This window comes from Salmo salar, chromosome ssa28 (genome assembly GCF_905237065.1).
Source record: "Salmo salar chromosome ssa28, Ssal_v3.1, whole genome shotgun sequence".
In the NCBI taxonomy this organism is placed as follows: Eukaryota; Metazoa; Chordata; class Actinopteri; order Salmoniformes; family Salmonidae; genus Salmo; species Salmo salar.
In genome coordinates, this window is record NC_059469.1 from 20,686,676 (window position 1) to 20,830,854 (window position 144,179).

The 144,179-nt window shown below is 42.5% G+C and overlaps 6 protein-coding genes and 1 long non-coding RNA gene across 10 annotated transcripts in view; 2 read left to right on the top strand and 5 right to left on the bottom strand.

Moving 5' to 3' along the window:
* Positions 1 to 3,579: 3,579 nt before the first annotated feature.
* Positions 3,580 to 6,211, bottom strand: LOC106589672 (uncharacterized). Its single transcript, XR_001324873.2, has 2 exons — positions 6,140 to 6,211; positions 3,580 to 3,986 (listed from the first exon to the last, which is right to left on the bottom strand). It is a non-coding gene; the product is annotated as an uncharacterized lncRNA (long non-coding RNA).
* An 8,717-nt stretch (positions 6,212 to 14,928) lies between these two features.
* On the bottom strand, positions 14,929 to 18,552 carry LOC106589685 (cytochrome c oxidase assembly protein COX20, mitochondrial). The gene is made up of 4 exons (XM_014179946.2): positions 18,414 to 18,552; positions 17,942 to 18,056; positions 15,940 to 16,003; positions 14,929 to 15,335 (listed from the first exon to the last, which is right to left on the bottom strand). The coding sequence occupies exons 1-4, from the start codon at positions 18,444 to 18,446 to the stop codon at positions 15,188 to 15,190; spliced, it is 360 nt and encodes a 119-aa protein (XP_014035421.1). The 5' UTR covers positions 18,447 to 18,552; the 3' UTR covers positions 14,929 to 15,187.
* Positions 17,873 to 20,245, top strand: lhb (luteinizing hormone subunit beta). The gene is given in 3 exon segments (NM_001173671.1): positions 17,873 to 19,278; positions 19,406 to 19,601; positions 19,806 to 20,245. Coding segments are annotated over 2 exon segments (429 nt in total). The 5' UTR covers positions 17,873 to 19,278; positions 19,406 to 19,418; the 3' UTR covers positions 20,052 to 20,245.
* A 70-nt stretch (positions 20,246 to 20,315) lies between these two features.
* On the bottom strand, positions 20,316 to 23,105 carry LOC123731447 (G-protein coupled receptor 4). Of its 2 annotated transcripts, none has more exons than XM_045710232.1 (3): positions 22,672 to 23,105; positions 22,531 to 22,572; positions 20,316 to 22,065 (listed from the first exon to the last, which is right to left on the bottom strand). In XM_045710232.1, exon 3 carries the CDS (start codon positions 21,974 to 21,976, stop codon positions 21,113 to 21,115), a length of 864 nt encoding a protein of 287 aa, XP_045566188.1. In that variant the 5' UTR covers positions 21,977 to 22,065; positions 22,531 to 22,572; positions 22,672 to 23,105; the 3' UTR covers positions 20,316 to 21,112. The 2 variants fall into 2 exon arrangements, with proteins under 2 accessions (XP_045566188.1, XP_045566187.1); XM_045710231.1 differs by having other exon boundaries at positions 20,316 to 22,070; positions 22,672 to 23,095.
* Positions 23,106 to 29,012: 5,907 nt separating this feature from the next.
* Positions 29,013 to 78,762, bottom strand: desi2 (desumoylating isopeptidase 2). The gene is given in 7 exon segments (XM_014179947.2): positions 29,013 to 29,885; positions 29,887 to 30,027; positions 33,071 to 33,212; positions 50,121 to 50,214; positions 52,208 to 52,280; positions 52,679 to 52,830; positions 78,236 to 78,762. Coding segments are annotated over 6 exon segments (693 nt in total). The 5' UTR covers positions 52,793 to 52,830; positions 78,236 to 78,762; the 3' UTR covers positions 29,013 to 29,756.
* A 23,592-nt stretch (positions 78,763 to 102,354) lies between these two features.
* adss2 (adenylosuccinate synthase 2) lies at positions 102,355 to 130,054 on the top strand. Its single transcript, XM_014179953.2, has 13 exons — positions 102,355 to 102,631; positions 116,358 to 116,460; positions 117,298 to 117,366; positions 117,472 to 117,522; positions 121,577 to 121,643; positions 123,250 to 123,357; positions 123,467 to 123,548; positions 123,672 to 123,798; positions 124,458 to 124,612; positions 125,072 to 125,196; positions 126,177 to 126,274; positions 126,449 to 126,598; positions 126,750 to 130,054. The coding sequence occupies exons 1-13, from the start codon at positions 102,434 to 102,436 to the stop codon at positions 126,800 to 126,802; spliced, it is 1,386 nt and encodes a 461-aa protein (XP_014035428.1). The 5' UTR covers positions 102,355 to 102,433; the 3' UTR covers positions 126,803 to 130,054.
* Positions 130,055 to 140,328: 10,274 nt separating this feature from the next.
* Positions 140,329 to 144,179, bottom strand: part of zbtb18 (zinc finger and BTB domain containing 18) — a 9,116-nt gene continuing 5,265 nt past the window's right edge. For all 3 annotated transcript variants that reach the window (XM_014179950.2, XM_045710134.1, XM_014179949.2), the window contains exon 2: positions 140,329 to 144,179. This exon is cut by the window's right edge and continues 773 nt beyond it. In XM_014179950.2, the coding sequence (XP_014035425.1) occupies positions 143,292 to 144,179 (888 nt within the window). In that variant the 3' untranslated portion in view covers positions 140,329 to 143,291.

Below are 144,179 nucleotides of genomic sequence, written 5' to 3' on the forward strand. Positions count from 1 at the left end.
AACTCCTCTCTGTATTCCTTCATTGTCATACTAAACATGTATGGCATGACCGAAGAGTTGGCAACAGCACATACAGTACGAAACCAGGGTTTCTCCTAGGCTATGTGTCGTACAGCATATTGTGCAGTTTTTCATGATATAGTGTTAAGCAATGCATGGAGGTCACTGGTCAGAATTCGTCAGAATAAGCCGATCAAGATGGTACTGTTACTGAGCGTTTCATACTGTTTAACGCCTGTCTGAGGAGCTTTTGATAGTTGCACAACTGTCTATAAAGCTATTTCTTCTGTCATCTGGTCATGTTTTAAAAAGGAAAGAACATATCTTGTTATTCTTATTTATAGTTATATTATTCATATATCATTATTATAAAACTCTTATTTCTAATGTAATTACTCCCTTCCTGGACTGCACATAGTAAGCTGTATAGCTATAAAAAATATATATAATAATCATGATCAAGGAAAATGAAATACCAAATGTAAATATGAGTGGTCTATTGTAGATATTTCTTTAAATATTTTTCATTAACTGAAGAAGTGATATTTGATAGTCCAAATATGTATCATGTACAATTAATTGTAAACACATTAAAGTCTATTTTGACATCTAATATTGTTTTTGCGTCTTAATTTATTATTCCACAAATAAATACTTCTGTAAATGTCAAGTCCTGACCAGCAGAGGGAGTAATTGCTTTTGTTTAGCCTGCCACACTGTTCTTGTCGTGAGTATTGTTTATTGTTTTTTCCTGTGGATGCTTTGCTCATGTTTTATTAAAAAGATGAGTATCCACATTCCCGCTGCGTATTGGTCCTCCCTTCAACACAACGACATTATCTGTGACAGAACTACCCACCATACCAGGACCAAGCAGCGGAGGAATTCTGGCGAGGACTGGGGAACACGGCGGGTAAGGGAGCCCGAGAGGCAGCCCCAATAATTTTTTGGGGGGGGGCACAAGGGCTGTTTGGCGGGGCGAGGTTGGAGACCCAGGCCAGCTCCCCGTACCCTTTTTGGACAGAAACAGACTGGACAGGTCCCGTGCTTTGGGGTAGGTGCTGTGGTGAGGCCTGGTATTTTCAGGCCGGTATGCACAGTACCAGCGCCCCGCATGTGCCAGGGGAGAGTGGGCATCGAGCCTGAAGGAGTGATGCCAACCCTGTGCTCGAGACCGCCAGTGCGCCTCTACGGTCCAATGTTTCCCGCTACACGCACTAGCCTTGAGGTGCGTGTCTCCAGGCTGGCACGTCCTGTACCAGCCCCACGCATCAGGCATCTAGTGCGTCAGCCCAGCCTCGCCAGTCTGGGGCCGGCAGAGCTGCCTGCCAGTCAGGAGTCGCCAGAGCTGCCCGCCAGTCAAGAGTGGCCCATCTGCCCGGCCCAGCCAGAGCGGCCCGCCTGTCCTCCGGCCCAGCCCGGGCGGCCCGCCTGTCCTCCGGCCCAGCCCGGGCGGCCCGCCTGTCCTCCGGCCCAGCCCGGGCGGCCCGCCTGTCCTCCGGCCCAGCCCGGGCGGCCCGCCTGTCCTCCGGCCCAGCCCGAGTGGCCCGCTTGTCCTCCGGCCCAGCCCGAGTGGCCTGGCTGCCCGGCGCAGCCATCGGCGCCATCCCGCACCTGAGCCGCCTCCTATATAGGTGGGTTGGGGAGGGGGGGTGTAGCACAGTGCCGTCGTTGACGGCAGCCACCCTCCCTTCCCTCCCTTTAGTTTAGGGGGATATTTTTTGTTGTTTGGGGGTTTTTGTCTTTTCTTTTAGGTGCAGTCGGGGTCTGCACCTTTGGGGGGGGTGGGGGGGGTACTGTCACGTCCTGACCAGCAGAGGGAGTAATTGTATTAGTTTTGGTCAGGATGTGGCAGAGGGTTTGTGTTGTGTGTAGGTTCTAGGTAGGTTTTCTATATGTAGGTTGGGTGCTGGACTCTCAATTGGAGGCAGGTGTTTCTAGTTGCCTCTGATTGGGAGTCCTATAAACAGGTGTGTGTTTTTCTTTGTGGTTGTGGGTAGTTGTTTGTGAGCACTGCTTTTGTTTAGCCTGCCACACTGTTCTTGTCGTGAGTATTGTTTATTGTTTTTTCCTGTGGATGCTTTGCTCATGTTTTAATAAAAAGATGAGTATCCACATTCCCAATGCATATTGGTCCTCCCTTAAACACAACGACATTATCTGTGACAGTAAACAGTTCACTGGCTGGCTGCTGCAGACTGACATTTACCGACCGTTGGGACAAACTATCCACAAGTTGCTTAGTAAGCTGGATGTAATATTGGATGATGGCCCTCGACAATGCTGCACACTTTGAGAAGAACAAGGCCATCTGAGAGGCCCATTATGTGGCAGCACAGGGCCAATGCAGGGTAGAGGCAGATAATATGAACTTACATCGTTATACCTTTGCTATGAGTTGGACCCTAGATGGAGGGGCCAGTGAGCTATCGAGACACCCAGCTGAACCCTAGGATGGAGGGGCCAGTGAGCTATCGAGACACCCAGCTGAACCCTAGGATGGAGGGGCCAGTGAGCTATCGAGACACCCATACTGTCATCACTGATGCAGCACCTGTGTGTTGGGAGTTTGTGGAGAGGTCCGCTTCTCCACTGTGGCCTTTGTCACACCGAGACTAGGGGCTAAGACATGCACACATTCCTCTGACAGTTTGCAGTCAGAGGAAATGCATGCCTCTTAAGATGCAACAGGAGTGAAAGAGGGAGAAGGACAGGAGACAGAGAACTAGTTCTCCGCTGTGGCTTTGTGTCAGACCTAAAGACCCAGAACGCACACATACACATTTGTACTGGAGTGAATGAGAGAGAGGAAGGCTGGATGAGAGACAGTGAGGTGTGGAAGATTTACTACAGTGCCGTGGGACAATATGATGCAGATTGCCATCTAGTGGCCATCTGGTAATACGGTAGTAGACTATTGTAGTACTCATTATTTAGTCCACACATTGATTTTTATTTAACAAGGTAAGTGTTAAAAAAATTCCTGCTTGAGAGTAATGATTAAATAATTCTACCCTAACTTTAGGGATATGGTCTATATAGCCTATAGAATGAGTAACTAAAGGGTTAAGCATAAGTCTCATAAGATTGCCTAGGATAGGAGAGGAATGGGGGTCTGTGGGTTTAAGTAAACATCAATAACTGTTATACTGTGGTTGACCTGACCTAGCTACCACTCTGAGAGTTTATGATCTGAGAGGGAGTACCCCTCGAGGTTTCCCTGATCTCAGAGATATGAAACTGTCAGGTGGGTAAGAATTTACGGTTTTGAGAGTTCTGGGGTCGAACAATTAACTCTCCTTAGTGTAGTGTGTAATGTGTGTGCGTAAATAAGGAGCCTGGTATATAATGATGTCTCTGTACAATGAACTGGAGAGCGCTCTCCTGAATAAACAATTCCGATTCTTGTAAGCTGGGCCTCTGTCTGTGTTATTAAACCAGAATCTTACACATTCTGGATGGCAGACTGAGTATTTTAATTGAAGTTAACATTGAGAACATAATTCTCATAACAGTAAGTCAGTTAAGAAGACATTCTAATTTACAATGACGGCCTACCAAAAGGCATAACACTGTACAGAAAGTCAATCAATATTTATTCAGCGCACAACCAATCATCTCTTAAATAATTATGAATAGATCCACCATTGAGCACAAAAACAACACTTGTTACAGAATATTTTACATAAAAATAACATCTGTCAGACAAACCATGCCTGACAACATGATCCAATAAGACAGAAAAATAGAAGAACATTTAAAGGCTGTGGACATTGTGAACTGCAGTCAAGGGTGTGTGAAAGAATCAATGATTTGACGACAGGATCACGTAATCATTTCAAGGACATGAAGGGCAAGGCTCCTGCTCTTTTGGTTTACTGACGGTGTCCAAACTCGTGCCTTCATACATGACCTTGTTCTTGATGCCATCCTGGATCAACCTTTGCTGCATACGAAGCTGGGCATTGGTAATTCTACAGTAGATCCTGAGAGCGCCAGCAGAAATAGACCATCAGTTAATACACAGGGACCTGCATAGGGGTATAGGCAGGGGCGGAAATCCCGGGGGGGACGGGGGACACACGACCCCCCCATCCTGGGAAAAATATGATTTGTCCCCCCCAATATATCACTGAAACATAACTATGTAATTTAAATAATATTAATAATACGCAATGAAAGCAATTGTGCTGATTATAGACACTTAATAGCGCGTTTTTAAGTTTCAAAAGATTGCGACCCCCCCACCCTTTGCCTCACAATGGTTTGATCCACTGCCAGTTCCTTAGTTGGCAGGGTAACAGAGGGGTGGTATCCACTGTCTGAAAGGCACTCAATGAACGTAACTGACGTGAGGTTAATCCAGTCAATCGCGCACACACACTAGCTAAATATGCAGAGCTTGCGGGCAAATATTAACTATTAAGCTAGCTAGTACCTATTCCATTTATGTGGCCTCGTCAAAGATGGAATCTTTGCTATCGTGTATTTATTCCAAGATCAGCATGCAGATGATGTAAGTTAGTGCTTCAAAGTCCCTGTGATAAGGTTAGCGATAAACTGAAGTCCAAACTGAACAGAACTACACTCTCTTCTACCATTGTCTTAAATATATTTAATGGTCTCATTGCAAAAGCTAAATTGTCGCAAGGGAACTTTTATTTATTTATTTTATTTCTCCTTTATTTAACCCGGGTAGCAAAGATTATAGCAAACACCACTGAAACGGAATTGGTGCTCGCTAGCTTTGCAAATTCAGCTATTGTTGGAAGCCAGCCAATATGAAACAAACTATTAAAATTACAAAAGGTTGCAGCATATGTTGTGTAAATGGTGAACTCATACAGCTGTCAACTCTTGTCATTTTAATCCGTATCACATTTGCTAGCTACCTTTTAGATCGAAGCCCAAATAGAATGATAAAAGATAAGATGATAGAAGCCCATCTCCTACTGTAAATAACCTACACACTGTGTGTGTGTGTAGCCAGCCAGCCAGGTAGAAAAATGGCCGAAAATTAAAAGAACGACATCAGAGTATTTTTCAGTACACCAAAACGCAAAGTAAGAACCCTAGTAGCCTAATATCTCAAAGACTAGTTGATAAAATGTTCATAAGAAAGAAATGAAATTCTAATGGAAATGTTTCACAATGATGTCATTAGGCAGAGCAGGCAACAGATGGCACACAGACAGCAGAGTTGGGGACAGATATGCAGGGACAGACTGGCAGAGACAGGGAGTCTCGGGTAAGTTTGTTGAGTCTTTGTTTGGCAACATGAAAGGTTCTCAATTTTTTTGACTTGTAAAATAGGAACATCATTGGAAAATGCCATGGATACCCCCACTCTCAACTTAAACTGGTGACTGAACTAAGATTTGTTAAAGGCAATGGTATTGCTGTTGTGATTAGTTGTGTAGTTTTGGGTACCGGTAGTTAGGAGTACGGCAAACACCTTATTTCTTTGGTTCCTCAATATACATTTACCATATTACAATGTAGTCTATGTGTTACAGCACTACTTTTGGTGTCCCCCTCAGGAATTGCTCTTGAGAAAATTTCATGTAATTGTCCCCTCCAAAGTTGATATCAGATTTTCGCCCCTGGGTATAGGCTGTATAGGGGTATATGCTTCAAAGGGGTGTAGGCTGTATTGGCTGCATAGGGGTATAGCCGTATTGGCTGCATAGGGGTATAGGCTGCCATGGGGTATAGGCTGCCATGGGGTATAGGCTGCATAGGGGTTGTTGTACTACACAAATAGATGAGAACATCTCATGAATATGCTGAATAAATATTCTAACATGAGACAATAATAAAGTTGTCACCCCGCCTGTGTTTTGGTAAAAAGCAGAAGTATGGGCCTGGAGAAAAGTAATCACTCTCAAATTCACAGACAGAGCTATGGATGCAAGGACCGCAAAAGTATAGTTTTAACAATGTTTTGAGGCTATACAGTGTGTTTACACTGTTTTAGTCCAATGTTTGTAAACAATCTTATATTTCAAGAATCAGTGGGTCTATATCATTAATTTGTAAGAATGGAAAAAGCAAATAAGGATTCTCACTTTTAATGGACATCAACTAGCCAACAAGTAGGCTAAGCTTATAAATCATCAACACTGACTTCAAAACCTACCATGATCCCAGTGTGGTAAGCATGAGTCCTGCAAAACCTATGTCAAAGGACCGCTTCACTCGACCTGTGAATGACAAATTAAAGGCATGTGTAAGAAATGGAGAAATACTGTCAGAAGCCATAGAGGAAGAGATAAAGGAGAGGATTTACTCTGCCCAAAATCTGTGCTTGTGAGATAAGCCCTTTTTTGTTTGGAGGTCTATGAGAGAGTGTTTTATTACATGAGGCTTATTTGATTGAAAATAAGTTTCATAATACCAGTCAAAAGTTTGGACACACCTACTCATTCAAGGTTTTTTCTTTATTTTACTATTTTCTACATTGTAGAAAAATAGTGAAGACATCAAAACTATGAAAGAACACATATAGAATCACGTAGTAACCAAAAAAAGTGTTCAACAAATCAAAATATATTTTAGATTCTTCAAATAGCTTGATGACAGCTTAGCACACTCCTGGCATTTTATTCAACCGGCTTCACCTGGAATGCTTTTCCAACAGTCTTGAAGGAGTTCCCACATATGCTGAGCACTTGGTTGGCTGCTTTTCCTTCATCTGTGGTCCATCTTATCCCATCTCCATTAGGTTGAGGTCGGGTGATTGTGGAGGCCAGGTGATCTGATGCAGCACTCCATCACTCTCCTTCTTGGTCAAATAGCCCTTACACAGCCTGGAGGTGTGTTGGGTCATTGTCCTGTTGAAATACAAATGATAGTGGGACTAAGCACAAACCAGATGGAATGGCGTATCGCTGCAGAATGCTGTGGTAGCCATGCTGGTTAAGTGTGCCTTGAATTCTAAATACATTTCAGACACCGTCACCAGCAAAGCACCCGGATCCAAAAATCTGTCCCTGTCTTCCTAAGGTAACAAGCCAAAAACCGTGCACGGGCGGGTCATAGACTTGTTAATTAAAGACCTGTCCCCTGAAATTGGGGTTCCATAAGAGGCCGGTAAATATCTAAGGTCGACAGAGGCGGTGACGGAATCCAACCTACATTGCTTTTCCCAGCCTACAAAACGAAGGTCAGTAAATCTTTATTCACGGATTTGGGGAATTGATGTCTAGGCTACATTCAGATAAATATTTGAATGATTCTTGTGTGGTTTGGACATTGATCTCTAGATCTGATTGCGCATTCTAACCTGGTGACCTATCTTTAGAATGTTGTGTAGAGAACCCTGATATAGGTAGTCTTCTATGCAATTGGAAGATAGGAATCGGGCGTAGTAGGAGGAAGAGATACACACAGAGAGTAGTAGCAACACATAGACACATTGGGAAATTTCCACGGGGGTAAGAACATAATTACGTGTGAGATAGATATATGGATCAGTCAAAAGTCATAACAAACAACGGAAAAATGGGCTGTTAACCAGGGCCTTACAACCTCTGGGAAATAGCTTATTGTTGTATACATGTGAGACGAGACCTAATAATCTATCAAAAGGCATACAAATAATTATTCTAAGATCCTAGAGGAAATGAATCAGAGTTTTGAAAGCACACACATAGAATAAGATAATTATTTGCGTGTGAGATAGATATATTGATCAGTCGAAAGTCGCAAGAAACGACATAAAAAAGTATAACTTATAGTCGTATACGTGTGAGATTTAAATAATATATCAGGATTCATACAAATAATTATTCAAAAATTCTAGGAAAGATTAACAATATTTATTTATCAACATAGTTTAAAGGATAATAACGGTAGAAAGCACATACATAGAGGGTAATAGAATGCACACATAGATTGTGAGGAGAAGCATAATAAAAACAATAGTAATTGAACGAACATGAGTAGTAAATCCTCTCAGACGGAGAGGACTCCCAAGACCCCCACAGAGACACAGAAAGGAGAACAGGATTTAGCAAACTTATAGAGAAAGTGGATAGAGGTGGAGAAAGTCGAGAAAAGTGGATAGAGACAGTCAAAAGAAAGGGGGAGAAAGATGCTTTAACTATAACAAAACGGGTCATTTCGCTAGAGATTGTGAGGCACCGTGTAAACACTGCAATGAAGTAGGTCATAATCACCGAAACTGTAAAAAGAGTGAACCGGTTGAGGTAGAGCATCTAACAGTAACTGTCGGGGTAACAGTGTTCAAGAAAAAAAAAAAAAAATGGATAGGAATAAGGCAAGTACATGTTTCAACTGTCAGAATGGGCATTATGCAAGGAGTGTAAGGCTCCCTGTAAACATTGTGACCGAGTAGTACACAACCACCGAAATTGCGGCCCTAAGCAATAGCATTGGTGGTTCAGTGGTAGAATTCTCGCCTGCCATGTGGGAGGCCTGGGTTGGTATCCTAGCCCATGCACCAGGGGACTACATTTTAATTTAATTATTGTTATGTTTTGACTGGAACGATATGGTTGTTAGTGTTTGTTTAAGAAAGAAACCGAACATTTTGATAGCTTGTTTAGTTTAAATTGAAAGACTAATTCATTCAAAATAATAGCGAGGCGAATTCGACAAAGTACGTTGTTTGTGGTCTAAATGGCCTGCTGAAAGGATATATAGAGAATGGAAGTTGTATTTGAATGACGGAATCAAGGAAAAGGCAGTTACCTAAATCTAATGAATTATAAGGAGCGGATGGGTAATTGCGATAGAATTGTAACCACCGAAAGGTGTTTATTTTTATGCTAAAAGAGTTGAAAGAAGTATTTTATAGATATGGCGATTTACATGGTATTTTTTAAGTCTTGGACATTTCATAAGAGTGAAGCCGAAAGAGAGGATAAAGTTGTAACATTGGTTTTAATCTTACGATAGAGGTAAGGCAGAAAGTTGTTTGAAAAGAGGTCATATTTTCCCCTACGGGTTAAAAGAGGAGAGTTGGTTGTGAGCGCTGGACTATATGTGGCTGGAAGCGATTCTGGTGGGAATAATGGAATCGCAAAAGTTCGGTGATAAATTCTGGTTATTGATTCGTGGTTTGATTGTTTAGTAACACCAGTGAATTGAACAGGAAGTGAATGTAAGCTAACATTATAATCTGTTTCCATTGCATGGAAAAATGTCAAGCCAGTAAAGTGAATTGCAGGTTGAGTTAATTTTAATTTTACAGGGACGGTGCACATTAAACACAGTTGTGTGTATAATGGCAGGGTATTCCTAGCAAACAGAATGGGCCTGTTTGCAGACAAACTGAAGGGGTTTTAAGGTTTTAAGCAAGCTTGGGTCCAATTAATCAAATAGTACGTTAAATAGGGGAGTTTCATATAGTTGAAGTACAGGATTGTATCCAAGGGTAGTGTATGTTCAATTAAGTACACATAACCGTCGAGGAAGTTTAAAACGAATGATTAATGATTTGAGGATGAACAGTGGAGTTATTATTAGGTTTTGTTTGTAATCAACGTTTGGGTTTCTGAAGCGGTGTAGTATAAGGAATGATGACCAAATGTTCGTGGTTATTTTATGGAAAAAGGAGCGCTTAGTTGTCTCTCGTTGGAAAAATTCCTAGGGACAGGATATCTTAAATGACAATATAATATTTTACCAATGTTTTCTAATTTTAATTAGTGGTGCTGACTTGACTGCCGGTTATTGAAGGGAAACGATTTCATGAACATCAACGCCATAGTAAAACGCTGTTTTTGGATATAAATATGAACTTGATAGAACTAAAAATGCATGCATTGTCTAACATAATGTCCTAGGAGTGTCATCTGATGGAGATTGTCAAAGGTTAGTGCATCATTTTAGCTGGTTTTATGGTTTTGGTGACGCCTGTCTTTGAATTGACAAACATTACACACAGCTATTGTCAATGTACTCTCCTAACATAATCTAACTTTATGCTTTCGCCGTAAAACCTTTTTGAAATCGGACGACGTGGTTAGATTAAGGAGATGTTTATCTTTCAAAGGGTGTAAGATAGTTGTATGTTTGAAAAATTTGAATTTTGATATTATTTGGTTTCAAATTTGCCGCTCTTGAAATGCACCTGCTGTTGATAGGGTGCACCACGGGTGGCACGCTAGCGTCCCACATAGCCCCAAGAGGTTAAAGGGGTATACACACATGGTATTTTGGAAGTTTTATTTTCTGAGTTATAATTAAACACGTGAATTATTTTTATAAGGGAAGTTCCGGGAACCTGAGATACAATATGTAGATAAAGTTGGACGATTTTTCTTTAATTTGTCTAAATCTATGAAGAAACCCTTCTGTGAAGGAGTGGTATGACTTTTGATCTCTATTATGGCTCTCCTGTGGGGTCTGATCAGCCGCATAGGAGGGCCATTTGGATAAGGAAGAAAAAGGGTCACTTGTGATACTAACTTTAAGGAAATTTGTAGAACTGATCATTAGGATGGAGTTTAAAGTTCTTAGACATATCTGTAATTTAAGCACATGAGACGGCAGTGCAAGATATTGAAGACAACAAGGCTGTGAAATTGATATAATAAGAATTATATTTTGTTATTGAACTAGGTTATTATAAAATTAGCAATAATAAGTTTAAATAATGGTAGACTTATTTTAAGTATTTAGGATATAATTTAAGTCTGAAGGAGTAAGAACAAATGAGGAAAAGATTTTGATTGTTCAACTTCTGGACATCAGACAGTGGAAAGATTGTCTGCTCCATTGGTTATGAAACAGGGGATGTCAGTAGAGTAGGCATGCATTCCAATCCTGAACTCCAGGTTATGTATAGAATAACCTGTTGAATAATTTTGTTGAATGTGGTTGTCACCCCCACAGAAAGCCGAGGCCATAAAATAGATTACTCCCACCTTTGAAGACTTGGTGGAGGGGGGTGTAATTAGAGAAAGTGATGCATAGTGCAATTCTCCAAGGTTTTGGCCAAGAGAGCAGCCCCAGTTTGGAATTCTGCCATAAGAGGAATGGTAACCACTTCTGGTAAACCTATTACACATGCTCAGTTGATTTTGAACTTATTAGATGATGTACTTTTACCAGAGAAGTTAGCTATTTGTAAGTGTGAGGTTCCTATTAAAGAGAAGGATAAAATTAGCAATGGCAACAGAAAGGCAGATGAAGAAGAGAAAAAGCTAAGCTTTAAACCACAGACACCCTGTAACGTCCGTTGTTGGAATGAGACCAAGGCGCAGCGTGGGTTGGGTTCATCATACTTTAATATAAACGGTGAACCAGAAAAAACCAAAACAAGAAGCAACACAACGAACGAACAGTTTCGCACGCTACTCACAGCAATGCAAAAACAACTTTGTACAAAAGACAGGTGGAAAAAGGGCTACCTAAGTATGGCTCCCAATCAGAGACAACGATAGACAGCTGTCCCTGATTGAGAACCATACCAGGGCAAAAACCAAAGAAATACAAAATATAGATAGGGAACATAGAATGCCCACCACAACTCACGCCCTGACCAAACCAAAATAGAGACATAAAAAGGAACTCTAAGGTCAGGGCATGACACACCCACACAGCAATATTTGAAAGAGCAAGTGAACATAGACAAAACCCTACTAAAAGTTAGTCAGTCTAGAGCACCAGTTAAGGACATTTAAAAATTGCAAAAGTTAGGAGCGGTCTATTAACCTGTTTGGGCTAGGGGGCAGTATTGAGAATTTTGGAAAAAATATGTGCCCATTTTTAACTGCCTCCTACACCAACTCAGAAGCTAGAATATGCATATTATTGTTCAGGTTTGGATAGAAAACACTCTAAAGTTTCTAAAACTGTTTGAATGGTGTCTGTGAGTATAACAGAACTCCTATGGCAGGCAAAAACCTGACAAGGTTTCATGCAGGAAGTGGCCTGTTTGACAAGGAGTCGTGCGTCTTGCATCTGTTTATTGAAGAGTAAGGATCTTAGCTGTAACGTGACAATTCCCAGGGCTCCAATAGGCTCTCAGGACCCGGGAAAATCATGAAGGTTGACGAGGCAGCCTCAGGCTGAAACAGATTATCACCTTATCCAAGTGTCCCATTAGGTGACAATGGAATGAGGCGCGTCGCGATTAGCCCCCGTGGAGTATTTTAATTCGGCTGTTTAGTTTATTGCAGATTCCCGGTCGGAATATTATCGCTTTTCTACGAGATAAATGGCATAAAAATTGGTTTTAAACAGCGGTTGACATGCTTCGAAGTACGGTAATGGAATATTTAGACATTTTTTGTCACGCCATGCGCACGACCGTGGATTACCATTCGTATAGTGTCTAGAACGCACGAACAAAACGACGCTATTTGGATATAACTATGGATTATTTGGGACCAAACCTACATTTGTTATTGAAGTAGAAGTCCTGGGCGTGCATTCTGACGAAGAACAGGAAAGGTAAGAACATTTTTCTTATAGGAAATGTTATTATGGTGAAGGCTAATCTTGCCGGGTGTCTAAATAGCTAGCCGTGATGGCTGGGCTATGTACTTAGAATATTGCAAAATGTGCTTCATCCGAAAAGCTATTTTAAAATCGGACATATCGAGTGCATAGAGGAGTAATGTATCTATAATTCTTAAAATAATTGTTATGCTTTTTGTGAACGTTTATCGTGAGTAATTTAGCAAACTGTTAGTAAATTCCCGGAAGTTTGCGGGGGTATGCTTTTTCTGAACGTCACATGCTAATGTAAAAGCTGTTTTTTGATATAAATATGAACTTGATTGAACAGACATGCATGTATTGTATAACATAATGTCCTAGGTGTGTCATCTGATGAAGATCATAAAAGGTTAGTGCTGCATTTAGCTGTGGTTTGGGTTTTGGTGACATTATATGCTAGCTTGAAAAATGGGTGTCTGATTATTTCTGGCTGGGCACTCTCCTGACATCATCTAATGTTTTGCTTTCGTTGTAAAGCCTTTTTGAAATCGGACAGTGTGGTAAGATTAACGAGAGTCTTTAAAATGGTGTAAAATAGTCATATGTTTGAGAAATTTAAGTAATAGCATTTCTAAGGTATTTGAATATCGCGCCTCGGGATTCCGCTGGCTGTTGAGTAGGTGGGACGCAAGCGTCCCACCTAGCCCATAGAGGTTAAACACACATGGGGCAGGGAATATGAGACTAATATCTGGAAATGGAGTGCACGGTGGGGTGTTGAACGGAATAAGGATATTCCCTCATGTATGTTGGGGATAGTAGTAACTATACAAAATGTAACTAGTAATGACATGCAATTGAAGTATATGGCATGCGCTGATGAGTATGGCAAGGATACCTGCATATCATTTCAGTTGACAGACACTACAGTGAAATACCCCGTAGTAAATCCGTTAGTAGGAATTGATAATTCAGGTGGAAAAACATTTGGTTCCACTAGTCTACCTGATATGAAGGATTTCCTTCAAGAAAGGAACCAAGGGGAGATAGAAGGAATACCAGATGAAAATCTCTGGTTAAAACCTTTTAGGGACAGACGTTTCGCTAGCGGAACGCCTCACCAATATGGTAGAGCGTGGCGTGAAATACAAATACTTCAAAAATCCTATTACTTCAATTTCTCAAACATATGACTATTTTACACCATTTTAAAGACAAGACTCTCGTTAATCTAACCACATTGTCCGATTTCAAAAAGGCTTTACAGCGAAAGCAAAACATTAGATTGTCAGGAGAGCACCCTGCCAAAAAAAATAAAGAAAAAAAAAAATAACAGCCATTTTCAAAGCAAGCATATGTCACAAAAACCAAAGCCACATCTAAATGCAGCACTAACCTTTGATGACTTCATCAGATGACACTCCTAGGACATTATGTTATACAATACATGCATGTTTTGTTCAATCAAGTTCATATTTATAAATATATAGTAAACTTCCGGTGAATTTACTAAATTACTGATCATAAACGTTCACAAAAACCAAATTATTTTAAGAATTATAGATACAGAACTCCTTTATGCAATCGCGGTCAGATTTTAAAATAGCTTTTCGGCGAAAGCACATTTTGCAATATTCTGAGTAGATAGCTCGGCCATCACGGCTAGCTAATTTGACACCCACCAAGTTTGGTGCTCACTAAACTCAGAATTACTATAAGAAAAATTGGATTACCTTTGCTGTTCTTCGTCAGAATGCACTCCCAGTACTTCTACTTCAACAACAAATGTTGTTTTGGTTCCAAATAATCCATAGTTATATCCAAATACCGCCGTTTTGTTCGTGCGTTCAGGTCACTATCCGAAGGGTAACACGCGAGCGCATTTCGTGGCAAAAAAGGTCAAAATATTCCATTACCGTACTTCGAAGCATGTCAAACGCTGTTTAAAAACTTTTCTCGTAAAATAGCGATAATATTCCAAACGGGCAACGTTGTATTCATTCAGAGAGAGAAAGAAAAACATGGAGAAGTCTCGTGAACGCGCATCTCAGTCTCACTGTCCCCAGGCTGACCACTCACAAACTCTGCTCCTATACTTTGCCCAGAGACAGCAGACACCCCATTCCACTTTCTGGCGGCTTTGGAGAGCCAATGGAAGCCTTAGAAAATGTCACGTTACAGCACAGATGCTGTATTTTCGATAGAGATGCAACAGAAGGACAACAAATTGTCAGACAGGGCACTTCCTGTATGGAATCTTCTCAGGTTTTGCCCTGCCATATGAGTTCTGTTATACTCACAGACACCATTCAAACAGTTTTAGAAACTTTAGAGTGTTTTCTATCCAAATATACTAATTATATGCATATTCTAGTTTCTGGGCAGGAGTGGTAACCAGATTAAATCGGGTACGTTTTTTATCCGGCCGTGAAAATACTGCCCCCTATACCACAACAGGTTAAGAAGACATTCTAATTTACAATGACGGCCTACCAAAAGGCATAACACTGTACAGAAAGTCAATCAATATTTATTCAGCGCACAACCAATCATCTCTTAAATAATTATGAATAGATCCACCATTGAGCACAAAAACAACACTTGTTACAGAATATTTTACATAAAAATAACATCTGTCAGACAAACCATGCCTGACAACATGATCCAATAAGACAGAAAAATAGAAGAACATTTAAAGGCTGTGGACATTGTGAACTGCAGTCAAGGGTGTGTGAAAGAATCAATGATTTGACGACAGGATCACGTAATCATTTCAAGGACATGAAGGGCAAGGCTCCTGCTCTTTTGGTTTACTGACGGTGTCCAAACTCGTGCCTTCATACATGACCTTGTTCTTGATGCCATCCTGGATCAACCTTTGCTGCATACGGAGCTGGGCATTGGTAATTCTACAGTAGAACCTGAGAGCACCAGCAGAAATAGACCATCAGTTAATACATAGGGACCTGCATAGGGGTATAGGCTGTATAGGGGTATATGCTTCATAGGGGTGTAAGCTGTATTGGCTGCATAGGGGTATAGCCCGTATTGGCTGCATAGGGGTTTTGGCTGCATAGGGTATAGGCTGCCTTGGGGTATAGGCTGCCTTGGGGTATAGGCTGCATAGGGGTTGTTGTACTACAAAAATAGATGAGAACATCTCATGAATATGCTGAATAAATATTCTAACATGAGACAATAAGAAAGCCGTCACCCCGCCTGTGTTTTGGTAAAAAGCAGAAGTATGGGCCTGGAGAAAAGTAATCACTCTCAAATTCACAGACAGAGCTATGGATGCAAGGACCGCAAAAGTATAGTTTTAACCATGTTTTGAGGCTATACAGTGTGTTTACACTGTTTTAGTCCAATGTTTGTAAACAATCTTATATTTCAAGAATCAGTGGGTCTATATCATTAATTTGTAAGAATGGAAAAAGCAAATAAGTATTCTCACTTTTAATGGACATCAGCTAGCCAACAAGTAGGTTAAGCTTATAAATCATCAACACTGACTTCAAAACCTACCATGATCCCAGTGTGGTAAGCATGAATCCTGCAAAACCTATGTCAAAGGACCGCTTCACTCGACCTGTGAATGACAAATTAAAAGGCATGTGTAAGAAACTGAGAAATACTGTGAGAAGCCATAGAGGAAGAGGTGAAGGAGAGGATTTACTCTGCCCAAAACCTGTCCTTGTGAGATAATGAGAGAGTGTTGAATTGCATGAGGCTTATTTGATTGAAAATAAGTTTCATAATACCAGTCAAAAGTTTGGACACACCTACTCATTCAAGGTTTTTTCTTTATTTTTACTATTTTCTACATTGTAGAAAAATAGTGAAGACATCAAAACTATGAAAGAACATATAGAATCACGTAGTAACCAAAAAAAGTGTTCTACAAATCAAAATATATTTTAGATTCTTCAAATAGCTTGATGACAGCTTAGCACACTCCTGGCATTTTACTCAACTGGCTTCACCTGGAATGCTTTTCCAACAGTCTTGAAGGAGTTCCCACATATGCTGAGCACTTGGTTGGCTGCTTTTCCTTCATCTGCGGTCCAACTCATCCCATTTCAATTAGGTTGAGGTCGGGTGATTGTGGAGGCCAGGTCATCTGATGCAGCACTCCATCACTCTCCTTCTTGGTCAAATAGCCCTTACACAGCCTGGAGGTGTGTTGGGTCAATGTCCTGTTGAAATACAAATGATAGTGGGACTAAGCGCAAACCAGATAGTATGGCGTATCGCTGCAGAATGCTGTGGTAGCCATGCTGGTTAAGTGTGCCTTGAATTCCAAATACATTTCAGACACTGTCACCAGCAAAGCACCCCTACACCATCACACCTACATGCTTCATCGTGGGAACTACACATGCAGAGATCATCCGTTCACCTACTCTGCATCTCACAAAGACACGGGGGGTTGGAACCAAAAATCTCAAATTTGGACTCATCAGACCAAAGGACAGATTTCCACCGGTCTAATGTCCATTGCTCGTGTTTCTTTGGCGCAAGGAAGTCTTCTTCTTATTGGTGTCCTTTAGTAGTGGTTTCTTTGCAGCAATTTGACCATGAAGGCCTGAGTCACACAGTCTCCTCTGAACAGTTGATGTTGAGATCTGTCTGTTACTTGAACTCGAAAGCATTTATTTGGGCTGCAATCTGTGCAGTTAACTCTAATGAACTTATCCTCTGCAGCAGAAGTAACTCTGGGTCTTCCATTCCTGTGGCGGTCCTCATGGGAGCCAGTTTCATCATTGCGCTTGATGGTTTTTGACTGACGTTCATGTCTTAAAGTAATGATGGACTGTCGTTTCTCTTTGCTGATTTGAGTTGTTCTTTCCATAATATGGACTTGGTCTTTTACCAAATAGGGCTATCTTCTGTATACCAACCCTACTTTGTCACAACACAACTGATTGGCTCAAACACATTAAAAAGGAAAGAAATTCCACCAATTAACTTCGGACACAGCTGTTAATTGAAATGCATTCCAGGTGACTACCTCTTGAAGCTGGTTGATAGAATGCCAAGAGTGTGCAAAGCTGTCATCAAGGCAAAGGGTGGCTACTTTGAAGAAACGCAAACATAAAATCATTTTTTAACACTTTTTTGGTTACTACATGATTCCATATTTGTTCTTTCATAGTTGATGTCTTTACTATTATTCTAAAATGTAAAAAAAATATTTAAAAAATAACAAAAAATAGAATGAGTAGGTGTGTCCAAACTTTTGACTGGTACTGTATGTGGATGCACGAGGCAACTTCCATTGTTAGAGCAGTCACTCGGCTATCTTGTCAATACAATATATCATCTATGGAGAAACCTATGACAGAAGTAATATAATAGTCTTACTATGCTCATATTAATGGACAGTAGATTAGATTTCACCCAAACAAAACGCTCAAGACAGAGTTACATGTATCTGGCACGAGATTAGGTTATGGGTTCTGAGATTACACTCAAACAAACAAATCATTGATGTATGCCAGTGAATCTGCAGGAAAAACAAATTTACTTGTGGCCAAAAAGTGCAAAAGGCCAGCAGCCAGGGATCCCCCAGATCCATGTAGAAGAGCCTCTCTGGCACAAGGTGTGTTTTGAACGTCCAGAATACCCAGCACCTTGAAACCCTAAATGGCATACGGTATATGAAACACATTATGGGAGATGAAATTACACAGAGAATAAGCAGAGAATTATTGAGATACAAGATATAAATCGTGATTAATTGTATCAAGCATCACATGATATTACATTCATACTGTTAGCTAGAAGACACGAAAGAGGGGTAGCTAGCTAGTTTAAAATGTAATGAAGAAACTATAGCACACTACCGTTAGCTAGCTACCTACTTAAGCAAACTAGACATCTACTGTAGCGACATCACCACCAATAATATTCTTGACCTTCAACAACTGAGTTGCTGCTAGCTAACTTAGCATTATCACAGATAATGTTTTCTGAATGACATTGTCTAGGACACTTACCTTCTTTTTGTCACTCTCCTCTTCACCGTCCATTATGGCATTAGATTGACCCTGTTATGAGGAATTTACCTTCAGCATCGTCTCTATTTATTTTCGTAATCACACTGGACACTGAGCATGCGCACTAGTAGGTTCGTTAGAAATTAACCCACGAGTTCATAAAAGGAAACAGTGGTCAAAAGCTTTTTGAGTTCCGGGAAGATTTTCTCCAAGTATTGCTGACACAGAATTATTTATAGAAAAATAAGCTATGCTTTCAAAAATGTATTTGATATATTGACTGTTTTTTATATGTCATAATTCTTTCAAACGGATATAGCATGTTTTACCAAAACCTTGAGCAGTATCCAACAGTGGGCTATTCACAGAATATCTAAAATGGCTATCCCAGTTGTCCCAATGAACAAGTGTGTGATTAATAGGGTTAATCCTGTCAATGAAATTCTATCTCAACAAAATGTACTTGCTTGGACCTTGATAACATGTGCAGCATTAACGTCAAAACATGTCCTTCCTGTGTACAGCAGGGATCTAAATATATGACAATTATGTCAATCTGACCCTATAAAGCCATCAACTCTTGAGGGATTAGGGTGTCTAATGAATTAATATTTTGATGCAATGTCATCGTCCTCGTGCAGAAGTCTAAACTGTGCAAAGTAGAGGGCAGGAGGAAGTCATTGTGTCAAAGTAATCCATTCTGTTACCAACATGGGATTTTATTCAAGGTTGTTGTGAAGGGGGAGAAATCATGAGCTGAGCATCCAACCCTGGATACTAACCTCCTCCACTGTATAAATGCCCAAACACACTGCCCATCAGGACACAACTTTCTGCTGCCTGCTGAACCCTTTGAGTCCTTCAGGTAAACCTATATTGATCAGACTTCTCTTACTGTTATATATAGTTATTACAACAATTTGCGAATAATAAGCAATTTAAACTGCTTCTACCATTTCTAAATTCAGAGAAAATAATTTGTTTTCACTTAGGCTTTCTTTCAGGATGTTAGGTCTTCATGTAGGCACCTTGATCTCCCTGTTCCTGTGTATTCTCCTGGAACCCGTTGAGGGGTCTCTCATGCAGCCCTGTCAGCCCATCAACCAGACTGTGTCTCTGGAGAAGGAAGGCTGCCCAACGTGCTTAGTCATTCAAACCCCTATCTGCAGTGGCCACTGCGTCACCAAGGTACAATGTATATAGTGGTTTAGTATCATCTGAATGTACTATGATGTGGTTAGTATTATCTTATTTAGCTAGGCCATAACTTCCTTAAATTGTCACTGTGTTCTTCATAATTGCGTATCAAATACTAGAAACAACCCTAATGCGTAAAAAGAAAAGAAAACATTGACCTACATTTACCTTTCCTCCTGTGTATTTATTTACCAGGAGCCGGTTTTCAAGAGCCCATTTTCCACCGTGTACCAGCATGTGTGCACCTACCGGGACGTCCGCTATGAAACGATCCGCCTACCTGACTGTCCCCCTTGGGTGGACCCTCATGTCACCTACCCTGTGGCTCTGAGCTGTGACTGCAGCCTCTGTAACATGGACACTTCTGACTGTACCATCGAGAGCCTGCAGCCAGACTTCTGCATTACCCATAGAGCACTAATGGATGGTAACATGTGGTGACATGTCAGCCAACATGCCTGCCAATGTAATGACATGTTATATTACACCCGCCCATGTAATGACATGTAGGTCCAATGTATGGGGAGCTCAAACTGAACTCAAATTTCATAGGTACTACAGACATGGGCTTGTAGGTTGTATGTGAATGTACTTGTACTCATATTGGGATCTGAATAAACTGGCTCCAACTCTGACCACTTTCAGTGTCCTCTTTTTAGAGGGCCTCCGGGAGAGAATGGGAACAAAAGAGGAGAAAGAGCGATCTCAAATATCCACATTATCAATTTATTGAAGGAAAGAAGTCCATATTTTTCTAAAAAGCTGCAATACAAGCCCAACAAAGATAGTGCAATGCAGAATAGGGCTGTGTACAATACAGTATGTTATGCATTGTATATTAACAAGCAAGGCACGTACTCTTCACATTTTAACTACAACAATAAAAGTAAAGTAGGTTTATTTAAAAAAAATGGAACCCCCTTTTTCCTCCCCAATTTCGTGATATCCAATTGCGATCTTGTCTCATTGCTGCAACTCCCCAACGGGCTCGGGAGAGGCAAAGGTCGAGTCATGCATCCTCCGAAACATGACCGGCCAAACCGCACTCCTTAACACACCCGGAAGCCAGCTGCACCAATGTGTCGGAGGAAACACCATTCACTGGCGACCGAAGTCGGCGTGCACGTGCCCGGGCCACCACAAGGAGTCGCTAGAGCGTGATGAGCCAAGTAAATCCCCCTGGCCAAACCCTCCCTTAACCTGGACAATGCTGGGACAATTGTGTGCCGCCCCATGGGACTTCCAGTCACGGCCGGTTATGACACAGCCTGGAATCAAACCCGGGTCTGTAGTGACGCCTAAAGCAATGCGATGCAGTGCTGTAGACCACTGCGCCACTCGGGAGGCCGGTAAGGTATAATTTTAACAAAGAAAAGAACAAGGTTAAAGCTCCCAATTCACCGCTTTTTTGACAACGTTTCGATCTGATCATTTTAACAAGGAGTTTATAGGAGTTATACATAGTGAATCATACAGCTACAGTCCATTATCCTGGACCTGTCCTACCTGGAGCCTTCTACTCCACTATCAGTCATGGTCATAGTGTTTGTGACCTGACTCTGCTCCTCGTCACCCATGAGCTTGTCGAAGCAGGGGAAGGCCAGAGTGTCCTTAGCTCCCTTTCTCATGAACACATAGAGTAGAGGATCCACAAGGGGGCTGAAACTCTCAAAGATTGTCCCAATCATCACATCCTCTTGGCATGTTACCCCTGATATCACATATTGTATGATGAGGGGTAGGAACAGGACTGTGTAATTGCCCAGCACAAGGGCCAGGGTACCAATAATCCGTCTCTGTTCGACAGCTGGCACAGAGATGGAGACGGACAGAGCTTTCAACGTGCCCACAAGGAAGAATACAAGCAGTGGAAAGGGTATGAGGAGGCTAACTGCAAACAAAATAAGTGAAATCTCAAAAGTCGGTGTGAGGGAAAACATGGAGATTTGGATGAAAGGAACCACCCAGATAATGGAGGACACTATGAGCGAGAATTTGATGTTACGGCGAAAACGGTACCAGAGAGGAAATGCAATCACAAGATATCTCTCGAGAGCAACACATACCATGAAACCAATGCTTGCACTGATACCAAAGAATTCAATCATTTTTGCTATCAATTTCCAGGAACCAGACAGTATGATTGGCCTCATGCAAATCTGAATGAGATCTGCAATAAGAAGGTTGATAACATAGACTGGAGCGATGTGATCAGCTCTGATCAGGAAGTACATGGCATAAATGGACAGACAGATCAGAGGAAAACCAATGGAGAATGTTGTCCACTGTACAATGGTTTCAATGGTTTCAACGAGGCTGCTATTTGATGCGATGTCATCCGAATTATTGCAGAGGCTTGCGTCCATCCTTGATGGTGCTTGTTGTTGCAGGAACTAGGGAATGGCAGGGTTCTTCAGATTCCAAGTTCAAGGTCCTTAATATTTTCCTGCTGGGCCTACACTAAGAAAAAAAGTGAAATAGCTGGTGTTTTACTCTATAACATTAAGATCCCGGTCATGATTCTTTAAAATAGGTCTAGTTTTGAGCTGCAATAAGCATCTTTACTCAAAATCTAAAAGCAATTCCCTTCAAAATAAACAGGAAGTATGCTCAATATAGTTCTACGTTCTGCGTATTTTTTGTAAAACTGAACATGTAATACAAAATGACCTGTCAAAGTGCAATGTCTATAGACATTAACATTCTTACGATGTGTAAATGTTAGGATACCTTAAACGTCTCTTTTTATGCAATTAACTAATCAATTGAGCAATTATTACGTTTTTTATGAATATCATATAATAGAAAAAAATAAGAAAAACTAAGTTATCACTGCGCATTTCAGTGTTTAACATGTGTAGCACAAGCAAAATTCAAGTAGCCCTTTAGCAACCATGTGGAATCTACGGTATGGTCTTACCTGGAGGTTAATTTCGATTAATTGCCATTTGTCTTGTAGCTCCTATCAAATCAACAAATTATCAGGAAGTGTAAATGCAAGTTAGAAACATGCAAAAAAATAGTCCAGTAACTTTTTTTTTTTTACGACACAGATACTCACAGATTCTCACGGTGCACACCCAGTGACAATACAGCATGTACGTCTGAGCCTTATATACTGTGAGACAGGAAGTCCACCACTCCAGGATGTCAAATGTCATTGCACAATTTGTGTTACTACAGCATTTGTCAATCTTCGATAGCTGATTGCCCAGGGAGATCATATGACATTAATAACAGTGGTTAAAAGACCCCGAACCTAATCCATTCCACACTAAGTTGCTACTTCACTGTATTTCAGAATGACAACAGGAATATTACATCTGACGTATAACATAATACACTTCATGCACACATCTTATAATATGCATACACCATTTTGGGTGAAGAAGCTGTTAGTTTTATATTCACAGACTTGATGTGTTGTAGTACAGGCAGCTACTTGAGAATAAAACAAAAAAACTTACTAGTGATATTCCACCATACTTTTATAGGTCAGTCACAATGTCTAGGTCCATCAGACTTAAAACCAATATGTTGAGACAATGATGAAACGTGCAGTCCGCCGTCACACACAAATGCAACAAACTAAATATTGTGCAAATACTTCAGAAAAATGACTTCCTTGTCACTAATGTTGAAAATGTGGGCTCACATACAGTACCTGTAAAAAGTTTGGAGAAGGGTTTTTCTTCATTTTTACTATTTTCTACATTGTAGAATAATATGGATGACATCAAAACTATGAAAGAACACATATAGAATCATGTAGTAACCAAAAAAAAGTGTTAAATAAATATTTTATGAGATTCTTCAAAGTAGCCACCCTTTGCCTTGATGACAACTTTGCACACTCTTGGCATTCTCTCAACCAGCTTCATGAGGTAGTCACCTGGAATGCATTTCAATTGACAGGTGTGCCTTGTTAAAAGTTAATTTGTGGAATTTCTTTCCTTCTTAATGCGTTTGAACCAATCAGTTGTGTTGTGACAAGGTAGGGGTGGTATACAGAAGATAGTCCTATTTGGTTAAATACCAAGATGTCAAGAACAGCTCATATAAGCAAAGAGAAACGACAGTCACCATTACTTTAAGACGTGAAGGTCAGTCAATACGGAAAATGTCAAGAACTTTGAAAGTTTCTTCAAGTGCAGTCACAAAAATCATCAAAACTGGCTCTCATGAGGACCGCCACAGGAAAGGAAGACCCAGAGTTACCTGTGTTGCAGAGGATAAGTTCATTAGAGTTACCAGCCTCAGAAATTGCAGCCCAAATAAATGCTTCAGTGTCAGGCCTTCATGGTCGAATTTCTGCAAAGAAACCACCACTGAAGGACACCAATAATAAGAAGAGTCCTGCTTGGGCCAAGAAACACGACCAATGGACATTAGACCAGTGGAAATCCAAATTTGAGATTTTTGGATCTAAACGCTGTGTCTTTGTGAGATGCAGAGTAGGTGAACGGATGATCTCCGCATGTGTGGTTCCCACCGTGAAGCATGGAGGTGGTGTGATGGTGCTTTGCTAGTGACACTGATTTATTTGAAATTCATGGCCCTCTTAAATAGCATGGCTACCATAACCTTCTACAGCGATACGCCATCCCGTCTGGTTTGTGCTTAGTGGGACTATCATTTGTTTTTCAACAGGACAATGACCCAACACATCCCCAGGCTGTGTAAAGGCTATTTGACCAAAGAGAGTGATGGAGTGCTGCATCAGATGACCTGGCCTCCACAATCACCTGACCTCAACCCAATTTGGGATGAGTTGGACCGAAGAGTGAAGGAAAAACAGCCAACAAGTGCTCAACATATGTGGGAACTCCTTCAAGACTGTTGGAAAAGCATTCCAGGGGAAGCTGGTTGAGAGAATGCCAAGTGTGCAAAGCTGTCAAGGCAAAGGGTGGATTTTTTGAAGAATCTAAAATCTAAAATATATTTTGATGTTTAAATCTTTTCTGGTTACTACATGATTCCATGTGTGTTATTTCATAGTTTTGATGTCGGCACTATTACTCTCGATGTAGAACATTTAAAAAAATAAATAAAGAAAACCCCTTGAATGAGTAGGTTTGTCCAAACTTTTGATTGGTACTGTAGTTCTTTGACAGGGAAGTTCATGAGTTAAACCACTCTTGAGTGTTGTTGGTTAGGATGACTGAGCTTCTTTAAGATTAATTGATGTGTTCCAGGAATGTGTTTAAATGACATCAGTGTCTGTTAGGAGGAACTAGGCCCTGGCTTATAGACTGAGCAAAGTACAAAATGCAAATTGACTCTTTTCATTACCATCAGCATAGCTCAACTGGAACATAGGGAAATGTGAGTCTGTATTGCTTCTGTGAAACCGCTTATCTAGCAGTTCTAGGAAGATAAGTGACCATGCCATTCAGCACCAATAAAACATTTATATAAAAAAGCCAAAAGGAAATCAATCCAATCCATAGCACGGACCTGGTACCAGACGCATCGTCTACTGTGGGGGATCATCCAGGTACAGTAATTGACGTTCACCCATCAACAGCAAGGTAAAACACACTGAGGAGGAACTCACAACGCTCTTTCCATGCGGTTCTCTCCAAAGCTACTTCAGGTAAGGCCATAGATTATCTCTGTCTATTTTTGGCAGGGGGAGGCAATACCAAAGGATCTAAATGCTATGGGGGTGAATGGAATTCAGGAAACATTTTAAATCTAAAATATCCATGAACACGAGACGGAAATATGTGTGTAGCCTTTAAGCAACAGTTAGACCATGGTCTTAATAAAGACAAGTAGAGAGACATAGAAGTGTTATTGGGAGAATGCCTGTGCTGTTTGTAGCCTAGAATGTACTAAAGGCTGTCACTGACAGACTAAACAAATGTGATATTTAAAATGTTGTACGCATACTCCTTCTAAAGGTATTTAATACATTCTTCCTGTTGCTGTCATTCTAGTGTGTGAAAGATGAGGACACGGTCACAAAATGACTATACCGGTAAATGCAACTAAACACCACAAAAATATATCATAAACCACCTGAAATGACCAGAACCCCATGGATAAAGATATGAATATAGGGTCTGTTAACAACAACACAAACAACACTGACACTACTTTTGACCGTGTTGCTGAGGTCATTGGCTGGATAACCTTTGCCGTTGGGCTACCTGCCATTGGATTGGCCCTTTACACAATGAAGAACCTGGTCAAGGGTCCCAATCCTGTTCCTGTCCATGTCATCAGCCTTCTTGTTTCAGACATTTTCAGTTTCATTGGAAGACCACAGGCTGCCACTGGGAGTATCCTATCGGCTGACACTGCTACCCTGATCTTTTATTTTGGCATCATATCCAACATTACTTTTATGGTTTGCATTGCACAAGAGCGACACCTGCTGGTGGCATACCCCCAGTGCTACGGCTGCTGCAGCAAGCTTAAACAGTCCTCCAGCATCTCCCTGGCTATGTGGGGAGCGCCCTCCGCTGTTCTGGCCCTCGCAGTGTTTAAATACTTGTTCTGGTTTGCAGTGGCCCTTCTCACTCCCTTCCCTTTTCTGTTGTTTTTCTTCCTCGACTCGTGGAGAGCGTTGCTATGTTTCAGGTCAACTTCTACAGCGGAGAAAAAAAGGTCTGTGGGTATACAGGCTGCAATCCTGACCAATTATACCGTGCTGTTTCTTCCCTTCATTCTGAACATTCTGCTCGAGTCGTTGAAGGAGGAAGTACGCTACTTAGGGCTGATTGCCAATCTGTTGCTGTATCTGAGTCCTCTAGTGGACCCGTTCCTCTACATCTTCATGACTAAGGGCCCCAGAGAGGTAGTGGAGTCCTTACTTTGCTGTAAAAATAAGCTGACCAGGCAGCCAGAGATACAGACTGTGGTTACTCTGTCAGAGACGGTCACTGAGACCCGCCTTTGACTATAAATCAATTCAAATAATAATCGTCCTCTCCTGTTACAATGGTGCTTAGGAATAATTTTTAAATGGTTGTTTGACTTTGATAGATCAATTTCAATAGATTCATCCTCATCATTCAATAAAGGGATGCTACAGAGAGCACTGTTCATGGAGATATTTTTCATTTAAACTCCACAGAGCAATGTGTTCACTAGCCACTAGGGGTCATCACACCTCAGAGGTGTAACAGAAACAGGACTTCCAGGGGAAAGGCAGATGACAGATATATCTGCAGTCTGTCACTCATGTCACCACCACAGAGTAGATCTAGGGGACTTGGTCCTTTGGTGCCTTGGCTGGTGAAAACATGTCAACACAGAGATCTGAATGAGAACAGTTGACACTGCCAGCAACCGATCAAGGACCTGGTGGTCTGACAATCTAAGCTACCTCATTTCAAATGGAAAATTCTGGCAAACAGGATTGCACATCTAGTGTCAAAAAGGCACAGTGAGTAAATATTAAGGATTACATTTAGTAGTTAGCTCTAAAAGCCATAGGGCTTTTGAGTTATGAAGGACAGCTCACTTTTCCAGAACTTCTACATTTGACAAAGTTCCATGAAAATCCCCATTGTGGTAGCACACAGGGGCGGAAATCCCAGGGGGGACGGGGGGGACACGACCCCCCCATCCTGGGAAAATATGATTTGTTCCCCCCCCAATATATCACTGTAAACATAACTATCTAATTTAAATAATATTACTAATACGCAATGAAAGCAATTGTGCTGATTATAGACACTTAATAGCTCGTTTTTAAGTTTCAAAAGATTGCGCCCCCCCCACCCTTTGCCTCACAATGGTTTGATCCACTGCCAGTTCCTTAGTTGGCAAGGTAACAGAGGGTTCGTATCTACTGTAAATTAGTGCTTCAAAGTCCCTGTGATAAGGTTAGTGATAAACTGAAGTCCAAACTGAACAGAACTACACTCTGTTCTACGATTGTCTTAAATATATTTAATGGTCTCGTTCCAAAAGCTAAATTGTCGCAAGGGAACTTTTATTTATTTATTTTATTTCACCTTTATTTAACCCGGGTAGCAAAGATTATAGCAAACACCACTGAAACGGAATTGGTGCTCGCTAGCTTTGCAAATTCAGCTATTGTTGGAAGCTAGCCAATATGAAACAAACGATTAAAATGACAAAAGGTTGCAGCATATGTTGTGTAAATGGTGAACTCATACAGCTGTCAACTCTTGTCACTGCAATCCGTTTCACATTTGCTAGCTACCTTTTAGATCGAAGCCCATATAGAATGATAGAAGATAAGATGGTAGAAGCCCATCTCCTACTGTAAATAACCTGCACACTGTGTGTGGGTGTGTGTGTGTGTGTGTGTGTGTGTGTGTGTGTGTGTGTGGCCAGCCAGGTAGAAAAATGGCAGAAAAAAGACGGACATCAGAGTATTTTTCAGTATACCAAAACGCAAAGTAAGAACCCTAGTAGCCTAATATCTCAAAGACTAGTTGATAAAATGTTCATAAGAAAGAAGTGAAATACTAATGGAAATGTTTCACAATGATGTCATTAGGCAGAGCAGGCAACAGATGGCACACAGACAGCAGAGTTGGGGACAGATATGCAGGGACAGACTGGCAGAGACAGGGAGTCTCAGGTAAGTTTGTTGAGTCTTTGTTTGGCAACATTATGAAAGGTTCTCCATTTTTTTGACTAGTAAAATAGGAACATAATTGGAAAATGCCATGGATACCCCCACTCTCAACTTAAACTGGTGACTGAACTAAGATTTGTTAAAGGCAATGGTATTGCTGTTGTGATTAGTTGTGTAGTTTTGGGTACTGGTAGTTAGGAGTACGGCAAACACCTTATTTCTTTGGTTCCTCAATATACATTTACCATATTACAACGTAGGCTATGTGTTACAGCACTACTTTTGGTGTCCCCCTCAGGAATTGCTCTTGAGAAAATTTAATGTAATTGTCCCCTCCAAAGTTGATATCAGATTTTCGCCCCTGGTAGCACATCCTGAGCAGGTTGGTCAGTTTCACAGAACATTTATCATCTTGAGAGAAAATACAGTAAGCTTGAATCTAGTTTTTTTGGAGTCATGAATGGTGGGAAATCTACAGTGTCTCTTTGCTAACATTAAATCAGTCTGGAGCCTTCATATACTGTGGGAAAATATCCTGTTTGGGTAACAACTGCTACTTCAACAGGAAAACTCATGTTAATACAAGTTGAGTGTTGTTCAATAGCCATAGGTACGTGCCAAGTACAATCCCAAACAATGGAGGCCAATCAGATTTCCGTCACAGAGATGTTACTGCAGTCAAGTGCAACAGCAGCAGCCCAGATGGAGGAGGAGGGAGTCCACATACAAATAGGCTGACTCCCTCCTGGCCATTAGAAATGTAATTAAGCTATACTGACATCAGCACCATGCTCAGTAGGGAGAATACCTTTAGTTTATAACTCATTAAAACAACAATCTACGTCATATATTTTCTTTAATAACTTTAAAATGGGATACAAATCTTTTCAGTTACACAGAAGACTCTAAAAACAGTGGAAAACATCTAAAGTAAGTTAGTTATTGTAGGTTAAGAAGGAGTCCGCTGCTTCACAAAGAGAGAAACAGGTCAACTATAGAGAAACAGTGCAGAGCTCAACGAGCAGGTACAGTAAAAATCTTCAGGCACAGCTGCCACGGGGGTAGACATCAGCTGTGTGTGTTTTAAGAAAAGTGTGGAGGAGTTTGGCCCAGGTGGTAGCTTCTCGGTAATCGTAAAACACACACACAAACAGGTTGTAAACAAAAGAGGATTAAAAATGCTATATAGAGTGATCAGAAAAGTGTCAGAAAAGCAAAAGAAGCAAAACATATAAAATATTTTTTTTAGAGTCCTGAGTATATAAAATAAAGGCCAAGAAAATGAAGAAATGACACAAAACATGATCTGAATGTTGTTTTTCTATGTGTAAAACAACAGTACTCTGAGCCTGTAGCCATTACCTCAAGGCTGCCAGTCAAGTCAGTGTAGGCGGGACTTCAATGCAGCTGGTGGATGGCAAGTCTCATCAGGAGCGCAGTAGGCAGGGGCGGTGGGTAGGGGGTGGGTTGGGTTTGGGGTAGTGTCTATTGGCAGAGTGGTGTACAGTACAGTAAGCCTGTCCATGTGGGGGGGCCCTGCCGGAGCCTGTCACTGAAGGCGATGGTGAACCCTGAGACTAGTCCTATCGGCGTGGCTGATGTCGGGGAACTCTGGGCAGCCTGGAGGGAGAAGGAGAGGAGAGGGAGGGGGAAGGCATGGAGCTCATGGAGGCCAGAGAGGCGGAGGCGTCCTCTGCCTCCTCCAGCTCCCCCCTGGAGTTCCTGGCTGACACTGGACTGCAGGGCGGCCGGGGTCAGCCACTCCTTGGGAAGGCAGCTCTGCAGGAAGGGCACACAGGAGCTGAAGTAGGCCAGCCGGTTCACCCAGCGCGGGATCTCCCTGCCACACAGGATCTGATGGACAGACAGGAAGAGTGCAGAGTAGAACAGTGAGACATGCAGTACTGATACTAGAGTACTAGGCCTTACTGGAAATGGATCTGATGACACTGTAGCGGTAAGGCATTTGGCCCTGCTACGCAGGATAGAGCTAATGGTCCTTGAGGTATTAGAATGAACTGCACTAGTCTGTATTCAATTGGACCCTTATTCATCTGATGGACTGGGTGCTATTTCAATGTGAAAATAGTGTGTCTGTATCGTCTTGCTAAGTACGGACATCATTACAATGGAATGACTTCATTAATGGACACTAGCCAGGACCATTCATTTTATCACCCCAGTGAATGGACGAGTTTACTTCTGTTCGAGACTCTGACAAAGACATCTGTGTTGAATTGTTATCTGTCCCCTATCACTTCTCTAACACCTATGACATTCTTAGAATTTCTCACATCACAATAAAAATATATTTCCTGTGAAAATAGTGCAACCATAAAAACTATATCTTCAAACCTTGTGGTCCAAAGCGAACACCAAACAACTGACCCAGTAAATGCAGAGAAACACAAATTGCCCTTTCTTTCAAAGCGGTATTAGCTGTAGATGTTTATCTTTAGTCCTCCTGACATCAAATTGAATTATTCCATTTGGGAAAAACCCGGTCTTGGATGGGAAAAGCCTCTGGCTGTGAAAAACAAGCCAAGTGTGATAACACCAGCAGCACTGAGGCATAGAGGAGGAGAATCATTCTGGAGGCCCTGGCCTGGAGCTATAAAATAGCCTTAATGCCACAAACAAGCCTGCTATGATGGGCTTCAATTGTGCATGGGTTAACATCCTTGTGAGCAGTGACATTCATGTTCTCAACTGCACAATGTGATTGTGAGGTTGTTAGTCTTTGCCTACATTTCACATGAAAAGGCAAGACAATGCTCTTGAGGCTTGATGTAGGCTACCAATGACAGACATACATATGTCTATATAGGCTTCCCATGAGAACTAGGCCACCAATCAGTGGACTGATTCTCCACGGTTGAGTAATCCGTTTCAGTAGGAATGCTGTGTTCTCCCATACAGTATCTTAATTTTCACAAAATATCACCTAAAATAGACCACATAGAGAAAAAGACAATTACAGGCTACCGTTCTGGATGTAGGATTTCAGTACAGAAACCTTACAGGTCTGAAATAAATAACTGTCACACATAGAGATGGGGATCTGTGGTGGACTTTGCAGAGCTAATCCCATTCCAAGTTCTCTCTCACAGATTCCTTCACTGCGGAGCAAACGTGCATAATCCCAGGACCAAATCAGGCTGGCAGAAAATGAAACTGTCAAACAGATACTTCCCACACAACAAGGAAGGGAGAGAAGCGCTGTATGCCTGAGGCAGACCGGGGGAGGACATTCCCATTCTATTCCTGAACAATTATATCATCCAATAGGGAGAGGACTCTACAACAAGAGTACATATCTAGGCTATGCATAGATACATCTTCAATAATGATTTGCTTACATTAAACACAGATTTTTTGGGGGGGGGGATCGTAAATGACTAGAAACAACGCTCTGACTCAGTCTACACAATATAGCCATACATTGTCATACTAGACGTGTGTGGTTGTAGAAGTGTTAACAAGACAATGAGGTAACTGAGTGTTTCAACACTTCAGGAGGAGGAGGAGGAGCTGGTTTCACTGTAAATATGTTCTTATTCAGAGTGTCATCAGGCCCACTTCATTTGCCTTCCAAATGCAGAGACATTATCAGTGTCAGAGACATCAAAGACTATCTAGAGTATTAGTCACCTCCATCTTCGCCGTCCCCAGGAAACACACTCACACATACTTCACAGCTCAAGATGGCCCCTAACAGACAGGAACCACCACAGAAGTGAATATCCACTGCATTAGTGCAGTGTTTCATTATAAAGATGGGAATCAACAAGACCAAGGGGTGTAAATGATGGGAGAAGGCAGAATGCTTGGTAAGAATTGACAATTAGCCTAACTTCCTCTCTCAGAACAATTTGGGTTGATTACATTGGGTTCTCTGAGGAAATCATTTAATTTTATTTCACCTTTATTTAACCAGGTAGGCTAGTTGAGAACAAGTTCTCATTTGCAACTGCGACCTGGCCAAGATAAAGTATAGCAATTCGACACATACAACAGAGTTACACAATGGAATAAACAAACATACAGTCAATAATACAGTAGAAAAAAAATAAAACATTTAACTATGCAAGGAATTCTATTCACACAGTCACATTGTAAAATAGCACAGAGCAAATGTTATGGTAAGCTTCATTTCTCTTCCAAGGAGGATGTTTCTTTAGTAAGCATGAGACCAAAGCCCAGAGAAGGGAAGAGCCCCCGTCTCCAGGGGTAACCTGAACCTATGCATTGTGTGAGCATGCATGTGTGTGAGAATGAGTGTGTCTGTAGGTGTTTGCTAGTAGGCGTGTGTGTTGTATTTGCAAATGTAGGTGTATGAGTCAGGAGGAGTTTCTGTCAGTGGTGTATGACAGGCCTGGCAGCTGGGGCAGTGTGTCTGGGCTTGTAGCAGAGCTCTCTAATCCCTGTCTGCCACACAGATGCTGGGTGTAATCATACTCATTACTCACCCGCTCCACCAATCTGCTCTAACACTGTACTTATAAACTCATAATGCTTGGCTTCTACTCAATGCACTGAACAAACACAGGTTGAGATATTTGTCGTCTGTCCCGTGGGAGGTGGGGGATTCTCCTTCTCTGCTCTTTGTGAGACTGTTCTAGGCTGGACCAGGCACCTGGCAGGTTCAACGTCAGAGCAAAGTGGCACTACATCCAGGCACCCTGACCTAGAATGCTCTAGCACAGCCCTGGTGACAAGAGGAGTGCTGGGGGGGGGATGCTTGTCTTATGTGGACCACTGTGACGTACCCTGGACAACGCAGGGATATAGGCCTTTGTCTTTCCTTAAGGAGAGCTTGGGCATAAATAATATATGTACGTGAGTGGGTGAGAGAGAGGGAGCGAGAGAGAGAGGGTATGTTCAGAGCGTCCCTTACCTCCGACAGGGCTGAGGAGAAGTGGTTACAGTTCTTGTGCATGAGGTGGTAGGCGTTTCCCTTGTACTCTTTCCCCAGCTCCTCCATGATGCGCTCCACATCCTCCTCTGTGAAGTCTGTGCTGCCCAGAACAATGGCTTCTCTGATGCCAGGAACAGGATCAACACAGAGAGAGAAGGTCACTTCTAAGGACATTTTTTCATCATGCAAGAAAATGTTTTACATTTTACCACGCGAAATTATAATTGTGAGTATTCCAGATTTTTTGCCGAGCTCAAGGGCAGTTTTGCGGATGTAAAATGTTTCCTAAGACTTCATAATCTACCCTTTGTCATCTTTTAGATTAAAAATGCTACTGTATGCGTGGAATCTACACAACAGACCGGCCCATCTGCGCAATGACTACACAGGCAGAGTTCACTTCAATTATAGATGAAGCTCTTCATCTTCACAGAAGTGACTCAGCCTAACCAAAATGAGCCGTGGGGAAGAAGTGGACCACAGTGTTAGCCACTATAGTATCTTTGGAGCATTGCTGTACTAAGACAGGAGCAGCCTCATCACTCAACAACCACCATCATCATCTGAAGATCACAATCACCTTCATTCACCAAGGACATTTACACACTCTGAATTGTACTTGGTGATATAGTGCTGCTCGTGAAGGACAACAGAGTTTATTATATACAAATAAGTAGAGTGCATATAGAGCTATGTAGATAAAGGTATGTTAAGGAAAAGAGACCTGGAAATGCATGCTGGAGGCATTATGTGAGAGGGCATAACAATAGTAAGGCAACCCCTGGAAATTATTCTATAGTAGATACTGCAAGTTCTTTAAAAAGTAGAACGCCAAAACAATTGCGTCATCCAACCAACATTACTGTGGTGTTTATAGTCACTCCCAGTAGTATCCTCCTATAGCAGATACACAAACACGCAAAGTTTATTTAGAACATGTTCCACAGAGACACTCCAGTGCCATGGGGCTGCTTAACTGTCACATGTGCAACCAGAAAAAAAAAAATTCACTCTAGACCTTCACTCCACACACAGTGATGCATACAAAGCTCTCCCACCCTCCATTAGGAAAATCTGACCATAATTCTATCCTCCTGATTCCTGCGTACAAACAAAACCTAACGCAGGAAGTACCAGTAACACGCTCAATACGGAAGTGGTCAGATGACCTGGATGCTACACTACAGGACTGATTTGCTAGCACAGACTGGAATATGTTCCGGGATTCATCCAATGGCATTGAGGAGTATACCACCTCAGTCATTGGCTTTATCAATAAGTGCATCGACAACGTCGTCCTCACAGTGACCGTTCAGTGGTTACTCCTTTAAAAGTTGCGTCATACTGCGGCGCATTCTGTGGAACGTCATTTAATTGTTAGCCATTTTTTTCTGTTAATGCAAATTAGTGTTATTGGCATTACCAGAGACGGGGAGGGCACGCGGGAGACTGGGGTTCAATTCCCCGACGGAGAGGAAGGAGTAGGGTGTCCTTGCCAATAAGAATGTGTTCTTAACTGATTCCATATGTGTTATTTCATAGTTTTGATGTCTTTACTATTTTAGAATGTAGAAAATAGTAAAAATGAAGAAAAATCCTGGAATGAGTATGTGTCCAAATATGGCGCTGTACAACGTGACGGTCGGGAGTAGGCTGTAGCCTAAGTGATTGGAGGATTCTAAATGAATATCTAAGGAGCATAACATTTCCACACCCTAATTGTAGTGTAACCGAACTTTCAGTTGAGCGTACTAGCCCTTTGCCTGCTCTACCAGAAGTCAATGCTGTTGCTACTGTATGCAACTTCTTGCTAGCTAGTTAGCATAACAAATAACTAGAGAGACATTTTTCGACTTGGGTGTGTTCTTCAATTCAATCTGGAGTACCTGCGCTCATAAATTCAGAGCGTTGGCAAATTGTATGTTTGTAAATTCAGACCGTTTCGCTCTTGGAGAGCACACTAGATGTTCGGGCTGAGGAGTAGGGTTGATTTTAGCGTTCTGGCCTTACAACGGCAGTCAAGCACCCAAGCTAACGTTGGCTAGCTTGCTAGCTACTTCCAGACACAAATGAGACCACTCTGACCATTTTACTCGCCCTAGCAGAGCTGGTTAGGCAGTTTGTGTAAACCAGAGCGATGGTGACTAACTGTGCTGCTGGAAACAATTGAATTACTATTTTTTGCCGACGTTTACTGACACCGGCCATATTCAATGGGTGTTGAGCGCTTGTAAATGCATTATTCTGCGCTCTGGTAAACTCAGAGTGCTCTGACATGGGTGTAGATATCAGGATCGAATTTACGAAAGCACCCGAATGTCCATTGACAACGCACAACGACTATGTAATTTAACTAAGCTAAGAATGACTGGAATAATCAAGTCAATAAACATTGGGTAGTTAGCCTATAGTTAATATACTGGCAAGTTTGATGTATAACTACTAACGTTAGGTAGCTAGCTAACATGCAGGTACATACTGCTGTAATGATATGCTATGCTATGTGGTACGTAAGGACAGCGTAGATAACAAATTGTCAGCCAACATAATGTGTAAGGTAACTTATTTGAAAAGTCATGACTTTATTACATTGGGTAGCAAGCTATCCCTTGGTCATTAGGGCAAACCTGGTCTGTGATAGGTGGTGGGGTTCACACCTAGCTCGGCTATTAAACTATACTTTAGTAAAGGTTGAATAGTCCATTGTTCAGCTATTAGCCCCCCTCCCCAACTTGCAACAAATTGTGGTTACTCCCATCTTGTTCCTCGCATCATTCTGCGCCCGAGTGGCTCGCTTGTGGGCGTGCTGGCAAGGATATGGCAGCACCTTCGGTTGTGCGTCAAGAATTCTGCAGAGCAAGTTTGTATGGAGGTCTGGTTATTCACAGGCAAATTGTTATAGGCTATGGAAGTACATCTGTCTTTTGTCGAGAGCAAAACTTGTCAACTTTTCTGAAAGCAATTTTTACAGAAGGATGAAAGAACACAATATGTCTGTCAGGGAATGCTATTCTGATATGTCAGATGAAGAGTTAGACCAGAAAGTCAGCGCCATTAAGGCAAGGATGCCCCATGCAGGCTTTAGAATGGTCAAAGGAAGTCTCAGAGCAATGGGCCATCGTGTACAATGGCAAAGAGTTAGGGAGTCTTTGCAACGTGTAAACGGCCTAATACTCGGGCCCAGAGTCAAATATTTGCATATTATTGGTAGATTTGGATAGAAAACACTCTGAAGTTTCTAAAACTGTTTGAATGGTGTCTGTGAGTATAACAGAACTCATATGGCAGGCAAAAACCTGAGAAAAATACAGCCAGGAAATGAAAATCTGGTGCCTGTAGTTTTTTCAAGTCATTGCCAATCGAACACAGTGAGTTAGGGTTCATTTTGCACTTCCTAAGGCATCCACTAGATGTCAACAGTCTTTAGAAAGTTGTTTGAGGCGTCTATGATGAACAGAGACCGAACAAGAAGGCTGGGAAGTTGGTGACCAAGGGAAGGACATCAGTTCATTGGTGCGCAATCACGTGAGGAGGTAGCTCTGTTCCAAAACGTTTTTCAAGACAATGGAATCGTCCGGTTGGAATATTACTGAATTTTCATGTTCTAAAGGCCCTAAAGATTGATGCTTTACAACGTTTGACATGTTTGAACGAACGTAAACAGAACTTTTTTTTTTACTTTTCGTCGTGACATTTTCCTCGCGCGTCCTACATTTTGAGTAGCTTACTGAAGGCGCAAACAACATGGAGTTATTTGGACATAAATTAGGAACTTTATCGAACAAAGCAACATTTATTGTGGACTTGGGATTCCTGGAAGTGCCTTCTGATGAAGATTATTAAAGGTAAGTGAATATTTCTAATGCTATTTATGCATTTAGATGACTCCAAAATGGCGGGTATCTGTAATTGCATGATGTATTTTTCTGAGCGCAGTACTCAGATTATTGCAAAGTGTGCTTTCCCAGTAAAGTTATTTTGAAATCTGTCAATGCGGTTGCATTCAGGAGATGTTAATCTATAATTCTTTGAATAACAGTTTTTATTTTATCAACATTTATAATGAGTATTTTTGTAAATTGTTGTGCTGATTCACTGGCAGTTTTGGGGGAAATACATTTTCTGAACGTCATGCGCCAATGTAAAATGCTGTTTTTGGATATAAATATGAACTTGATAGAACAAAAAATGCATGTATTGTCTAACAATGTCCTAGGAGTGTCATCTGATGAAGATTGTCAAAGGTTAGTGCATAATTTTAGCTGGTTTTCTGCTTTTGGTGACGCTTGTCCTTGCATTGAAAATGGCTGTGTGTAATTTTTTGTCTATGTACCGTCCTAACATAATCTAACTTTATGCTTTCGCCGTAAAGCCTTTTTGAAATCGGACAACGTGGTTGGATTAAGGAGATGTTTATCTATAAAATGGTGTAAAATAGTTGTATGTTTGAGAAATTTGAATTATGAGATTTTGTTGTTTTCGAATTTGGCGCTCTGATTTTTCACTGGCTGCACGGTGGGTGGGACGCTAGTGTCCCACTAGCCTCAAAAAGTTAAGCTTTCTGTGCTGTATTGACATATTCTGAAAATGACATCTGCTGCTTTAGATTGAATGGTCATATCTCAGTTATTGTTTTCATATCTACAAAAAAATAAGCTATTTTCTTAACTTTCAGAGTGCGAGCTGATCAAGGGGTCGAAAATGTAGATAATGCCAGATGTTCACTGTCCGAGGAACAGGCCGTGGAAGCTTTATTGCTGCCAAAAGTGTCCGTAACCAGAGGTAATTAAACTGTTTTGTGTTCTTTCTCTCTTCCTGTCTTGTTGTACATGGAACCTGTCTCACATGCATTAATAACAAAACTTAAGATATCAGCTGCTAATTTACAGATTTACACCACATAAACACTAAGCCATTTTTCATTGGACTACCTGTTGCTGCCAAGTCATGATTTCTCTGGGGGTTAGCCTTGAAATAACCAAGTGGTGAGACACATAGCCCTCTATATTTAAATGTTTCAGGTTTACACCGATAGTGGTTATGGAATGCATGTGATGCAGACACCTCAGAGGCACACACAACTTGCATTTCTATAACCACGGACCCACCTCAGTGTTCACTATTCATGGAGGAAGACCACAGGGCCACAGAGATTAGGTTCCTCCCCCCACAAAACCCTCTCTCTCTGTAAGAGTGGAACACTAATGGAGAGATGTTTGGAGTGCTGTGACATGTCAGTACCACAACTTACTGCAGTTTGGAGGAAGGATACCTTGACCTGTCGAATTCTATCCACCTCTTCTGTGTGGGATATGTGTTCCTACCTTGTCTGCGGGCAGATCTGCAGCATTTTCAGAGAGTTGGAATAATCACCCTTTAAGGTGAACCTGACACCTCAACAGCTGTGGCATATCGGAATGCTCCAAACACCTGTGCACATTTGTTTTTGCCTTAGCACTACACAGCTGATTCAAATGATCAAGTCATCATCAAGCTTCAAGTGGTATTTATGTCTAATAATGACATCTATTGTTTGTCCTCATGTGTCTGTTTTTCAGCATAAAGTACTCTGTAACCACTTAGTGTGGACACCAGGTGAGACCACACACAATAACAGTCTCTCTCCTTCACTTCACCCCCTTCTCCCTAAATCCTTTAGGTTATATCAGCTGTGTTGGTAAACCCCTTCCGCATCTGAACTGGCTGACAGAGGGCACAGCATGATCATAGGTGGGAGGTCACTTGGTCAGGTCAACAGGAAATATTATTCAAGAGATGCTTTACATTGAAATACAGAGATGTAGTAGTCCCAGAGTTAATGATCCAAGGTCAGTTTTGCATTTCACCTCTTGATGATTATGATGACTGACCGTGTTAGAATAATAAAAAACACGGCTTAATCATGCTCTCTCTCTATCCATCTGTCTCTCGTCTGCAGGTATGTTTTGATATGAGAGAGGAAGCCAGTCCCGTCATCGCCACCTCACCCACACTTAAGAGAACCAGCCTTGGGCCCCCAGATGGCCCGAAGGTTAAGAGACACCGCTAGAGACACTAATCTGAAAACAAGGCTCCCTAAATTTTATCAGCACATCGAATGCGCGACCCGGGATGGGAAAATTCTGGATCATTGTTACTCTAACTTCTGCGACGCATACAAAGCCATCCTTTCAGCAAATCTGACCACGACTCCATTTTGTTGCTCCCAGCCTATAGACAGAAACTAAAACAGGAAACGCCCGTGCAGCATTCGCGTAAAACTGAAAGCGCGAACCACTGCTTTTAATCAGGGCAAGGCGACCGGAAACATGACCGAATACAAACAGTGTAGCTATTCCCTCTGCAGGGCAATCAAACAAGCTAAGCGTCAGTATAGACAAAGTATAGTCGCAATTCAACAGCTCAGACACAAGAGGAAGTGGCAGGGTCTACAGTCAATCATGGATTACAAAAAGAAAACCAGCCCCGTCGCGGACCCCGATGTCTTGCTCCCAGACAAACTAAACAACTTCTTTGCTCGCTTTGAAGACAATACAGTGCCACCGACACGGCCCGCTACCAAAACCTGCGGGCTCTCCTTCACCGCAGCCAATGTGAGTAAAATATTTAAACGTGTTAACCCTCGCAAGGCTGCCGGCCCAGACGGCATCCCTAGCCGCGTCCTCAGAGCATGCGCAGACCAGCTGGCAGGTGTGTTTATGGACATATTCAACTACAGCTCAGCATTTAACACTATAGCACCCTCCAAACTCGTCATTAACCTCTCTAGGCTAGGCGGGACGAATTCGTCCCACCTACGTAACAGCCACTGCCAGCCTGTGGCGCGATTTTCAAAACCTTAAAAATCCTATTACTTCAATTTCTCAAACATATGACTATTTTACAGCCATTTAAAGACAAGACTCTCGTTAATCTAACCACACTGTCCGATTTCAAAAAGGCTTTACAACGAAAGCAAAACATTAGATTATGTCAGCAGAGTACCAAGCCAGAAATAATCAGACACCCATTTTTCAAGCCAGCATATAATGGCACCAAAACCCAGAAGACAGCTAAATGCAGCACTCACCTTTGATGATCTTCATCAGATGACAACCCTAGGACATTATGTTATACAATACATGCATGTTTTGTTCAATCAAGTTCATATTTATATCAAAAACCAGCTTTTTACATTAGCATGTGACGTTCAGAACTAGCATACCCCCGCAAACTTCCGGGGAATTCGCTAACATTTTACTAAATTACTCACGATAAACGTTCACAAAAAGCATAACAATTATTTTAAGAATTATAGATACAGACCTCCTCTATGCACTCGATATGTCCGATTTTAAAATAGCTTTTGGTGAAAGCACATTTTGCAATATTCTAAGTACATAGCCCAGGCATCACGGGCTCGCTATTTAGACACCCGGCAAGTTTAGCACTCACCATAATCATATTTACTATTATAAAAGTTTGATTACCTTTTGTTGTCTTCGTCAGAATGCACACCCAGGACTGCTACTTCAATAACAAATGTTGGTTTGGTCCAAAATAATCCATCGTTATATCCGAATAGCGGCGTTTTGTTCGTATGCGTTCCAGACACTATCCGAAATAGTAAAGAAGTGTCGCGCGCATGGCGCAATTCGTGACAATAAAATTCTAAGTATTCCATTACCGTACTTGCAAGCATGTCAACCGCTGTTTAAAATCAATTTTTACGACATTTTTCTCGTAGAAAAGCGATAATATTCCGACAGGGAATCTCCTTTTCGGCAAACAGAGGAAAAAATCCCAAAGGCGGGGGCGGTCGGGGTCACGAGCATAAGCCCAGTGTCCCTTGATCGGCCACTTGAGAAAGGCGATAATGTGTTTCAGCCTGGGGCTGGAATGACGACATTCTGTTTTTTCCCGGGCTCTGAGCGCCTATGGACGACGTGGGAAGTGTCACGTTAGAGCAGAGATCCTTAGTAAATGATAGAGATGGAAAAGAAGTTCAAGAAATGGTCAGACAGGCCACTTCCTGTAAAGGAATCTCTCAGGTTTTGACCTGCCATTTGAGTTCTGTTATACTCACAGACACCATTCAAACAGTTTTAGAAAATGTAGGGTGTTTTCTATCCATATGTAATAAGTATATGCATATTCTAGTTACTGGGTAGGAGTGGTAACCAGATTAAATCGGGTATGTTTTTTATCCAGCCGTGTCAATACTGCCCCCTATCCTAAACAGGTTAAGCTCAAGACACTGGGTCTCGACCCCACCCTGTGCAACTGGGTCCTGTACTTAAATCATCAAGTTTGCAGACGACACTACAGTGGTAGGCTTGATTACCAACAACGACAAGACGACCTACAGGGAGGAGGTGAGGGCCCTCGGAGTGTGGTGTCAGGCAAACAACCTCACACTCAACGTCAACAAAACAAAGGAGATGATCGTGGACTTCAGGAAACAGCAGAGGGAGCACCCCTCTATCCACATCGACGGGACAGTAGTGGAGAAGGTGGAAAGTTTTAAGTTCCTCGGCGTACACATCACGGACAAACTGAAATGGTCCACCCACACAGACAGAGTGGTGAAGAAGGCGCAACAGCGCCTCTTCAACCTCAGGAGTAGAGGTCGACCAATTAAATCGGAATGGCCGATTAATTAGGGCCGATTTCAAGTTTTCATAACAAAATCGGTATTTTTGGCCACAGATTTGCCAATAAAAAAAAAGAAATGTACACCTTTATTTAACTAGGCAAGTCAGATTAAGAACACATTCTTATTTTCAATGACGGCCTAGGAACGGGGGGTTAACTGCCTTGTTCAGGGGGGATTCGGGGATTCGTTTTTGCAACCTTCCGGTTACTAGTCCAACGCTCCAACCACCTGCCTTACATTGCACTCCACGAAGAGCCTGCATGGCAGGCTGACTACCTGTTACGCGAGGGCAGCAAGAAGCCAAGGTAAGTTGCTAGCTAGCATTAAACTTATCTTATAAAAAAAACTATCAATCTTAACATGATCACTAGTTAACTACACATGGTTGATGATATTACTAGTTTATCTAACGTGTCCTGCGTTGCTTATAATCGATGCGGTGCCTGTTAATTTATCATTGCATCATAGCCTACTTCGCCAAACGGATGTTGATTTAACAAGCGCATTTGCGAAAAAAGCACTGTCGTTGCACCAATGTACCTAACCATAAACATCAATGCCTTTCTTTAAAATCAATAAACAAGTATATATATTTTTAAACCTGCATATTTAGTTAATATTGCCAGCTAACATGAAATTGTGTCACATCTCTAGCGTTCATTGCACGCAGAGTCAGGGTATATGTAACAGTTTGGGCCGCCTGGCTCGTTGCGAACTAATTTGCCAGAATTTTACGTAATTATTATGACATAACATTGAAGGTTGGGCAATGTAACAGGAATATTTAGACTTAGGGATGCCACCCGTTAGATAAAATACGGAACGGTTCTGTATTTCACTGACAGGAAAAACGTTTTGTTTTCGAGATAATAGTTTCCGGATTCGACCATATTAATGACCTAAGGCTCGTATTTCTGTGTGTTATTATGTTATAATTAAGTCTATGATTTGATAGAGCAGTCTGACTGAGCAGTGGTAGGCAGCAGCAGGCTCATAAGCATTCATTCAAAACAGCACTTTCGTGCGTTTTGCCAGCGGCCCTTTGCAATGCATTGCGCTGTTTATGACTTCAAGCCTATCAACTCCCAAGATGAGGCTGGTGTAACCGATGTGAAATAGCTAGCTAGTTAGCCGGGTGCGCGCTAATAGCGTTTCAAACGTCACTCGCTCTGAGACTTGGAGTGGTTGTTCCCCTTGCTCTGCATGGGTAACACTGCTTCGAGGGTGGCTGTTGTCGATGTGTTCCTGGTTCAAGCCCAGGTAGGAGCGAGGAGAGGGACGGAAGCGATACTGTTACACTGGCAATACTAAAGTGCCTATAAGAACATCCAATAGTCAAAGGTATATGAAATACAAATCGTATAGAGAGAAATAGTCCTATAATAACTACAATCTAAAACTTCTTACCTGGGAATATTGAAGACTCATGTTAAAAGGAACCACCAGCTTTCATATGTTCTCATGTTCTGAGCAAGGAACTTATACGTTAGCTTTCTTACATGGCACATATTGCACTTTTACTTTCTTCTCCAACACTTTGTTTTTGCATTATTTAAACCAAATTGAACATTTTCATTATTTAATTGAGGCTAAATTGATTTTGATGTATTATATTAAGTTAAAATAAAAGTTTTCATTCAGTATTGTTGTAATTGTCATTATTACAAATAAATAAATACAAAATAAATAAATAAATCGACCGATTAATCAATATAGGCTTTTTTTGGTCATCCAATAGTCGGTATTGAAAAATCATAAATCGGTCGACCTCTACTCAGGAGGCTGAAGAAATTTGGCACAATCAAGAGCATCTTGTCGGGCTGTATCACCGCCTGGTACGGCAACTGCTCTGCCCACAACCGCAAGGCTCTCCAGAGGGTAGTGAGGTCTGCACAACGCATCACCGGGGGCAAACTACCTGCCCTCCAAGACACCTAAACCACCCGATGTCACAGGAAGGCCAAAAAGATCAAGGACAACAACCACCCGAGCCACTGCCTGGTCACCCCGCAATCATCCAGAAGGCGAGGTCAGTACAGGTGCATCAAAGCTGGGACCGAGAGACTGAAAAACAGCTTCTATCTCAAGGCCATCAGACTATAAAACAGCCATCACTAACATTGAGTGGCTGCTGCCAACATACTGACTCAAATCTCTAGCCACTTTAATAATTAAAAATTGGATGTAATAAATATCACTAGTCACTTTAAACAATGCCACTTTATATAATGTTTACATAGCCTACATTACTCATCTCATATGTATATACTGTACTCTATACTGTATACCATCTACTGCATCTTGCCTACGCCGTTTGGCCATTGCTCATCCATATATTTATATGTACATATTCTTATTCATTCCTTTACACTTGTGTGTATCAGGTAGTTGGTGAGAAATTGTTAGATTACTTGTTAGATATTACTGCATGGTCGGAACTAGAATCACAAGCATTTCGCTACACTCGCATTAACATCTGCTAACCATGTGTATGTGACCAATAACATTTTATTTGATTAATTGTGATGAACTGAGAGAATTAGGGTAGCAATGTAATTAATTAATAATATGCTGTCTGCCTCTGTTCTTACCTCTTTCCCTTTCTGTCTTCTACACCTCTCTCCCCACCTTGTCTTTCTTCCTCATTTTATAATGCACACCATAAGTGCATTGAAGTACAGATTGAACTCGTATTTATAATATTACAATTATAATGCATGTTTTATGTATTTATAACACCTGGATAATGAACTTTCAAGAAAGCTTTTCACATTCTCCACTGGTTGAAATTAAGTATCTCATTGAAATACTATCCTGTGTCCCCAGATTAATGCAGATGAAGGGAATTTGATGCAGTCTTTTTTCGAATGTATATATGAATTACAAATCAGCCTTTACTTAAATCATGTTTCTAGTCTATTGCATAGTTACAATGTGTAATCATTGATGTCCCAGGAGCGGTAAACACTGTTGAAGTGTATAATTGTAATACACACATGCAGACACAGCATCATTCAAAGAATGGAGTTTGATACACCTGGTATTGGATATGACTGAAACAGAATGTCACAGAGATTCATACCTGAACCGCACCTTTATTTGCCAAGGAAAAGTACATGATCAGTGAATATATTCAATGTACAAGCTACAATGTGGGGGATCTCATGTGTGGTAATAACTACAGTACATGTATATAGGACTTGCATCCTTGGCACAATAGAGTTATTATATTCTACTCTATCCATAGGCTTCATTAATGCATTTCAGACTTGAAGTTGATATAACAACTATGATAGCTGAGGTTCATAGTTTCTGAACTAATATTCTTAATCTAATGTTTTAGGGCCCATACACAGATCGGCTACATACTGTAGCTAGCTACACATCCATAGGCATACAGTTATTTTTATCCTCCACTACACAATAAGCAAGTAAATAGCTAGCTAGCTATGTTACTTCAGCCAGATTGCACGGCAAGGCAAACTGACACAATTGTACATAAAATTTGCTGTAAATGATTTAGCTAGATCGATTTTTTACATCCACTGTTTCCCAAGACGACAGCCTGGTTTGCTAGTTCTCTCAGGAGTCCCTAAAACATTAACCTCTCTAGGGTAGGGGGCAGTATTTGCACGGCCGGATAAAAAACGTACCCGATGTAATCTGGTTATTACTACTGCCCAGAAACTAGAATATGCATATAATTGTTAGATTTGGATAGAAAACACCCTAAAGTTTCTAAAACTGTTTGAATGGTGTCTGTGAGTATAACAGAACTCATATGGCAGGCAAAAACGTGAGAAGATTCTGTACAGGAAGTGCCCTCTCTGACCATTTCTTGGCCTTCTACACTCTCTTTATTGAAAACTGAGGATCTCTGCTGTAACGTGACACTTCCTACGGCTCCCATAGGCTCTCAGAAGGCGGCAGAACGTTGAATGATGACTTTGCAGCCCATGGCTGAAAAACAGTAGCGCATTTGGTAAGTGGTCGATCTGAGAACAATGAGACGGGGGTGCGTGTGCACGTGAAGAGTCCATTTTAGATTTTTAGTCTTTGAACGAAAACAGGGTTTCCCGGTCGGAATATTATCGCTTTTTTACGAGAAAAATGGCATAAAAATTGATTTTAAACAGCGGTTGACATGCTTCGAAGTACGGTAATGGAATATTTAGATTTTTTTTGTCACGATATCCGCCGGGCGCGTCACCCTTCGGATAGTGTCTTGAACGCACGAACAAAACAGAGGATATTTGAACATAACTATGGATTATTTTGAACCAAACCAACATTTGTTATTGAAGTAGAAGTCCTGGGAGTGCATTCTGACGAAGAACAGCAAAGGTAATCCAATTTTTCTTATAGTACATCTGAGTTTGGTGAGTGCCAAACTTGGTGGGTGTCTAAATAGCTAGCCCGTGATGGCTGAGCTATCTACTCAGAATGTTGCAAAATGTGCTTTTGCCAAAAAGCTATTTTAAAATCGGACATAGCGATTGCATAAAGGAGTTCTGTATCTATAATTCTTAAAATAATTGTTATGTTTTTTGTGAACGTTTATCGTGAGTAATTTAGTAAATTCACCGGAAGTTTGCGGTGGGTATGCTAGTTCTGAACGTCACATGCTAATGTAAAAAGCTGGTTTTTGATATAAATTTAACTTGATTGAACAAAACATGCATGTATTGTATAACATAATGTCCTAGGAGTGTCATCTGATAAAGATCATCAAAGGTTAGTGCTGCATTTAGCTGTGGTTTGGGTTTATGTGACATTATATGCTAGCTTGAAAAATGGGTGTCTGATTATTTCTGGCTGGGTACTCTGCTGACATAATCTAATGTTTTGCTTTTGTTGTAAAGCCTTTTTGAAATCGGACAGTGTGGTTAGATTAACAAGAGTCTTGTCTTTAAAATGGTGTAAAATAGTCATATGTTTGAGAAATTGAAGTAATAGCATTTCTAAGGTATTTGAATATCGCGCCACGGGATTCCACTGGCTGTTGAGTATGTGGGACGATCTCGTCCCACATACCCTAGAGAGGTTAAACAACACGAATAACAATGTCATACTCACGTCATAACACCAGCTAGCTTGTTGGTTAATGTTACCTAGTCAGCTAACTTGCTAAATAGCAATTTTCGTAAATTAACTTCATGACAAAAGAAATATGCACAATCGTTTGTCTCTAGATTAACTAACATATTCCTCTCAATAGTAAATGTTTTGCTTGACTCGTTATGACGTTTTAATTACTTACATTTGCTTCCACCGTAATGTTTTGTCAGCCATCTTTGCTGAAGAAAGTCACCAGGGACGGGTGGCTCGTGTTAAATTCGTCATTGAAACCACTCAATATGATTGGTCATATAAAAACCTTGGGATGCAAGTGCATAATGAGTGCTCAAACTCCCCCTTGTGGTGGTCTGGAGCAATGAAGCCGTGTCACTGGGTACCTCTAAGTCCCGTGGTGTAAGCTCGCAATGTTTAAAGGAGGAACCACTGTACTTACATATCCCAACCAGAAGTCATGGATTACAGGCAACATCCGCATCGAGCTAAAGGCTAGAACTGCCGCTTTCAAGGAGTGGGACACTAATCCGGACGCTTATAAGAAATCCCGCTATGCCCTCAGACAAACCATCATAAAAGCAAAGTGTCAATACAGGATTAAGATTGAATCCTACTACACCGGCTCTGATGCTCGTCGGATGTGGCAGGGCTTGAAAACTATTACGGACTACAAAGGGAAACCCAGACGCGAGCTGCCCAGTGACGGGAGCCTACCAGATGAGCTAAACGCCTTTTATGCTCGCTTCGAGGCAAGCAACACTGAAGCATGCACGAGAGCACCAGTAGTTCTGGACGGCAGTCGATATGACCAAGACCTTTATACAGGTCAACATTCACAAAGTCACGGGGCCAGACGGATTACCATGACGTGAACTCATTAACAATATTCAACCTCTCCCTGACCGAGTCTGTAATACCTTCATTTTAAGCAGACCACCATTGTCCCTGTGCCCAAGGAAGCGAAGGTAACCTGCCTAAATGATTACTACCCCGTAGCACTCACGTCGGTCGCCATGAAGTGCTTTGAAAGGCTCGTCATGGCTCACATCAATAGCATCCTCCCGGATACCATAGACCCACTCCAATTCGCATACTGCCCCAACAGATCCAGATGACGCAATCTCAATCGCATTCCACACTGCCATTTCCCACCTGGACAAAGGGAACACCTATGTGAGAATGCTGTTCATTGACTACAGCTCAGCGTTCAACACCATAATGTCCACAAAGCTCATCACTAAGCTAAGGACCCAGGGACAAGACACCTCCCTCTGCAACTGGATCCTGGACTTCCTGATGGTCCGCCCCCCCAGGTGGTAAGGGTAGGCAACAAAACATCTGCCACGCTGATCCTCAACACGTTTCTGATTGGCATAACAATAAGGTAGGCTGATAGTCCCTGTGCCCAAGAACACCAAGGTAACCCGCCTAAATGACTACCGACCCGTAGCACTCACGTCTGTAGCCATGAAGTGCTTTGAAAAGCTGGTCATGGCACACATCAACACCATCATCCCAGAAACCCTAGACCCACTCCAATTTGCATACCACCCCAACAAATCTCTGTTGCACTCCAAACTTTCCTTTCCCACCTGGACAAAAGGAACACCTACGTGAGAAGGCTGTTCATTGACTACAGCTCAGCGTTCAACACCATAGTGTCCTCAAAGCTCATCACTAAGCTAAGGAACCTGGGACTAAACACCTCCTTCTGAAACTGGATCCTGGACTTCCTGACAGGCCTCCCCCAGGTGGTAAGGGTAGGCAACAACACGTCTGCCACACTGATCCTCAACACTGGGGCCCCTCAGGGGTGTGTACTTAGTCCCCTCCTGTACTCCTTGTTCACTCACGACTGCATGGCCAAACACAACTCCAACACCATCATTAAGTTTGCTGATGACACAGTGGTAGGCCTGATCTCCGACAACGATGACAAGGCCTATAGGGAGGTCAGAGACCTGGCAGTGTGGTGCCAGGACAACAACCTCTCCCTCAATGTGAGCAAGACAAAATTAGTTGATTGTTGACTACAGGAAAAGGCGGGCCGAACAGGCCCCCATTAATATCGACGGGCTGTAGTGGAGCGGGTCGAGAGTTAAGTTCCTTGGTGTCCACCAACGAACTATCATGGTCCAAACACACCAAGACAGTGGTGAAGCGGGCACGACAACACCTTTTCCCCCTCAGGAGACTGAAAAGATTTGGCATGGCTCCTCAGATCCTCAACAAGTTATACAGCTGCAACATCGAGAGCATCCTGACTGGTTGCATCACTGCCTGATATGGCAACTGCTTGGCATCTGACCGTAAGGCGCTACAGAGGGTAGTGCGTATGGCCCAGGACATCACTGGGACCAAGCTTGCTGCCATCCAGGACCAATATAACAGGCGGCGTCAGAGGAAAGCCCAAAAAATTGTCAGAGACTCCAGTCACCCAAGTCATAGACTGTTTTCTCTGCTACCGCATGGCAAGTGGTACCAGGGTGCCAAGTCTAGGACCAAAAGGCTCATTAACAGCTTCTACCCCCAAGCCATAAGACTGCTGAACAATTAATCAAATGGTCACCGGACTATTTACATTGATCCCCCCAATTGGTTTTGTACACTACTGCTACTCACTGTTTATTATCTATGCATAGTCACTTCACCCCTACCTACATGTACAAATTACCTCGACTAACCTGTACCCCCGCACATTGACTCAGTACCGGTGCCCCCTGTATATAGTCTGTGCTCTTATACAGGCAAGTGTATTCATAACATTCTATGTCAGTCCAACTGGGATTTTCCTCTTCTTCCTCCTCCAGCACTATCATTATAACAGTGTGCTTCATTGAACATAGCTGTAAAGGCTCGACACTTCAACACGGCATCGTGTCACAAGAAGGCAGTAAATAATGATGACTATTTTAGGGAGCATTGTCACAAAATGATTGCAAGATAAAGACAAGAAATTGTCTATGCAGGTTGTCTCTACAACAATTTTTTTTTTTTTAAGTGTCAGTACCCATTAGCTATTCATGTGATTCTCAGTGTCGCTTGAAGCAGAAATCCTATGCGACTTCACGGTATTCTCGTGATCCTATGTTCCGCTTTTAACAGAAAAAAATAAACTTTACCAATATGAATAGAAATGACCAGTTTTCAGAATCCATCACAAGCAGTGAAGAAAGAACACATACGTCAGCAACAGTACTGGTTCCACTTCAAACGGGTTTAAGGATGTTCTCATGTTTTAGCAACTAACTAACCATACCTTGTTTTTCGAAATACAGCGAGAAAACCCTAAGTGCCCTCGATTTAAGCCATGATACTCACTTGAATTTGAATGTCTCCCCGAGTTCTGTGGCATCCCCTGGCGTTATCTCGAATATCCCTGAAAATGGATATGGGTGTCCTCCATAGGCAAACTCTGAAAGGTCAGAGGTCAGGCCACTGATCAGATCACACAGAGGAAGTCAAACACACTATACAAAGATTCATAGCACATAACAGTAGTACTAGTAGAGGTTGGTGAGAAATTAGCAGGGCTGTGGGGTGGTGTTACTGTGTTGAGGTAAGTGTGGGGCTGTGTTGCTCTGTTTGAGATGAGTTGGAGCGGGTGGCGGTGGTGTTGCTGTGTTTGAGGTGAGTGTGGACCAGTGAGCAAATCAAATCTAACCATTGGTCGCATAAAAATATTTAGCAGATGTTATTGCGGTGTAGTGAAATGCTTGTGTTCCTAGCTCTAGCAGTGCAGTAATATCTAACAATTCACAACAACATACACAGATCTAAAAGTAAAAGAATTGCTGTGTTTGCTGTGAGTGTAGGGCAGGTGGGGTAGTATTGTAGTCTGTTGTGATGGGCTGAGGCAGTCTGAGGAAGCCAAGTCGCAGACGCGGTAGGTATTTATAGCTCTCATATCAGTCCGTGTCTAGCTCTATCAGTCCGTGTCTAGCTCTATCAGTCCGTGTCTAGCTCTATCAGTCTGTGTCTAGCTCTATCAGTCCGTGTCTAGCTCTATCAGTCCGTGTCTAGCTCTATCAGTCCGTGTCCAGCTCCCAGCTCCACGATGAATGCAGCGGATGCGGATCTCCAAAACCCTGTTCCCACCCCTCTGATGTACTCATCCAGCCTGCTACTAACTCCTGATCTGAACGCTTGTGCTGAATTACAATAACTCATGCACTTTCTCCATGAATGACAGATACACACAGCACATCCATTTAACAGAATGTATAAACGGTGTCAGTTTTGGCAAACTCACTCTCATAAAGAAAGACACACAGTAAATAATTGCCAGCTTGCGCTGCTCGTAATGTAAAAGGCAATAATTATGTGCCTAATCCACACCATCGGTTGCTGGGATTGTCAGTCTCCCTGAATCAGCTCAATTAAGGGTAAACAAGCCAGGCATTAGAAATACCCAGGTCCATCCTACCATGCAACTGAAGGGGCTGCCATGAGGATATATTTAAACTCAGAGCTGACTTTTAAAATGTGTAGATGAAAGCAGCTTTTAATAGGCTGAGCTGTGAGGTTGAAACCACAGGCAAGATGCTGATTTAACAGATTGAACCACCAGTGTTTTCAACTAAAATAACACTTCCCGTTCTCCTTCTTGATCAATAAAGCAGTGGCTGCTGAACACATCCTGGCTGAAGGCCAATCCTCCAAGACACACAGGATAGACAGAGCAACTGGGAGGCTGATTCTAGAATAAAGCGGTTTTAAAAAGATAGACTCAGACATGACAGACGCAGACAGTAAACCAGGTGGTCAAATTCCGCAAGTAGTAAGAGTGAAGCGTGAGGCTCAACTTCTCTGCGATTTTGGTGCCCTGGCTACCACGCTGTAACACAGTGAAACGAACGTGGGCAAATGCGCAGATTTTGTGTGTGACAGCAGTCTTGAATCTTGCTAATCTCAATATCTGCAGTGCAGCTCATAGCAATGTAATTTAGCTGGGTCTATTTTTTAAATTAGAGGAAGAACCCATCTGATCCTGAAAAACAAACAGCCAGAAACAATAAAATGGCAAGTGTGTGTCTGGTTTGTAGTGAAGATGGTAATTAGCTAACAAAGATTCCTCTGGTTGGGTTGATGTGGCTTGTATTTGGGGGGGATCTGAGACGTGTAGGCATTATGAGTAAAGACAAGTTAGCAGCTACAACAATTTGAAACTTTTCTTACAAGTTTATACTTCCATCGTTATTTTATTTCTACCACCATCTATTGCAGTCCTGATGTCGGGTACTAATAGTACCATAGTATCGGACTCACTGCCCTCTCTACTTGACGAGGAGTTCTACCCAGCAGCACCTGACAGCCCAGCAGTTCACTGGAGTGCCTGGTTGTGTGGTTGAGCTTTGGTCAGTCAGCCCCACCCAGGGCTGTTATCATAGCAGCGGAGGTTTCCTTACCTCTGCCGTAGATCTCGATCCCTGAGTGAAAGACGCCAATTCCCAGATTGGTGGTGAACTCGTTGATCCAGTACTGAAAGAAAACCGAAACACCTGTGATCATTACAACTGCCTCCAGACAAAAAGTACATCACAGACACAGGGGAAACAGAGAGGTCACGGCATGAAGGACGAGGGATCTATAAACATTTTTACAATAGCTTTGCAATGAGTAATATACAGATACACAAGGGACTCTTTCAAATGTTTCCTACAGGTTAACAGGTGGTGTGAATGAAACATGTAAAAGTAACTTTTCTATAAAAGGACAAAGTGTGGAAAACACAGCCTTGACAGTCTGAACAGTGAGCAAAAGACTAATCTGTTGCAAGATGATGTGCATTCTGGCTCTATTCAGTAATGATACATGTATGCATTTGATAATGATAGGTTGATAGACCCTGTATGATGTGGATGACATATTCATCATACCAATCTGAGATGCTGCGGCAGCTCCCCACCCACACAAGACAGTACCCAAGCTTCAGGGGACACCAGAAGACAGCGCAGGTTTGCCATGATGTTTGCCATCCTAAAACCGCTCATCCTGGCTGGAGCCAGCAGTGGTTATGTTGTGTGGTGAGCTTGACAGAGAAAAACACTTTTAAAGCCAAATCAGACAATGGGGTTGGTAATTATGTCTAGCCACGCTCATAAATTACAGCTATATTCAAATACTACTGTGCTTTATATACCGGTCTCTGACATTGCTTGTTCAGATAATCCATAAAAATAAGGAAATTGAGAAGTATGTGTGGCGTTTTTTTATTTTTATTGCTAGGTATTACTGCACAGTTGGAGCTAGAAACAAGCATTTCGCTGCACCTGCGATAACATCTGCAAATTGTGTACGTGACCAATAAACTGATTTTATTTTGATTTTTTAATTGGCATCTGGCGCCACCGTGTTCTCATCAGCCAGGTCCCCAGTGCTACTACTGCTCTGAGTTGATGGAGAGAGCCATCAGTAAGAGAGCTAGTGTCATTATCTAAGGAGGTTGAAGGCTCTGTTCTACTGAATGAAACACCACTTTATTAGGCCTCACGGGGCTCTGATGTGCCAGCAAACAGGGGAGTCTAAGATGGAGCATGTTAATGATTGTTAACTGTAACGGAGTTCCACGTGCCCTCAGTGTGCCGAGAGAGAGAACTGGAGGAGAAGCAGAAGATATGTTACCTCCCTCGTAATTTGTGTTGAATAGGACATTTCTGGGCTATTTTAGTGTAATGTAAGGTTATACAGTATGCGTTAGGCTATAGCCCTAACTTCATGTTCTCAATCCACTTATTCTAAATGAAAGACAACAATAAATTACTGCCCAACAGTATACAATCGGAGAGCATAGTTTTCTATGAACTAAAATCCTTCGCTGGTCGATGCCCCAGAGTCCCATGCAGTCAGTCTACATAGCTGACATTGTTCAGAGCTCAAACTGAGATGTGTTGGGGAAATGTCAAATATGAAAAGGTTACATCTGGACCATCAGTCCTTCCACTGCACAAAGCAGTCTCTCAGATCTGACATACAGACAGGAGCGCTTCATAGACGACTGACTCCGAGCCAAAATTGGAAAACCAAAGTGCCAGTGACCTAATAAAGCGTCTGCATACTAGGTTTGGTTTGCTCCTAGCAGACCTCTACTAGGCAAAGTGAACATCTGTGCCACGGATACTCCCTTAAAAAGACCTTCGCTAGAAAAACGAGAAAAAATGTGCAATAGTACCGTTTGTCCCTCTTGAGACGCTGTAACCAGTATGAAAATAGTCTGAATTAACCAAGATAAATTAATAAAAAAGTTTGAGTTATATGATTATGCCGAGGTCTTAGTCGCGCAATTTTACATCTAACTAAGATGTTTGGTGCAGTATTTCTTAAGTGAAAACATTTGTATGAAAACAGGTCTCTCATTGAAAGACAACAAACACTTCATTGAAGAATCCCTACTGTTGACCAATTACCGACGAAGGGGCGTAGACTTCGGCTACCGAACTTCAGCTTGCCTCAGGGAAAAATGTGTGCACGAACAGGCGAAAGAAAACCTTGCCGAAGACCAAAACGTCACTAAATGTTATCATAATATACAAGACATGAAGAACCTGCTCTTTCAATGACGGATTGACCAGATGAATCCAGGTGAAAGCTATAATCCCTTATTCTTGTTACATACACTTCAAATCAGTGAAGATGAAGGGGAGGATACAGGCTAAAGAAGGATTTTTAAGCCTTGAGACATGGATTGTGTGCCATAGGCAAGACAACATATTTAAGTGCCTTTGAACAGGGTATGGTAGTACGTGCCAGGTCAACAGTTTCCTGTGTGTTTCAAGAATGGTCCACCACCCAAAGGACATCCAGCCAACTTACACAACTGTGGGAAGCATTGGAGTCAACATGGGCCAGCATCCCTGTGGAACACTTGACACCTTGTAAAAGACATGTCCAGACGAATTGAGACTGTTCTGAGGGCAAAGGGGTGCAACTCAATATCAGGAAGGTGTTCCTAATGTTCTGTATACTCAGTGTATGCATGAACTGTTTCGGCTAGGAAGCACGCGGACGCCTTTATCCCCAAGTAACCATGGAAACCAATTGGACTCAAGCACAGACGTGCATAAATGCATAACACCACCTTCCCAGAAGTCCAAAAGCCTGCTCAGTGCTCATGTCTGCTAATGCGGAGGGACATAGATTAAGTGACAAAAGATCCCTGATTAAAACCTCCTGTGAGCGATGTGGACAGTAATTTGATCCATTGACTACTGTAATAAGCCTGTATTTTCCCCCATTCTTTCTCTTGCACACACCCCTGCTAACACACATTGTCATGTCCATAACTCCTCACACATGTATTTGTCCTTGAGAACTACTATTAGCGCTTGTTTATCTTCTGTTATGCATCTGCATACTGTGTCAAGTGTGGGTCTCTGCTGTGGTGTTTTGGGAATTAGCTAAACAGTTGCTAGGCAGACTTCTCCAGTGTGACAGCATGCATCACAACTCAAAGAGAAGAGAGAGCTTGACAGCTGCTAATTAAAATGGTGGCCTCCTGTCTCCCACTTTCACTGCAGTCTCCCAGAAAAAAATAGGAATACCGATAGGAAAACGTTTTTTGTAGCATAATCACACCTCAAAAGAATAACAGGAGCCTCTTTCCTAACAAAGAGGGTCTTCAGGCGACTCAGACTTTTCGCAAAAATACCCTCGGCTACATAAATTAATGCAAAGTAAACTTGCGAACTTGTTATGCTAGACCAAAACCTCCGAGGAAGCGCACGACACTCGCCCGACAGTTGCCAAACTAAGCAGGTCAGTGTAAACAAAATTGTCTCATTGAGCCAACACTTTTCTAGTATGTTTTTTTATTTTTATAGCAAGGCAATGTTTTTGAAACAGCTGAAATGTACAGACGTTTTCCTTTATTGAAATTGTAGTAACAGCCTTTACATTCTTAAAATAAAGGTTTACCACACAAATTAAAAAAATGATGGACACTGGATGAAGTCAGCCAAAATATTTTGTTTCATCTTGTTAAGACACCGCGGAACCGGAATTGTCCAGAGCAGATTATGGGTAAATGCTTTTTTCATCTTTCTATCTGTAAAACACTCAAGACGTGTATGTAAAATTATTTTTGCCGCATTTTTTCAAATAAAATGTTAACTAGAATTTTTTTAAATTCAACATATCAACAATTCCCTCTGGGCAAGTCTGGAAAATATATCTAATGATAACCACACAAAATTTGGTGAATGCAGATTATTCTGAAACGGATTTTTTTTTTTTTGGGAGAGTCTGACTTTCGGGAAATAGCAGTTAAAGACAAGTACACGAAATTAAGACTACCAAACGTCTATTTAGACCCAATGACCATCTCTTCAAACTAAGTTAAGTAGTCAAGTTTGTAACATTCTCTATGAAATGGGCTTTGAAATTATGTGCAATTCAATGTAGTGAGCTTTGAAATTATTTATGCATGTCCATTTTATAGTGGTTAAAATGCATACAAAATGTTGATAAAAGTAGTATGATAAACTAAAGAAAACATCCATTGACATCAAGTTTGACATGGTTTACTTATAAAAATACTCAATTTAAAAATGGACCAAAATACCAACAAATCTCAAAATGTACAGGTACAGTTGAAGTCGGAAGATTACATACACCTTAGCCAAATACATTTAAACTCCGTTTTTCACAATTCCTTACATTTAATCCAAGTAAAAATTCACAATTCCTGACATTTAATCCAAGTAAAAATTCTCTGTTTTAAGTCAGTTAGGATCAACACTTTATTTTAAGAATGTGAAATGTCAAAAAAATTGTAGAGAGAATGATTTATTTCAGCTTTTATTTCATTCATCAAATTCCCAGAGGGTCAGAAGTTTACATACACTCAATTGGTATTTGACAGCATTGCCTTTACATTGTTTAACTTGGGTCAAACGTTTTGGGTTCCCTTCCACAAGCTTCCCACAATAAGTTGGGTGAATTTTGGCCCATTCCTCCTGACAAAACTGGTGAAACTGAGTCAGGTTTGTAGGCCTCCTTGCTCGCAAACGCTTTTTCAGTTCTGCCCACAAATGTTCTATGGGATTGAGGTCAGGGCTTTGTGATGGCCACTCCAATACCTTGACTTTGTTGTCCTTAAGCCATTTTGACACAGCTTTGGAAGTATGCTTGGGGCCTTTGTCCATTTGGAAGACCCATTTGCGACCAAGCTCTAACTTCCTGACTGATGTCTTGAGATGTTGCCTCAATATATCCACATAATTTTCCATCCTCATGAAGCCATCTATTTTGTGAAGTGCACCAGTACCTCCTGCAGCAAAGCACCCCCACAACAACATGCTGCCACCCCTGTGCTTCACAGTTGGGATGGTCTTCTTCGGGTTGCAAGCCTCCCCCTTTTTCCTCCAAACATAACGATGGTCATTATGGCCAAACAGTTCTATTTTTGTTTCAACAGACCAGAGGACATTTCTCCAAAAAGTACAATCTTTGTCCCCATGCGCAGTTGCAAACCGTAGTCTGGCTTTTTTATGCCGGTTTTGGAGCAGTGGCTTCTTCCTTGCTGAGCGGCCTTTCAGGTTATGTCGATATAGGACAAGTTTTACTGTGGATGTAGATACTTTTGTACCTGTTTCCACCAGCATCTTCACAAGGTCCTTTGCTGTTGTTCTGGGATTGATTTGCACTTTTCGCACAAAAGTACGTTCATCTCGAGGAGACAGAACGCGTCTCCTTCCTGAGCGGTATGACGGCTGCGTGGTCCCATGGTGTTTATACTTGCGTACTATTGTTTGTACAGATGAACGTGGTACCTTCAGGCGTTTGGAAAATGCTCCCAAGTATGAACCAGACTTGTGGAGTTCTACAATTTTTTCTGAAGTCTTGGCTGATTTCTTTTGATTTTCCCATGATGTCAAGTAAAGAGGCACTGAGTCTGAAGGTAGGCCTTGAAATACATCCACAGGTACACCTCTAATTTACTCAAATGATGCCAATTTGCCTATCAGAAGATTCTAAACCCATGACATCATTTTCTGGAATTTTCCAAGCTGTTTAAAGGCACAGTCAACTTAGTGTATGTAAACTTCTGACCCACTGGAATGGTGATACAGTGAATTATATGCACACAGTAGATGTCCTAACCAACTTGCCAAAACTATAGTTTGTTAACATGAGATGTGTGGAGTGGTTGAAAAACTAGTTTTAATGACTCCAACCTAAGTGTATGTCAACTTTTGACTTCAACTGTAGATGCAAAACAATGTCAGCCTTAACCACTAAAAAACCTGCTCGACCAGGTCTGTCCAAAAGGCAGTGTTAAGCTAGGCTAGCCAGGCTATTAAAACGATCACCCATCAGCACCATTACAGCCTTGGCAGCAGCAAAGAGCCCGATTAACTCAGGGCGATCTCTTAAACACAGCTAGGCTGAGTGAGCTGATCCAGCACAGATCAGCGACACACAAGAGATTCCCTGCTACTGATAGGGAAGAGACAGCTCATACTGTAGCTCATCTGCTAGTGAAGCAAAAGAGAAAACGCATCACTATTTGATTGAAATAGCAAGGAACCAGCGATATAACAAATGGTTATAAATCGCCTAGCTAACAGACTGTAGTGGCAAGCCTATTTCTTTAGGACTGGACACATTGTAACATACATGTGCAAAGGGACAGTTAAAACATACTTAACTTGTTATGGATAGGGGGCAGTATTTTCATGGCCGGATAAAAAACGTACCCGATTTAATCTGGTTATTACTCCTGCCCAGAAACTAGAATATGCATATAATTAGTAGCTTTGGATAGAAAACACTGTCTAAAACTGTTTGAATGGTGTCTGTGAGTATAACAGAACTCAAATGGCAGGCCAAAACCTGAGAAGATTCTGTACAGGAAGTACCCTCTCTGACCATTTCTTGTGCTTCTATAGCCTCTTTATGGAAAATAGAGGATCTCTGCTGTAACGTGACACTTTCTAAGGCTCCCATAGGCTCTCAGAAGGCACCAGAACGTTGAATGATGACTCTGCAGTTACTGGCTGAAAAACAGTAGCGCATTTGGTAAGTGGTCGATCTGAAAACAATGAGACGGGTGTGGGCGTGCACGTGAAGAATCCATTTTACTTTTTCAGTCTTTGAACAAAAACAACGACTCCCGGTCGGAATATTATCACTATTTTACGAGAAAAAATGCATAAAAATTGATTTTAAACAGCGTTTGACATGCTTCGAAGTACGGTAATGGAATATTTAGAATTTTTTTGTCACGATACGCATCCGCGCGTCACCCTTCGGATAGTGTCTTGAACGCACGAACAAAACACCGCTATTTGGATATAACTATGGATTATTTGGAACCAAACCAACATTTGTTGTTGAAGTAGAAGTCCTGGGAGTGCATTCTGACGAAGAACAGCAAAGGTAATCCAATTTTTCTTATAGTAAATCTGAGTTTGGTGAGTACCAAACTTGGTGGGTGTCAAATTAGCTAGCCCATGATGGCGGGCTATCTACTCAGAATATTGCAAAATGTGCTTTCACCGAAAAGCTATTTTAAAAAAAAAATCGGACACCGCGATTGCATAAAGGAGTTCTGTATCTATAATTCTTAAAATAATTGTTATGTTTTTTGTGAATGTTTATCGTGAGTATTTAGTAAATTCACCGGAAGTGTTCGGTGGGAATGCTAGTTCTGAACGTCACATGCTAATGTAAAAAGCTGTTTTTTGATATAAATATGTACTTGATTGAACAAAACATGCATGTATTGTATAACATAATGTCCTAGGAGTGTCATCTGATGAAGATCATCAAAGGTTAGTGCTGCATTTAGCTGTGGTTTTGGTTTTTGTGACATTATATGCTAGCTTGAAAAATGGGTGTCTGATTATTTCTGGCTGGGTACTCTGCTGACATAATCTAATGTTTTGCTTTCGTTGTAAAACCTTTTTGAAATCGGACAGTGTGGTTAGATAAAGGAGAGTCTTGTCTTTAAAATGGTGTAAAATAGTCATATGTTTGAAAAATTGAAGTTTTCGGATTTTCGAGGAGTTTGTATTTCGCGCCACGCCCTATCATTGGATATTGGAGTGGTGTTCCGCTAGCGGAACGTCTAGATGTAAGAGGTTAACATCAAGTACTTAGGGACAATGCATGCAGAGGCTAGCAGTGAACAGTGGTCTATTAAAATGTTAGCTCTCTATATTGGCTGTGGCTGTCTGTGCTGTGTCTGTGCGGAGTGACTCAAGGCCTCTGACAGTCTACTCTGCTCCCACCACATCCAGTCACATGCTCTGCTGCTCGTGCAGCCCGCCAAAGGCCCCGGATCGGCTGGAGGCCTCCACAGACCTAATTTCCCTCTGTCTGCTATGAGCAGCAAGCACATGGTGTGTAGAAAGAGAGATCCCAGTAAATCTGAGATATTTCTGGAAAATTACATAATTGTTTTTCTGAAGCCAGCTCACTGTTAACTTATCAGGCCTAGCGAAGCTAAATAGTACCAAAAAAGACAATTTCCAAAAGCACCAGATTGGGCCAATGATTTATACACACACAAGATGACCGATAAGCGGTGCTGTGTTGAAGCCACCGTGCCTCCATTTTGGCACTCCCCACCAGTGTGAAAAAATATTTTTGAAGTTATAGAAATGCATTTAATTACACCTAAATTTAATTTTTGCCACATTTATTCTATAACAGAAACCTTAATGCATACTTCATATTATGGGAACCAAACAAAAATATATACAATACCGTTCAAAAGTTTGGGGTCACTTAGAAATGTCCTTGTTCTTGAAAGAAAAGCACATTTATTTGTCCATTAAAATAACATCCAATTGATCAGAAATACAGTGCATTTGTCCTCCTGCTCAGTTGTGCACCGGGGCCTCCCACTCCTCTTTCTATTCTGGTTTGAGCCAGGTTGCACTGTTCTGTGACGGGAGTAGTACACAGTGTTGTACGAGATCTTCAGTGTCTTGGCAATTTCTCGCATGGAATAGCCTTCATTTCTCAAAACAAGAATAGACTGACGAGTTTCAGAAGAAAGGTCTTTGTGTCTGGCCATTTTGAGCCTGTAATCGAACCCACAAATGTTGATGCTCCAGATATTCAACTAGTCTAAAGGAGGCCAGTTTTATTGCTGCTTTAATCAGAACAACAGTTTTCAGCTGTGCTAACATAATTGCAAAAGGGTTTTCTAATGATCAATTAGCCTTTTAAAATGATATACTTGGATTTGCTAACACAACGTGCCATTGGAACACAGGAGTGATGGTTGCTGATAATGGGCCTACGTAGATATTCCATAAAAAATCTGCCATTTCCAGCTACAATAGTAATTTACAAAATTAACAATGTCTATACTGTATTTCTGATTAATTTGATGTTATTTTAAAAATGGACAAAAAAAAGTGCTTTTCTTTCAAGGAAATTTCTAAGTGATCCCAAACTTTGAACGGTACTGTATAGTTAAAATATAAAATGCAACATGTGAAGTGTTGGTTGCAATTTTTATGAGCTGAAATAAAAGATCCCAGAAATGTGATATCCACAATAACCTTATTTCTCTAATTCTTTGCACAAATTTGTTCATCCATCCAGCAGACAGATGTGGCATATCAAGAAGCTGATCCTCAGTTTCATTAGCTGTCCAGGTAGCTGGTTTCAAACAATCCCGCAGGTGAAGAAGACAGATGTGGAGGTCCTGGGCTGGAGTGGTTACACATGGTTTGCGGTTGTAGGGCCAAACTGAATGTACTTCCAAATTCTCTAAAACAACGTTGGAGGCGGATTATGGTCGAGAAATGAACATTCAATTATCTGGCAACAGCTCTGGTGGACATACCTGCAGTCAATATGCCAAATGCACACTCCCTCAGAATTTGAGACATCCGTGGCATTGTGTTGAGTTACAAAACTGCACATTTTAGAGAGGCCTTTTGTCCCCAGCACAAGGTGCACCTGTTTAATGATCATGCTGGTTAATCAGCTTCTTGATATTCCACACCTGTCAGGTGGATGGATTATCTTGGCAAAGGAGAAATGCTCACTAACAGGGATGTAAACTCATTTGAGCACAATATTTTAGAGAAATAAGCTTTTTGTGCATATGGAACATTTCTGGGATCTTTAATTTCAGCTCATGAAAAATGCGACCAACACTTTCCATGTTGCGTTTATATTTCTGTTCAGTATAATTGCATTCTAAACTGAAGATCATGATTAGCTGATTTTTGGAGTCAGGTGTGTTAACTGGGGGCTAGGGAAAAAGTTTGACACCAATCAGGCTCCTTAGGACTAGAGAGTTGCCCATCTCTGAGATTGGACCAGTGTCTCTTCCAATTAGAGATGCAGCTGCCTGATCTATGTCAATGAAGATAGGGAATCCTCAATCTACATCCCCAATCCTCCAAAACATCTGTTTGGGAAAACAGGCCGACAATATCGTCACCAGGGCCCATACATTATGTTTCCCAATGACACATTCCTGTTTGTAGCACAGGATATTAAAATCTATTAGACTACCCACGGTCTCCTGTTGTTAATCTACCATGCTCACGGCAGTGACAGCTGCAGACTGATGCTTCTGCTCTGAAGAGGGGAAAGTAGGCTACTTGAAAGAAAAGCTACCATTTTAGAGGGTGTTCTTTCCTACTTACACATGTTTTCTCTCCACTCCCTCATAAGCACTTGAAAAGCAATGATGCATAAACAGAAGCACTCTTGAAACTAACTGGCAGAGCTGTTTTTCCATGCATAAGTGTGCATTTGCATTGCAAAACCAATCAAGATTTGTTTCAAATTGAGAACAGTTAGATAATCTTTTCCATCCCGCTTGACATCTTTAGTCATGCAAATTGAGTACAGGCTCATTTGGAGTGCTAGTATTATTGCAGAACTTCCATCTGCATTGAAAAATATCTGTATTTTCCCTGTCACATTAGCACTGAGGTTAACATACTATATCGCGTCTCCCAATTTCCACCGTTGCTAAAGTAGACAGACATGAGTAGTGATGCAGATGCAGGTTGACTCAGTCACTCATCTAATGTATGCTTGAAATGCTAGGGATAAGCTCTCTTTAGAATCAAAAGGAGAACTTGAATCTGCTCTTTCAGAAAATCTGCCACTAGGCATTTGGTTTGAATAAAGTGAATAACTACAGACATCTCACTGAGTCATACTAGAGCCCTGCACAGGCATGAACTTTAAGCCCAAGTCCTAACCATGACTGCGATGTTCAGGCCCCTACCCTAGTACCCAGGTCCGAATAAGACCGCAAAATTTAAGGTCTAGGCCTGTCCGAAATCATACATCATTTCCTCAGTAAATCCATTTGCTGCTCCTCTCTGTCACTCGCTCCATGTGCACCGCAGGCTTTGCATGCGCTCTGCTCATGGTGGCGCTGGGTCTGCGAGTATCCATAGCAACGGCTCAGCTTGGGCCGCTCTGCTCAATGAGGAGACTTGAGAGTGCAGTTAGAAGTTCAATTCTTTTCGTCAATGTAAACTCCTACAAAATTTAAGGATGATTATTTTTTTCTGTGAAATAATCTCTCGTTTTATATTTAACAAGATTAACGCACTTCTGACTCTTATGATCTTAGTCAGATATGACTGTACTACGTAGAGAACGCGCAAATTGCTCAGCTTTAAAATGTTAGTGATCAATTTAGAGTCGTTCCATGTCATTTCTGCAAGCCATGACACCCACCAGCTCAGATTGTTTAAGAACAATTTCTGTAGTTAGAAACAGATTAGATTAGCATTCCTGCATTATCTTGCTGAAATATAATTTGATCTGAGAAATTATGCTAATTGACTGCACCCAAACTGGCTATTTTTATTTATAGGATTCATATAATATCCAATAAATATTAGTACCCAACATCCAATTTGGACCAAACTTTTTTCTAACAATGAGTAAGGCATGATGAATACAAGTAGTATGGAGCATTGTTTCTTCATCCTATGTATGGAATGTATTCTCAGTTAATTGTGTCCCGCACCTACAGAAAAATGTGTCATTGATGTTCTATCCTATATCCTGATATTACCAGGTTCTGACCACTAGATGGTGCTGTTCCTGCTAGGTGATTTTTATTTTAAGAACTTGTGAATGATACCCAATGTAAGGCAAGAAACAATGGCTTGTTTATCAACAAAAAAAATGTATCATAGTCGCCTCAACATGTAGCCTAGCCCATATTTTGATAAGGTTTGTATCACAACTAAATTGGTCAAAAAACGTCTTAAAATTAAGCACATTATCCTGCTTTACAAGGGGTGTAGAGCCTAACTGGAATACATAAGCAGTGTGTGAGTTAAGTTTGGGAAAGAATTTACCATAAAAATGAACCATTATAATAAAAGCATTACATGCATAATCGCATTTGCGGTATCTTTTGATAAGTGTTTATCCGCTAATGGAAATTCACGCTTATAGCCTACTGCCGTGTGCGCATCGCTGGGTTTATAATGTTAAGAAATAGCCTAATAGTTTATCAGCATTTTAAGCTAAACGTTCTGATCTGTGGCATCAGCCTCATTTTTTGATGCTAGTGATTGTATTAATTTAGGATCTATCACATTCCACAACTGTCCCAGACTGGAATATTTATTTCTCGCACAGAATAGGTCAACTTTTATACTATGGGGATAGTAGATTGACATAGGCTAGTGCTTTTGCTGTTCGTTAGGCCTACTCATCTTGTTGGCTGACAAAGTAAATGTGGACAGTTCTTCCAATATCTTCAATATACACCGAGGAATTAGATAAGGGATGCGCGCAGTTGTGGAATAATTATGTTTTTTGTGAACGTTTATCGTGAGTAATTTAGTAAATTCACCGGAAGTATGCTAGTTATGAACGTCACATGCTAATGTAAAAAGCTGGTTTTTGATATAAATATGAACTTGATTGAACAAAACATGCATGTATTGTATAACATAATGTCCTAGGTGTGTCATCTGATGAAGATCATCAAAAGGTTAGTGCTGCATTTAGCTGTGGTTTTGTTTTTTGTGACATTGTATGCTAGCTTGAAAAATGGGTGTCTGATTATTTCTGGCTGGGTACTCTGCTGACATAATCTAATGTTTTGCTTTCGCTGTAAAGCCTTTTTGAAATCGGACAGTGTGGTTAGATAAAGGAGAGTCTGGTCTTTAAAATGCTGTGAAATAGTCATATGTTTGAAAAATGGAAGTTTTCGGATTTTAGAGGAGTTTGTATTTCGCCCCACGCCCATCATTGGATATTGGAGCAGGTGTTCCGCTAGCGGAACGTCTAGATGTAAGAGGTTAAGAACAAATTCTTAGTTACAATGAAGGTCTACCCCGGCCATACCTGGACGACGCTAGGCCAATTGTGCGCCGCCTATGGGACTCCCAATCACGGCCGAATGTGATGCAACCTGGACTCGAACAAGGTTCTGCAGTGACGCGTCTTGCACTGAGATCCAGGTGCCCCAGTGGTGTAAGGCACTGCGAGCCCTGTGTGTGTGTGTGTGTGTGTGTGTGTGTGTGTGTGTGTGTGTGTGTGTGTGTGTGTGTGTATATATATATATATATCTTGTTTTTATATATACTTTCATTTTAATTTGGGATCCTGCGGCTTTGTTTGGCTTAGTTGGTGTGAGCGCTGCCGTCTGCCCCGGGATCCTGACAGATTGCTCATATGGGGACAGACACAGAAGCCCAGCTAGCCTAGCTGGGGGTCGCTATATGAACATTTCCAGCGCTGCAGGAGCAGTGTTTACTTTGCTTTGTTCCGGGACAATGTGGACCGCGCTGACTTTCAATGTAGCAACTGCTTGCTTGTGGAGGACTAGAGGGGTGAAGTGGCTACTCTAGGCAAGCAGTTAGCAAACCTACACAAGCTACTGGGGAATCCATGACCCCCTACTTTTTATTTCACCCCAGTAGCCGGACGCCGCTCTTGTGGAAGTGACGCGGCCATGTCAGCTCTCCACAGCGAATTGGCCGGTGCTCAGCAGGGATCCATCCCGAAGGGTTCTCCCCCTTCCCTGGAGAACGGAGCTGTTCTCGACCCCAACCAACCAGCCATGGAGATACGTCACTCACCGTGGAAGTCGAAGAAAGCGTCCTCTGGCAACTGGGGTCGCCTTGGAGATGTTAAGCCCGGACCTGACACAGACCAGAAACGGGTTTGCCGCCCTGGATACAGAGGTTCCGGCGCCTTTGTTAGGTGCTTCCCATTCGAGATCAGATACGCGGGTACCTCCGGATTCGTCTTCAGTTCCGTCTCCCTCTCCGATGGCTTCTACCTCAGATTCAGATCCTCAGAGCTCCCACCCTCATCAGACCGTGAGGCTGCCTGAGAGACCGGCCCATTCAACATCACCAACTATCATTGTCGGCAGCTCTATGGTGAGGAGCATCTCGGTTCCCAATGCAAAAACCCCATGCTACCCAGGAGCACAGGACATCACAAGGCTGATTTTGACTGTTCTACGACAGCGTCCATATGGGGTCAAAGGACATCAGGAGGGCTAGCTCTAAACATCCAAAAACGGATTTTAAAGAACTGATTTTAGCATTAAAAGACTCCAAAAAACAGCCAATCATTTCAGGTCTAGTACCATCGTCGGGTATTAAAGATTCAACAGGCTACTGGGATTACACATCTGCCTAAAAGGTTACTGTAGCTCTGCTGGAATCACTTTTATAGCTAACTTTGACAACTTCTGAAAACAGAAAATACTCTACAGGAATGACGGAGTCCATCCAAATCGTCGAGGCTCCTGCACTCTGTGCACGCATTTCAAGGCTGCGTTGAAACAATGACTTATCAATGACCCAAGACCAGCTCAGTTAATCCCTACCATTGTGACAATGAGTCATCAAAATGCTGCATTAAATGTACATTATCATAAGGGCGTTGGCAGACCAGGTAAGGAACTTAATTTGTCCCTCGAACTGCCCTGAATACCTCTGTTGATCCTACAGCTATTGTATGCAGTAATCATGTGCCTATTAGTTATACTGTTAGCATTGAGGTGGTGTGCCCTAGTAGGAAGAGCACTGTGTGCAGCTCACCCTGCACTATCAGCTCCAATATAAATAACATGAGCAAGTCTACTTCTGATAAGCTTCCCAGTAAATTTTTAAAAACAATCAAGCAACCCAGAAGTGCTAAAAATAGCTGGTATTAACATATGCAGCCTGAGAAACAAGGTCCATGAAGTCAATAACTTGCTTGTAACAGATGACATTCATATTCTGACCATCTAAAACTCACTTAGATAATACCTTTGATGATACAGTGGTAGCAATACATGGTTATAACATCTACGGAAAAGAAAGAAATGCCAACGGGGGCAGTGTTGCCGTCTATATTCAGAACCACATTCCTGTAAAGCTTAGAGACGATCTCATGTTAAATACTGTTGACGTAATATGGCTACAGGTTCATCTGCCTCACCACCTTAAGCCCATTCTTGTGGGAAGCTGCTATGGACCAAGTGCTAACAGTCAGTTTCTGGATAATGCGTGTGAAATACTTGATAATGTATGTGATATCAACAGAGAAGTATATGCAGGATGTTTTTGTGCTGGTCAAGGGCAGTCAAGTCTGGAGTGAACCAAGGGCTATATCTGTTCTTAGTTAAAAAAAAAATATATAAAAAAAAAATGGGGCGTGCTTATTTAAGATGGTGAGAAAAGCCCTTTTAAAGCATAACCAGGCATCCTCTACTGACGGGATGAGGTCAATATCCTTCCAGGATACCCGGGCCAGGTTGATTAGAAAGGCCTGCTAGCAAAAGTGTTTTAGGGAGCATTTGACAGTGATGAGGGGTGGTCGCTTGACCACGGACCCATAACGGACCCAGGCAATGAGGCAGTGATCGCTGAGGTCCTGGTTGAAAACAGCAGAGGTATATTTAAAGGGCAAGTTGATCAGGATGATATCTATGAGGGTGCCCATGTTTACAGATTTGAGGTTGTACCTGGTAGGTTCTTTGATCATTTGTGTGAGATTGAGGGCATCTAGCTTAGATTGTAGGACGGCCAGGGTGTTAAGCATATCCCAATTTAGGTCACCTAGCAGTACGAACTCTGACGATAGATATGGGGGGGGGGCAATCAATTCACATACGGTGTCCAGGGCACAGCTGGGAGCTGAGGGGGGTCTATAACAAGCGGCAACAGGGAGGGACTTATTTCTGGAGAGATGGATCTTTAAAAGTAGAAGCTTGAACTGTTTGGGCATAGACCTGGATAGTAAGCCTGCAGAGTTCTGTCAATCTCTACAGTAGATTGCAATTCTGCCCACTTTAGCAGTTCTGTCTTGTAGTGTGGTCAGGTGCCACAGAGGGGCTAAGGAAAATTGCAATTGGCTCAGAACAGGGCAGCACATCTGGCCTTTAAAAGTACAGGGAGCGCTAACGACATGTATGACAATCTCTCTTGGCTCAAAGTGGAAGAGAGATTGACTGCATCACTACTTGTTTTTGTAAGAGATGTTAACAAGCTGAAAGTACCGAGCTGTCGGACACCCATGCATACCCGACAAGACATGCCACCAGAGGTCTCTTCACAGTCCCCAAGTCCAGAACAGACTATGAGAGGCGCACAGTACTACACAGAGCCATGACAACATGGAACTCTATTCCACATCAGGTAACTGATACAAGCAGTAGAATCAGATTATTTTTTAAACAGGTAAAAATACACCTTATGGAACAACAGGGACTGTGAAGAGACACACAAAGGTACAGACACATGCATACATTGTGATATTGTTGTATGGTGGTATTAAATATTTTTGTATTGTAGATATGTAGTGGTGTAATAACGTTATACTTTGTACCATTTTATCTTTTGTTTTATTTTATCTTTTATAAGTAATGTAAGTGCTTTAACATGAAGAGTAGCTGCTGCCTTGGCAGCTGATGGGGATATCAAATAAATACAAATAAAGCCATATCAGGACCTAATATAAAGACAACTCAGAATATCCTACTCTGTTCTTCTGAAATAGACTACATTTTCTTCATATCATGTTTCCTTAGATCTGTCTAAAATAAATAATGGATGTATTGTGAAGGTGTAGGCTATATTACATGGATTTAGACTTTTTCCAAAGGTCTTCATCAGTGGCTTGTAGGCTGTGTGCGGAAGCTAAGAGATGCTAAATGTGTTTGTTAATTAACGGTCAATTAAAACCGTCTGGCTTAATTTTGTGACCCACACAGCCCTACCTGTAGTAAATTCAATTGATTGGACATGATTTGGAAAGGCACACACACACACACACACACACACCTGTCTGCATAAGGTCCCACAGTTGACAGTGCATGTCAGAGCAAAAACCAAGCCATGAGGTTGAAGGAATTGTCCGTAGAGCTCCTAGACAGGATTGTGTCGAGGCACAGATCTAGGGAAGGGTACCAGAACATTTCTGTAGCATTGAAGGTCGACAAGAAAACAGTGGCCTCCATCAAAATTTCTTCCATTTAAGAATGAACCACCAAGAGTCCTACAGCTGGCCGCCCGGCCAAACTGAGCAATCTGGGGAGAAGGGAGGTGCCCAAGAACCCGATGGTCATTGACAGAGCTCCTCTGTGGAGATGGGAGAATCTTCCAGAAGGACAACCATGTCTGCAGCACTCCACGAACCAGGCCTTCATGGTAGAGGGGCCAGACGGAAAACACTCCTCAGTAAACTGCACATAACAGTCCGCTTGGCGTTTGCCAAAAGGCACCTAAGGGCCTCCCAGTCCATGAGAAACAAGCTTCTCTAGTCTAATGAAACCAAGATTGAATTATTTGGCCCGAATGCCAAGAGTCACGCCTGCAGGAAACCTGGCACCATCCCTATGGTGAAGCATGTTTGGCGGCAGCATCATGCCGTGGGGATATTTTTCAGCGGCAGGGACTGAGAGAGTAGTCAGGATTAAGGGAAAGATGAACAGAGCAAAGTACAGAGAGCTCCTTGATGAAAATCTGCTCCAATGCGCTCAGGAACTCATACTGGGGCAAAGGTTCACCTTCCAACAGGACAATGACCCTAAGTACACAGACAAGACAATGCAGGAGTGTCTTCGGGACAAGTCTCTGAATGTCCTTGAGTGGCCTAGCCAGTGCCCGGACTTGAACCCGATCGAACATCTCTGGAGAGACCTGAAAATACCTGTGCAGCGACGCTCCCCAGCCAACCTGACAGAGCTTGAGAGGATCTGCAGAGAAGAATGGGAGAAACTCCCCAAATACAGGTGTGCCAAGCTTGTAGCGCCATACCCAAGAAGAGATATCTAAGGCACGTTGCACGGGACTGGGGGCTCTACAGTGAAATAAAACAATAACTAACCAAAACAGCAGTAGACAAGGCATATTGACAGAGAGAGGCAAAAAGCAATCACAGGTATTGGTCGGGAGAGCTAAGACAACAACGGGTAAATGGCGATGAATGGGCAGAGGGGGTCAGTTAGGTACACACAGGGCCTGAGTTGGAGGCTGGGGCCGACAGAAACAAAAAGAGGTACAGTAAATCCGTAAACAAAAAGAGGTACAGTAACTCAATTGAGTCTGGGCAACCTGATTTTGACTCAATTTGTGTTCTTTCAGGGAAGGCCAATAGCTGTTAGAGTCCATTTGGGTTGTGGGTAGAGGTGGAGAACTAAATTGATCTTTCAGTCATCTCATTTCTGCTATGAGACTTCTGAGAAATGCAAAGGGCAATATTAGTCTCTCCTTCCCTGTAATTCAGTGGGAAAGGCTGATGACCACGGCAGCTTTCCAATCTTTAGGGATATCGGAAGATACGAAAGAGGTTGAACAGACTGGTAATAGGGGTTGCAACAATGACGGCGGGACGGCGGATAATTTTAGAAAGAGAGGGTCCAGGTTGTCTAGCCCAGCTGATTTGTATGGGTCCAGGTTTTGCAGCTTTTTCAGAACATCTGCTATCTGGATTTGGGTGAAGGAGAAGCTGGGCAGGCTTGGGCAAGTAGCTGCTGGGGGTGCGGAGCTGTTGGCCGGGGTAGCCGGGAGGAAAGCATGGCCAGCCGTAGAGAAATGCATCCCCTTTAGCAGTTCTATCTTGATGGAAAATGTTGTAGTTGGCGATGGAAATCTCTGAATTTTTGGTGGCCTTCCTAAGCCAGGATTCAGACACGGCAAGGACATCAGGGTTGGTGGAGTGTGTTAAAGCAGTGAGTAAAACAAACTTAGGGAGGAGGTTTCTGATGTTAACATGCATGAAACCAAGGCTTTTTAGGTTACAGAAGTCAACAAATGAGAGTGCCTGGGGACATGCAGGGCCATCACCAGAGGAACAGAGGAGGAGTAGGATGAGGGTACGGCTAAAGGCTATCAAAACTAGTCATCTAGTGCGTTGGGGACAGAGAATAAAAGGAGCAGATTTCTGGGCGTGGTAGAATAAATTCAGGGCATAATGTACAGACAGGGGTATGGTGGGGAGCGGGTACAGTGGAGGTAAACCCAGGCATTGAGTGATGATAAGAGAGGTTGCATCTCTGGACGCGCTAGTTATGCTGGGTGAGGTCATCGCATGTGTGGGAGGTGGGACAAAGGAGGTTTCTGAGGCATGTTGAGTGGGACTAGGGGCTCCGCAGTAAACTAAAACAATGATAACTATCCTAAAAAAAGTATACAAGGCATATTGACATTTGAGAGAGACAAAGCAATCACAGGTGATTGGAAGAGCTACCTAAGACAACAACGGGTAAGACAACAACAGCTAATGAGCTAAGACAACAACAGGTAAAATGGCAATGAATGGGCAGAGAGGGTCGGTTAACTACACACAGGGCCTGAGTTCGAGGCTGGGGCTGACAGAAACAAAAAAAATTAAGTAAATAAAACAAAATGGAGTAACGTGATTAATTAACAGTCCAACAGGCATCAGCTATGTAGCCAAGTGATCATAGGGTCCAGTGAACAGCAAAAGATCAAACAGGGAAGTCGGGGTAGTCGTTACTACGCTAGCATGCGGGAGACACGGCATTTAAAGTTAGCAGGCCGGGACTAGTAAAAGCGTCTGCTCCGACGTCCGGCAAAGGCCGGTTGAGGGCACAGCGGCTGGAGTTACGTCGGCAGACCAGTCGTGGTGGTACGGCGGGGCGCCACGTCGACAAAGAGTCCAGGCCGGTTGGCGAAAGAGGTATTGTAGTTGTAGTAATTTCGTTTGCTAGCCGGGAGATTCGCCTGGCTAACTGGTGCTAGCTTTGGGACAGGGGCGTTAGGTGCTATAGCCACTCGGTAGCAGCTAGCTAGCAGCGATGATTTGATGCAAAGGTACCTATTTCGCAACTAAACCTCCTTCAGTCACGCTGCCAAACATACCCTCGTAAAACTGACTATCCTACCGATCCTTGACTTCGGCGATGTCATTAATAAAATAGCCTCCAACACTCTACTCAGCAAATTGGATGTAGTCTATCACAGTGCCATCCGGTTTGTCACTAAAGCCCCATATACTACCCACCACTGCGACCTGTATGCTCACGTTGGCTGGCCCTCGCTACATATTCGTCGCCAAACCCACTGGCTAAAGGTTTCTGCTAGGTATAGGTATTGCAAGGTATATGCCTTATCTCAGCTCACTGGTCACCATAGCAACACCCACCTGTAGCTCACACTCCAGCAGGTATATTTCTCTGGTCATCCCCGAAGCCAACACCTCCTTTGGCCACCTTTCCTTCCAGTTCTCTGCTGCCAATGACTGGAACGAATTGCAAAAGTCACTGAAGCTGGAGACTATTATCTCCCTCACTAACTATAAGCATCAGATGTCAGAGCAGGTTACCGATCACTGCACTTGTACACAGCCCATCTGTAAATAGCCCCCCCAACTACCTCATCTCCATAGTTATTTTTTTGCTCTTTTGCACCCTAGTATCTCTACTTGCACATCATCATCTGCACATCTATCACCCCAGTGTTAATGCTAAATTGTAATTATTTCACCACTATGGCCTATTTATTGCCTTTCTACATTTGCACACACTGTATATAGATTTTTCTATTGTGTTATTGACTGTACGTTTGTTAATCCCATGTGTAACTCTGTTGTTGTTTTTGTCACACTGCTTTGATTTATCTTGGCAGTTGTAAATGAGAACTTGTTCTCAACTGGAATACATGGTTAAATAAAGGTTAAATATTTTATTTTTTACTTTCAAGCCCTTTACCAACAATGCAGTTAAGAGCAAAAAAATAAATCATAATAATTAAAGAGCAGCAATAAAATAACAGTAGCGAGGCTATATACAGGGGGTACCGGTATAGAGTCAATGTGCGGGGGCACAGTCACCTCTTTACAGGAATACTTTGGGGGGGGGGAACAGATGGCTATAATTGCATCACTCAGACTTCCAAGTTCAGACCATAGCATTGCAAATAGACTAAAATAGCACACACGCTTTCATATGCAGCAACACCTAGAAGGGAAAAACGCAGAACAGAAGCAGTTGCTACAGCTGTACACACTACACTAACACCTTCTCCTCCTCAGCTTTGAATCCCTCTGACCCCAATTACTTTAAAGCTTATTAAAGGCATCCTTCAAAGTGCAGAGAGAGCTGGGCCTCCCTGTGATTATGAGCAGGCCTGTCTGGCACTGTTCTAATGTGATTCTAAGTGGAGCTGGAGAGCTCTGTCTATCCAGGGGAAAGGTCCTCAGACTCCCAACGCTGAATAAACTAGTCTGGCAGAAGCCGCTATCATTAAGCAGGCAGGGAGATTTCCTAGCAAAAACAAATCGCAAGCCTATTTGACTTTTTGTATTCAATGCATCATGGCTGGCTAATGGGAAAAAAAATCCCAAGTCAACCCATAGGATAGTAGGATAGTAGCCAGACAACCTCTGTGAGTATCCGGCAGTACATGTGATTTGAACACGTTTCCAGAATTCTTTGAGGCACTGCAATGCAAAGAATGGGCAGTGTGAATGCTCTCTCCTCGGCTAGTCCTAATCCTAATACCAGCTCATCTTGACAAGGCAAATGGTATCACCACGAACAGGTGGTGCACAGTATAATTTCCTAATTAACCAAGGTTGCAAAAACACTCAGCTCTCCAAGGGAAATCCAGTTATGCAGGAGATATGATATGCACTGGAGTTTCATCACTCTTTATTTGATCAAACACTGTACACTAATTGGGAGAGTCAATGAATGAATCATCGAGCGAGCCTATCTTAAAAAAGCATCAGTGTCTTAACCATCAGTCTGAGTCACAAGAACCTCTCAGTATTGTGTTGTTCATGAAATGATCTGTGTGAAAACTGTAGGAGGGGAGGGAAGAAAAACACCAGACTAAAGCTGCGAGAGAGCTACTTAATGCTCAGTAGCAATGCAATTTCTCTTGATTATGAAAATGTGTCATCCATAGTCCATGGCTAATGTAAAGTACGCTTACAATGCATGCATGAATTAAAAAGCATGAATGAGACAAAGGAAAGACTGATTTCCCTCAATGAAGGCTCATTTCTGCAGCAGCCATTGAAGGAATAACAGTCTGATTCCATTAGGACTAGGATGTAGGAGCTCATCCCCCTCAGGACACATGAAAAGCCCTTTTTCCCCCTGTGCTGCTGCTTTCCTCCTGATGGGAGCCTGCAGGAGCAATGAGACTCCTGTCAGATAGATCTAAAGCAGAGAAAAGAGAGCGCAACAACCCCAATCTGCAAATAGCAACAGCTGACATGCTGCTCCTAGTCAAACCAGCCCTGGGCTTTCCCCAGATCTGATTGAGATATACCTCCCTGGCTTGGTTTCTCTGTGAAAGGGAAAGGCAATATGGATAGAGTGGGGTGAGATGAATCACAAGGGAGGAGAGGCATCAGGCATCCAGACACTGGCTTGATGTGAGAATGTATGTTGAGGTCTCTCCTGTTCATTTCCTAAATGTACATGTACCCCCATTGTTATTTGATTGAAGGACAGAGGGGTTTGTTGCTTTGAGAGTGCACTTATTTCCCATAGCATGTTGGGTTAAGGTGGCTATAAATCTCCCGTGGGCAGATTCTGCATGTAGAGCGAAGAATCTGCCGGAACTGAATGGGTCACTGTTTATATGGACGTATCAGTATTGGGCGAAGGCCGAGTTCCCTTTTGCGACGGTGGAGACTTCCCAAACGCCGGAACCTTCAATTTCTAACACGTATAGACCCAGAAGTAAATCATGCAGCTGAACAAATTAAGCAAGATTTTACTTCTGAGATTAGGGTGGCTATCATCTGCTGGAGGTGGCTTTATTACAGCCTACTTTAAGAGAACTCTTGGTTTCAACACTGAATCACGTCTCGGATTCTCCTGAACTTTATGTTGGCTCGTTAGCTTAAACATTTCTGTCACAACTCCTAAATAACATTGCCTTTTCTCTTCTCCTTCCAGATCACAAAATAAACCAACAGGCTATATAACCTATATAAACCTATATAAAATCAGGCCTAAATGAGCTCATGATAATCACAACCTACCTCACCTCCCCGACCCACAAAAAAAAAAAAATCCATCCAAATTACTTTGTGATTTTCTCAACTTACTCCTATTCTATTTCTGGCTCATAGTGAAAGGAGCCTCACGATGGTGGAACATTTTGAATCCGGTGAGTTCCAAGAATCTCATAATGAGGTAGGCTACTACTGAGTACTAACAAGGCTGGCTCAACTGGACACATGCTTTTACTGAGCAAGTGAAATCAATACCATTAGATGTCTGCAGGCTAGCTACCCCCACTAAGGTTACCACATTTACTGTGTCCAAGGTTCAGTCAGGCCAATGTCAATGAGCTAATAAAGGGTGTGGAATGTGGATACAGCAGAATGGGTATGCAAATAGTGAATGAAAAAGGAGGCCCAATAAACTGAAAACCAATCAGAAGTAAGGACAGTAGAATTGTGGTCCAACATAATGATCATCCCCTCAGCTGGATAGGCGACTCTGTGTGTGTGTGTGTGTGTGTGTGTGTGTGTGTGTGTGTCATACATGGCTGGACAGCAGGATACACACACACACACACACACACACACACACACACACACACACACACACCGAGGAGGAGGTATGACAATGTCCAGTCATGTGAAAGAAGAGATGCTGTCACTGTCCAGAGATGGCTAATGGCCAACCATGCGGGAGAGAGAAGACCTCTTACCATGCCTTCTGTGGCTAGCATGACAGATTTGTAGGCATCACCCCTGGCTGTGCTGACAATGTGCACTCACAAAGACAGGCATTCCATCAGCAGCCTCTATGAGCAAGATCCAATAAAATAGAGATAATAAAAACTTATGGAGCCTGTACCTTGTGGCAAACACAACCAAAGCCAAATATGAAAAGGCTCAGTCTTTTTTACATGTCCAATTTGAAGAGAAACTATTTGGGGTTCTAATCAATCCGTAACACAGAAATTCAGCTTTACAGCATGATTAAAATTTAGAGGCAAAGTTCCCATGTTAGGGGAGACTGTATTCACAGTAAATGCTGCAGATGTCAGCTAAATCGGAAATTACATTTAAATTCAGTGATAAAGATTGAATAGGGCCCTTTAGGCTATGTTTCAATGTGGTGAACCTAATCTTTAAACTATAGCCATAAAGCCAATAACTGTTAGTGCAAGTGAGTGATTAAGGCTATCATATAAAAGGGAATCAACACTAACAGATCCTCTAAATAGATCAGAGGACATTTAATGCAAATACTGAACAACTATAAAACTGTAGGATAAGCTGAACCAGCCTATGCATACAAGACTAACTTGGCCGCTTAGACAGTCCTGTACCAAACTCATTCAGTGTCAGTTTACATCTCATCACCAACAGGACAAGTGGTGTCAAGCAGCAGCCATCTAAAACACTGCAATCAGTCAGTCTATTTTAAAAGCATGGTAAATCCATTCACTCGAGTCAATGTGCAGACATCAAGACTGAGCGACAAGGTTAACAAGAAATGTCACACAGCAACATAATTCCACCATTGAAACAAGACAAAAACACCAGCAAACATAAATTATTAAAGTTCCAAAACACCCATTAATAGCCTACATTTTTTCCACTTGGTTGTCATCCACAGCTATGATACTCAAGCCAGAATGCAATTAACCAATCTAACAAGCACCATGCTTGGATAAGCTTGACAGGCAAACTGAGTGTCCAGTACTTTGGGTGAGCTGAAAGGTTAAACAGGACTGGAGAAGTCTGAAATACAACCTTTCCCACAAACCAAAGCTATGGAACCTAGAACACGGTGAGCTATTGAGTTAGAGTGGGAGGAAAGAGGAAGTGACACTCCAAAAGAATCGGTCATTGACCGATTGTGACAAGGAGCATTTTTTATTTATTCATTACTTTATTGATCTGAGGACCTTTGCACTCTTCCTTAAAACAGGAGACACTATCATAACCAAGTCCTGATTCAATTGCTTTAGGATGAACATTGTGAGGTGTAAAGATCATTCACATCAACCTTCTGAAAGACCGTTTAAGAGAATTACTGGGCAAATATTTTAATAATAATAATAATAATAATAATAATAATAATTTGGTATCCTTTAGACACAGTATTGAACTGTATTTACATATTCCTGTCATGAAATCAAACAGACAACTACAGCAATTAGAATGTTGTGGCTTAATACATTTAAACACCGGACCACATTGGGGTAGACCGAAAAGTCTAATACTTTTTTGTTGCTACACTGTGGGTAATGTTTTACCCATAGTCTGCTTAACAGGGCTCAGGCTAATCAGGGTCAGTCAGCAGTAGATTTGGAGAAAAACACTCATCTCACACAGCTCCTAATAAGGAAATTCAACTTAAATTGTTCATTCACAGGATAACAAGCCAACTTCATGATACATTATTCAATGTCTGTCATTTGTATACATGTGTTTTCAATCAGACAGGTAATTATTTATATAAAGTAGTGAAGTACACAAATATAATTTTTTTTTACATTTTGGTCACTCTTAGTAACGTTAGTAAACTAATTTGGAAGATGTGAGTCCAAAATCTGGTTTCCCACCGACGGGCAGATTTTGATTTAGACAAATTTACAAAACAGATGACCCGGGGACAAACATCCTGATCCTGGCTGGCTGCCTGCCTAACTAAACCGTTAGTTTGGGGGTTAACATTTCCTGATCCTGGCTGGCTGCCTAACTAAACCGTTAGTTTGGGGGTTAACATTTCCTGATCCTGGCTGGCTGCCTAACTAAACCGTTAGTTTGGGGGTTAACATTTCCATAGCCATACAGCAGCCATAGTTCGGGGATCTTCCAATGCTCCATACATCCTCAGTTTCAGACACGAATCTTGTTAGCTAGCTGGACACCTAGCTCGCTTTATAGCTAACTAACGCGTTAGCTCGCCAATTAAATAACGCTACCGAGTTAGTAATAGCTGCGAGTTAGTGTATTATGGTAAGTGTGTTCTTAAATGTACCGTATGCGATTAATGAAAATTATACATTTACCTACACACAACTTACCATATCATAGACGTTCAAAATTATCGGCTCGTTTGCCATCACTGGCATAGGGAATTTCTTCGGATCCTGGTGCACTTTCGCCAGTTTGCTTCGATCCACACACTCTCTTCTAGTTAACTAGTTATCTTTTTTTCTCTAGTTAGCTTGCTAACTACTTGACTTAATTAATCGTACTAACAGGCAAATTAAACATTCAGTTCACCAGAGTCCCGCATCCGAAAGCTTTGTCCAATTTTCTCCATAAGCAAACAGCTGTGCACGGCAGTCGGCTAGCTGGCAGGCTAGCTACTGGAGACAGTTCGCGATGAAAGGGAGTCGTTAGCGAAAGTGAATATTTTCTGCGTGAAATTGCCATTCAAACACCAAAATGACATTTCTTCCAATAAACCCAAATCATGTATACTACTTTCCAAGTATACTTTTTCCCCCAGAAAAAATATCGACTATATTCTCAGATAACGGGTGGCCACTGTTGTGCTGTTTCGAACGATACATCGACAGTCGTTTAGTCAACCTGGAAATCGCTGATGAGATTGACAGGATCGGCTATCCATTACTCAACCTAACATTTATAAATACAACATTTAATGAAGCCTCAGAGAAATTTAATCAAATAGCTATTGCTTTAAATGATCCAGCCAATCTAGCAAAATCGTCATGAAAATTGAAGGTTAGCCAAAACTACCCAGCCTTGGTTGATATTCTCCTTGGTTTATTATCAATTATTTTAGAGTACTCCTATACCAAGAAATAAAGATACAAAAGGTTCAACATTACTTCTAGGATTGGTTCTTAAACATCAGTCTTTAGGTGTCTTTTGGCAAACTCCAAGCAAGCTGTCATGTGCCTTTTACTGAGGAGTGGCTTCCTTCTGGCCACTCTACCATAAAGGCCTGATTGGTGGAGTGCTGCAGAGATGGTTATCCTTCTGGAAGGTTCTCCCATCTCTACAGAGGAACTCTAGAGCTCAGTCAGAGTAACCATCAGGTTCTTGGTCACCTCCCTGACCAAGGCCCTTCTCCCCCATTGCTCAATTTGGCCGGGCAGCCAACTCTAGGAAAAGTCTTGGTGTTTCCAAACTTCTTCCATTTAAGAATGATGGAGGCCACTGTGTTTGTTTATTTTTGTTTACCTTTATTTAACTTTGCAAGTCAGTTAAGAACAAATTCTTATTTACAATGATGGCCTACCAAAAGGCCTTCTTGGGGACCTTCAATGCTGCCAAAATGTTTTGGGACCCTTCCCCAGATCTGTGCCTCGACATAATCCTGTCTCTGAGCTCTACGGACAATTCCTTCAACCACATGGCTTGGTTTTTGCTCTGACATGCACTGTCAACTGTGGGACCTTGTATAGACAAGTGTGTGCCTTTCCAAATCATGTCCAATAAATGTACTTTACCACTACTGGACTCCAATCAAGTTGTAGAAACATCTCAGGATGATCAATGGAAACAGGATGGACCTGAGCTCAATTTCGAGTCTTTATAGCAAGGGGTCTGAATACTTATGTAAATAAGGTATTACTGTTTTTTTTTTTTTTATAAATGTGCAAAAATTTCTAAAACCCTGTTTTCTCTTGTTGTTATGGGGTAATGTGTAGATTTATGAGGATTTTTATTTATTTAATCCATTTTAGAAAAGGGCTGTAACGTAACAAAATATGGAAAAAGGTGTTTGAATACTTTCCAAAGGCACTGTATCATTAGAAACAGTAATGCCTTCTGGTTGCCAGCTGATTCCTGAAAATAGTCACATAGACAGTAACTATAGAATAGCATACAGAGTGAGAATAAGGTAAACGTCATACATGCATGTATATTGAACAAAAATATAAATGCAACATCCAACAATTAACGATTTTACTGAGTTACAGTTCATATAAGGAAATCAGTCCAATTAAATAAATTCATTAGGCCCTAATCTATGGATTTCACATGACTGGACAGGGGCGCTGCCATGGCCCACCCATTTGGGCGCCAGGCCCAGCCAATCAGAATGAGTTTTTCCCCACAAAAGGGCTTTATGACAGACAGAAATATTCCTGTTCCCTTTTTTAATTTTTTTTCCTCCCCAATTTTGATCTTGTCTCATCGCTGCAACTCCCCAACGGGGTCGGGAGGCGAAGGTCGATTCATGCGTCCTCCGAAACATGACCCACCAAACCTCACTTCTTAACACCCGCCCGCTTAACCAAGAAGCCAGCCACACCAATGTGTCGGAGGAAACACCGTTCAACTGACTACCGAGGTCAGCCTACAGGCGCCGGCCCGCCACAAGGAGTCGCAGAGCGCCATGAGCCAAGTAAAGCCCCCCCGGCCAAACCCTCCCCTAACCCAGACGAAGCTGGGCCAATTGTGTGCCACCCTATGGGACTCCCGACCACAGTCGGTTGTGATACAGCCTGGGATCGAACCCAGGTCTGCAGTGACACCTCTAGCACTGTGATGCAATGCCTTAGACCGCTTCGCCACTAGGGATGCCCAATATTCCTCAGTTTCATCAGCTGTCCGGGTGGCTGGTCTCAGACGATCCTGTAGGTGAAGAAGCCGGATGTGGAGGTCATGGGCTGGTGTGGTTACACATGGTCTGTGGTTGTGAAGCCGGTTGGAAGTACTGCCAAATTATCTAATACAACGTTGGAGGCGGCTTATGGTAGAGAAATGAACATTCAATTATCTGACAACAGTTCTGGTGGACATTCCTGCAGTCAGCATGGCAATTGCACGCTCCCTCAAAACTTGAGACATCTGTGGCATTGTGTTGTGTGACAATACTGCACATTTGAAGTGTATTTTTATTGTCCCCAGCACAAGGTGCTCCTGTGTAATGATCATGCTGTTTAATCAGCTTCTTGATATGCCACACCTGTCAGGTGGATGGATTATCTTGGCAAAGGAGAAATACTCAATAACAGGGAAGTAAACAAATTTGTGCACAAAATTTGATAGAAATAAGCTTTTATGCTCATGGAACATTTCTGGGATATTTTACTTCAGCTCATGAAACATGGGACCAACACTTTACATGTTGCGTTTATATTTTTGTCCATTATAGTTAGATGCTGATATTTCTAGAAATGAAAAAGGATGCAAAGATATGTTAAATATGCTTGAACCAGGTTTGACAAAAACATATAAAAGCAATTGACCTACAAAGTATAAACAATGCTGAAAAGCAATGTCAGGTTTTTATTTATCATAGTCATTTTCTCTGCCCCTTAAAACCTCTACGGGATCGGTGTCCGTATACCGGGACGGTTGAGCTAACATGCGCTAATGTGATTAGCATGACGTTGAAAGTAACAAGAACATTTCCCAGGACATAGACATGTCTTATATGGGCAGAAAGCTTAAATTCTTGTTAATCATACTGCACTGTCCAATTTACAGTAGCTATTACAATAAAAAAATACCATGTTATTATTGTTTGAAGAGAGTGCAAAACAATAAAAAACTTTTAACGCGGCAACTGGTTTGATACATTAACCTCTGAAGATAAATAATGTACTTACATGTAGTAATCTTGTTCTGCTTTGTCATCCTGAGGGTCCGAGAGATAGAAATGTAGCATAGCTTTGTTTGATAAAATCGGGAATTGGGTTCTACAGTTGGAATTGGGTTCTACAGTTTGAACCCCTGTTGTCTATGGCGCCACACCCACCCCGCCATCTAGATGTGTGAAAGTTAGTGTATAAGCTAGCGATCCATTGTGTGACATTCCTGGGAGTGTGTAAACTGTATGTTCTCTATAGCTATGTACTTGAAAATGTATCAATTGACCAATTCAGCACATTTGCAACGCTTCACTGGATCAATCTGAAGCTTTGCACAAACACTGCTGCCATCTAGTGGCCAGAATCTAAATTGCACCTAACCTGCAATATTATATTATAGCCTTTATCTTGCATTTCAAACATGATGGAACAACAACAAAAAATGTAAAAGCATGTTTTTTGTTTGTATTATGTTTTACCAGATCTAATGTGTTATATTCTCCTACATTAATTTCACACCCCTATTGATCACCCGGCTACTCATGCCTCTCCCTAATATCAATATGCCTTGTCCATTACTGTCCTGGTTAGTGATTTTTGTCTTATTTCACTGTGGAGCCTCTAGCCCTGCTCAATATGCCTTAACCTACCATTTAGTTCCACCTCCCACATAAGCAGTGACATCACCTGGTTTAAACGTCTCTAGAGACAATATCTCTCTCATTACTCAATGCCTAGGTTTACCTCCAATGTACTAACATCCTACCATACCTCTGTCTGTACATTATGCCTTGAATCTATTCTCTCACGCCCAGAAACCTGCTCCTTTTAATCTCTGCTCTGAATGCACTAAACGACCAGTTTTGCCTGATAGCCTTTAGCCATACCCTTATCCTACTCCTCCTCTGATCCTCTGGTGATGTAGAGGTTAATCCAGGCCCTGCAGTGCCTAGCTCCACTCCTACTCCCCAGGTGCTCTCATTTGTTGACTTCTGTAACCGTAAAAGCCTTGATTTCATGTATGTTAACATTAGAAGCCTCCTCCCTAAGTGTATTTTATTCACTGCTTTAGCACACTATGCCAACCCGGATGTCCTAGCCGTGTCTGAATCCTGGCTTAGGAAGTCCACCAAAAACCCTGAAATGTCCATCCCTAACTATAACATTTTCCGACAAGATAGAACTGCCAAAGGGGGCGGTGTTGCAATCTACTGCAGAGATAGCCTGCAGAGTTCTGTCTACTATCCAGGTCTGTACCCAAACATTTCAAATTTCTACTCTTAAAAATCCATCTTTCTAGAAACAAGTCTCTTACTGTTGCCGCTTGCTATAGACACCCTCTGCCCCCAGCTGTGCCCTGGACACCATATGTGAATTGAATGCCCCCCATCCATCTTCAGAGCTTGTGCTGCTAGGTGACCTAAACTGTGACATGCTTAACACCCCGGCCATCCTACAATCTAAGCTTGATGCCCTCAATCTCATACAAATGATGAATGAACCCTCCAGGTAAAACCCCAAATCCGTAAACACGGGCACGCTCATAGATATCATCCTAACCAACTTGCCCTCAAAATACACCTCTGCTGTTTTCAACTAAGATCTCAGCGATCACTGCCTCACGGCCTGCATCCGTAATGGGTCAGCGGTCAAACGACCACCCCTCATCGCTGTCAAACGCTCCCTAAAACACTTCAGCGAGCAGGCCTTTCTAATCGACCTGGCCCGGGTATCCTGGAAGGATGTTGACCTCAGAGCTGGAGAGGAGGCCTGGTTATTCTTTAAAAGTGCCATCCTCACCATCTTAAATAAGCATGCCCCATTCAATTGTTTTTTAACCAGGAACAGATATAGTCCTTGGTTCTCTCCAGACCTGACTGCCCTTGACCAGCACAAAAACATCCTGTGGCATTCTGCATTAGCATCGAACAGTCCCCGTGATATGCAACTTTTCAGGGAAGTTAGGAACCAATATACACAGGCAGTTAGGAAAGCTAAGGCTAGCATTTTCAAACAGAAATGTGCATCCTGTAGCACAAACTCAAAAAGGTTCTGGGACACTGTAAAGTCCATGGAGAATAAGAGCACCTCCTCCCAGCTGCCCACTGCACTAAGGCTAGGAAACACTGTCACTACCGATATATCCACTATAATTGAGAATTTCAATAAGCAATTTTCTACAGCTGGCCATGCTTTCCACCTGGCTACCCCTACCCCGGTCAACAGCCCTGTGCTCCCCACAGCAACTCGCCCAAACCTCCCTCCCTTCTCCTTCACCCAAATCCAGATAGCTGATGTTCTGAAAGAGCTGAAAAATCTGGACCCCTACAAATCAGCCGGGCTAGACAATCTGGACCCTCTCTTTCTAAAATTATCTGCCGAAATTGTTGCAACCCCTATTACTAGCCTGTTCAACCTCTCTTTCGTATCGTCTGAGATTCCCATAGATTGGAAAGCTGCCACGGTCATCCCCCTCTTCAAAGGGGGAGACAATCTAGACCCAAACTGCTACAGACCTATATCTATTCTACCCTACCTTTCTAAGGTCTTCGAAAGCCAAGTTAACAAACAGATTACCGACCATTTCGAATCTCACCGTACCTTCTCCGCTATGCAATCTGGTTTCAGAGCTGGTCATAGGTGCACCTCAGCCACGTTCAAGGTCCTAAACGATATCATAACCGCCATCGATAAGAGACGTTAATCATCGACCTGGCTAAGGCTTTCGACTCTGTCAATCAAACATTCTTATTGGCAGACTAGGTTTCTAAAATGACTCCTTCGCTTGGTTCACCAACTACTTCTCTGATAGAGTTCAGTGTGTCAAATCGGAGGGCCTGTGGTCCGGACCTCTGGCAGTCTCTATGGGGGTGCCACAGGGTTCAATTCTTGGGCCGACTCTCTTCTCTGTATACATCAATGATGTCGCTCTCGCTGCTGGTGATTCTTTGATCCACCTCTACGCAGACGACACCATTCCGTATACCTCTGGCCCTTCGTTGGACACTGTGTTAACTAACCTCCAGATGAGCTTCCATGCCATACAACTCTCCTTCCGTGGCCTCCAACTGCTCTTAAATGCACGTAAAACGAAATGCATGCTCTTAAACCGATCGCTGCCCGCACCTGCCCGCCCATCCAGCGGTTCTGACTTAAAGCCCCGCCTTATCTCAGCTCCCTGGTCACCATAGCAGCACCCACCCGTAGCACATGCTCCAGCAGGTATATCTCACTGGCCACCCCCAAAGCCAATTCTTCCTTTGGCCGCCTCTCCTTCCAGTTCTCTGCTGCCAATGACTGGAACGAACTGCAAAAATCTCTGAAGCTGGAGACTCTTACCTCCCTCGCTAGTTTTAAGCACCAGCTGTCAGAGCAGCTCACAGATCACTGCACCTGTACATAGCTCATCTGTAAATAGCCCATCCAATCTACCTCATCCCCATACTGTATTTATTTATTTATCTTGCTCCTTTGCACCCCAGTATCTCTACTTGCACATTCATCTTCTGCACATTCTACCATTCCAGTGTTTAATTGCGATATTGTAATTACTTCGCCTTACCCCTCTTATCCTACCTCATTTGCACATGCTGTATATAGATTTTTTTCTACTGTATTATTGACTGTGTGTTTGTTTATTCCATGTGTAACTCTGTGTTGATGTATGTGTCGAACTGCTTTGCTTTATCTTGGCCAGGTTGCAGTTGCAAATGAGAACTTGTTCTCAACTAGCCTACCTGGTTAAATAAAGGTGAAATAAAAAATAAAAAAACATTTCCACAAACTTCAAAGTGTTTCCTTTCAAATGGTATCAAGAATATGCATTTCCTTGCATCAGGTCCTGAGCTACAGGCAGTTAGATTTGGGTATGTCATTTTAGGCAAAATTTTCAAGAAAGGGTTAGATCCTTATTAACTTACCAAATTGTAATGACATACAGTTGAAGTTAGAAGTTTACATATATACTGCTCAAAAAAATAAAGGGAACACTTAAACAACACATCCTAGATCTGAATGAAAGAAATAATCTTATTAAATACTTTTTTCTTTACATAGTTGAATGTGCTGACAACAAAATCACACAAAAATAATCAAGGAAATCCAATCTATCAACCCATGGAGGTCTGGATTTGGAGTCACACTCAAAATTAAAGTGGAAAACCACATTACAGGCTGATCCAACTTTGATGTAATGTCCTTAAAACAAGTCAAAATGAGTCTCAGTAGTGTGTGTGGCCTCCACGTGCCTGTATGACCTCCCTACAACGCCTGGGCATGCTCCTGGACAGTCTGTGGTGCAACGTGGCGTTGGTGGATGGAGCGAGACATGATGTCCCAGATGTGCTCAATTGGATTCAGGTCTGGGGAACGGGCGGGCCAGTCCATAGCATCAATGCCTTCCTCTTGCAGGAACTGCTGACACACTCCAGCCACATGAGGTCTAGCATTGTCTTGCATTAGGAGGAACCCAGGGCCAACCGCACCAGCATATGGTCTCACAAGGGGTCTGAGGATCTCATCTCGGTACCTAACGGCAATCAGGCTACCTCTGGCGAGCACATGGAGGGCTGTGCGGCCCCCCAAAGAAATGCCACCCCACACCATGACTGACCCACCGCCAAACCGGTCATGCTGGAGGACGTTGCAGGCAGCAGAACGTTCTCCACGGCGTCTCCAGACTCTGTCACGTGCTCAGTGTGAACCTGCTTTCATCTGTGAAGAGCACAGGGCGCCAGTGGCGAATTTGCCAATCTTGGTGTTCTCTGGCAAATGCCAAACGTCCTGCACGGTGTTGGGCTGTAAGCACAACCCCCACCTGTGGACGTCGGGCCCTCATACCACCCTCATGGAGTCTGTTTCTGACAGTTTGAGCAGACACATGCACATTTGTGGCCTGCTGGAGGTCATTTTGCAGGGCTCTGGCAGTGCTTCTCCTGCTCCTCCTTGCACAAAGGCGGAGGTAGCGGTCCTGCTGCTGGGTTGTTGCCCTCCTCACGGCCTCCTCCACGTCTCCTGATGTACTGGCCTGTCTCCTGGTAGCGCCTCCATGCTCTGGACACTACGCTGACAGACACAGCAAACCTTCTTGCCACAGCTCGCATTGATGTGCCATCCTGGATGAGCTGCACTACCTGAGCCACTTGTGTGGGTTGTAGACTCCGTCTCATGCTACCACTAGAGTGAAAGCACCGCCAGCATTCAAAAGTGACCAAAACATCAGGCAGGAAGCATAGGAACTGAGAAGTGGTCTGTGGTCCCCACCTGCAGAACCACTCCTTTATTGGGGGTGTCTTGCTAATTGCCTATAATTTCCACCTGTTGTCTATTCCATTTGCACAACAGCATGTGCAATTTATTGTCAATCAGTGTTGCTTCCTAAGTGGACAGTTTGATTTCACAGAAGTGTGATTGACTTGGGAGTTACATTGTGTTGTTTAAGTGTTCCCTTTATTTTTTTGAGCAGTGTACTTAGGTTGGAGTCATTAAAACTCGTTTTCGACCACACCACAAATTTCTTGTTAACAAACTATAGGACATTTACTTTGTGCATGACACAATACATTTTTCAAACAAATGTTACAGACAGATTACTTCACTTATAATTCACTGTATGACAATTCCAGTGGGTCAGAAGTGTACATACACTAAGTTGACTATGCCTTTAAACAGCTTGGAAAATTACAGAAAATTATGTAATGGCTTTAGAAGCTTCTGATAGACTAATTGACATCATTTGAGTCAACTAGAGGTGTACTTGTGGATGTATTTTAAGGCCTACCTTCAAACTCAGTGCCTCTTAGCTTGACATCATGGGAAAATCAAAAGAAATCAGCCAAGACCTCAGAAAAACAATTGTAGAGCTCCACAAGTCTGGTTCATCCTTGGGAGCAATTTCCAAACGCCTGAAGGTACCACGTTCATCTGTACAAACAATAGTACGCAACTATAAACACCATGGGACCACGCAGCCTTCATACCGCTCAGGAAGGAGACGCGTTCTGTCTCCTAGAGCTGAATGTACTTTGATGCGAAAAGTGCAAATCAATCCCAGAACAACAGCAAAGGACCTTGTGAAGATGCTAGAGGAAACAGGTACAAAAGTATCTATATCCACAGTAAAACGAGTCGTATATCGACAACCTGAAAAGCCGCTCAGCAAGGAAGAAGCCATTTCTCCAAAACCGCCATAAAAAAGCCAGACTATGATTTGCAACTGCATATGGGGACAAAGATTGTACTTGTACTACAAAGATTGGAGAAATGTCCTCTGGTCTGATGAAACAAAAATAGAACTGTTTGGCCATAATGACCATCGTTATGTTTGGAGGAAAAAGGGGGAGGCTTGCAAGCCAAAGATCACCATCCCAAACGTGAAGCACGGGGGTGGCAGCATCATGTTGTGGGGGTGCTTTGCTGCAGGAGGGACTGGTGCATTTCACAAAGTAGATGGCATCATGAGGACGGAAAATGATGTGGATATATTGAAGCAACATCTCAAGACATCAGTCAGGAAGTTAGAGCTTGGATGGATCTTCCAAATGGACAATAACCACAAGCATACTTCCAAAGTTGTGGCAAAATGGCTTAAGGACAACAAAGTCAAGGTATTGGAGTGGCCATCACAAAGCCCTGACCTCAATCCCATAGAACATTTGTGGGCAGAACTGAAAAAGCGTGTGCGAGCAAGGAGGCCTAGAAACCTAACTCAGTTACACCAGCTCTGTCAGGAGGAATGGGCCAAAATTCACCCAACTTATTGTGGGTAGCTTTTGGAAGGCTACCCGGAACGTTTGACCCAAGTTAAACAATTTAAAGGCATTGCTACCAAATACTAATTTAGTGTATGTCAACTTCTGACCCACTGGGAAAGCAATGAAAGAAATAAAAGCTGAAATAAATCATTCTCTCTACAATTATTCTGACATTTCACATTCTTAAAATAAGTGGTGATCCTAACTGACCTAAGACAGGGAATTTTTTACTAGGATTAAATGTCAGGAATTGTGAAAAACTGAGTTTAAATGTATTTGGCTAAGGTGTATGATAACTTCTGACTTCAACTGTAGATCTGGACTGCACACACAACATGAAGGTCACAGAAGCGGAGAAGAGAAAAGAGATAAAGCTGGTTCAAGGCAGAATTCCATTTAATTTGAATCTTTGGTAGAGAGCAGGGGATCTTAAACGTTTTCACCTCGAGATCCAAAAGAGAAATGGTTTGTTCTCCCTGGACCCAAATCGTCCTCCAACGGCCAAATTAAGAAGAAATAATGTGATTATGGATGTATTCTCATTACTCGCGCCCAACCTCTCACAAGCCCAGGGCCCAGTTCAAGAAAGTCTGTTATAGAGAAATGTTTTTCCCAAGACCTGCTAAAAAGCAGTGACAGTCTATGGGCATGGCTGATGGACATGACTGATGAGTTCCAAATGTGGTTGACAGCTGCCGACTTGTGGCCTCCACCTGTTACTACAAGAAAGGATGAGCATGGACCAATGACTGTACTTTAGGCAGTTAGGCATGAACCTATGGAAGGCTCACAAACAAGTCTACTCAACGATGTCACCTAAATAACATTTCTGAGGTGTATACTGCAAAGCAGGTTCAATGACTTGTCAAAATATTCTGAAATAACATTGTATTAAAAAAAAAAAAATAAGCTTGATCTAATTGACTCAACAACCAAAAACACATATCTACGTTTAGCTTTCTGAATGAATCAGAAAATCAATAGTTAGTTCTGGCTGTTTATTAAAGTTAGCTAACTAACTCATTGCTTTTGCTTTGTAGTATACCGCTCTGGCAGTGGTGGAAAAAGTACCCAATTGTCATACTTGAGTAAAAGTAAAGATACCTTCATGGAAAGTTTATCAAGTAAAAGTAACCCAGTAAAATACTACTTGAGTAAAAGTCTAAAAGTATTTGGTTCTAAATTTACTTAAGTATCAAAATGAAAAGTAAAAGTATAAATAATTTCAAATTCCTTCTATTAAGCAAAGCAGGCGGCACCATTTTCTTGTTTTTAAAATGTATGGACAGCAAGGGGCACACTCCAACCCAGACATAACTTACAAAAGATGCATGTGTGTTTATTGAGTTCGCCAGATCAGAGGTAAAAGTGATGACCAGGGATGTTCTCTTGATAAGTGCGTGAATTGGACCTGCTAAGCATTCAAAATGTAACAAGTACTTTTGGGTGTCAGGTAAAATGTATGGAGTAAAAATTATTTTGGAATGTAGTGAAGTCAAAGTAGTCAAAAATATAAATAGTTAAGTACAGATACCCCAAAAACTACTTAAGTAGTACTTTAAAGTATTTTTACTTAAGTACTTTTCACCACTGCCCTCTGGTCAATAGTGTTTCAGGTTCAAATGTGATGGAGTAAGTTATTTGTTCTGCAACCACTGGGGGATCCAGAGAAAACCACAGGACAGTGGTAGGGTTGGGATTCATTCCACAAATTCAATTTTAAATAAATTCCTTGGCTCTGTAAATTCCATTTAATTCAATTCAAATTCCAGGTAAGTCTTTGAATTCAGAGGTAGTTAAATTCCTCTCAATTCCAATGTTAGGTAAATTCCAATAATTAAATTCCCAATTCAATGTTATCACCAACAATTCCACAAATTCCAAATAAATTCCCTCAGGCTTTCAGGCTAATCATGTCACTGTTCAGACGGCTTAGCTATACTGGAAAATACAAATAAAATACAAATGGGATAAGAATAATATAAATGTCTAGAACAATGACAGGATATATTTCTGGCAGTTAGAAATGTAAACAGATCAAGATAACTATATAAAGAGTAAAGTGGAGCTCTGTACCTCCGGACCCAAACTACCACAGACGATCCTGCAGGTGAAGAAGCCGGACGTGGAGGTCGTGGGCTGGTGTGGTTACACGTGGTCTGCAGTTGTGAGGCCAGTTGGACATACTGCCAAATTCTCTAAATCGACATTGGAGGCAGCTTATGGTAGAGAAATGAACATTAAATTATTTGGCAACAGCTCTGGTGGACATTCCTGCAGTCAGCATGACAATTGCACACTCCCTCAGAATGTGAGACACCGGTGGCATTGTGTTGTGTGACAAAACTGCACATTTTAGAGTGGCCTTTTATTGTCCCCAGCACAAGGTGCACCTGTGTGATGATCATGCTGTTCAATCAGCTTCTTGATATGCCACACCTATCAGGTGGATGGATTATCATGGCAAAGGAGAAATGCTCACTAACAGGGATGTAAACAAATTTGTTCCAACATTTGAGAGAAATAAGCTTTTTGTGCTTATGGAAAATTCCTGGGATCTTTTATTTCAGCTCATGACACATGGGGCCATCATTTTACATGTTGTGTTTTATTATCTTTGTTCAGTGTAGCATCTTTTTGGCTAATATAGCTCATGTTTGCTCACAGATAGGACAATGAGCCAGATATTTCCCTGGCTGTATAAGTGTGAAGCGTTCGGTTGGCGTTTCCAGTCACTACCAAATATGATGATGAGAAGAAGCCCAGTGGCCGGCAGTGGGAGAAGATGGAGCGAGATGGATTATGGCCAACATTATGCACATTTTTCTCAATAGTTTTCTGTTCCCAAAACTTGAATCTGTTTTGAACAGAGTGGACTAAGTTTTTTGTTTGATTTTACCCTTCGCCAAAGAAAAAAATCGCATTGTTTAGAAGTGCAAGGGTGGATTTAGCTATTGCACCTGCGCACCTCACAGAGTAGGCATTCCCCAACGGAAATATGCAAATACTGTACGTACTAGAACACGCCGAAAGGATCTCGCTAGCTAGTACCTGGCTCTGCCAACTCCTTGCATGTTCTGCCCACTATGACTAATTTGTTCCCATTGGAAACGACCGGCTGTCGTCTATCTTGGGTTAGTTATAAAGATATTTGGTTAGCTACCTGGCTAGGGTATTTGCTAATAGTTAGCTAGGGAGCTAGCTAAGTTAGCATACATACAACATTTTGTAGTGTAAATAAGTTTCATCCTCCAAAATATTATTGTATCTGTAAAATAAATTCAAAGATGATATTTAAAAAAAAGAAATATTTGCCTACTTACCTAAAAGCTTGCTCCTTTTTGTAAGCTTAGCTAGCTAACGTTAGCCTCTTCCGCTCTTAGCTACCTACTGTAGCTAAGTAAGCTTGCTAAGAATGTTAGCCCATGTTAGCTAACTAGATATCTAATTTATTTTGGGTGGAATGGGTAGCTAACTAGTTACATTTACATTTACATTTAAGTCATTTAGCAGACGCTCTTATCCAGAGCGACTTACAAATTGGTGCATTCACCTTATGATATCCAGTGGAACAACCACTTTACAATAGTGCATCTAAATCTTTTAAGGGGGGGGGGTTAGAAGGATTACTTTTTTTTTAACTTTTTTTTTAGAAGGATTCAGGAGGGAGGAGAAGGTAGCAAAGAGCTTCCTAGGGTTAGAGGCAGATGCTTGGAATTTAGAGTGGTAGAAAGTGGCTTTAGCAGCAGAGACAGAAGAGGAGAATGTAGAGAGGAGGGAGTGAAAGGATGCCAGGTCCGCAGGAGGCGAGTTTTCCTCAATTTCCGCTCGGCTGTCCGGAGCCCTGTTCTGTGAGCTCGTAGTGAGTCGTCGAGCCACGGAGCAGGAGGGGAGGACCGAGTCGGCCTGGAGGATAGGGGACAGAGAAAATCAAAGGATGCAGAAAGGGAGGAGAGGAGGGTTGAGGAGGCAGAATCAGGAGATAGGTTGGAGAAGGTTTGAGCAGAGGGAAGAGATGATAGGATGGAAGAGGAGAGAGTAGCGGGAGAGAGAGAGCGAAGGTTGGGACGGCGCAATACCATCCGAGTAGGGGCAGAGTGAGAAGTGTTGGATGAGAGCAAGAGGGAAAAGGATACAAGGTAGTGGTCGGAGATTTGGAGGGGAGTTGCAATGAGATTAGTGGAAGAACAGCATCTAGTAAAGATGAGGTCAAGCGTATTGCCTGCCTTGTGAGTAGGGGGGGAAGGTGAGAGGGTGAGGTCAAAAGAGGAGAGGAGTGGAAAGAAGGAGGCAGAGAGGAATGAGTCAAAGGTAGACGTGGGGAGGTTAAAGTCACCCAGAACTGTGAGAGTTAAAAAGAGAGTTAGTTAAATTACCTCCATACCCGGACAATTAATGAGGTTTTCAGAAGTACAAGAAGAGTCAGATTTTTTTTTTACCCCCCTAATCGTGTCTAGCTTGATATTTAGCCACTTGATAACTAGCTCTGCTGTGGCTCGCTCACAGAGACGGTAAAAATAATTTTGACACCCCACATACACTATATATTCAAAAGTATGCGGACACCCCTTCAAATTTGTGGATTTGGCTATTTCAGCCACACCAGTTCCTGACAGGTGTATAAAACCGAGCACACAGCCATGCAATCTCCATAGACAAATATTGACAGTAGAATGGCCTTACTGAAGAGCTCAGTGACTTACAATGTGGTACCTTCATAGGATGCCACCATTTCAACAAGACAGTTTATCAAATTTCTGCCCTGCTAGAGCTGTCTCGGTTAACTGTAAGTGCTGTTATTGTGAAGTGGAAATGTCTAGGAGCAACCATAGCTCAGCCGCAAAGTGGTAGGCCACACAAGCTCACAGAACTGGACTGCCGAGTGCTGAAGTTCCAAACTACCTCTGGAAGCAACGTCAGTACAATAACTGTTCGTTGGGAGATTCATGAAATGGGTTTCCATGGCTGAGCAACCGTACACAAGCCTAAACTCACCATATGCAATGCCACGCATTGGCTAGAGTGGTGTAAAGCCCCCGTGATATGCAACTTTTCAGGGAAGTTAGGAACCAATATACACAGGCAGTTAGGAAAGCTAAGGCTAGCTTTTCAAACAGAAATTTGCATCCTGTAGTACAAACTCAAAAAAGTTCTGGGACACTGTAAAGTCCATGTAGAATAAGAGCACCTACTCCCAGCTGCCCACTGCACTGAGGCTAGGAAACACTGTCACTACCGATATATCCACTATATTTGAGAATTTCAATAAGTATTTTTCTACAGCTGGCCATGCTTTCCACCTGGCTACCCCTACCCCGGTCAACAGCCCTGCGCTCCCCACAGCAACTCGCCCAAAACTCCCCCACTTCTCCTTCATCCAAATCCAGATAGCTGATGTTCTGAAAGAGCTGAAAAATCTGGACCCCTACAAATCAGCCGGGCTAGACAATCTGGACCCTCTCTTTCTAAAATGATGTGCCGAAATTGTTGCAACCCCTGTTACTAGCCTGTTCAACCTCTCTTTCGTATCGTCTGAGATTCCCATAGATTGGAAAGCTGCCGCGTCATCCCCCTCTTCAAAGGGGGAGACACAATAGACCCAACCTGCTACAGACCTATATCTATTCTACCCTGCCTTTCTAAGGTCTTTGAAAGCCAAGTTAACAAACAGATTACCGACCATTTCGAATCTCACCGTACCTTCTCCGCTATGCAATCTGGTTTCAGAGCTGGTCATGGGTACACCTCAGCCACACTCAAGGTCTTAAACAATATCATAACCGCCATCGATAAGAGACATTACTGTGCAGCCGTTACTTATCGACCTGGCTAAGGCTTTCGACTCTGTCAATCACAACATTCTTATTGGCAGACTCAACAGCCTTGGTTTCTGAAATGATTGCCTCGCTTGGTTCACCAACTACTTCTCCGATAGAGTTCAGTATGTCAAATCGGAGGGCCTGTGGTCCGGACCTCTGGCAGTCTCTATGGGGGTGCCACAGGGTTCAATTCTCGGGCCGACTCTCTTCTCTGTATACATCATTGATGTCGCTCTCACTGCTGGTGATTCTTTGATCCACCTCTACGCAGACGACACCATTCTGTATACCTCTGGCCCTTTGTTGGACACTGTGTTAACTAACCTCCAGATGAGCTTCAATGCCATACAACTCTCCTTCCGTGGCCTCCAACTGCTCTTAAATGCAAAACTAACTAAAACTAAATGCATGCTCTTCAACCGATCGCTGCCCGCACCTGCCCGCCCGTCCAGCATCACTACTCTGGACGGTTCTGACTTAGAATATGTGGACAACTACAAATACCTAGGTGTCTGGTTAGACCGTAAACTCTCCTTCCAGACTCACATTAAACATCTCCAATCCAAAAATAAATCTAGAATCGGCTTCCTATTTTGCAACAAAGCATCCTTCACTCATGCTGCCAAACATACCCTGGTAAAACTGACCATCCTACCGATCCTCGACTTCGGCGATGTCATTTACAAAATAGCCTCCAACACTCTACTCAACAAATTGGATGCAGTCTATCACAGTGCCATCCGTTTTGTCACCAAAGCCCCATATACTACCCACCACTGCGACCTGTATGAGCTCATTGGCTGGCCCTCACTTCATACTCGTCACCAAACCCACTGGCTCCAGGTCATCTACAAGTCTCTGCTAGGTAAAGCCCCACCTTATCTCAGCTCCCTGGTCACCATAGCAGCACCCACCCATAGCACGTGCTCCAGCAGGTATATCTCACTGGTCACCCCCAAAGCCAATTCTTCCTTTGGCCGCCTCTCCTTCCAGTTCTCTGCTGCCAATGACTGGAACGAACTGCAAAAATCTCTGAAGCTGGAGACTCTTACCTCCCTCGCTAGTTTTAAGCACCAGCTGTCAGAGCAGCTCACAGATCACTGCACCTGTACATAGCTCATCTGTAAATAGCCCATCCAATCTACCTCATCCCCATACTGTATTTATTTATCTTGCTCCTTTGCACCCCAGTATCTCTACTTGCACATTCATCTTCTGCACATCCTACCATTCCAGTGTTTAATTGCTATATTGTAATTACTTCGCCACCATGGCCTGCCTTACCTCTCTTATCCTACCTCATTTGCACATGCTGTATATAGATTTTTCTACTGTATTATTGATTGTATGTATTTTTAATCCATGTGTAACTCCGTGTTGTTGTATGTGTCGAACTGCTTTGCTTTATCTTGGCCAGGTTGCAGTTGCAAATGACAACTTGTTCTCAACTAGCCTACCTGGTTAAATAAAGGCGAAATAAAAATTAAAAATAAAATCTCACCGCAATTGGACTCTGTGGAGCAGTGGAAACACTCTCTCTGGAGTGAGGAATCAAGCTTCACCATCTGGCAGTCCGACGGACAAATCTGGGTTTGGCAGATGCCAGAAGAACGCTACATAGTGCCAACTGTAAAGTTTGGTGAAGGAGGAATAATGGTCTGGGGATGTTGTTCATGGTTTGGGCTAGGCCCCTTAGTTCCAGTGAAGGGAAATCTTAACACTACAGTATACAATGACATTCTAGATAATTATGTGATTCCAACTTTGTGGCAACAGTTTGGGGAAGGCCCTTTCCTGTTTCAGCATGACGATGCCCAGTGCACAAAGCGAGATCCATACAGAAATTGTTTGTCGAGATCGGTGTGGAAGAACTTTACTGGCCTGCACAGAGCCCTGACCTCAGCCCCATCAAACACTTTTGGGATGAGTTGGAACACCAACTGAGAGCCAGGCCTAATCGCCAAACATCAGTGCCTGACCTCACTAATGCTCTTGTGGAAGCAAGTCCCTGCAGCAATGTTCCAACATCTAGTGGAAAGCCTTCCCAGAAGAGTGAAGGCTGTTATTGCAGCAAAGGGGGGACCAACTCCATATCTTGGAATGAGCTGTTTTCAACGAGCAGGTGTCCACATACTTTTAGTCATGTAGTGTATCTCAATCTGTAGTACAGCACCCACACATCCCATACGACCAACCAAAACGTCAAGACTGTTGTCCTGTGTTATGATACTGATGATTTGTTGGGACTGATTGTTTGTACACCGAGGTAAAGACAGTTTCAGGTTGGATATTTGACAGATATTTGCGCTTTCAGACCTCAATAGCTTTCAAACCACTTGAGCCACAGACTCCAAATAAGTGTCATGATGTTGGAAAAATTGCGCACAACATTGCACAGGTCTTATTTTCACGATTTGGACGTTCATTCGCTTTGCAAAGCTAATAAACATGTGGAAATGTGAGCAGCATTTTGTATTCCTAGTTGAATTAGTTATGGAGCGTAAAAAAGAAAAAAAAAATGTACAATCGAATTTCAATAGCTCCTTGGTCATGTGACCTACTGACCTCAAACAAGGTTCAGAATGTACACTCAGTGGGCCTACACATTGCACACCCTTTAGTTTGTCCCTTTTCATCTCACACGATTTTACATTAATTTTTCAAACTTTCACATTTCAATAGCTCCTTCGTCATGTGACCTACTGGACTTAAACAAGGTTCAGAATGTCCAGTGACTACCCTTCTATAATGCACATCCTTTAGTTTGTCCCTTTTCATCTCAAACAATTTTACATGAATTTTCAATGTTTTCAATGTTTCTAATTTCAATTGCACCTTGGTCATGTGACCTACTGACCTCAAACAAGGTTCAGAATGCCAACTCCCCTTACGTACATTGTTATAACAAGGCTGTTCCCCTTTGAGACCTGATGCGTATATGGGTACGGCCCGGCATGAGATTTACACCCTCTCCCCCGGATTTTCAAGGGCCAGGGAGAGCTCACCGGACGCTGCCGAAACCGCAACACTTTCCAGGGCTTGGGCCCCTCTCTCGGGGCCAACTCGTTCCAGGGCACCCTTCCCTTCACAAGAAAAGAGAACTCTCCCCGGGGCTCCCGCCAGCTTCCCCCGGGATCTGTCGCGTTACCACACTGGATGCCTCGCGGCGACCGTCTCCGCCAGTCCATGGACATTCTGAAATTAGAAAGTTTGAAAAATTCATGTAAAAACATGTGAGATGAAAATGGACAAACTAAATGGTGTGCAATATAGAAGGGTAGTCAGTGGACATTCTGAACCTTGTTTGAGGTCAGTAGGTCACATGACCAAAGAGCCATTGAAATTAGAAATACTGAAAAACATAGAAAATTCATGTAAAATCGTGTGAGATGAAAATGGACAAACTAAAGGGTGTGCAATGTGTAGGCCCACTGAGTGTACATTCTGAACTTTGTTTGAAGTCAGTAGGTCACATGACCAAGGAGCTATTGAAATTCTAAAATGTAAATAAATAATTTAAAATAGTGCAAGATGTAAATCAACAAAAACAAAGTGTGTGCAATGTGTGTCTATGCCAACGGGTTAGCTAGAACCAATTTTGAAAGTTTAGGAGTAATGGTTAAAGAGATATTATAATTTGAAAATGTAGATTTGTCACTATGTTGACGGTCCCTAACTGCTGTTGGTGGGCATAAGGAAAACTTCAGGCGAATATCCAACCTGAATCTGTTTTACCTCGGTTGTTTGTACCTTGTAGAATAGATGGGAGCACAGTTCCATCTTGTTGTCGCGTCGGGACAACAGTTGCTAAATGTATCAGTTATCCTAATCGGTTTTACTTAAGTCTCATGACCTGCTATGTTAATTATTCTAACTTGCTACGTAAAGTCACTTCTGTCCGTAGCTGGGTTAGGCATGGTTAAAACGCTACAGTTGTCAACAAACCATCAGTTTCACCACACCCGTTCCAAAACGAATGCAACGCTAAACCGGTTCGCCCAGGCATTCATCGAATCCCCTCACTCTGACAGTTGTTGTGGCGCTAGTGGGCATGTATGTGTCATACACTGTCTTTCAGATTAGCGTCACGGCAGCAACACTAGACTCGTATAGCATAGTAGTTCTATCGTTTTCGGATTTTGCCTTCAAAATAAACATCCGCGGTAAAACGCTACTGTATATGTATAATAGGAAATCAACATGTTTTGCAGTTTAGCATAGTGTGTAATAAAAACATAATGTAAAAAAAACTATGTATTTATATAAAATGAAGATTATTATAAAGTAGAGCACATTCAGAAATGGTTGGAGTTTAAGTAAATGAATGTCAGGAACATAATAACCTACTGGTATAAAATATAGAATAAAAAAACAAACATTATTTTGATTGTATGATTCTTGTTTATTTACTTGTGCTATTGATCAATTATGCAATATAGAAGTGTAATGTTTAAGAACTAAGTACCCAATTGTCATACTTGAGTAAAAGTAAAGATACCTTAGTAGAAAATTACTCAAGTAAAAGTGAATGTCACCCAGTAAAGTACTGCTGAAGTAAAAGGGTAAAAGTATTTGGTTTTAATATACTTAAGTATCAAAAGTAAATGTACTTGCTAAAATATACATAAGAATCAAAAGTAAAAGTAAAATTAATTGTTGAGAAACAAAATCTGAGCAATGCACAAAAAACTTTTGGGATTCTGATTAAATTAAATAACTGCAATTACTGAAATAACTTGTGAGTGGAACATTGGCAAAAATCATATTTTTTCCTGTACAGTGCTATATTTGTAAATGATCAGAGACCGTCTGCATTCTTATAAGGCCCTAACTACTGTAAAGTGTCTGTCCAGGTGCGTAGGAGTCAAAATAAGAATAACGGAAGAAAGAGACCCGCACACTGTCAAAAAAATTATTGGATCCAAAACTGAAGCTTGAATGCAAAATAAAGATGTTTATTGAAACATCACCGTGCCCAAAGAATAGATCATAGTGTAAGAAAGTGTATAAATAAAAGGTGAAAACATAACAAATGTTTCGGCCTCAGGCCATCATTAGTGTAAATTGTTGGCACACACCTGGTATCTATTTCAATGATACTTGCATATGTCACATGATTGGGCAAGAAAATACATCAGAAAGTCTATAAATCAGTACCTAGTACAATAGAATGCATGATCTAGATTATATATGAAATATGCAAAATATACAAAAGCGGACAAGAGGAACATCATCAATTATTGCTTATACATGTACCATGTGAACATTTTCTCAGAATAAATAACACAAGATTGTAAGAGTAGGGAGCTAGAGACACCACTAGGTGGGGGTATCGAACACCTGTTTTGTATGTTATTTTGGCAGTAATTCCTGTCAAATATAATTTTGCAAACAATGTTCAAAAAAATCTTTCAGTTAATAAAGCCGCATACTAACATGGTCTCTGTTTTGCTTTCTTGAGTAAGGCAGCTCCAAAATGCAGGTGTGTCAGCCTAGCTCAGAGCTTTCTGTGGTGGTGGGGCAGCTAGCCGGGAAATACAGAGCGTAGGGGTTGGTAATGTTCTCTAGTTGCGCCGTGATTAGCTTAGTGTTCTGTAATTCATGGGGACACTACATCACTGCAAAATCTACAGGGAGAGCTAGAAAGTTCAAGCCCCTTAGGTGCTGCCATAAATTTACATTAGAAGTGCCCATCCAAGAAGGCTCAAGGTCATTGGCCGCATCTAAAAAAAGTTTCTTTTTTTGCCCCACCAAGATTTACATGCTAAAATCGCCACTGCAAACAATACATTATCAAACAGTTCCTCACATGCAACTCTTCTAACGTCAAATACCTTATTTCTTGTCCATGCAATAAGCAATATGTAGGCAAAACCAGTAGACTGATAAGAACACGCATTATAGAACACAAGAGGGCTGTAAGGAGAAATGACCCTAAATCGCCTATCGCAGGTAATTTCTCAAAGGCCGGTCACCCAGTCTCTTCCATATCCTTCTGTGCTATACAGCAAATAAAACATTCACATAGGGGTGGTAATCTTGAATTAAGTCTTCTCCAGACAGAATGCAGGTGGATGTTTTATTTAAAAACTATCCACCCATTTACACTGATGATGGCCTGAGGCTGAAACGTTTGTTTTGTTTTCACCTTTTATTTATACACATTTATTTATACACATTTATATGCATTCAAACCTCAGTTTTGGACAGTGTGTGGGTCTCTATTTCTTTCAGTGTTATATTCGTACCATATAGTGTCCAGGCACCCCATTTTAAGCTGTTGTAGGGCAGTCCAGCCTCTGAATTGACTCTTTTTAACTATATGCAAGATTTTCCCTCTGTGTTGTCTTAGGAATTCAGCATTCTCTATGTTGATCTCTCCCACTCCCATTGTTTCACCTCTGAGAAGCGGAGGTTACATCCTGTTGGTCTGATATCTGATTGGATAAGTAATACTACAGTACAGTAATACTATTGGTCAACCATTTTTTTAAATCCAAACAACTCAGATGCTTACAAAAGGGTCTTAGATTCATTGTTATTTCTTTTTTGTTCTTTAACTTCTGTGGTGGGATACTTTCTTTCTCTTTCAATCTCTCTCTCCTCTTTGGTATTATTGTGTGTACAGTAGCGACATTTGCAAGCCAGCCAGCCAGCCCGCCCATAGAGAGAGCATTGCATTGTGGACTTTGTAGTCGACTGCAACCGACTTCCACAACGATTTGCACATAAAATACAATTGTATTTGTCACATGCGCCGAATACAACAGGTGTAGACCTTACCGTACTTACAAACCCTTAACCAACAATGCAGTTTTAAGAAAAATTAAGAAAATATTTACTAAATCAAATAGTCATAGTCATTTGATTAGCTGTTCCGCAATCTTATGGCTTGGGGGTAGATGCTGTTAAGAAGCCTTATGGACCTTGGCTTGGAGCTCCTGTACTGCTTGATGTGTGGCAGCAGAGAGAACAGTCTATGACTAGGGTGGCTGGAGTCTTTGGCAATTTTTAGGGCCTTCCTCTAACACCGCCTGGTATATAGGTCCTGGATGGCAGGAAGCTTGGCCCCAGTAATGTACTGGTCCAAATGCACTACCCTCTGTAGCGCCTTGCGGTCGGAGGCCGAGCCGTTGCCATACCAGGCGGTGATGCAACCAGTCAGGATATTCTCGATGGTGCAGCTGTAGAACTTTTTGAGGATCTGAGGACCCATGCCAAATCTTTATCAGTCTCCTGAGGGGGAATAGGGATGTGACCTGCCACACTGCCAGGTCTCTGACCTCCACCCTATAGTCTGTCTCATTGTTGTCGGTTATCAGGGCTATCACCCTTGTGTCGTCTGCAAACTTAATGATGGTGTTGGAGTCGTGCTTGTCCACGCAGTCCTGAGTGAACAGGGACTAAGGAACAGGAGGGGACTAAGCACGCACCCTTGAGGGGCCCCTGTGATGGGGATCAGCGTGGCAGATGTGTTGTTGCCTACCCTTACCATTTGGGGAGGCCCATCAGGAAGTCCAGGATCCAGTTTCAGAGGGAGGTGTTTAGTCCCAGGGTCCTTAGCTTAGTGATGAGCTTTGAGGACACTATGGTGTTGAACGCTGAGCTGTAGTCAATGAACAGCCTTCTCACGTAGGTGTTCCTTTTGTCCAGGTGGGAAAGGAAAGTTTGAAGTGCAACAGAGATTTGTTGGGGCGCTATGCGAATTGGAGTGGGTCTAGGGTTTCTGGGATGATGGTGTTGATGTGTGCCATGACCAGCCTTTCAAAGCACTTCATGGCTACAGACGTGAGTGCTACGGGTCGGTAGTCATTTAGGCAGGTTACCTTGGTGTTCTTGGGCACAGGGACTATCAGCCTACCTTATTATTATGCCAATCAGAAACATTTAATCATAAAAAATATTGTTCTCACATATTAGTGTTAACACTGTAACTTATAGGAATGAGTGGTTTTTGGTGGATTTTTCCTTTAATGAGACTTATTTTACTATTATGGGGGGACTTTTATTTTGAAACACTTCGGGAAAAAAATGTTTTGCGTGACGCTGATGTCTTTCACGCGCGCGCAGAGCTAACTAGTTTGCAACCACGACTACCAAAACCAGCTTGCCGTGAAGAGAGAGAGACGCAGATGGTCATGTCGGAGAGTAAGAGCAAAGATGCGGTGCCGAACGGTGCAGCCCATAGCACTAGTACAGAGCCACACGTGGCCAGACCAAATATTGGCAACAGAGTGACTGTAGTGCTTGGGGCTCAATGGGGCGACGAGGGCAAAGGGAAGGTTGTGGACCTGCTCGCTCAGGACGCTGATATCGTTTGCAGATGCCAGGTAAATGATCATGTATGCTAGCTAGCAAGCTAGCTGGAGGACATTCGAAACATGTGGTTGCGGTTACAAATAACGTGTAGCTAACTACCTAGCCTCTGGTCATGAATCTCAGTTCCATACATATAGTCAAATGACTAAGGCGTCTTCTGTAGGGTGGGAGTATTTTAAGTCAGACCCGTGACGCTCGATGCACACGCATCGCTTGAGGTACACATTTTGGAAACAAATTAGGACTTTAGCTTTCATATCGGCGACAGATAATTTTCAAAAAAACTAAAGGTTAAATTGATACACCTTTTTATATGGTTCCTACACAGCCATATGTCCAGGTCACAACACTTGTTTACGGAAAACAGTGGACTAATGTTACAGTACCTGTACTAATTAGCTTAGTATCTGCGTCCCCGAACACCTGTAACTGTTACTGCTGTATAAACGGACGCCACAAATGTTTTGTCCCTAAAAAATATTGTCGTCTGCAACTGTTAAACGACAAACGGTGTGAGGTGTTTTATTTTACATTTGTGTAAATATTTTGATGTGATGTTAGAGGGATTTGTTTCTATAACTGTACCGCAATTGCTAATCGATTAACGTTTAACGTTAGATGTAGTATTTCCAGAGCCAATTTGCCCTTTAAACAGAACATGTAAGGTTCTTGGAGTAACGAGTAACTCCTTTTGTCCAATATTGGTCTACTAAGATATCTTTCTCTAAGCTAACAAGTTAGCCACGGTTGTGTACTGACTTTAACTAAAATGAGAACTAGCCCCCGACGTAGCCAGAAAATTAAGTTAACTAACGTTAGCTAGTTAAAGCTGGATTTGTTGTAATTAGTAAACTAACGTTAGTAAAAATGTTTATCTATGTATGAAACATGTGGGTTCTGGTCAGACTTGTACTTAACTAGCTCAATTATTGGCTTGCAGTGGGTAACTAGTTATCTAAGCAAGCCAGACACCTAGCTAACGTTAGCTACTCGAGCAACCAAATAAATTATCGATGAACGTCAAGCACTGCGTTGCTAATGTCACCTTGAATTATATCGTAACTATAGCTAGCCAGAGCTGGCTACATTCATATTTCACGACTTAACACCAGATAAGATGGCCTAGTTTAGCATTTTCTTTTTAGTACAGTCTAGCATTGCAAGGTGATTCAGACTTCTAATACTGTTGCACGTACAGTGCCTAAGGAAAGTATTCTGACACCTTGATTTTTCTAACATTTTGTTAAGTTAGACCTATTATAAAATTGATTTGATTATTTGTTTTTCCATAATCAATCTAGACACAATGCCCCATAATGGCAAAGCAAAAACACACAAAAAAATTGCATAAGTATTCTGACCCTTTGCTATGAGACACTAAATTGAGCTCAGGTGCATTCTGTTTCCATTGATATTTCTTAATGTTTCTACAACTTGATTGGAGACCACCTGTGGTAAATAAAATGTATTGGACATGATTTGGAAAGGCGCACACCTGTCTATACAAGGTCCCGCAGTTGACAGTGCATGTCAGAGCAAAAACCAAGCCATGAGGTCGAAGGAATTGTCCGTAGAGCTCTCAGACATAATTGTGTCAAGGCACAGATCTGGGGAAGGGTACCAAAACATTTCTGCACCATTGAAGGTCCCCAAGAACACAGTGCCCTCCATCATTCTAAAATTGAATACGTATGGAACCACCAAGACTCTTCCTAGAGCTGGCCGCTGAGCAATCAGGGAAGAAGGGCCTTGATCAGGGACGTGACCAAAAACCTGATGGTTACTCTGACTGAGCTCTAGAGTTCCTCTGTGGAGATGGGATAACCTTCCAGAAGGACAACCATCTCTGCAGCACTCCACCAATCAGGCCTTTATGGTAGTGGCCAGAAGGAAGCCACTCCTCAGTAAAAGGCACATGACAGCTTGCTTGGAGGTTGAATAAAGGGTCTGAGTACTTATGCAAATGTGATATTTCTAAAAATCTGTTTTTGCTTTATCATTATGGGGTATTGTGTGTAGATTGAGAGAATGTGTCTTTGTATCCATTTTAGAATAAGGTTGTAACATAACAAAATGTGGAAAGTCAAGGTCTGAATACATTCTGAAGGCACTGTACAAGCAAGTGCATCTCTGTGTCTACTTTCTCACCTGTCATTGAAGTATCAAGTGTCTAAAGACAGCAGTTAATGCATCTGACTAACTTTTGTGTACGTTAAATGTGGCTGTCAAAGAAATATTGGCAAGCCAACTAGCTAAGCCTATTCTGGGTCGAGTGCATTCCACAAAACCATGGTGTCTGCCTTATGTAGACTGCATTTTGGCTGTTATCAGTTTCTTTGACTCAGTCTATGGTCACCTTATCAATGTCATTGCAGTGTGGGTGTTTCTCATGTCCGTACAACACTGGCCTTTATAACTGTAGGTTTAATGTTCACTAGGCTTCTGTCTTTCTTGTCCTTTCAGTCCTCTTCAAATGGGTGACTCTGCTCAAGGCAGGATTGGAGAAGGTTCACATTTGGTAGCCTAGTCATAATTTATTGTGAAAGTTACTCAACTTTCCCCTGAAGCATACATATTTTCTAGCCTCTACTGTGAGCTCCACAATGTGCGGTGATCAGGCACGATGACACAAAAGACTAGGTCCTCAGGATAATTTTTATATAGAAGGACTGAAGCTCAGTTCTGGTAACTTTTTAAAAGGGCATTCAACTCAAATGAATGAAAAATACAATTATGCTGACACTATCTAAAATGTAATTTCCACTTCCAGAAACGAGCCCAGAAATTATTTTTACACTTAACAAAATATAAATTCACCATGCAAAAATTAAGGATTTTACTAAATTACAGTTAATATAAGGAAATCAGTCAATTGAAATAAAATCATTAGGCCCTAATCTGTGTGAAGTTGCTAGATTTTGGCGGGAACTGGAACACACTGTCGTACACATTGATCCAGAGCATCCCAAACATGCTCAATGGGTGACATGTCTGGTGAGTATACAGGCCATAGAAGAACTGGGACATTTTCATCTTCCAGGAATTGTGTACAGATCCTTGCATCATGGGGCCGTGCATTATCATGCTGTAACATGAGGTGATGGCAGTGGATAAATTGCACGAGATTGGGCTTCAGGATCGCGTGATGGTATCTCTGTGCATTCAAATTGCCATAGATTCAAATGCAATCATTTGGCTCCATTAACCTAAAAGAGCCATTCATTTTTCTCCCAAACGACTCTTCGTTCATTAAGGCTTAGAAATGGAAAACCATGAGCAAAGTCAATGTAATTTAAAGCCTACCATTGTCAGATAGTGAAATTAGTTAAACAACTTTTAACTGACCGAATTATTAGATGGCCTGCCACAAAAGAAAAACGCACAAAAAAATGTGCGCAGACCAGAATGAGTCTCTGTCCTCACTATATTGTTCCTGTGCTGAGGAATACCATCTTCAGAGAATGTTTATAATTTTTCTTCAGATAATCGATGTCTGGAGCTCAAAAAGCAATACATTGGAGTGTCAGCAACATTCATGCATGTGAGTTCAGTGCAAACAGCTTAACAGAGGGAAATAAAATATTTTGGAATATATACTGCTCCAAAAAATAAAGGGAACACTAAAATAACACATCCTAGATCTGAATGAATGAAATAATCTTATTAAATACTTTTTTCTTTACATAGTTGAATGTGCTGACAACAAAATCACACACAAATAATCAATGGAAATCCAATTTATCAACCCATGGAGGTCTGGATTTGGAGTCGCACTCAAAATTAAAGTGGAAAACCACACTACAGGCTGATCCAACTTTGATGTAATGTCCTTAAAACAAGTCAAAATGAGGCTCAGTAGTGTGTGTGTGGCCTCCACGTGCCTGTATGACCTCCCTACAACGCCTGGGCATGCTCCTGATGAGGTGGCGGATGGTCTCCTGAGGGATCTCCTCCCAGACCTGGCCTAAAGCATCCGCCAACTCCTGGACAGTCTGTGGTGCAACGTGGCGTTGGTGGAGGGAGCGAGACATGATGTGCTCAATTGGATTCAGGTCTGGGGAGCGGACGGGCCAGTCCATAGCATCAATGCCTTCCTCTTGCAGGAACTGCTGACACACTCCAGCCACATGAGGTCTAGCATTGTCTTGCATTAGGAGGAATCCAGGGCCAACCACACCAGCATATGGTCTCACAAGGGGTCTGAGGATCTCATCTCGGTACCTAACGGCAGTCAGGCTACCTCTGGCGAGCACATGGAGGGCTGTGCGGCCCCCCAAAGAAATGCCACCCCACACCATGACTGACCCACCGCCAAACCGGTCATGCTGGAGGATGTTGCAGGCAGCAGAACGTTCTCCACGGCGTCTCCAGACTCTGTCACGTCTGCCACGTGCTCAGTGTGAACCTGCTTTCATCTGTGAAGAGCACAGGGCGCCAGTGGCGAATTTGCCAATCTTGGTATTCTATGGCAAATGCCAATCGTCCTGCACGGTGTTGGGCTGTAAGCACAACCCCCACGTGTGGACGTCGGGCCCTCATACCACCCTCATGGAGTCTGTTTCTGACCGTTTGAGCAGACACATGCACATTTGTGGCCTGCTGGAGGTCATTTTGCAGGGCTCTGGCAGTGCTTCTCCTGCTCCTCCTTGCACAAAGGCAGAGGTAGCTGTCCTGCTGCTGGGTTATTGCCCTCCTACGGCCTCCTCCACGTCTCCTGATGTACTGGCCTGTCTCCTGGTAGCGCCTCCATGCTCTGGACACTACACTGACAGACACAGCAAAACTTCTTACAACAGTTCGCATTGATGTGCCATCCTGGATGAGCTGCACTACCTGAGCCACTTGTGTGGGTTGTAGACTCCGTCTCATGCTACCACTAGAGTGAAAGCACCGCCAGCATTCAAAAGTGACCAAAACATCAGCCAGGAAGCATAGGAACTGAGAAGTGGTCTGTGGTCCCCACCTGCAGAACCACTCCTTTATTGGGGGTGTCTTGCTAATTGCCTATAATTTCCACCTGTTGTCTATTCCATTTGCACAACAGCATGTGAAATTTATTGTCAATCAGTGTTGCTTCCTAAGTGGACAGTTTGATTTCACAGAAGTGTGATTGACTTGGAGTTACATTGTGTTGTTTAAGTGTTCCCTTTATTTTTTTGAGCAGTGTATTTCATAGCCTAATGCATAAGCATGTCTGTTCTATGTCATCTCCAAACCAGACCCCAAAGATTTTTATTGTGGATCTACACTGATCTCAAAAACATCCTCTGCAGAATCTATATGATGGAAATCCGTCGCTGTGACGGTGAACTTTAAACCCTGATTTATGCGCCCCTCCCGTCACTATGAATTGATAACAGGTTGGCATAGCAATAATTCTCCACTCTGTAGCTGGTGCGCTGCCAAGGCTATAGGCATGTAAAAATAAACCAATTAAAGGTAGACTCGGCGAGATGAAGTTGCATGCACGAAGTTAACACAATCTCGGGTCGATTTCCGCAACAACTAAGCGTTGAAGCATGGAGGCTAAAACTGCTTCTTGAATATAACTCCCTGATCACGCTTGTAGGCGATGTCATGACGACATTAGCTAGTTAAGCTCGTGCGCTGAAACTAGTGATGCACCGATATGACATTTCTGGCCGATACCGATATCCAACTTTTTTTTCCTTGACAAAAAAACGATACCGATATTTATTTAACATTTTTGCGGACTTTTAAGCATTCTAGTATAGTTAACACACACACACGGACGCAGCGGTCTAAGGCACTGCATCTCAGTGCAAGAGGCGTCACTACAATCCTTGGTTCAAATCCAGGCTGTATCACATCTGGCAGTGATAGGGCGGCGCACAATTGGCCCAGCGTCGTCCGGGCCGTCATTGTAAATAAGAATTTGTTCTTAACTGACTTGCCTAGTTAAATAAAGGTTACACACACACACCACACTGACCCAAATGTTATTTTGTTGGCAGTTACTTATGTCTCAACCTATTTCCTTCACTTACTTGTGCTGTTTCATTGTTTATTTGTTCAGTCATTTCATTCTCAACCAGGATTTCAATGGAACACAGTTTGGGTCTTCGCGTGCCAAAAAAAGAAGCATGTCAAATAACACTTTGACATGTCAAATAAGCTTGTTGATCAATCAGGACCTCAATATGACTGCACATCAAATAATTTAACGCGTTCATGTTTTTTTACGTAGTTATTACACTATCACTCGTATTTCATGTGTCACAACGGTTCATCGTTACGTATGCTATGATGCTGGTAAAGTTGTCTCCCGTATCTACAGTGCTGGTCATAAAATGGAAGCAAACAATGTAGTTCTTCCCCGAAAAACATAGCAAAACGACATCTGTTTCAGTAGCTATAGTTACCTGGCTAACTATATAGCTAGGTGTCATCTAAAATAACCCTAATTTATAAGACCGTTCTTATTGGTGGTTGGACCCATCTATGTGAAGCTAGCCATGATAAGGATTAGCCACAATCGTGGATTTTGCGGTTAGCCTTCAAAAAAAAGTATGGCATAATTCTACTATTTTTGTATGAATTTGCATCACTGTCAATGACATTTTTATTTTGAAGGCAAACTGCAAATTCCACTATTGTTCCCTGTCCTTATTGTGGCTAGCTTCACAACACACAACTCGTTCCGGTTGAGCTCACTATCCAGATGAAGCTAGCTGGCTGATTATAACGTTAGCTTTGGGCAACAGGGTTAAGTAGCTGGCTAGCTATTTATTTTCATGAACTGAAGTCCAATTTCAATAGGCGAACAAGTGGCTACCTAGCTAATACTTACTCACAAGGATTCCTAAATCATTGCTAAGAAAAATGAAAATGACTGCAGTTTCTACTGGTCATTGTTTTCAGGCTGGTTGTATTGGTGCTAGCTAGGTACCAAGCTAAAGCTAGCTACCCCAGAAGTTGCGGTCGAACAAATGATGCTTTATTACCAATGCGGTATTGTAAACGCATCGTTCGTGGCCGGTGTTTACTTGTTTGCAGATTTTTTTGTACAGCTTTGACAGTGCTACTGATTACTTTTTGACACGCGAAGACCCAAACTGTGTTCCATAGTAAGTATGTCGTGAAGCTAATAGCAGTGATGCTATTGCTGTGTAACTCCGGTAGGGCAACATCTTAAATAGTGCTTTTGGTAGAGTCGCGCACCCGTAAACCAGTCTGCGAAAGCCAACATCACCTACGACAGTGAACGGTTGAATGTCAAGCGCAATGAATTCCATTATCTTGGTTTAATGGATTTCGCCTTTGTTGTCTCGCTGAAATGTTCTTTCTCTTTCAAATGACTGCTCCACTTGTTGACTGCTCCATCCACACAGCAGACATTGTGGGCTAGGTTAGGAATGCTGTGTTGTACTATGTTCCGCAAAATTTTACGTGGCGTCGGTACGTCCAGTACCTACGTTATATAGGTATGCACGGTAGCTTTGACATTGGTTTTTTTACATCTGCGTTCAACTAGACATTGGGCCGATACCGATGTTGCCATTTTTAGCTAATATCGTGCAATTCCGATATGTTCAGATTTATCGTGCATCCCTAGCTGAAACGCATCATTGGTCTGCTGTTTGAGTCCTGTAGTTACCATGTTGTAGATTCTGTGTGAGAAGATTCGATGTAATGTCTTCTCGCTGAGTATCATTTAATGGAATGCTTATGTTACACAATTGCGTGTGTGTAAGAGGGAGAATAGTGTTCCTCTTTTTATATATAAAAAAAAAAGCTGTGACAGCAATCTGAGGTTTTTCTTACATGCAACACGAGGTTGAAAGGACAACAAGGAGCACATTTCCAAGTCTTACTAATTAAGTATCAGTGCTGATACTCTATTCTGCTGCTCTCAAGTGGCTGCCCAAGTGACCATGAGTGAATTGTTGTCTTTGGGGATCACACCAACCTTTTTAATGTGATCGTGATATTTATGATCACCGCCAAGTTGTATGATGGCCAGAGGCGAAATAGAGTTCCTGATTTTAAAAAGCTCAAAATGGAGTATAAAATCGGATGCATTTTCAGGTGTTATTTATTATTTATTTTATTTTTTTCAGGACTTGGGAATGCATTCCAACTCTATTAAATGCAAGATGTTGCTAGGCTATCATGGGGATTTAATTTCTTATTTAACTGCCACATACAGTTCTGAGAATTAATGCTGTCAAAGCTCTTAGTCATTCTCCGTAAAGCTTTGATGAGACAAGGAAGGCAGGAATTTGGATCGCTGCGTTTACCTGATACCTCTTTCAGCCTTTGGCTTGATTCCGGACATGTCTTGCACAAAGACAGACATTCCTCATGAGCTTTCCATCCAATTGTCGACAGATTTTCATGCCAATATTCTAAAATCGGCATAAAAACAATATGCGCATTTTCCCACGAGATGTTTCCATCAAATTGATCAGTGCACGTATAAGTAACTTCTGTGGTTGAGTTTCTATCACATTTTCAACTCTGTCAGAATGTTGAATTCTATAGCGACTATCTCTGCTCCGGTCTTGGCACTTGCACTCTAGCCAATAGCTAGCAGATACAGTGCGGCTAGGCTACCTACATGAGATTGTTATGGATAAGTTATTTGGAAAGTTTACTGACGTGCTGTTTCCACCATGCCTGTCGTGACATGTTTTTTTTTTTTTAATCCGTCATGTACTTTACTCACATAAAAAGGTTGGATGGAAACCTGGTTATAGAGAGCAATTTGGGTTTGTTCCCTGGTCCACAGATATCTCCAAGGTGTGAGAAGGAACCTGTCCTTAGAGCAGGGTTCTTACATGCTGATTTTGTTCACCCACACCAGAAGTGATCAGGACAAGCAGCTTGAAATATCAAAACATACTCTGAACCAATTATATTAATTTGGGGATATGTCAAAGCATTAAACGTTTACGGCAATTTAGCTAGCTATAAACATTGGGCTGTTACCTGAAATGCACAAGGTCCTCTACTCTGACTTTTAATCCACAGATAAAATGGTAAACCAAATTCATTTCTCATCTCTACTCCTTCCTCAGGCTTCTTTTTTACTTATTTGGACTTTATATGTCAGCTGGCAACCAACTTTATGGTGCAGTACTGTGACTGGGTCAGTTCATCTTTCAATCACTCACGTGGCTATATGTTCCTCAACACCAATGAGATGGCACGTGGGTATATGCTCTTAAAACCAGTGAGGTGATGGGTGAGGCCAGACTTGCAGCGTGTTGAGCGTCACAAATAGGTTCTATTTCTATTTTAGCTTCTGGCCACGCAGATGCTCGCGAGCAATGTGGGTGCAATGATTGAATAACATGTATGTGTAAATTTATTTTGCAACCCTCACGCACGCAACCGGTGTGGTCAGCATGTTACAGTCCTGCCACCTGCTGTCTTAGTGTCCTGTTTCAGGCCATCCATTGCATGTGGAGGTAAAACAGGTTTTCTAGCATGCCTATATTTTGGCAACCTGAGGAAGAGAGCCACAGGGTTATGCAAGGATGTTTGTATGGCTGTATTACTCTCATTTTACGTCTACCTTTGTCAGTTATTGTACTTTTTTTTTTCTTCATTTATTGAGCCTATTGGTCTGTCAGGAAACGCCCCACTGGCTAGTAATAGGTAACAGATCTCTTTACATAGCTAGGCCTAATGCTTTACATGGGGCCACTGTTTGGCACATCGTTGCTATGGAGATGTTTTCTAGTTCTGGGCGTATGCTCTTTTTGAGTTCTCTAATCTAGTAATTGCAGGTTGTTCAGAACCCTTGTAGTGATCTCAATTATTTAAATGTTGATCTGTTGGAGGCTCATGTCCAAGCTATTGGCGTAACCAAAAAACACTGACAAATCAGAGAAACAAGAGGGTCATAGAAAGATTCATTATTCCGTGTGTGTGTATATATACAGTACATTCAGAAAGTGTTCAGACCCCTTGACTTTATCTACATTTTGTTAGGTTACAGCCTTATTGTAAAATGAGGGGGGAAGACATTTTAATCCAATCTACACACATTATCCCGTAATGACAATGCAAAAACAGGATTTTGTAAGGTTTGCAAGTTTCATACAAATAAAAAGGAAATATAATTTACATAAGTGTTCAGACCCTTTGCTATGAGATTTGAAATTGAGCTCAGGTGCATCCTGTTTCCATTGATCATCCTTAAGATGTTTCTACAACTTGATTGGAGCACCTGTGGTAAATTACATTTATTGGACTTGATTTGGAAAGGCTCACACCTGTCTATATAGGGTCCAACGGTTGACAGTGCATGTCAGAGCAAATACCAAGCCATTGTGGTTGAAGGAATTGTCCGTAGAGCTCCAAGGCAGAATTATGTTGAGTCCTATATCTGGGGAAGGGTGCTAAAACATTCCTGCAGCATTGAAGGTCCCAAAGAACACAGTTTCCGCCATTGTTCTTAAATTGAAGAAGTTTGGAACTACCAAGACTCTTCCTAGAGCTGACCACCTGGCCAAACTAAGCATTCGGGGGAGAAAGGCCTTGGTCAGGGAGGTGACCAAGAACCCGATGGTCACTCTGACAGCGCTCTATAATTCCTCTGTGGAGATGGGAGAACCTTCCAGAAGGACAACCATCTCTGCAGCACTCCACCAATCAGGCCTTTATGGTACAGTGGCCAGAAGGAAGCCACTCCTCAGTAAAAGGCACATGACAGCCCACTTGGAGTTTGCCAAACGGCACCTAAGGAATACAAGATTCACTGGTCTGATGAATCCGAGATTGAACTCTTTAGCTTGAATGCCAAGCGTCACATCTGGAGGAAACCTGACACCATCCCTACGGTGAAGCATGGTGGCGGCAGCATCATGCCATGCGGATGTTTTTCAGCGGCAGGGACTGAGACTAGTCAGGATCAAGGGAAAGATGAATGGAGCAAAGTACTGCGAGTCTTGAAGAAAACCTGTTCCAGAGCACTCAGGACCTCAGACTGGGGCGTAGGGTTTACCTTCCAACAGGACAATGACCCTAAGCACACAGCCAAGACAATGCAGGAGTGGCTTTGGGACAAGTCTCTGAATATACTTGAGTGGCCCAGCCAGAGCCCAGACTTTAACCTGATCGAACATCTCTGGAGAGACCTGAAAATAGCTGTGCAGCGATGCTCCCCAGCCAACCTGACAGAGCTTGAGAGGCTCTGCAGAGAAGAATGGGAGAACCTCCCCAAATACAGGTGTGCCAAGCTTGTAGCGTCGTACCCAAGAAGACTTGAGGCTTTAATCACTGCCAAAGGTGCTTCAACAATGTACTGAGCCTAGTCTGAATACTTATGTAAATGTGATATTTCATTTATATATATATATATATATATATATATATATATATGCAAAGATTTCTTGGCCTGTTTCGCTTTGTCATTATGGGGTATTGTGTGTAGATTGAGCGGGGGAAAATGTAGAATAAGGCTGTAATGTAACAATGTGGAAAAAGTCAAGGGGTCTGAATACTTTCAGAATGCGCTGTAAGTCAATGTGGCTGCATTACTCTCCAGGCTCAGAACTGTAGATGGTCAAATTAATAAAGTTTCCTAATTATATCAGTTCATAGGAAATTATGCTGTCACAGGCATGCTATTCAGGAAAACACTATAAATTGATGGTATTCTGTGACTTTCAACTGAGGTGCTAAAGTGGCAAGCCATGGACTAATCCTACCACCTGCAAATCCTGACACTCAGAGGCTGCTCTTCCCTGTGCCCCCCTCACCCCTTCAGACCCAATGGGATTAATTGCACCAGCCAATTTTAGGTGGAGAACATTGGACATCGTCCAAGGGAGACTAGCAGTCCTGTGACAGTCACGGGAGGCGAACGGATACATATCACATTAGAGAATGTTCCAGGTTATTGTTGGGAATTACGACTTGGTTCATCTCAGCAAGTGTCTCTTTGAGTTAACTATTGCCGCATATAATAAATGCCTTTATGGCAATAGCTGCCAAGTGGGTCAAGCAAGCCTGAAGTGACAAATGGAAAGTATGCAGCAGTGGGAGATGAGGCCATATCTCAAACTGATAAAAAGGTAGAAGCCATGGTATAGGCAGAATTTAAAAATCTATCCACATTCTCAGATTTGCAGGTCATGTTTTTTTGGTCAGCCTTTGTTCACATGTTGAAACCCCACACGAACCAGGTGGGTCCCATTCATTGAAAACAGCCATCACCGAACGGCAGTAAGGATACACGTCCGGCGCGGCCCCCTGTTGCAGGTCAGGCAGCTGGGGGCACATCATAAATGCAACAAAAAAGGAGAGGCATCTACGCACACGCACACCCCTTCACTCGTCCAAGCACTGCCATGGCCAGGAATAGCCCAGGGTACGCTTTCCCGATAGCGATGGAGCTTAAGCTTACAAGTGTTTTAACGATGCGTTGTTCCTTTAATGGCCAAAGATGTTACATGCGTTTTCCAAAACACCACCTCGAAAGAACGTTCGCTAAGTGCGTCGTTGGAGCATGTGTGTACTGATGTGATCAAAAGTCAGTTCTGCTCTCAGATCAGCTTTCTCTATTCAAATCTTACCATAACATCAGAATTATTCCACAGTACTGACGGCAGATCAGCTCCTAGAGAGATGACTACTTATATGGCTGCAAATATTGAGGCGGCTTATTCTAAAGCTAATTTCTGGAAGGCTAACCCAGAAGTAAAATCTTGCGTAGGTCGGTCAGCTGCTTGAGTAACTTCTGAGTTCATAAGTGTTACAAATTGAGTGTTTCGGCAAAAACAAAGTATCCACCCTCACAAAAGGAAACAGGAAACTCAGCCAAATTACTTAACAGGTTGGTGCTCATGTGTCCTTTTACATGGAAATGACCATGAACATGATTCTATGTTTAACGAACATCTTCTGTGAATAAAGGTACGCATGCAGGCAAACAAAAACATTTAACGACGCACTTAGCTGTTTCTAGTGGTCTGCTCGAGTGCTCTGAGGCAGTTGGTAAATAATGAGCGTTTTCAAGTGCAACTTTATTACCGATGGTTTTGGGAAACCGCTCTGAGATTTAACTATGCTCCTGCGAAGGTTCTAATGATGAACTTAGCGTTAAAATACTTTAGGGAAACTGAGCCCAGGCCTGCTTGTTGCTGGGTAAAGGCATGGGGCAAAACCAGACTGACTTATTACTCATGCAACCCCTCCCCAGACCAGCACAAGGAGACTCCTCCAGTTGTAGAGTTCATGCCAAAGGCACTGGATGTTCTCTCTCTGGGTGCAAGCAATTTTCTCATGTCATCTTAGATTTAAAAATGGTTTAATGTTATTTTGTAAGCACTCATGGTTAGACTTGGATGGACTTTTGTGTGTTAAACTAATATGAAGACAAGACGCTAGAATCACCCAACCCTTTAGTGGCTGATTTGTATCTCCTCGGACTGCCCGCTAAAATGGCTGTAGATCCTGTGTCCCTCAGCTATGACTGAGCAATCTGTACCATGGTGTAATGTTGGTAGGTAGGATAGGTAGGCTTTTTGGTCTCAGGTCTGTGTCAGAGTTCCAGGGTCAGAGACTTGATCTCAAACCATATGTGTTAAAAGAACATCACACTCTCCAAAATATTGGGGCGAGTTTGATGTTTCTTCCATGTCCAACGTTAAATCGTGAAAAGTAAAGCTTTAGCCTTTCACATTGCTTCTGTTGGTGTGATTTTTGTTTCACAATGTTTGTCATGTGTGGCTCCATGGTGACTGACTGTGTCTCTCTCTGCAGGGTGGAAACAATGCAGGACACACGGTGGTGGTGGACTCTGTGGAGTATGACTTCCATCTTCTACCCAGCGGCATTATCAACCCCAAAGTCACTGCTTTCATTGGTGGGTGGAACACAGCTGCTGGACCGAGGAATGAACAGGAAAGATGATTTCACAATAAGAATTGAGCTGTGAAATAACTCTCATGGTCTACTACTAAGTCAGTTATAATCTCTAGTCTTTAAAAAAACAAATGTTTGTTTATTGTATCTGCTGTGCGGTTTCCATACACACTTTTGTATGCAAGCAGCCAATATTAATGACTTCTCCCATCTAAATCTAGCCAATCTGTATTATATTCTAATAGCTCCAGCTTTGCCTGATGCCACACAACAAGTGATTGACTTGACTGGGAGCCAACTCGCAGGCTAACGCAGTAGAGTGCTATAGATGACATTTTATCTGCAGTAACTTCATTTTGCTAATGGTCTGACGTCTAGTATATTTTGGCAACACATAACAAATATGTCCTCTGGCTCTCAACCCACAGCTCGTCAGCAGTTCAACATATAGAATGTTAAGTGGATCAATCCTTTTCCGTCTACTATTGCTGTCTAGTTGAGCTCCACATTCAGGCTATCAGAGCCCAAACAGGTGTTCAGGACTCTTCAGAATCCTGAGCACTGTTTGCCATGAGAAAAAGTCATCTTGAATAAGGCTGATTGTGCAGAACAGGTTATGGCCCTCTCCACATTAGTTTAATTTCTGGCCTTAATGTTGATTGCTCGCTGCTCAGTGGAACAGCAGACCTGTTTTTCTGATGGAGTATTTAGCTCTTTATAGCCCACAACACTTGAGATCAAATTCAATTTGGGGTTTTTCACTGCCCTTTCCTTAATGGTTACTGATGCATCAGTTTCTCCATAACCTCCGTGTTGCCTGTGTTGGTCTATCCCACAGGTAATGGGGTAGTGATCCACCTGCCTGGCCTCTTCGAGGAGGCTGAGAAGAATTTGTGCAAAGGCAAAAGTGAGTACGAAGGAGCTATCCTATTTAATAGTTTAAGTCCCTTTTTACTCCCATGCCTAGAAGATTGCCATGTTGCTTAATGGTGATATCAAATGTTTTTTTCAGGTCTGGAGGGCTGGGACAAGAGGCTGATCATTTCAGACAGAGCACACATTGGTAAGCCCTGCCTTATCAGGCCTCTTTATACTCAAAGGGCATTTAAATCCAGGACTTCAGCCCAACTATAGTCTCTTTACTATATAAACTCAGCAAAAAAAGAAACTTCCCTTTTTCAGGACCCTGTCTTTCAAAGATAATTTGTAAAAATCCAAGTGACTTCACAGATCTTCATTGTAAAGGGTTTACACACTGTTTCCCATGCTTCATCAATGAAACATAAACAGTTAATAAAGACACTAACAGCTTACAGACGGTAGGCAATTAAGGTCACAGTTGTGAAAACTTAGGACACTAAAGAGGCCTTTCTACTGACTCTGGAAAAACACCAAAAGAAAGATACCCAGGGTCCCTACTCATCTGCCTGAACATGCCTTAGGCATGCTGCAAGGAGGCATGAGAACTGCAGATGTGGCCAAGGCAATAAATTGTAATGTCCATACTGTGAGACACCTAAGACAGCGCTACAGGGAGACAGGACGGACAGCTGATCGTCCTCGCAGTGGCAGACCTTGTGTAACAACACCTGCACAGGAATGGGTACATTCAAACATTACACCTGCGGGACAGGTACAGGATGGCAACAACTGCCTGAGTTACACCAGGAACGCACAAATCCCTCCAATGCTCAGACTGTCCGCAATAGGCTGAGAGGCTGGACTGAGGGCTTGTAGGCCTGTTGTAAGGCAGGTCCTCATCAGACATCACCGGCAACAACGTCGCCTATGAGCACAACCCCACCGTCGCTGGACCGGACCGGCAAAAAGTGCTCTTCACTGACCAGTCACGGTTTTTTCTCACCGGGGGTGATGGTCGGATTTGCGTTTTTCGACGAAGGAATGAGCGTTACACCGAGGCCTATACTCTGGAGCGGGATCGATTTGGAGGTGGTGGGTCCGTCATGATCTGGGGCAGTGTGCCGCAGCATCATCGAACTGAGCTTTTGTCATTGTGGGCATTCTCAACACTGCAATACAGGGAAGACATCCTCCTCCCTCATGTGGTACCCTTCCTGCAGGCTCATCCTGACCCTCCAGCATGACAATGCCACCAGCCATACTGCTCGTTCTGTGCGTGATTTCCTGCAAGACAGGAATGTCAGTGTTCTGCCATTGGCAGCGAAGAGTCTGGATCTTAATCCCATTGAGCACATCTGGGACCTGTTGGATCGGAGGGCCAGGGCCATTCCCCCCCAGAATTGTCCAGGAACTTGCAGGTGCCTTGGTGGAAGAGTGGGGTAACATCTCACAGCAAGAACTGGCAAATCTGGTGCATTCCATGAGGAGGAGATGCACTGCAGTACTTAATGCAGCTCGTGGCCACACCAGATACTGACTTTTGATTTTGACCCCCTCCCCCTTTGTTCAGGGAAGCATTTTTCCATTTCTGTTAGTCACATGTCTATGGAACTTGTTCAGTTTGTCTGTTGAATCTTGTTATGTTCATACAAATATTTACTCATGTTAAGTTTGCTGAAAATAAATGCTTTTGACAGTGAGAGAACGTTTCTTTTTTTGCTGAGTTTAGAAGGCTGTAGGACTGGAGACAATGTGCAATGCTCATGTTTGGCTATCTGTTAAGGGGAATAATTAGTCTGCTTAATTTCTATCAATGTTTTTATTTTCATCATGAAGGCATTACAATGTTTTGAGTATCAACAGTTGGTCTCTTAGCTAGTGAATGTCAGTGTAAAGCTGGTGCCCAGAAGAGTTCCTCATAAACAAGCGGTTAAAAATGCTGCATGGCTTTCATGGGGAACATGTTTCTGTTATGTGGAGGTTGGGGGATGAAAGTGGCCAATTAACTTCTATGGGCCACGTGGGACGCTAGCGTCCCACTTGCGGGACACAGCCAGTGAAATATCAGGGCGGCAAATTCAAAAACAACAATGTCATAATTCAACTTTCTCAAACATACAACTATTTTACACCATTTTAAAGATACACTTCTCCTTGATGTAACCACATTGTCTGATTTCAAAAAGGCTTTACAGCGAAAGCAAAACATTAGATTATGTTAGAGTACATAGACAAAAATAATCCCACAGCCATTTTCCAAGCAAGGACATGTGTCAATAAAACCCAAAACACAGCTAAATGAAGCACTAACCTTTGGCGATCTTCATCAGATGACACACCTAGGACATTATGTTACACAATACATGTTTGTTTTGTTCGATAAAGTTAACATTTATATCCAAAAACAGCATTTTACATTGACGCATGATGTTCAGAAAATGTATTTCCACCAAAACTTCCGGTGAATGTGCACATTAATTTACAAAAATACTCATAAACGTTGACAAAATATATAACAATTATTTAAAGAATTATAGATGGACTACTCCTGGATGCAACCGCTGTGTCAGATTTTAAAATAGCTTTACGGCGAAAGCACATTTTTCAATAGCTTACAGACACCCGCCAAGTTCGGGGCAACCTAAACTCAGTATTAGAAATATTGTCTTACCTTTGCTGATCTTCGTAAGAATGCACTCCCAGGACTGCTACTTCCACAAATGTTGTTTTTGTTCGATATACTCCATATTTATGTCCGAAATACCTCCGTTTTGTTTGTTCGTGCGTTCAGGTCACTATCCAAAGGTATACCGCGCAAGCGCGGTACCAGAGACAAAGTCAAAATGTTCCATTACCGTACTTAGAAGCATGTCAAACGCTGTTTAAAATCAATCTTTATGCTATTTTTAACGTAAAATTGCGATAATATTCCAACCGGACAATGGCATATTCATTCAAGAAGAAAAAGAAGGAACGGCGCGCTCGCGTGACGGCACATATCCAATCCCTTTGTTGCCAGGCAGTCCACTCAGTAACTGAGCTCCTATTATCTGCCCAGTTACAGGAGAATGCTCAAACCACTTTCTGAAGGCTGTTGACAGCCAATGGAAGCCTTAGGAAGTGCAACGTCACCCCACAGACACTGTAGTTTCGATAGAGAATCAAAAGAACTACAATTCTCAGACTTTGTACTTCCTGCTTGGATTTTTCTCAGGTTTTTGCCTGCCATATGAGTTCTGTTATACTCAGACACCATTCAAACAGTTTTAGAAACTTTAGTGTTTTCTATCCAAATCTACTAATAATATGCATATTCTAGTTTCTGGGCCAGAGTAGTAACCTGTTTAAATTGGGTGTGTTTTTCATCCGGCCGTGAAAATACTGCCCCCTACACCCCAACAGGTTAATTAGCTTTGGTGTTTTGGGGCCCTTTCGTATTTTGTGCAAACATTAAGACTGATTTAACCCAAGATGCACTCCGAAGGCCTGTTTTTAAATCGGTGGACTGGCTTTCAGTTTTCCAGGACATCAGTCATGTTCGCTCTGAATGTTAAATAGCACCTATTTTTTCTTTTTTTTAAATCAGAATGACTGACTTGTATTAGGCTACATTATTCAGTCTTCTCCCTCCGCTAGCCCAAACTCGGCCCATTTTGCTATCTGAATAGGTGTGGAGGGAAAAAAATTATTTAGCACTGACAGGTTACATTTTACACACAGAAATTATGCGAACTGTCTTAGCTGTGAATTGATTGTTGCGTTATTGGTCCTTAGTATGTATGGATTTCTTTACCCTTTGAGTGGTGAACTCTGCTCCACTAGACTTGTTGTGCCTTGAGTCGTTTTGTCTCCCTGCTCATTGTCAAAGAAGTGCCAAACGTTTAAGTCAACGCAGCGAGATGCCAAAAAAGGACACTTCTTATAAACAGCGATTGCGTAGTAGTGCCTTTGCAAGGCCACTTTAGGGACTAGTGTGAGAAAGAGGGGCCATTTCTGACTGGATGAGAGACTCTACTGTTCACTTCCCTTCATGGATTTAAAAGGAAAGTATTGGTATAAGTTTATTGTTGATTCTCCAACACCTTCTCATCCAAGCTTACACCAATCCAATGCTTTTAATGTGTGGGAGGAGTCAACTGCACAAGGGCACACTTCTGGGAGAAAGGGGAGATAATTGGGACGCTAGGTTTCAATAAGGAGCAGAAAAGGGGGTGAGGTGACAGGATTGTGAGTTTGCCCTTCTCTACCTCCCACAGTTTTTGATTTCCATCAAGCGGTCGACGGTGTGCAAGAGCAGCAGAGACAAGAGCAAGCAGGCAAGAAGTAAGAACCCTACCTACCACCTGTCATTCTCCTGGATTAGAGAGGATGGCTCTAATGGTTTGGCTTGCAGCAGTGCTGAAAAGCAGGATTTCCCTCTCCTATGGGTGAATGTGTAGTATATTAGCCCTTCTATGCCTCTAGTCTTGTTAGATGAAACAACCTCAACTGACTTCAGCTTGAAGCAGAGCTGAAAAACAAGATTCCCCTGTCCTATGGCAGATACCCAGTAAAAACCTTTTTAGCTTAGTAAGTGTAGCATACGTACTGAAACAACCTCAACTGACTGCGAAGTCTCCAGAGATGTCAATATTAAATATCACTTTTTTTCTCTCTCTGCGCCATTGTTGTGGAGCTGTTTTCACTTTTTTAACAGTTTTGCCTTGAGTGCTGCCTGAAGGAAATGTGATGATAATTTGCTTGTACTGTAGTCTGGGGTTAATGCAATGGTAAACCTTTATGATCTCCCATATAGTGATACATCATTGTATTACTCATGTTTGGAAATAGTCATTGTCAGAACAGGAAAGAAACTAACTGGTAATAGTAACCTGCAATAGCTACATTACAATAACCTGCAATAGCTCCATGACTAACTGGTAACAGTAACCTGCAATAGCTACATTACAATAACCTGCAATAGCTCCATGACTAACTGGTAACAGTAACCTGCAATAGCTACATTACAATAACCTGCAATAGCTCCATGACTAACTGGTAACAGTAACCTCTAGCTACAGTGTAGGATTTCTACACTGTTAACTATCAGAGGTTACTGTTACCAGTTAGTCATGTAATGGAGACGCCCAATCTGATTCTGAGAAGAGGGTGGTAAGCACAGGCTTAAACTCAGGACATCGCTCTGATATGCTGGGCATTTTTAAGCTTTTGTTGGGCATCAAAATAAGGCCACCGCCCTGATAGTTTTACACAAGAATTCTATCTGCAGCGTTGGAACATGCTCAACAGCTAGTTATTGTGTTTCTCTCCCATGGGTAGTAAAAGGGCAAGTCACTCATTATAGGCTTATATCACAAGTTGTGGAATTTCAACACATTAAGGCATTACAACTTCACTCTTACCTCTGGGCGAGGCAGATAACCGAGTTAAACAGGCTTGGATTACATCTCCTGTAGTATGAGCGTGACTTGTCTCATGGTGCACCTGACCTGCATTCTTTTAGTATCTTTACTGAAGGAGTTAGTACTCATGATACCCTGTCTCAGCTCCAGAAGACCACTTATATTCTCACTGATAAGTCCTTTCCCACATGAAGTCATACCCTACCTTACATCAGACCAGGGACCTGACGTCACCAGATATCCCCTAGCAGCACCATGTGACTGTGATGCTCTCCAACCCTTACTGCAGCAACATTGTTTCAGTCAGCAGCAGGGCAGCAGGTGACGTTCCAGCCCCATAAATACTCCTTAGAAAAGTCCCCTGGCCTAGCTACTTCCCTACAACTGTCACATGTCTGACCCTACACACACAAATACTGGCTGAAGGACAAGTGTGTGTGTGTGTGTGTGTGTGTGTGTGGTTAATGTTGAGTCAGTGACTCAGTATTGTTAAGCATTTACTTTGTTTCCCCTTATTCCTCACCCAGCCTCGGAACAACGAAAAAGGGGATTGGCCCGGTGTACTCAGCCAAAGCAGCCCGTAGCGGCCTCCGGATATGTGACCTCATGTCTGACTTCACACAGTTCTCTGAAAGGTGAGGGTGTGGCCTTGTCTGCATATGGCCAATAATGACTATCCCTTTATTCAGAGTACAACTAGCTCCAGTTAGATAAAAATGTAACTGTGATGTCTACTTTTTGTAGATTTAAAGTCTTAGCCTCACAGTATCAGTCTATGTATCCGACCCTGGTGATTGACATCGATGGGGAGTTGTCGAAGTTGAGGGTGAGCTACAGGTCCTCCATATCAGTTGAATAAAGTTATCATCACTGGTTTAACATAGGGGTTATGTCCTACATTTCAGTGTAATTCTTGGGCCAAGTGTTTGCGTGGTGTGCTCTTGTCCAGGATTACGTGGAGAAGGTAAAGCCTATGGTGAGAGACGGGGTCTTTTACATGTACGGGGCCTTACATGGACCTCCCAAAAATATCCTGGTGGAAGGAGCCAACGCTGCCCTCTTGGATATTGATTTCGGTGAGTATCCCCCAAGGTTATTGTGTAAATGGCCAATTAACCCCTATTGAATTAAACAAGCTAATTTTTACTGGTGAGTTAATTCCATTGAAACAGTGTTGTCAGAGGATTGGAACAACATGTTCACTGAGCCTAACACCAGAGAGCACTCCTACACCACGCGTGACTCTTGAGAAATGCTGGCTGCTCTGGAGTGGCTGCACTCCAGAGACCACACACAGAACATAACTTAATGAGGGAGAGGGTTGCTATGTACTGAAGGTCACCATGTTCCTTTTCATTGATACAATGGTAGTAGTTCAAAGTGGGGGGTATCGTATGGCCGTCCTAATGCTATTTGCATAAAGGAGAATGGTTTTTGCACCTGTGCAGACATGTATGGGAGTGGTGAAATTCTCCCTCCCCTGACCTGAAAGACCCATTAGTGTGGACTGGAAAGTTCACCTCTGTTTAAGCACACCTGACAGAGACCTGACACGGAGAGATTGTTTGCATGTCATGTTAAGACTGAATCATTTAGTTTCCTTTACTCGTATTACAAGCTGTGTTAATACAGTCATTGTGATATGATAATCCTCTGTACGAATTCGTCATCTGTTTTATCAGAGGAAGAGGAAATAAGATGTTTATCGTTTTGGTATGTTGTGTTTTTGTTTCAGGGACATACCCTTTCGTGACCTCGTCTAACTGCACAGTGGGCGGGGTGTGTACGGGGCTCGGCATGCCGCCCCAGAACGTGGGTGAGGTGTATGGCGTGGTCAAGGCCTACACCACCCGGGTTGGCATCGGAGCCTTTCCCTCAGAGCAGTTCAATGTAAGAAAGTCAGCCTGTCTTTCTAACTTGAGGGAAGCCATGTCTTCCTGCCTTTGAAAGCTACGGGCTAGAGTCATATTGGTTCACATGGTGCAAATTCTTTCCTGCTCTGTTTCCAGTGTGAGTAGAGGAATGTAGACTGTAGTGTTAATGTTGGTGGAATGGCATAGCTGCCAATTGAGTCATCAGTGTTCTGAATTCCAGTGAGTATTCTGTGAACCCCAACAGGCTCAGGCATGTGGGTATTGAAACAACAAATGGTTTTGGGAAGGGTAGTTGCTGAACCATTCCCTCTGATAGCACTTGTGAAATAATCCCAGCAAAATCAGAATAACCAAATCCTCAACCTGTACAGGACAGAGAATGGACACATTTCAAGCTTGACATGTCCATGTTTTACTTTGTCAGGGTCTTAAAGTGAATCTGAGCCTTAAGGGTCTGCCTGTTTCCTTCTCCAAGGACATTGGGGAGCTCCTGCAGACAAGGGGGAAAGAAGTGGGCGTAACCACGGGACGTAAAAGGAGATGTGGCTGGCTGGACCTGGTGCTCATCAAATACGCCCACATGATCAACGGCTTCACTGCGTGAGTCCCCACACCCCCTTCAACTCTGTACTGTCAATCACCACACCTCCCGCTTTTTACTTACTGTCTCAATATAAGTATGTGAACACCTGCTTGTCGAATATCTTATTCTAAAATCATGGGCATTATGATTTTGGTCCCCCCCCTCGCTGTGATAACAGCCTCCACTCTTCTGGGAAGGCTTTCCGCTAGATGGTGGAACATTGCTGCAGGGACTTGCTTCCATTCGGCCAGAAGGGCATTAGTGAGGTTGGGCCATTAGGCCTGGCTTGCCATCGGCGTTCCAATTCATCCCAAAGGTGTTCGATGGGGTTGAGGTCAGGGCCAGTCAGGCCAGTCAAGTTTGATTCATCACTCCAGAGAACACGTTTCCACTGCTCTAGATTCCAATGGCGGTGAGCTTTACACCACTCCAGCTGACGTATGGGGATCTTAGGCTTGTGTGTGACTGCTCGGCCATGGAAACCCATTTCATAAAGCTCCTGACGAATAGTTATTGTGCTCACGTTGCTTCCAGAGGCCGTTTTTAACTCAGTAGTGAGTGTTGCAACTGAGGACAGACAATTTTTACAAGCTTCAGAGCTCAGTGGTCCAGTTCTGAGCTTGTGTGGCCTACCACTTCGCGGCACCTCTGTTACTCCTAGACGTTTCCACTTCACAATAACAGCACTTACAGTTAAACTGGTGCAGCTCTAGCAGGGCATACATTTGATAAACTGACTTGTTGGAAATGTCATCCTATAGAGGTGCCACATTGAAAGTCACTGAGCTCTTCAGTAAGGCCATTCTACTGCCAATGTTTGTCCATGGAGATTTTATACACCCGTCAGTGGCTGAAATAGCCGAATCAACTCATTTTAAGGGATGTCCACATACCATGTAGTGTACTTGAATAAACTTCAGCTTTGTACACATTCTGTATTTGGGTGTTGGTGAACATGCCTGCTAAACTCCCAATGTTCTGTTGTCCTCCCATTCAGCTTAGCTCTCACCAAACTAGACATCTTGGATGTGCTCCCTGAGATCAAAGTTGGTGTGTCGTATTCTGTGGACGGTAAAAATATACCTAATTTTCCAGGTAGGCTACTCATCCTCAATAAATACAAAAACTATGATGCTTCTGTACTTTTTAATGAGGATAAAGTGAACTGAATAAGGGAGCTATGCTATATTTTTAATTGCAGTATTCCAAGTCTTGTTGTCTTAAGTTTATGGCAGCCAATGGCCTGACGTTGTGCCCAACTCTCCCCAGCCAACCAAGAAGTCTTACAGAGCGTTGAGGTTCAGTATGACACCCTGCCAGGTTGGAACAGTGACACCTCCACCGCCAGAACATTTGATGAGCTGCCAGAGAACGCCCAGAAATACGTCCGCTACATTGAGGAGCACCTCGGTGTGCCCGGTAAGAACCCCCCTCTCCTTAACACCTGGAGATAGCAGGTTGATTCAGATGGGGTGACACTACCTTGTAGTGGTCACAGGTGTGGACCATATTTGGGGACATTTTGTTGTTTTATTGGTCAAGCTATTCAATAAGTACTTTTCACCCACAGTGAAATGGATTGGCGTAGGCAAGTCTCGGGAGTCCATGATCCAGATCTTCTAAGGTCTTCTCCTCCACACTGTAGCCACCACCAGACCAGACCCTCATTCCCCCCTCTTCCGATGGTTACCTGGTTCCAGGGACCTGTGGCCTGGAAACTGATCCTATGCTACATGCCACTCCTCTCTATCCCCAACTCACTCCCATACCACAGACACCAACCTGGGAGCTGCTCCTGGGGATGCTCTTATCCTCCTATCCCCCCATGATCCCGCTCTCTCCTTATTCTGTCTCTGGAGACCTGTGTGGGACTCTTCAAAATGGCCTCCTCAGGTGTTAACAGGGAAGTACACTTCAGTTGCTTGCCAGCCTACGTCTGTTACTCCCCATGTATGGTTTGTCAGAAAGCCCTCAGAGCCGCCTTTCTTTATGGATCTGTTATCCTGACATCCTTGCACACGCACCCCACACACTCAAATCACACACAAAACCACACTAAAATCCAGGTGTGTGACACTGTCATTGACCCGTCTGCAAGCCAATGTCAGAAACGATATGACCATGTTCACGTGTACAGTACTGCAGTGGGACTTGGTTGATTCATACACCAATTTTATGTGCCTGTACTGTGATGAAAACAGTTTGTGTAAATGTGTTCTTTATGCCTAGCATGGGCCAAGGAGCCCATGGCCATGAAACGACCCACTCGAGCAACTTAAGATACAAAGTTTCTGTATGGACAACCGTCAATGTCTCTGTATACAATTGTAATAATGGCAGGAAATGTAGAATATGTTGCTGCTGTTATAATGGCCTTGTTCCACGCAACATAGATGCCATTACTAGAGATCCAATCTTAAATGGGCATTTTAGAGTCGTCACAATCAAACAACCTCTTAGTAATTTCCCCAGCTGACTAGAAATTAGTTTGTTTTTGTATTTCGAAGCAGTAAAAAGCTGTTACTACTGGACATTAAAACAGAGGTCAGTTAACATTTTGATAGGTGATCTATCAAACTCCACATTGAAATGACGCAAGAATGTATTTCAATGCTATTCTAAGTTTAAACTCCAACGCAAACACATGATGTTGATATGCTAAACTCTAGTCTCAGGACTTCTACACAATCACAACAGTGTATATATTTTACTTCTATTTGAATGATTTTAGGACTAGGTATGATGGATTCTTTTCTGTTAATGATTTTAGGACTAGGTATGATGGATTCTTTTCTGCCACTGCTGGATGTGCGGGTATTTCTGCAGATGTAGTGGATTAGACAGCAGATTGCCTCCTGACTCGGTAACAACTATATATATATATATATTAGGTAGATATAACTATCCTTTGCTTTTATAAACTGCAGCTGTTCAAGTGAAATGGTATTTAATCATGTTTTCCCATCACTGATAAACAATCTAAATATTTCAAATTAAGATTTTTAAAGACATGGATCTCTTCTGTTTATGTACTCGATCCATACATAAACATCGGAATGGCTTGATTATTACATGGGGAAATTGTTACTTGGAAAGTCGTGTATTCAAGGTTGACTTTGAGCCTTGAATGACAGTTGTCTAAGGGTGCCTATTCATGCAGAGATGGAAGACTACTCATACAATATCAGTTTGCCTTTGTCTGTAGGTCTCTACAGAGAAGGTTGTAGACTCCTGTGAAATAATGGGTTTCTACGTTGGTGGCGAAGAAGTGCTTTCTCTTTCAAATATGGAACTGTCACAATACATAGTAACTATCTGTCAGGTACATTAAGTCTTTCTTCAGTAGAGCAGTTATCTCTGCTAGGCCTATATGATGTCTGTCTTGTTCTTCTCCTGTCTCTTTTGGATTCTAAGATTATATCAGCGATTATGGTATTCAGCTAAAGTATGCTCAGTGTGAAGATGAAAACATGCACTGGAAATTAAACTAATGGGATGTCTTTAAATGCTGCTTATCCTTGTTTCTATAGATTATCTGATGACCTGCCAATAGGCCACACAATGTGGTAAACATTTTCTGCTTTACATATAGCAGCAACTAATCAGTTGAGATACTTACCCTGTCAGTGGTGTCAACACCCACCTGAAACTCCCAATACAAGGTGAAGGCATTCTACTGTTTGCTAATCCTAAACTATACGCCTCCGGACACCCTCCCTTATGACGTGTTTTTTCAGGACTGACTGTGCCTTGGGCTCCCGTTCAAGACTATTTCATGTTTTTATTTACCATAAATCCTAACCTGGGCCCTTGGGAATAGCCCGTAACTAAGCATTTCACTGTTGGTCTACTACACCTGTTTGCTACACCTGCTAAATGTGTGTGTGTGACCAATAAGATTTTATTTGATGTGATAAATACACATTTTGATTCGGATTTGAATACCTCTAAAATGTATTTTTACCTTGAGGCTCATCTGTGTGGATAGGTGAAAAGATGGTTACACCATTGCTTTCACCTATGTTAGTGATGTCCTCAAGGAAAGAAGGGTGTATTAAAATGGTCAAACGGGGTCGCCGTTCAATGGCGGCTTAGTATTTTGCTTTCTCTATCCCACCACATCAGCTCAACATGTTGGAAGAATGTTTGGCTCCCATGCTCAACATTGGCTCCCATTCAAACACAAAAATGTTGTCTGTTAATTAGGCTTTGATGAGCAACATGTAAAATTAGTTCACAAGCCTCCTTTAGCCAGAAACAAACATGTAGGGTGCAAAAGGAGTTTGATGTGAATAGTCCTTAACTGGCTCGGTTAAGGTGAGGCAAAGGCAGGAAATCCTTTAAATGAAGAGGGAAATGTATACAGTATATCCTGATCTTGGTGATAAATCCATGTTATTAGTTTGCCTTACTGTTTATCCCTTCCAAAGTTACTCATCTCAGTAAAGTAACCATAGCGTTTAAACTGGTTCCAGCATTTTAATCAGTGTCATTTTTAAAAGAACATTTAATTGGCATGATGACTACTAGGCTTTTCATTTAACTCCAATTTTTGAATATTTTTTTTCATTTGAACATCGCACAGGTAAACGCATATTTGCACACATATTGGTCTCCGTTTTGAGAATATTTACCTACTTTCAGTTCTGTGTTGTATCGCTGCTGTATTAAGTGTGTGTAGAACTACAGTACCATTATCTTGGTCTTATTGTAGCTTGTTGAATATGCTTTTGGAGATGGTGCTGGCTGGGGAGTTGTGCATGTTTATCAAATGTAATTTGTACAGTACTGGTCTTTCTCTTAGTAATATCAATGACAAACAGGCAATACAAATCTAGAACAAGATTCCAACTAATAAAAACATTGGAAAAGTCAGTATATGTATCTATATCAAATTCATCCGCGTATTTCTTCTAGGGAAATATTGTCTTAACTGTTGCTGCATAATCCATCACAATCGTCTGTGTACTTACATGGCCACCAGAGGGAGACATTTACCTTTGAATAGCATTTCATTTGTCAAGTTGCAATACGCACTGCTAGCTGAGAATTAGACAACTAAATGGAATAACGGATAGTTTTATATTAATCATTGGAGTTCGCACTATCAATGAGGATTAATAATGCCTATAAGATGGACAGAACCAACTCTTATTTTCCTCAAGTATTTTATTCAATTACATTGTCTTCTAGTTATCAGTAGAGTGGTCATGCTAATTTGACTACATCTAAATACAAGTTATTCCAGTCATGGTGGGAGATGGAGGGTGAAACTCCAAAACCAGGGATAGGACATGGATAAGAACAGCTGATCATTGCCCATACAAACAGGTATGTATCACCTTCATAAAACAAGCAGCTCGCGCTACTTCACGACACAGAGCATTGATGTCAAGTCTAGGCCTTCAGCTCATCTCCATTGTGTGACCAGTCACGGGTAGACCATATCACACAGCAGGCTGTTGCTTCTCTTTCCGGTTTGGATGTTCACTATTTGAGATTAACTTTAGCGCTGTGGCCACTGGCCAGGGGTGTATTAATTAGTTGGATTCCGTTGCAAAACGTTTTGCAATAGAAACAGTTTACCGTTTACGGTAGGAACAAAACGAAAGCTAACGGCAAACGAAACAGGGAGGGTCCTACCTGAATTTGTCCAATAGAAACTCGTTTAAATTGCCAAACGTTTTCCATTTGGAGTAAACTGTTTCCGTTGCATAACGTTTTGCAACCGATTCTGACTAATGAATACACCCCAGGGCACTCCACTGTTTGCCCTTCATATTTGAATCCTCTGTTTGCCAGCCACCACTGTATTATACTAGAGGGTTAAGCAGATCCTACAGACATCCAAATTAGTGCTGCGAGAACCAGGACAGTTTGTTTGCCTTTCACCTGTGGCCCAGACACACAGAATGCTATAGAAGCCTGGGGATGTGCAGTTACACCACCAAATAAAACCTGTGTTTAGCTTAAATTCATATGGTCACTCGCTCTGCAGTTTGGACAGAGTTTACAGTTTTATGGCTTCATCTAAATGTCTAAGCGTTCCTCACAGCCATAATACAGTATGTGTATTTAATTGCTTAATTGTACGTTCTCTATGGTCACTTTCCACAACCTAGAATATACAGGTCCTACTTGAAAGTGGTTTGAGGTTACGAGGTCCACACTTTGCCCTGCATCTGTTCTCGCCACATCCCATTGACGTAAAAAGCACACGCTCAAAAGCATAGCCCCCCTGTTATGAATACACACAAAGGGGTCTCTCTGTCTCTCTGGCCTGATGGTCTGGTCAGTATAAGTGCTAGGGTCACGAATGAGCCATCACCAGGCAGTGGGCAAATGGGCCAGCTTCCCAATCCAAGTGTGGTAGGCCTGTAGCCTGGGCCAAACAGGCCAGGCCAGGTGGCCCATAACGGTCTCATTAGAGCAGATGTGAGGCTGTGGCCGTCTGCTGTGCTGCTGTGGCTGTCTCTGCCCTCTCCTTCCTCTGCTGCTTCTATTGGCCTGAGAATCCCAGCAGCTGTTTACTGAGGGGCAGCCTAGGCCAACGCCTGCCTGATCCCTGACCCTCACCCCCTAATGGGGGTAGGGAGGCAGCAGATGGGGGTGGGTCGAGGAGGGGTGGGCCTACCTTGGGTAGGGTGAGGCTGGGTGAAAAGGGGGAATTCATGAGGGAGTAGTAGTGGTGGCTGTTGCTCTGACCGGGTTGAAAGGGTTTGAGTTGATTGGACGTTTGATGGGGGAGTAGGGGTTGAGGGTGGGGAGAGGGGTGCAAGAAGGGGAGGGTTCACCACAGCCAGGGTCTCTGACAGTCAACACAAGGGCAAAAGACCTGGGGGTGAAAATGCCTTCTTGTTGAGTTTGAGTAACTGGAAGCGTTCATTGGTCATTGCACATGTGTATCTATTTGTTTTCTGTGGATGATAATGAGACGGATTGGTAGAAAGCCTATCACCATTACATATGTACAGCAGGGGTTGTTGTGCACAGTAGCTTTGAAATCCTGCCTGATACAATCTCTCCTGTCAATATATACTATGTGAGTGGTTTTATTTGATGGTAAATAAAACAAACTGTACAACAAAGAAACATTACAAAATCAGGTTTTCCAAAACTTTCACAGCCTTAAATTCACATTTTACTCATTTAGCAGATGCCCTTATCCAGTGTGACTTACAATTAGTGCCTTTCCCCAGTAATCTCCATATAGTGTGACTCAGTGGTGGTCGTCATCGGCCAGAAACAACATTCTGTCTTGAGTAACAGCAGCAGCATGAGGCTGTGGCTGGACATTTGCCGGCCCTGTGTCTCCAGAACGGACAGGTGTTGGCGTCAGCAGTGTCCAGACTCGTTCCGGCAGCTGCTGCGGCCACAACCCCCTCCCCTCTCTGACAGATGTAGCCACACCACCAGGCAGCTTTATGGACCCTGGGCTGTTTTGACTTTAAATATTTGCCCAGGAGGGACAGCCCTGTTTGGGCAAGGGGTTGAAAAGAGCTGGGTGGCTTCTCAGCGTCACGGAAATAAAACCTACAGAAGATACTTAGACAGTTGACTTGACACCACGGAAGGGTGTTTGGGGAAAACACAAATTCCCAAAGTCTTTGGAGGACAATTTGGCTTGGAGGACAATTTAATATTGTGGAACAAAGGAAGATGGGCCCACTAGTCAAAATGACAATTATACAGAAGTGACATTTACCATCTAATGTCATCACATTTAGTGCAATGATTATTCTGTTGAAATAGTTTATTATTGTAAAGAACAAAAATAAGAGAAACAGGAAAAAGTAGCCACTTCATGAATGACAGCAGAGTGGATGTACAGTAACATCTGAGTTAAATTTGCTTCAAGGCCTGAATTCTACTGCCATTCAATAATCATTTTTTTATAATTTTATAGTGTGCAAATCCTCCTTCTTTGAGTCTTGACTCATAAACATCCTAAACGCTTATGAAGGTGACATCCAACCTTCTTTAGGCTGTTTTTCAAGGCATTATTGAACTCTCTTAATTTACTCTGTAGATTATACCATTAGAGGAAAGGTAGAATAGTTTTATTTATCTTTATTATAAAGACACTGTGTAGGCTGGGGTTAGAGCAAATTACAGTCAAAAGGTAGAATTCCAGTGCTGATCTTGGGGAAAAATGTAATCCAGCTGGATTCAAAGTCTCTGAGGGAGTTGCGGAAAGCACGTTGTTCTACCATCTGGGACAGCAGACAAACCCTCAGCCCCATTAAGATGCCACATTAAGGGGCTGCTGGTAGTTTGAAGATACAGCAGACAGGAGTGCACCTAGCAATACATTTAACTGTCCGAGAGAAGAAGAGAGCTAGGAGAGAGAGAGAGAGAGGGGTGGAGGGAGAAACTTTCTTCGCACAGTGAAATTCATCTTGAAACGTAGCTTCTGAACACTGCCAAACAGATGCTAGTACAATTGCTTCCCCCCTGCAATGTAAGTATGGTGTCCATATGGTTGCAGCTGATGGGGGTGATTGTTGGTATTGTTCACTTTGTCAGCAATCCTGGGAGATGTAGGAGCTCTAATGATAATGCAATGTGCAGATGTGGTCGGGGAGAGGGCGCCGTCGTTAACTCGCACAGCCGTCTACAGAGGCCCGCTCCTCCTTACATTATGACAGATGCTGTCCAGCCTGCTCAGAGCTGACCTTCTGTAGGAACAAACACTTCTATGACGCTTCCACATCGCAGCTGTAAGGTGTAACAGAGACCGGTTAGGAGACAGACTGAAACTGAAGCATTAGATTTCAAGCTTTTCTGATCTGAGTTAGAATTGGCCTTTTAGTAAGTTATGGTCCGAGAGGAATTACCAGAGGTGTGAGATAATGGTTTCCCTGGGAGGACTCTGTACATCTGGTTCCAGAAGAATCTTGTTAGATATGCTAATTGCCCCAAGCGGTGGACATGGTCAATTAAATAAGTCTGAATAGAGCACAACTAGAGGAGGTGAAGGTTGAGCCCTGATTTCTTATTTTACACAATTCCAACAACAGAATCGTACTTATATTATCACAATATCTTCCACTTCCATTTGCTCCTGTCAGATGTTGTCTAGGAATGCTATGTACAAAGCACGTTCCTTATGGACAACATGCATACAGTACCTGTGTTGCACAATGCACTTGCAATCCGATATTGGACAAATCTCTCCATGTCACATTTCAACAGTTCCCTTTGATATCCGACTGATGGTATTATGTTGCCTTAAATAATACAGCAGAATGTGTTGCGTTGGCTGTGCCAGGTCCTACAGGCTGGGCCCACGTCTCTCCCTCTCTAACCCAGATCAGGATGCAAGCATTAATCCTGGGAGTGGGCCTGGGGCCACCCCAGCACTGCTGCAGGTTGGGAGAGGGGGAGGGGGGGGCGACAGATGGGGCCTGCTTTGCCAGAGCTGGGAGGGAGCGGAGAGGTTGGCATCTTGGGGTGAGAGAACATAGTGACACTCCTGTTCCTGCACTGAACCAGGCCTGAACCACGCAGGCAGCATCCACACACGCTCAAACACTATGCAAGGATACATAGGCTACAGGAATTAAGGGCTTACTACTCTCGCACACAAACACCTTATCTCTGCTCTGCTCATTACAGTGCTACAGTCTGAGTATACTGTACCTGTTATGGAAAAGCAGTGGAATGAAACGATCTACAACAAGCTGATTAAACAATACAGGTAATGGGCACATTCAGATGACTCATAGCTCATATACAATGGTGGTGCTTTCACATATCACTGTACATCAGAGGTGCTGGTGGGAGGAGCTATAGGAAGACGGACTCATTGTGATGGCTGGACTGGTATAAATGGAATGAAGTCAAACGCTTTGTTTCCATGTGTTTGGTACCATTCTATTTCAGCCGTTACAAAGATCCCATACTCCTATAGCTCCTCCCACCAGCCTCTACTGTACATGATACACCTGTCCTCCTCCCTGTCTACTGTAACTGTCATTGCCTTTGTTTAGCAGTGATATGTAAAGTTACGATGAACAATATTAGACTGGGAGGAAAGCTGGATTCCTCATCTCCCACAGCTGCCTGCCTGCTCCCTGGAGACGCCCTCTCTCTTGGCTCGCCCCCGTGTGTGTGTGTGTGTGTGTGTGTGTGTGTGTGTGTGTGTTGCCTGCTGAGTCACACCTTTGCAGCAGGAGAGGTCTGGAGCAGACTGACGTGTGCAGGGGGGCTCTCATTTCAGTCTGTCCAAACCTTTCTCACACACACACACACACACACACACACACACACACACACACACACACACTCTCTCAACACTGAGCCGATCAGTAATCAGTGCCACAACACCAAGGGCATCTACAACACAACAGCTCTGATTGGCTAGGTAGGGATAGGCTTAGGGAAGACACACGTCAATATGTTGTAGAGTCTGAATAGTCCACTACGTACTGTTTACTTCGTTTTGTACTAACATATACTAACAGTACTACATGTTGGTACTACATTTGGCTATTTATGACATATTAGTTACAAAACAAATTCTGCAATAAGCTAAAAATATCAACATAATCCAGCCTCGACCATACTGACAAAGTACAGATGAATTGCAGGAGGCTGTGACGGATTCATTCGGTATTCAAGTGTAAAAGCTACATATTTAGGTTAACAAATATTGTACCTTTTACTGTAAAGATATTCAGTGCTCTGTCAAAATATGTACTGTAACTTCAGTTGGTGTTGAGGGGAAATACATGGAATATATTGACAAGAAGTTGCTCTGCCATGTCAAGCTGTTTCAGACAAGAAGTACAGTACAATGTTCTCCCTTGTATAGGATAGTGACCTCTCTGTCATAGCCATCGGTACAGCAGGTTCCCATGCTCACCCTCCTCCTGCCTGTCATAGCCATCGGTACAGCAGGTTCCCATGCTCACCCTCCTCCTGCCTGTCATAGCCATCGGTACAGCAGGTTCCCATGCTCACCCTCCTCCTGCCTGTCATAGCCATCGGTACAGCAGGTTCCCATGCTCACCCTCCTCCTGCCTGTCATAGCCATCGGTACAGCAGGTTCCCATGCTCACCCTCCTCCTGCCTGTCATAGCCATCGGTACAGCAGGTTCCCATGCTCACCCTCCTCCTGCCTGTCATAGCCATCGGTACAGCAGGTTCCCATGCTCACCCTCCTCCTGCCTGTCATAGCCATCGGTACAGCAGGTTCCCATGCTCACCCTCCTCCTGCCTGTCATAGCCATCGGTACAGCAGGTTCCCATGCTCACCCTCCTCCTGCCTGTCATAGCCATCGGTACAGCAGGTTCCCATGCTCACCCTCCTCCTGCCTGTCATAGCCATCGGTACAGCAGGTTCCCATGCTCACCCTCCTCCTGCCTGTCATAGCCATCGGTACAGCAGGTTCCCATGCTCACCCTCCTCCTGCCTGTCATAGCCATCGGTACAGCAGGTTCCCATGCTCACCCTCCTCCTGCCTGTCATAGCCATCGGTACAGCAGGTCCCATGCTCACCCTCCTCCTGCCTGTCATAGCCATCGGTACAGCAGGTTCCCATGCTCACCCTCCTCCTGCCTGTCATAGCCATCGGTACAGCAGGTCCCATGCTCACCCTCCTCCTGCCTGTCATAGCCATCGGTACAGCAGGTTCCCATGCTCACCCTCCTCCTGCCTGTCATAGCCATCGGTACAGCAGGTTCCCATGCTCACCCTCCTCCTGCCTGTCATAGCCATCGGTACAGCAGGTCCCATGCTCACCCTCCTCCTGCCTGTCATAGCCATCGGTACAGCAGGTTCCCATGCTCACCCTCCCCCTGCCTGTCATAGGCATCGGTACAGCAGGTTTCCGTACACCCCCCCCCTCTTGCCTGTGGACCCTTAAGGTCGCACCAAGCAATGTGCCCAGAAAAGTGCTGAGTTGCACACATCAAAATCCTGCCAAGACCCCTATCAACATCACATGCCCTCCTGCCCAGTTATCTGCACTGGACAGAACTGCTACCAACAGCTGGTAAAGTCGAGAGAGCACTCAGCCCACAATGCCACAGTAATGTCTGCACTCTGCACATAGTCTGCCCCATTTTCATACAATAAGCTTTCTTTTTATTAGTATCTTACTTAGTAGCTAACTTAGCATTATCATGCCTGAGACAAACAATAACCATGTATTCTAGGATTGTGTTACATGATACTCAGATATTGTAATATGTATGTCACACAATTTCTACAGATGAAACATGTTTCAATACACACAAATAAACGTGTTTCAATACACACAAATAAACGTGTTTCAAAACATATACAAATACATGTGTCAAAACAAATACTAATGACACACAATAAACTACATTCCCACGCAGTCCACTCTTTCCAGCCAATGCCTTAGTTGTGGCACGACATGATTTTTCCCACTCCTCGAAAGTCTCACACAAAAGAGATGTCGGGAGTTTAATCTCATCCCATACGAGCCTGCGAAAGAGTTACTGGGGGCCGTTGTGTGTTTGTGCGTGTGTGTGGAGGGGGGAGGGGTATGGTCTGGGCCCCTCTAACAGAGACACTGACATTCAAGTTCGAATTGCGTCTTTTGTTCATGGGTGCAGTCAGAGCAGAGATCTCTCTGGGACCACATCCCCCCCCCCCCTTTCCCCACCAAAACTAACCCCCTTGCACCTCTCTTTGCCAGCCTGCCAGCTACGAGCACAACTGCATTGTCTGGGTGGAGACGGCGCTTGTTGCTAGCCTTCTGTCTCTATGCTGAGCGCTTGACAATGGCTGCTTTTTAAATACGCAGACAATCGATAGAAAGACAAATTCCTCCCTCCTGTCTGTTTTTGTAACCTTACAAAAGCTCTGCCCTTGTACACTTATTTTTTCTTAAGACCTAATGTGTCCCTCAATCCGTTTGAATTCCACGGCATAACTGCAAACATTTAATTTCATGGCATTTGGCATTGAAAAATCTGCAAGTTTAGATTTGTATGGTTATTGGTTAGATAATTTTTATTCCTGCTTTATGTACAATATTTGCTCTAGATATTTTACCTCAATTAAAATCCTTCTGCAAAGGTTTAGGTTGTCATCATACCTGAAGGTTTTCTCAAGTATACTGATGCAACAGTATCGCCTATAGCTTCATTACAATCTATTTACTGCAAGACTTCTAATTCTTTAACCGCAAAAGTGGTGCCAAACATTCACCTCAAGCAAATCAGCCTTTTATGGTGAAACTGTGTCCTAAACTGTTTTACATCCATCCATTTTTGCTTAGTACAGTTAGACACTTAGTACAGTCCTAGTTCGTTTTGATGTTTGTAACTTCACAGCCATAGCTGGCCTTGTGGAAGCATGTGCTTGTCTCTCCCCTGCCCAGGCGCTCACAGCTTGGCAGAGGGCTGGCTCACACAAACTTCTGTGTTTTAGCTGCTACAGATAGTCGCCCAAGCTGGTCGCCGATTCCAACATGTTGAGCCACTACCCTTCGGCACAGCCAAATGTTTCTGCAGCTGCCCTTTTGTCCCCGTTCCTTAAGTAAACAAAGGACAGATACAAATGAATGACCTAAATTCAGAGCAAAACACTCAGCCCCATCTGAGAGCAAATTGTCTTCTTCAAGCAGATGTTCAGGAACAGTGTAGGAAGCAATGATGAAGTATGTTACAGGTTCATTATTTTTCATGACACTTGGAACAATACATAGTTACTTAGGGTCATTAATTAATAGGGGATATATTTTTGTATTTCTAATTACTATTATGGGGACTTGAGTGTCAGCTTGACGTCATTGCTCCTGTCTAAGGAGTGACATTCAATGAATGAAATAATGAAAAGGGGGCAAATGTGATCATAAAATCAAATCACATTTTATTTGTCACGTGCGCCAAGTACAACAGGTGTAGACCTTATCATGAAATGCTTACTTACAAGCCCTTAACCAATAATGCAGTTCAAGAAATAGTTAAGAAAATATTTACTAAATAAACTAAAGTCAAACATAAAAAATAACACAATAAAATAACAATAAAGAGGCTATATACAGGGGGGACCAAGTCAATGTGCGGGGTAATACTACATGGACAAGTGAAAATAGTTAAGTAATTAAAAAAATAAAGGTGTAATGAATAGTTAAACCATTTAGAAATAATGTTATGATGCCTTGATATAGTTCTCTTTATAGTCAACATGAATAATTCAAAGAGTTAAACACTTACATGTTTCTTAAACAATATCATGCCTGTGAAAACAGAAGAAAATCTTCCAGTAATTAGGAGATGAGGGTGTTAGTCTTGGTGGTGGGGGTGGGGGGGGGGCTTACAGCATATGACCATCTGTAGCGATGCCCTAATGAATAACACTCACTTACTTCAAAGTGGTCAGTCTTTAATGCATCTGTAAGGCCAGGTTTGCAGAGCAGCAAGACATTAGATAAAGCTGATTTGTTTCTTGGAAAACTGTACTTGAGGAGCTTTGGCAGGAGGCTGTATGTGTTGAGGGGGGTGGTTCTCGACAAGCTGCTGCACTTTTTCTCAGGTCCAGCCCACGCCTTAGCCAGTGCAACAGCTAGATATATCAGCACCACACACACACACACTGGCCATGCAGGGCACCACACTGTGCCCAACCTGGGCCCAATCTAGATCCACAGCCTCCCCACCCACACACCCACCCACACAACATGGCATAGAAAAATAAATGATGCCAACGCTTCTCTTACTTTCATTGCTGAAAAATATAGTATATAGAAATTCATTATACAGAATCAGCCACTATAGTTACTGTTATGAAGAGCAATGCTAGAATATGTTGAATAACTTCGTGTTGGTATAGCGTAGATAACCCATTACATGATACACACTTAGGGTTGTGTGTGTAATTGTAACATTTGATTGAGCTTGTATCTAATACATATAGGCAGGCCTCTGAGGATTCTAGTCTGTTATAACACAGACTAAATGGGAGAAGAAGAAAAATCTATTTCTACAGATGACATCTTCCTTGTGTTGAAATATGACTGTGGCTCTAAGCTGTATTAATAAGTGTAATAAACATTTAACTAATCTTCTAAATGTGCTGTAGTTGTGCGCCTGTGAATGCAACACCGACTGAATGCTACCCATGTTATTTACTCGAGGTGACAAATTAAATACACAAATTCACATTGGAATTGAGTTAAGGTTCTTATAATTTATTGCAGTTTGCACACAATTTGAAAATTTCAACAACAGCACACCAAAAAAGTACAAAACTAAACAGCCTTAGAATTTACTCCCCTTGAGAACATAAAACATACTATGATTGTCAAAGCTAAAATGTCTAAATCCAGAAAAAGAACAATGTCAAAGAAACAAAATCTCGCGGGGAAGCAAATATATTTGAATCAAAATCTGCTTCTTTTTCAGACAGTGATTGTCCTTTTCAACAGATGTATTTCTACCCCCCTCCTATCTCTTCGTATATTGTCTTCTACATTTTTATGTTTTTTCCCCCCACTGGACCTTTCCTGTTTTCAAGTAACCAAAGTTGGATTGATGATAAATGGAGATGCTTATCAGGTCATTTCACAGCTTACTTTCTTCTATTTTAAAAATGTCAAACAGTCCAGTTACACAAACATACAGTGTTCCAGTGATACCAACGTGAAATAAAAGAAGCTGTTTACAGTAGTTAAGGCGGTCAAGTACAATAAGAAAAGCCATCAATAATTGTAAATAAGTCTTCAAATAGAGAGTTAACCCACATGTGATATTTTCCATGATATTTGTGGTTGCAAAGAGATCAATTACCACTGTGCAAAATGCCATGACACTGTACGCAGTTGGCAAGGAGCACCCATGTCACCAGCTGATGCTGCCACCACCACATCCACTGAAGAGCAAACCAAACCCCCGGGCCAGTATGGGCATGCCAGTATCTCCCCACAAGTGCGGACATTCATAGCTCTAATTACTATCATCTGAGTTTGGGTATAGTTAAAGTTTTGCAGTTCTCAAGAATGGGCATTTACTTGATTCCATGATCTTTCTGCACAAAAATATTTTGAGTGCAGATTTTTCCCCCAGAATGTTCACATTCATTAAAAATACATTTAAAAAAAAGTTCTAAATAAAATATTAAAATAAAAGAACAGTTCAAATTTAATTTAAAAAATAAATTATAATTTAAGGTTAATTCAATAATTTCATCTCTTGAATGTAATAGTATCCATGATTTCTTGAATCTATAATTTATAACTAATTTTCATAAAGGCATCTTTTCAGCATAAATCTCAGTTAAATAAGCTTTAAAAGGTGCAGTCAAGCATGCCAATTCTCCCCCTTCAAAAGTAAGGATTGCGCTTTCAGTACAAAACACGCACGCGTGCATACATACAGTATGTACATAGGAGCATCCAAACAGATACACACAGACAAATTAGGAGCGTGATGTTAAGCATAGTGCTGCTCTCTGATTCTTCAGCTTGGTTTTGAAACAGAATAAACCTTCAGGAGTACTCAGATATGAGCAGGTGAGTCTCTCAGATACTCAGATATGAGCAGGTGAGTCTCTGTCTCTCTCTCTCTCTCTCTCTCTCTCTGATAGAAAAGTGTGACACATTTTCATTGGCCGCACAGTTAGAAACAAGTGCCAAATGAAAATATAAAGAAATCAATTACCCACAATGCTTACTTGATGTCAATGAGAGAGCAGGAAAATACCAAAGAAGAACGTTAACTGGATTGATACAGCAGTTGGGAACCTTAACTCCCTGACCACCATGCAGCAGAGTAGACGGTGACGAAGTGCTGTGTGGACGGGAGGCAAACACACTAGTGGAGATCTTCTGTAGATTAGTTTGTTAGTTAGGTCACTGCTGGCATTATGCCCACACTGCCCACCTCGGTCTGTCTGACGACAAGCTTCACCTCACATACCGTTGCACAAACTCAAACCCAAGACCAGTGCATTGACAAAAAAATCTTCACAGCCCAGCAGAACATTTTAAAGGAGTCCTAACGGACTCTCAAAAGGAGCAGAGAAAAGAAATAAACTACTTAAGAATATAATTAGTTAATTTAAAATACACTCCTCAAAATGCAAAAAAAACTACAACAAAAGGTCAATAAATCATATTCATGCATTTTCCGTAGCTGTAAAATTCAGTTTTTTTTAACAGACTGCACCCTTGGAGTATTCACATAGTCTGTTCTATATTTGTTCAATTACAGTGTACAGTAATACAGCAATTCACATTTCAAATATACAGGTTGGACTTCATGCAATAACAGATCCCATTTTCCAAAAATAAATCCATATAATCACTACAGAAACCTATAGAATACAGCCAACTTAAATGAAATTCGGTTCAACAAAGGATGTTTAAAAGCTGCAGATAGAGATTTAAGAAATTCTAAAATAATCATTTATAAAGGGTTTTAGAAAATACTTCAATTAATGTGAAAAATGAAGCTGTACATTGCATGAGTGCCATTTGTCTTTCATCAGTCAAGTTTCCTATCACAAGTCAAAATGTACAAGAGCTTAAGGAACAGAAGCTTGTAGCTATTTAAATCAGACCTCTTTGCAGAGTAAAACAATTTAAACGCACACACATTCACACAGATTAAATTTGATAATGAAATTAGAGTAGTGCACTATACACACATGTATTCATACACACATGTATGTGTACTGGTATATATTCATGATCACAGTACCCGTTTAGTGTATTCTAATAGTCTAACTTCAGTGTGTATTACCTGAACACTTCATATGGTTGTCATTGAAGGTGTGCCTTAGATTAAGGAGTGTATAGACATTTGTGTATATACACAAGAAGAAATCTAAAAATAACTAAACACTGGCTACTGATACCAGCAGCCATGTTTACATACATTTTTTAAACAAAATCAGAACAAATAAAATAGAATAAAACAAAGGACTGGAACAGAAAACAGTAGTAACATCTTCATGTGCTATTAAAGTGCCATTTCACAAGATTTTGCAATGTTACGTACAAGAAACATGACTGATTCAGACCTCTCTCCCACCCATAGCCCCTGCTCCAACTCCCCTTACCTCTCTGCCCAACCTTCACTGACACCTCTCTCATTTAGCTTAAAAACAAAGTCCTGATCATTTCAGCAGGCTTCACTTCCACAGTTCTTGAGAACTATCCTCTATGGCCCAGTCCCTGTGGAGGTTGGGGAGGTTGAGGCCTTCGCTCTTGACAGAGAGCGAGTTGACCAGTTCGCAGTGGAACTTGCGGATGTGGCGGTACAGGTCCCCGGACTGGGTGAAGCGCCGCTCGCACCACTTGCAGGCGTGCGGCTTCTCTCGGGTGTGTACCACAGCGTGCCGGCTCAGGTTGTGGGAGTACTGGAAGCTCTTACCACACGTGGTGCACGTGTACGGCTTCTCCCCGGAGTGAGTCCGCTCGTGGCGCTTCAGGGTGTACATGCAGGAGAACGTCTTGCCACAGATGGAGCAGGTGGGCACATTGACATCGCTGGCGGGCTTGGCGCGCACACCCTCCTGCTCGCGAAAGTGTGTGCTGAGGTGGATCTGGAGGATGTGCGGACTGGGAAACACCTTGTTGCACAGGGGGCACATGAAGATCTGAGTGTGAGGAGCGTTCAGCATGTTGGACACGTAGGGCAGCAGGGCGCTGTCGATGCTGGCCGCCTCGACCTGGGCCCGCTCACTCTCTCCCCCCAGCATGTCATCATCGCTGACCTTGTCGTCACGCTCCAGCTCGCTGGCCAGGGAGGCATCACGCAGGGCCGAGAGGTGGGCCTCCAGGCCCAGGCGTCTGTGAGCATGGCTGCCGACCCCGTGGTGGTTCAGTCCTCCATTGGTTCTGGGAGGGGTTGCTTTGGGCCCGCTGTGGTCCATCTCATAGTCGCCACTCACCAGGCCCTCATCATCTGAGCCTGTGTTCTTCTCCTGCTTCACCTGGACCAGGGTGCCCTGCAGGCTGTCGGGCGTCACCCGGCCACAGAAATAGGGGTTGTTGGACAAGGCCTCGCTGGGCCCCGT

Bases quoted from the DNA above. Each gene is read 5' to 3' on its own strand.
- LOC106589685 (XM_014179946.2), bottom strand. From the start codon at position 18,446: ATGGACGGTGAAGAGGAGAGTGACAAAAAGAAG. The intron at 16,004-17,941 runs GTAAATTTGTTT...TGTCATTCACAG, and splicing joins TTTGCACTTTTTGGCCACAA to GTCGAGTGAAGCGGTCCTTT. The intron at 15,336-15,939 runs GTAGGTTTTGAA...TGGTGCTCTCAG, and splicing joins CTTACCACACTGGGATCATG to GTTCTACTGTAGAATTACCA.
- LOC123731447 (XM_045710232.1), bottom strand. From the start codon at position 21,976: ATGGACGCAAGCCTCTGCAATAATTCGGATGACATCGCATCAAATAGC.
- adss2 (XM_014179953.2), top strand. From the start codon at position 102,434: ATGGTCATGTCGGAGAGTAAGAGCAAAGATGCGGTGCCGAACGGTGCA. The intron at 102,632-116,357 runs GTAAATGATCAT...CTCTCTCTGCAG, and splicing joins ATATCGTTTGCAGATGCCAG to GGTGGAAACAATGCAGGACA. The intron at 116,461-117,297 runs GTGGGTGGAACA...TCTATCCCACAG, and splicing joins CAAAGTCACTGCTTTCATTG to GTAATGGGGTAGTGATCCAC.